Genomic DNA, 144,179 nt, shown 5'->3' with positions numbered 1-144,179 from the left:
TAAAGGAAAAAAGTAACAAAAAGATACCAGTGTGGATGTTATTTATTAGATGAGTCAGCAAAACAGACTCTTAGATTAGGTTTCTGCTCTAAATGTTGCCCGCCTTCTGGAAACACATATCGAAGCCTACAGGGGCCATGTAAACACATTGCTTACACTGAAACACTATATGTCAAAGAACTGGGTAATGTCACAGCAGGGGGGTAAACAAGGGACAAGCTGACCAAATTAAAGATCCTCCACAGCATGACGATTCACTCATATGCATGAATACTCGATTTCTCAAATGCCTCCAAATCCTGCTGCATGCAGTTCTGAAGAAGGGGGAAAAAATGTTTGTTTTCATAATCCTTAATCCAAATGTAATGACTTTCTCCTTCTCAAAAAGACTATTCCTTTTTTGTTGACATAACCAAGGCTGCAAGCGTGGAGAAAAATAATATTAACTAATAATATCAAAGCCTCAATGTTGAACATGAATGCCCATTTTTATAGATAAAATCAAATCTATGGGGGAAAAAAAATAAATAAATAAAAATCAAGTCCCACCCTCTATAGCTTCGTGTCATATTACAGAATATGAAAATTTGTGAATGCTATAAATTGTCTTTTTTCTTTTTAACAATACTGTGGTACTAAATAAAAAAGGTAACTGATTATGTATAGTTTTATAGAAAGTAATGGATTACGTTACTTTAGCGTTACTCTTTGTCACCTGGGCTGGGCTGGCTTATTTATATTTAATCATAAAAATAAAAAAAGTACACATTTTTGCCAACTGTATGTGTCCTTTTACACCAAAAGTGAAATTAATAAACCTCAGATTAAAAATATTATTTACTTATTTGAAAAAGTAACATATTTTCTTTTACATTTATAATGGGTTATTTATACTTGGGTAATGTAATCTGGTTACATGACTCCCGTTACGTGTAATGCGTTTACCCCCAACACTGCTATGTACTTACATGCTTAAAAATAAAATCTAATTATTGTGATGTCTTAAATTTCTTATTGTGTTTGTGTTAAATTGCAAAATACTTTCACTGAGGTGGGATACTGGTAAGGTTTGGTGGAATGGTTTGGTCAAGATTCATTTTCCACATAAGAAAGAAACTACAATGACAAATGATGGCAGAATTATTATTTGGGGGAAAATACTAACTTCCTGTCTAGGGTAAAAATCTATTCAGTAAAACAGAAGCAGCTTACAAGGCTAAAAAGTTTGTGGTCAGTAATATAAATATACAGTATATATATTCAGCTTTGCCATTACTGGAATATTTTCAAATATATTCAAACAGAAAGGAGTTATTTTAAATTGCAACAATATTTATGTTTTTACTGTATATTTGACTGCAGTATAGTGAGCAGAATAGACTTTCAAAAAAAATATATTAATCTTACCTACCCTATAAACTTTTAAATCATAGCATGGTTAACTCATACAATTACAGCTCCTGTCTACTTCAAGAGTTGGCCAAACATATGTTTTAATAACATTCAAAGTCAGCAATAAAATACACGTGTCATAAATTATTTTCTTTTAATTTATTATATTATTTAAAAGCCCTTGCTACGTGTACTGTGTTTAGCTAACTGAGACTTGTTATAGCACTTATATACCACTGCTCTTTTTGTTGTTTTTGATTGCTTCCACTGTCCTCATCTGTAAGTCGCTTTGGATAAAAGCGTCTGCTAAATGAATAAATGTAATTGTAATAAATTTAGCCACTTTAGCTAAAATCATGTTTTTAAAAAAGGAGTATTTTTTTTTCTAAAATTTGAGTGTTACGGTTTATATTTAACAATTAAACCTTTTTTATGATCAGTCCATCTACTACTCTTAAAAAAAATCTCTCTGGTAAGTTGCTGGTCATTCAGCAAGCATGCAAGTGAACCTTGAACGCTTATAAAGACAAAAAATTATTTACAACAATGCCAGCAATAGCAGGATATTAATCTGTCATTTTCTCTAATCTCCCCACAGCAGCTCAGACACACAAATCTAATCCAGCCAATCACAACACACACACACATACAGATATGAAGTGAAAATACATCCCTCTAATGCTCTCTCTGGAAACCTGTGTCTTTCATTTCAGCTATCTGTCTGAACTCTTCATCATCAATGTTTTCAAATTAATGGTTTTATCAGTCTTTCTGTTACACTTGATATTCACTGTATCTAGCCTCCCTCCACATTTCCAGTCAATCTCTCACTTCATAGTGAGAAATGTGAGAATTTGCATACGAGTTGCCCCACCTGTCATCAAAAATACAATTAAAAACTTGACCTCTGACCTCCAGTGGAATATCAGCTCAGCTCTTTCAGGAGTTACAGATCTCTTTCATTACTGAGAAAAAGTGCATTATTCCCACTGACATTTTAAAAGTGACATTTATGATACTCATCTGTTTTGATTTATGCAACCTTTTGTCTGCTGCAAATGACCGACTAAAAGCAAAGCCAAGCCTGTGTGAGAATGTGTGCACGTGTGCGCGTCAGAAAACACAAATTATGAAGTTTATGATCTGACAGACTGCTGAACAACTGGTGTGATTGTCACAGTTGGCTGAACCTGCTCATTGTCTCATTCACAGGCAGTTTTCTGTGGGCTGAACAGACGCCCAGACTCATTCATATAACAGCTGTGATGTCTCCCTTTAAAAACTCAAGCCTTTAGAACAGAGTTCATCATTTAGTGGACTGCGATGCACATCCAGATTACTTCCATCCAGCCCGTGAAACACTTCTCATAAATTAACATAATTATAAACTTAGTGCTTTTTCTCCACATTGAACAGTCAAGCAATCTTTACTCTGCAAAATTGACAGAGAAGCTCCATTATATAAACCATAATGGGCAGCAAATGTTTATGACAAAATACACAATCATGAGATTCTGTGGTCAAATCTGAACCCTGTTTTTGACCGCTGCCACGGACAACCAGTTTTCTTACACTCTGCTGGTTTTCTCACAGCACCGCTTAGTGTTTTCTTCTAACATAATCAAATAATTTGAGCTCAAATCAATTTTTCATGTCTATTTATTTATATATTCAGTAAGCAGCCGTGTAATAAGTAGGATAATGTAGAGTTACATGGTAATTATAACAAAATAAACCTATTAAGGATGATACAAGACCCCTCCAGATCACTCCATCTGGGTTTATTTTTAGATAATGACCAGATGATTGCACACGATGTCTTAAAGAGGCTGCCACTTGTTGATTCTCATGCACAGCCAACAGAAAAAAAACGTAAATTAATTATGATAATGAGTCATTTAAGGTTTGAGGCAGAATTTAATTTGCGATGAATAACAAAACAAAAAAAAACTCATTTGGGTGGTCTTTGGCCTTCATATTTAATCTCAGCTCACCAAAAATCAGAGGGAATTAGACACATTGCATTAAAATAAAATTACATAAAAAAATTTGAAGGATTTAAAGGAAATAAAAAAAGAGAAAAGAATATCAATTAAGAATTACAGTATATTTTAAAGTAATCTATTTTAACTATTTGTACATATTTTTATTTTAAAATATACACATGTACTGCTACTCGTATGCCAAATAACTAATAAACACAAAACGACAAAAGTTGTCTTGCCTTATTACAATGAATAACATGTAATGTGACATGTAAACAATTGCGTATATTTTAATTAAATATAGTAAATAAAAAAATAAAACATTTATTCAGTAAATAAATAAAAAATGGTGGTTTGGATTACAGGATATTACTGTTCATCATTTAACATTTCTATAATAAAACTGTTGTCAAATATGAAATGTTTTGCTGTTTGTGTCATAACACTCAATATCTTCCATGCCTGCCTAAAATTAATTATGGTGGTTACAGCCACCAAGTCACAAAATATCCAAATGTTTCCCTTTCTTGATACAAACTCTGACATTCAATGTTAACAAATAAATTAACTACAACTGTGAGTGAACAATCCTTAAGACACTGCATCTCATTTTCTGGAAGTGAAATCACTGAAATATACCTTGTGTATTTAATTTCATGAAATTACTGAAATGTACCTTGTCCTTGTGTATTTCATTTCATGACCATATGACATATTGGCTCTGGAAACAGTGTAAGTATTGAGTTTTCGGACCTTTGCGGGAAAGAAAATTTAGAAACAGAACATATTTACACCTGCTATTGGATGTGGTAGGCTGATAGTTCATGAGCCAAGGGAGTATATCTTCCCAAAATCCCCACCAAACACACAAGCTTTCGCAAACATGGCGCCCACATGCATTTCCCTAAAGGAATTAAAGCATGTTTAAGATTGCGGTCATCTATCATCACGCCCTCGTATCACACAAAGATTCAAAAAAATTTCCCAATCAAACCAAATTAACCTCGAATTAGTGCAGTGTTGGGAGCAGTGTTAACGAGCAGGAGCTGCTAATTGGCTGTGATTGCAGCAGGCTGGAGTGATTGCAGTCCCATTAAAAAGTCATAAAGTTCTACGAGCAGAGATGTCCCATTGGTATATCTGACCTTCTTATCACCGCACTGTTCATTTTTTAGAGAAAAAGGGAGATAAAAAGAGAAACAGAGAATGAAAAGAACAATTTTGACAAAAGCAAACCTAGAAGAAGAGTTGGAGACAATCCATGACAGAGCAATTACTATATGACTAGCATCATTCTCGCACAATGCCTTACAGGAGCTGCTATAATACTGACTATATGAACCAGCAATTGAAGTCAAGCACCAAGTTAAGACTGGGGAAGGTAGTTGACCGCTTGTGCATTTTCTGCTAAATTGTAACATACTTAGAGACAGTAATATGCTGTAATATATTAAGTATCTCAATAGTTTAGCATGTAGTCTAAAGGATGATAATAATTCAGTTACTATAGCACAAAATGCCAAATCTAAAATCATGGGGGGCATCTTGCCCCACTACAGGCAGCCATATCACCCTGGAGCCCAAGGCCGGTTGCCCACTGAAGCTAAGCGGGGCTGAGCCTGGTCAGTACCTGGATGGGAGACCTCCTGAGAAAACTAGGTTGCTGCTGGAAGAGGTGCTAGTGAGGCCAGCAGGGGGTGCTCACCCTGAGGTCTGTGTGGGTCCTAGCGCCCCAGTGTAGTGATGGGGACACTATACTGTCAACAAACACCATCCCTCGGATGAGACGTTAAATCGAGGTCCTGACTCTCTGTGGTCATTAAAAATCTCAGGATGTCTTTCGAAAAGAGTAGAGGTGTGACCTCGGCTCCCTGGCTAAATTCGTCCATTGGCCTCTGACCATCATGGCCTCCTAACAATCCCCATATCTGCTGATTGGCTTCATCACTCTGTCTCCTCTCCTCTCCTCTCCGGTGGGCGTTCTGGCGCACTATGGCCACCGTCGCATCACCCAAGTGGATGCTGCACACTGGTGGTGGATAAGGGGTAAAATTACCATCTTTCTGGTGGAAAAAGCATTCCAGCTGCATTTTTCTTTTGCAGAATATGCAAAATATATGGGCCTATCTGTTACATTAATTATTACAATGTAATAATGTAAGTTCCCTTTCCTGCCATTTACTCCGACGTTGTGTCTCTCACTGAGAAGTTGCGATCCTTCACCTCTCGATTCCTCTTCATCTAAGGCACGGTCAGTGGCCAGACTTAATCCACTTCCGACGGGGGGAAGGGAGGTGTATTCGGCTCCACCATGCGATCCACCACCTGGTCAGTAAAAGAGCAATTTCCTTCTTCTCTGGGTCACACACACAAAGTGTTTTTAGCCCTCCCATTTGCATGTTTGGACATAGACACCGTCTCCTCACGGTCAGATGCAAAGGGTCTATCACTCAGCCAACACGACATGCTAGCGAACTCATGTCCCTCATCCATCGGTGGCACATGTGACAGACCCTGTGGACAAGGCGCATTGTTTTTCACAGGACATTTAACCTCCTACCACAGCGCCTTCCACTCAACTCCGCCACAGGAACCCCGTCCAAGGTATGTCGAACATGGTTCCATTGAGACCGTTGGCCGGGGTATCTGGATGCTCGGTTAAGCCTCTCAAATCCCTCACCAATGGCTCCTTGGAACCATTTAGTTCGGCTATGTGATTCAGACAGCCAGGCAACCGCCCAAGTTCAGGGGCATTCTGTTTACATCCGTACAAGGCAAAAATGCGGCTGTTCTTCAGGCTGAAATGAAGAAGGGGTTTTACAGTCTGTACTTCATTGTACCCGTGGCATGGGGCTCAGACCAATCCTGGATTTGAGGACTCTGAACAGTGCACTTCACAAGCTTCCGTTCAGAATGTTAAAGGGATAGATCACTTTGTTTCTTCAGTAGAACACAAACTGAGATTTTTAAAACAAACCGTTGCAGTCTGTCAGTCTTATAATGGATGTGAATGTGAATCACGGCTAAAACAATACAATAAAATGAAAAATATATATATATAAACAAAACCAAATTAAACCCTTGGCTTGTGACAATAGATTGATGTGTACAGAAACAAAACGATCAGCCTGTGCAAGAAAGTGAACAGTATTTATATTACTTTTTACCTCTAATGCACTGCAATGCCTGAACTGTCTGACCGCCTCCTCAAAACAGAGCCTGTGCATGAGGCATCGTCTTCTTGCTTTACGACGGATCGCAGACTTACTAGTGCATTACAGCTACCTATCTCTCAAATTGAACATTGACACACTATCTACAATCTCAATTCTGAGTGTCAGTGGTCCACTTGAGAGGTGGCTTGGATTTTGGGTGAAATATCCCTTTAACCCTTAAGCACATATTAACATGTCAGAGATCAGAATTTGTTTGTGACAATGGACCCTTAAGGATGCATACTTTGGACACAGGAGAGAAGAGGCTTCAACCTCAAATGGTTCAAATAATTTGGAGACGGTTTGGACAGGCACAGGTGGACCTGTCTCTGTAAGTTCATAGGTGGATCTTCACATGTTACCTCCCCATTGAGTAGGATGTGATCTCCATAGTGCCTTTTTCCCCTAGTGGGTATAGTAACTGTCCCAATGTTACTACCAAGACTTTTCATCTGTTATATTATGGTGTGTATTACTACGGGAAAAGGCTCCGGCTGAGGGGATCTCTGCTTCTATGGCGGCTCTCCAGGATGTTGGAGAGTGAGGTCTTAAGTCTTGGCTGATGGAAGGTAATGAGGAAGAGAGGTGCTTTTGGTTGTGAACCATTGGCTTCTCAACATCTGCGCCCCCATGACTCATGACCCAGTTCGGCAGATTTAGTATAGGGACCCATGGTGTTGTCCACTTGACACCACCTAAAAGTGAATGACAGAAAGGGAATGTCTCGATTACGAATGGTAACCCTTGTTCTCTGATGGAGGGAACAGAGAAGTTGTGTCCTTCATGCCACAACTGAATTGCCTCTGAGTGGGTTGAGATGCTTATTGACTCATCTGAACAGAACGAGTGAGCAGATGCTATGATGGCCTTTTTATACCCGGATGTCCGGGGCGTGGTCAGAAATGAAAATTCTGCACACCCAATTTCATTGTTTGGGCTCCCAAGAGCAAGTCCTAGTGTTGTACATTCCACACAACGTCTCTGTTCCCTCCATCAGGGAAGGAGGGTAGTAACCAAGTAACCAAGACGTTGTTTATAATGTAAGATGCTTGATGCTTTTTAAAAAATATATAAAATACCTTTTTCTTCAGCAAGGATGCATTAAATGAATCAAAAGTTACAGTAAAAACATTTATGAAAAAATTGTGTATTTCAAAAAAATGCTGTATTTAAAATGCATAGTGTCTCCATGAATTGATGAGTGTTATAATGTATAAACTGTGGTTTAAAATTATTCATGAGATGGAACAATGCATTATAAGGCATGATTAATGCATTAAAACCACTTTTATAATGCATTATACATAAAGGCTTTAAGCAGAAATATGCCATGGGAATCATTTTCATCTGATATAAAAAGTGACTTTCATATATAACTGACACAACACAATCTACTGCTACTGAATTCAACCAATATACTGTATCGTGACATTTTGGTTTGATGCTTAAAATGCAGATAAAACCGTATATAATACAGTGTTTACTCTTGTTTGAAACCCAACTGTGTGTGAACATATACAGCATCCCTGAATACCATATTCTGTTTCTGTGTGATTGCAGCCTGTGTCTTTATTGTTCAAAAGAGCACACTTGATTGGCTGAATCTAAGAGGATTAGCACTGTAAACAACAGCATTAAATACATCTGCCCATCGAGTACAAGAGGAGATTATGATGGATGAGTCTGAATGACTGTCACTGGATCACTGGGGAGGAAGACTGAAGTTTGGTGAATCATTTATGATATGTACAAATGGTCCTGAGGGGTCCTGATTGCCTTCAGAGAGGAAAGAATATATGACGTGCATGTGTAAATTAAAAAAAGTAGGTGTAGGTGGTCAAATGGAGTGTGTGTACAGGTATGTACAGATCTCATGTTCTTGGGGTGTGTGTGGCGTCTGCACAGTGGATGCTGTAAGGCTGTTTACAGAAGGTCACAGATGAGAGCAAGGCAATTTGAGGCTGGAAATGAGTGATGTCCTCTCTCATTTAGACGGCACAGCAATCAAAGCGTCTCACACGCCCGCTCTTCTTATACATCACACATGCAAGTAGGCGAATCAACAAAATCTAATCTTCAAGGACAAAAAAAAAAAAATTGAGAGATTGAAAGAAATAGAATGTAACTACACTAAAAGTATGGCTAACAGTACATAGACGCACACTTGCAATGAAAGAGTCTGGCTATTCAAGCTACATCCATTGCTAACAGGTGCAGAAAATCAGATACAGCAATCTCAGAAATGATTATGTAGCTCCATTTGAGCGCTTTTCTCTTCCAGCCTGACAATGTCACTGTGCAAAAAAAAAAATAAAAAAAAAATAAAAATAGATGCCCAGAAAGAAATGATTTCTTGAGTCTGACGGTGAAGAACTGGACCGGCCTGCACAAAGCCCAGACCTGAACCCCACCGAACACCTTTGGGATTAATTGGAATGCTGATGGACCAAAAATATGATGCCTCTTGCAATCACATATGTCGACTAGATCAAGAACGAAACCAAGAATGTCTCTTCCTCTGACAAGCAATAGCAAATAGTAAATCATGGTTCACAACTCTAAACTAAAGGCTATAGGACAAGCCATTTGATTTGTCCTCTCATCCACCTTATTGAACTAAAAATACATCATCATAGGAATAAGAATTATGCATTTGATCTTAATCAAGAAAAGGAAATACACAATGATGAAGTGTTTTTCAAATTGTGCAGAGAGAGAGAGAGAGAGAGAGAATGTGTCAGTGGCTGACAAAATAAGACATAGGAAAAATTTTGGAAATATCCCATTGTTACCCACAGATGGAAATAATAGAAAAGCATTCAATCCGTGTTTACATTACAGAGTAATATTATGTAGAATATTGCATTGTTCGATAATACTGGGTCCAATAAGCTAACACCCAAGAGCAGTTTATTAAAGCAGATTATTTAGAGAAAAATAATAACACATTGCCTGACTCCTGTCAATCAATAAGGGGATGTAATGACTTTAATAAGATAACATTGAATTATTCATTCATAAAGGAAGGGGTAGCACAAGAAATTACAACTCTAGCATTTGCAGTTAATGTGCTGCTGTGTTTGTTATTTTCAGAATGTAACATTTTTACTGCGGCAACACCGTAACACTATGAGAAAGGTGTGAATGTTTTTGCCCTGAGGTGGAGAAGAGGGAAGAGAAGAAAAGGGAAGAGTTTACTCTGCATTCATCATGGGAAAAGAGGAATCTATAAAAGAAAAACAGCCAATTATTCACATTTACAGACATCAATATAGTGCATTTTAGATGCTTTCAGAGACGCATATTTGATATTCATTTAACCATAATTTTTCGGTTGAGGATGACCTATTATTTTACATTTAAATATTTGATCAAATATTTAAGCCTCACTAGGTGAATATTAATTGAAGCTTTAACCCTCCAGATGACAAAGTAGGCAGGCATTTTTCAGAAATGTGTCATATTCATCTGTTACAGTAACTGTTTCCTACTCCAACACACTCACATAAAACACTGCAAGAAAAATCTGTAATCTGTAAGAACATCAAAATTAATTGCATTTATACTACCTATTTAATGCCTCAAACAGAAGCAATGCTTCCTGTTTAAGGAGGATGCATTGTATTTTGTTTAGAATCAGTCCTCATTAAAATTACATTTTCTAGATATTAAAATGTCCTTTAAACCTCTCCGAGAAACACAATATGAAAGTAAAAATAAAAAAGACAGATACAAGCTGATGGATTAGTACCAAGTCATCGTCCCCCCGTGTACAAGTGTAGCCAGCAGAGTCTTACAATGACGCTCAGAGAGGAAGAGTGTGTGAGTGTGTTTGATGATGTGTGAATGCCATGGCACCCTTTTGTCATCAAAAGCATCCACACACATTCAGCTCTCTGCATTACGCCTCTTAACCACCTGCACCGCTTGTGTGTGTGTGTGTGTATGTGTGTGTTTGCAGACGAGAGAAGAGCAGCCAGCTGGTCAGATTTATACAGCAATGATCAAACCAGCCTCATCATTCAGCAACGAAGCCCAACTGCCTCCCTCAATATCACACACACAATGCACAAACTGCACCTGTCTCTCTCTTTTTCTGTTAGACCAACACACATTGTTTCCAACCTCTGAGTCATTCTTATATTCAAGTGCACATATAAAACCCCTGTTGCTTGGATGCACAAATATACTCACTCACTCCCTCGCATCCTCTATATTAGCTGTGCTTTAATCTCATGGTCTCGTTGTCACATATAAATACATTGTTGTATATTAGAAACAAACACAAACAGAAAGCAAAGCATCCTACGGTGCCCCTAAGATGACCTGTGTGACCATAGAAACCCGGGATTATCAGAGATTTATTCATTTATATTTTATTTATTGCATTATGAAATTATTATATTACATTATATTATATTATATTATATTATACATAAAATATAAAAACTAGGGCTGGGCAAGTTAACACGTTATTATCGAGTTAACGTATTAATTGATTAATGCAACAATAATTTTTCACGGGTCATTGCAGTTTTTTATTATTACGAAAGTCCGTTGCTCACTGGCTCTGACTAGGCTACACATTCAGACAAATAATGGGTCACAAGAGGGGATGCTGCCGATCAAATTATTTCGGGTAAGCATCAACATTCACAAACCACTGTCAACTGTTATTTTTAACAGAAAAGAATACAAGCAGCTCGTAATTATGACTTTATACGTTGGAAATAGGAAGTTTCCGATAGCACTTGAAGACAGCAGAGAAGCGCTCTTGCTCAACACAGTGGAGTGAATCATTTTTTGTTAACTTTGTGGTTCATTATTTTGAGTCACATGGGATGCGGTAACATGTCGCACCGCACTCTGCTGCGATTGGTCCCGCGATTGTGCAGGTCTCTAATTAGAAGGTGCCTGTTATAATGTTATGATCGAGGCTCTGGATTTTCTATAAAAACATTAATGTCCTGGCATTGACATATAGCTGGTTGTATATTTAATTTAATTTCATTAATGTTGTATGTTGAGATTTAGGTTACAATGAATATTTTAACTGCTACTTTGTAAAAGGAACACTGCTGTAAAAAGCACCTTATTTGTTTAAAGTGTTTGCAAACCAAATGTTATTACGCTTTTGTTCAGCAGTAGGCCTACTTTTAAATGAAAAAAGTGCACAATAGACTACTTTTGAATGCATTATTAGTTTTGTGCATAATGATGCAATTACAACAAGGCCTAAGGTTAATATAATAATTTAATAATGTAAACATTTCTATTATAAACAATGTAATAATTTCTTAATTCAAAATAAAATATTAATGAATAATTAATTAGGGGCGCCATGGCATCCGTATTAGTTAAATATAACTTTCTGTATTTGCAGCCCAGTTCAAACATGGGTTTCAGAGTGGCTGTGATAAAGTTTAAGTTGTAGATTCCGTGTGTGAGGATAGATAGAATGACAATGATTGAAAGCCATTGTATTATCCATAGAAACAGAATGATCGATCAATGAATAGATCAATAGACAAAATGATAGAGGAATGTAATGATTAATAAAACGACAGACGGACAGAGAGACATGTGTTTGCCAAAATTCTTAAAGATGTGACCCTAGGCCGAACCCCTGGCAGCCCCCCAAGGAATGTTAGAACTGCCAGTACCCTCCAGCCATTGAGACACTTTCCCCTAACAGCACCACAAAACATCATCTCTGCAGGCTAGGCTGATCAGTACCCTACAAACCCTACCCACAGGCCTGCTCCCTATGGCAAAGCCACTAGCCATTCACTCAGTGTTTCATGGTTGCTCAACACAACAGTTGATAACATGATTACAGATTTAGATCCATTCTCTTTTAGAGCATTCACAGTCAAACCACTAACACCCAAATTGCAAGTCAATAAAAATAAACAAGTCAAATTGCTGTTTAACTAAAAAGTAAACCTAAAATTACCTAAAATTGGACCAGATAGCATCATCAATTAAATGCTCAAGAACACAGAGCACAAATTAAGATTGGCCCAACTAAAATTGTTCAACTTAGTTCTGAATGTTAATAGGAATAGAGGACTCATAATGCCCATGTTCAAGAGTGCAGACAAATCAGACCAGAACAATTACAGAGACATCTGAATAAGCAGTAATCTTGGTAATATCATCAACACAAGACTTGTACGCTTCATGTACACAAGAAGGACCTTTTATGCCATCAAAAAATATACCCAAATTGAAATACCAATTAGAATCTAGCTCAAAATGTTCCGATCCATCATAGAACCCACTGCATTATATAGCAGTGAGTTGTGGGGTCCTCCTAAATCATGAATTTGAAAAATGGGACAAAAATCCAACTGAAGCCCTGCATGTGGAGTTCAGTAAGAGTATGCTCAGTGTACAGAGGAACACACAGAAAAACGCATACAGGGCAGAATTAGCCCAATACACTCTACTGATACGCATTGAGAAAAGAGCCATCACATTTTGGAAACACCTACAGTATTGTAAAAATTAGCGACCCCAACTCTCGCCATTTTAAGGCCTTTAAAATCCTTAAAGTGAACACTGAAAAAAGACCCCTGATACAGAGGTTTCCTGAAGATGCAAAAACAAACTAACATAACTAACATTATCCAACAACTGAAATATCCATCCACGAAATTCAGCCCAACCAATTTACAAAAAAACAAAAACTTATTAGACTGAAACAACAGAAAAACAAAGTAAACATGATTGTTATTTGGCCCTAAATAGAGATTACACATCTGCAGATTATCTGAGCACAGTGAAAGACTGTAAATTAAGAAGACAAATGACGAGGTACAGACTGACCAATCATACTCTTGACTATGGAAAACGGGCAGATATAGACAGCACTGGCTGCCCAAATAGAGCTGCACCTGCCCTTACTGTACCCATGAAGAGAAGTGGAGACAGAGCAAAACTTCTTCACCAGCTGCCCTAACTATCAAGACATTACAAAGACATTTTATCCAAAATGTAAGTACTTTGCCCTGATTTCAAAATGTTACAGAATAAACCACAGCTTCAGTATTTATTAGTTGAAAAACAAGATTGTATCTTGCTAGCAGCACGATACATTGATGCCTGTCACATAAAGAAGAAGTAAAAAAAAATCAGTGATGCGCCCACACACACACACACCACATAATTTTAAATTGTACACAAATTGTACAAATGTTAATTTGTTATATTTTAATTATATATACATGCATGTTTTCTTTTTTTCTTTTTTTATTAGTATATACATAATATCTGTTCTAGATTCAATGTTTGGCATAACATCATAACAATTGACATGCCAATAAAGCACATATTGAATTAAATTAGTTCAGGATATAGACAGACAGACAGTCAGACGGTCAGACACTTTAGTAGGTTTTAGTGTTTCTGAGTGCTGAAGTGTGTGTGTGTGTGTAGTGTGATCTGCTCTCCTGCTGCTGGTGTCACATGTAGACTGACTCATAAACGTCTTTAAACACTCATTAGATATAATCAGCCAAATAGGGACTAATAAAGAGCTCACACAAACCACACTAGGGGATTGTCACACTAAACCTTTGAAGACTAAATGACGCTGATTGGTCCAGGGATCAAAAGGCAAAAGACGTAATCTTCACAGATCATATTTGTGTTATTTTGGACTTTGGGACATTAAGGGGATGAATCATCACAACATCTAGAGTCTAAGAAAACTAAATCAGGTAATTCAGAGAACAGAATGTGTGACACAAGTTATGACGCCATATCAGATATTTCAAGTCAAAGGGCAAATGAAAGGACATTTAAACTTAGTGAAGAGATGGAAAGGATCTGTCAGGCTAAGGACTTGGATTAACATCCTAAAACCAAGAAACCATGTAAAACCATTAGCAGACTGTTCAACCTCATCCATATTGTACAAATATATATATATATGAATTGTACCCCATGAAAAGCTCAGAAACATACTGTAAGCTCTTTGTATTCAGAAATAATGCATTGATGGGTAATATAATATTCACTAATACATTTAGCTTCAAAAATCGTATTGTCTATCACTTAAATCACATGAAAGCGGCAAATACTAGCAGTATGCGTGCATAGAGACACCCAAAAACACACAAAGATTTTATTTAGAGCTCATAACGAGAAAAATGATTCCCGCCCATGTAAGGACAAATATTCATAATTATACTTTCCAAGAGAGAAAATGAAACGGGGGAGGAGACGCCCAGAGAAATGAGATTGGAGGAAAGAAAACAAGGATGGGGAAGAGAGAGAGAGGGCTTTCAGATACAGAGGAATAAAAACAGATTTCAAATAATGGGAACACGGTGTGCGTGGCCAGTCAAATCTCCCATTATCACTCGCAGCTTTTGGATGGTTGTCTCGGCGGGGGTCCCGAGCACAAGAGGGCAGGCGGGGGGGCAGCTTACATCTCACACACAGACTCATCTCGACTCAGCTGGAGCTCTCACACACATCTTCACACTCACACACGCATCTGCTAAGTATATATTTTAAAAAACACACACATGCGTCTAGTCCTTTAATATCATTCAGCGCTCTAATAGTTCTTATTAGAACCCAGCAAGAGAGAGGAAATGAGGCAAGACATCCCACCAGGCCTGTGAATTAAAACTCTCCATCTCATTCGTTCACCCACACTTCTTCTATTGTTTCCCTCCGTCTGTCTGTCTCTCATTCTGCCTTTTCTTTTTCCATTTCACTCACTTTTTTGCTATTGAGCGTGATATACATTTTTTGGAAATAAAAAAAAAAATTATATATTGAATTTGCTACTCTAAGTCTCTGGGGAAGAGAACGAGATAAAAGCCGGAAGAAAATAATGCATACAGGTGTGCAGAGAACAAAAGCATCAAAAGATACGATGTCAGTGTGGGTGGTGGGTGTGTGTGTTTGTGTGTGTGTTTGTGTGTGTGTGTGAGAGAGAGGAGGGAGTTTTTGTGTTGCTGTGACAGGCAAAAGAACACTGTATGTGTGTACAAATGTCATATAAGAATGAGGTCGAGACTGCTTACAAGAAGCAACGTTTCAAACGTCATTACTGAGTGAAAGAGAGGGAGGGTGAGTCAATGAGCGGGGAATAGAAATTAACATGAAAGAAACACTAAGAACTCCTACTGAGCCGATGAATGGAATTCGGCTGTTCATCTCAGAGGCTTAACTTTAAAAATGTAACATGAAATCAAAAATATGACCCATATTTTAATGCACTTCCTGGTCTTATTGCACAATTAATTTGTATTCCACATTAAAAATCATGTTTAATCAAAATCTCATAACTTCACTTTTCAATTCATTGTCACAAATCCTTATTTTTCACCCACTCTGATCCAATCATCTGCATTCATTATGAAACGGTAGGGACACTTTACCATCCAATCAATTCCTGATGGATTATATAAAGTCCTGTCTTAAATATTTTATATGAATTTTGTTTTTTTCACCAAAATCTTGAATTTGTACTACAGTGTATGCCCACTGACAATCTAAGAATTATGAAGTGACTTTCTAACAGCTCTTTGTTTAAAATACTTACAGTTGGGAAATATAATCATAACCTTTACCACAATATGAGTCATTTTCAACCACAGTAAGGCTAGACATATTGATAAAGTAATTCTGTCAGAAGTTTCTACTAATTAAAGACGTATTCTATATTTATCAGTATCATTGCTTAAATTGCAGATGATACAATTTGAAAAAAGTTTAATTCACATCAGACTTTTGACAGCAGTTATATTTACCAATTGTATACTCACTAATAACTTTTGAGACATGCTTACAGAACAGCGTGACCTTCTATAATATTGCTCTGAAACTATGTGTATTGTAAAAAAAAAAAAAAAAAAAAAAGCTATACTAAATACTGTGTTTTCAAAAGTGCCCTATCATAGAAAGAAGCCATTTTAGCATTTGCTTTAAAAAAATGAAGATAATATAGGGAAAATATAGTAGGACTGGGTTTTATCCATCTGATAAATTTTTATCCAATTTGATTGGATGAAGAATGGCAAACATACGATTTTACCTCAGCTGTGCAGCTTGGGTACATCTGCAAAAAAAAATATTTTGAATAACATGCAGAGATGAATCGTGCACAATAAGACTTGGGACATTCATTACAAAATAGTTCAGTTTTACAAAATATAATCTTTGAAGAAGTGTATCATGAAGTGCAAAAAAAAAAATAAAGTTTCCTGAATAAATCCCCCTAGGAATGTCACTAGTCAGTCAAACTGACAGTGCCACCCCAAACTCATTCCACTAACTAAGCAGTGCCGGGTTACTCAAACAAACAGAGCACTTAGTCACCCCCCATACCGGTTATTTTTAGACGAAACCTTCGCTTTCTTTTCCCCTCCCATCTTTCCTCCATAGTATCCTCCTCTCTTCCTTCACCTACCCATTTCTCATCTCTGGACATGAATGCAGCAACTGACACTTAATGCTCTACTTTAACCTCTTGTCTAGATGATATTTGTCCTCTCTCCTCCAAGCCGGCACGGGCTGCCCCTTCTAACCCCTGTATATCCGATGTTCTCCGTGAGCACTGAACCAAACTCAGGGCAGCAGAGAGAAAATGGTGCAAATCAAAAGATCCGTCAGACCTGAGGATGTCTCAGTCTTTGCTTTCATCTTTCTCTGCCGTCCATATTGCTAAATATTCATACTTCCACAACAAGATCAACAGCACTCCGGACACACGTAATCTCTTCAAAACATTCAATTCTCTCCTCTGTCCCCCTCCACCACTTCTATAACAGCTGATGATTTCACCACATTCTTTACAAACAAAACCAGAATGATAAGTTATCAGTTCTCAGCCCCACATACACAGGACTTCAATCCAACCACACCCACTGATAAAACTCCCATCTTCTCCTTCTGTCCCCTCACTGAGGCAGAAATATCAAAACTTCTCTTCTCCAGCCATCCTATAATATGCCCTCTAGACGCAATCCCCTCACACCTCCTATAAGCAATCGGTCCTACAATTTTACCAGCACTCAGACACATCATCAACACATCTCTCCTCACAAGCACTTTCCCCACTGCATTCAAACAGGCTCGGATAACCCCACTACTCAAAAAAACCTACATTAAACACTTCTCTTACAGATAGCTGCAGACCCATCTCTGTCCTTCCATTCATAGTGAAAACCCTTGAAAGAGTTGTTTTCAACCAGATAAACTGGACGCTAACCAGTCAGGTTTCAGGAGTGGCCATTCAATGGAGACTTCGCTACTGTCAGTCACAGAAGCCCTGCACATTGCAAAAGCTGATTACAAATCATCAGTTTGTATTCTGCTGTATCTATCTGCTGCTTTTGACACTGTCAATCATCAGATCCTACTGTCTGCCCTCTCATCACTGGGCCTCACAGGGATTTCACATCGCTGGTTTGAATCCTATTTTACTGATAGGTCTTTCAGGGTGGCTTGTGGAGGGGAGGTATCCAAAGCACATCAACTTGTCACAGGGGTTCCTCTGGGATCAGTTCTTGGACCACTTCTCTTCTCCACAAACACGACATCACTGTGTCCCATCATACAGGCACATGGATTCTCCTACTCACTTACAGCTCAACCTGGCAAAGACTGAGCTTCTTGTCTTCCCTGCCACTCAGCCTCTACAGTATGTTTTCTCCAACCAGCTAGGCTCTTCTACAGTTACCCCATCAACTTCGGTCAGGAATCTTGGTTTAACCTTTGATGACCAGCTGACCTTCAAAGACCACACTGCAAAGACTGCTTGATCTTGCAGGTTTGCACTGCACAACATCAGATAGATCAGGCCCTTTCTAACGGAGCATGCTGCACAACTTCTTGTCCAGGCCCTTATCATTTCTATGCTGAACTACTGCAATGCTCTTCTGGCTGGACTTGTACCAAGCACAATCAAACCTCTACAAATGATTCAGAATGCAGCAGCACGACTGGTCTTCAACGAACCCAAAAGAGCCCATGTAACACTTCTCTTTATGTCCTTGCACTGGCCACCGGTTGCGGCTCGCATCAAGTTTAAGACATTGATGCTTGCAATTGGAACAGCCACAGGCTCAACACCCGCCTACTTCCACTCACTATTACGAATCTACATCCCTTCCAGAAGTCTAAGAACCGCTAGTGAGCGATGCCTCATGGTACCATCACAAAGAGGCTCAAAATTACTTTCCAGAACATTCTTGTTAACCAATCCTGGCTGGTGGAATGATCTTCCCACCTCTATTCGGAAGGCAGAATCCCTGACAATTTTCAAGCGACAGCTGAAAACTCATCTTTCTCGAAACAACTTCATTGTGTGTGTGTGTGTGTGTGTGTGTGTGTGTGTGTGTATGTATATACAGTACAGACCAAAAGTTTGGAAACATTACTATTTTTAATGTTTTTGAAAGAAGTTTCTTCTGCTCATCAAGCCTGCATTCATATTTGATAAAAAATACAGAAAAAAAACAGTTATATTGTGAAATATTATTACAACTTAAAATAATAGTTTTCTATTTGAATATACTTAAAAAGATATATATATATATATATATTCCTGTGATGCAAAGCTGAATTTTCAGCATCATTACTCCAGCCTTCAGTGTCACATGTAACATCAGTCGATCACATGATCATTTAGAAATCTTTCTAATATTCTGATTTATTATGAGTGTTGGAAACAGTTCTGCTGTCTAATATATTTGATGACTAAAAGGTTAAAAAGAACTGCATTTATTCAAAATAAAAATAAAAATCTAATAATAATATTCTAATAATATATTTTCTTTACTATCACTTTTTATCAATTTAACAAATCATTGCTGAATAAAAGTATTGATTTTATTTTGAAAAAGAAAGAAAAAAAATTACTGACCCCAAATTACTGACCAGTAGTGTATATTGTTATTACAAAATATTTATATTTTAAAAACATAGCTTCTTTTTTTTTTATTCATCAAAGTATCCCCAAAAAGTATCACATGTTCTGAAAAAATATTAAGCAGCAGAACTGTTTCCAACTTTGATAATGAATCATCATACTAGAATGATTTCTAAAGGATCATTTGATAATGATCCTAAAAATTCAGCTTTGCATCACAGAAATAAATTATAATTTAAAGTATAATACATTTAAAAACAATTATTTTAAGTTGTAATAATATATTACAATATCTAATTTTTTATGTATTTTTGATCAAATATAAATGCAGGCTTGATGACCAGAAGAAACTTCTTTCAAAAACATTAAAAATAGTAATGTTTCCAAACTTTTGGTCTGTACTGTATATATAACTTTCTCTTTATTTATTCCTTCTTTTTCTAGCTTCTACTTATTTGAACAATGTCTAAAACTTGGTATTACAAGCACTTCCTGTGTCTGTTTGCCTTTTTAAGAAGAATCTCTTCATGCATTTTCAATTTTAAGTCGCTTTGGATAAAAGCCTCCGCAAAATGACTAAATGTCAATGTAGTTGCATCTGCATAACTTCGCTAGGGTACAAAAAAAATGTTTTCATATTCAAAATATTACACACTACACACAAATTTTTATTTCATGTTGTCTTCACACACCAAAAATTAGCAAACATGCAACACTTCTCGCAAAATATTCTATGCTGCCAAACAAATTACATCAGCCTCATAGCAGCAGTGATTAAAATAGAAATACACACACAGAGTGCTGTGGTCCAGCTCCACTGGGCTGTGATGGGACGGTCTATGATCTCTGGACTCAGTCCCGGGTTAGAGGACGTCTCCTCCTGATCCATTCCACCATCTGCTGCTGGCCAGACAGAGCACACCATCAGGAGAGAGAGAGAGAGAGAGAGAGAGGGACAGAGAAAGCGAGGTCGAAAGGCTGGAGACAGTGAAAGCAGGAGGGAGGACAGAACAGGCCTGGGCAGGGCATGTGTGATCAGTAGGGACATGGGGTCGTCTGTTACCTGTCCACCTCCAACCTCACACCATCTGCTCATGAGAGCACAGGAGCAAGGAAAAGAGGGAAGGAAAAAAAGGTGGTGGGACAGAGGGATGAAAGAGTGCAGAGAAGGAGAACATGCATGATGAGCTGATTCATACTGTAGGTGTTTGTAAGCAAAATATACACATACCTTTTTGGACAGACACTGAAACGCACTGACATTAGTGGACTGACAGCACTTGAAAACTTTGCTTGCGAAAGTCCTTTTCTCTCAGTTTATCAGACGTAGTTTAGCTTTATAGGCATTTCAAACAAATTACATTTATGTGTTAATAGAGTATGTTTAAAATGTGGGTGGGTGGGAAAATAGTTTTTAATAAATACATCTCAGTCTTTTAAGCTAATAAATAAAAAAATATATCTATTTTTAAATATTGTAAACTTGTATTTAGCTTAATTTATCATAACATGAGTAGAATGTTACAGTATACATTTTTTTAAATGGAGTTAAACACGGAATTAATATATTTAATTAAAAAATATACATATATTAAATACATACAACACAATCAATTTACCTAATCATTCGATGAGTTCAGTATTCTGTGAACCTTAAAATATTTTGTAAACATTTACATCCCAAAGGTGCTCATGCATAAAAAGAATTACATTTTAGATGCTGCCAATCTGTTTTAGGGTGTCTGTCCAAACATAAAAAAATAAGCATGTTCTAGAACTACTTTACATAAGAAAACACCTATGAATACTAATAATATCACATTATATATGGATAGGAAGAGCGGGAGGTGAGAACAGAGACGGAAACAGTGACAAGATGCAGTAGGCAGAGAGAGAGAGAGAGAGAGAGAGAGAGAGAGAGAGAGAGAAACATGCACGCACGCAGCTGGGAAGCAATGTGAACAGGCAAAGAGTAAATAAAATTGAGATGGAGAGGGTGGTACTGCGTGTGTGTGTGTTCGTGTGTGTGTGTGTGTGTTCGTGTGTGTAATTGGAGAGGGTGCGGTATATTCGAGAAAGTCAGAGAGCATATGCTGACGAGTGAGTTTTGGAGGGGAAAATTGAGTTTGAAACTAGGGGGAAATAAAAAATGGAGCGATGTAGAGATAGATAGCGGAATAGAGGGATGGAGATGTATAGGCTATTTAACGCAGGACGAAAAACAGAGTAGCCACTTCACCGGAATATTACTTCCCAGAATCTGTCTCTGTAAATCCCTTCGCAAATGAAAAGCAGAGAGCAAAGATCCTTTGCATACATAAGTCATCTTGCCGTATTTGTCCTGCAGTCCCTCCCCTCAATCACTCACATACTGTATAAAGACAAAACAACAATAGGCCGGGCTTTCATGTTAATGTAATCCAAAATGAACAAAAGTTCAGGTGAAAATGTTTAAGTCTGATATTGTCTGTATGCAACAGCTCTCACCATGTATCTCCATCAATAAAAATAAAAAAAGTACAGTATTACAAACAAAGCCAATTCAGCATTAACCGCTATGTATCTCTGCACACACTGAAACTTTTGCATTGCATTTATATTTATGAGATTTCTTAAGTAATTAACCCTGGCCTCATTCTAAACCACTGAATTGACCGTGGACCCATGATTGCAAACACCTCAAACAGAGTTCCTATTATTACAAAAGAGAAAGGCATATTCAGGATACAAGGGATTTATTGAGACAGGAAGAGATCAGAAAATAGATCAACAAAAGGAGGCAATTCATTTATCAGAAGATAAATGAATGAGCAGTGATGTTGTGCAACAGAGAGAGTTGTGCAGACAACAATCGATACATCTCTGAAACAGTCAGCGCACCGCTAGCAAACAGCTGCTCTCAGCTCAGCCTTCAGCTCCAGCGCTTCTACTCTTTCACCTCGCTTTCTGCTTTTTAACTGAACATGATTTGAAGAGAGAGAGAGAGAGAGAGAGAAACACAGACAGATGGAGAAATGGAAAAGACAAAAAAAATGGAAAGAGGTGGTCAATATTGGTCTATTAGCGGAGTAACAAAGATTACACATTTTAAAGCAGCAAAATAAACTAAAATATTGTCTATAATATTTAATATTGTGATTTCCCTCCTTAACATTTTAAATATCTTTATGAAAGCAATAACAAATGTAAGGTAGTTCTGCTACAGTTTATATTATCATTTATAGTACAATGTCACGGGAACTTTGTGTATTTTGTGACTATACACACAATATAACAAAACCTCTAAATTATTTTAATATATACCATGCAGCTTAATAAAGATGAGAATAGATAAGAGGCAATACTTTTCCACAACTCTTACATCCAACAACAGCTGAAATACCGATGCCAAATCTTTTAAACATATGAGTACTTTTTCCATATATACACATACAGTAAATTAAAACAAACTCTAAAGCATACAGTACATGAGCTGTCTGTCACCCCAGCACACTTGAAGCCCCTGCTTCCCTCCTGCTGGTATAATTATATTAGCAGTTATTAGCTACTTGGAGGGAAAAGTGTGAGAGGAGGGGGTGCAGTGAGTCATGGAGTGATGTTAATAAATCTGGTTTTCATCTCTTCTTGTTTTTTTTTTTTTTTTTTCATCCGAATCAACCCCCCGCCATCATAAACATAAATCTGCCTAAATTGTTGGCAAGCGAGAAAATAAAACAAACACACAAATGCTAACAGCAAAACAGCCTAAAGCAGACTCAGTGATTCACTGCCAGTTTTGTTGTTTGCATTATATGATCATCAAATATGTAAAGTGATTAAAATGTTGGTGTTAGTGTAATATGATTATTGTTAAGTCCAAATGTCTGGGACTGCTAGTGAAAATGCATCTATTTTATATGACCTAAATTAATATTAGTATTAGGTATATAATGTTTAATCAAGATAATTATAATGTTATGAGAAATATATAATACATTTTGAGCATGAGATTATTATTATAGATGATTTCTGGAAGATCATTGATGACTAGAGTACTGACTGCAGAAAATACAGCTTTGCCAACACAGGAATAAATTACACCTAAAAATAAATTAAAATAAAAAAGTTATTTTTAACTGTAATGTTAGATAAAATAAATGTGCCCTTAATTAATAAGCGCATCCGCTTATAAGAGTCAACCGGTAGAGATTTTGGACTATTGTCTCTATAAGGCTATACGACGCATGTGACGTTGCTGTGCTACGCGGTCACGAAAACTTTGCATACATTTGCAGACACGAAAATGTTTGCATACATTTTTATCCATTGTTGGTTAAAAATATGTGTTTTTAAGCCACTGAATCGCAATCAGCAGTGAAAGCGAACTCATTTCACTATATGTGCATTTTATCCAAGACAGTGTTTCTGAGCACTGTCAGAGTGGGACACGCGCGTAAAGACAGTGCTAATAGAGCAGTTATTTTGATGATTTATAGGCCTTGACACACAGTTGTATGTGTCATACTGCCCATCTCTGCAAGTATCCCCGTAAACACAGTGATTTAAGTCTTAGAGTTAGTGAAAGCAAACAGCTAAGAAAGAAAACACGTGTTACAGTGCATTGGATCTGGGCAGCTCTTAAAGGGACAGCAGTCTAATATTCCTGCTGCCTGTCATTCATGTTAATCAAACAACAAAAGAGAGAAATGAATGTATAATGGAATATAAGTAAATATATAATAGTAATATATAACACTTTATATTATAATAATATAAAGTGTTTTATTCATTCAATGGTCCTATTGCTTGTAATTAGTTTTTTTTTATTTTGATTTAATCACTGCCTACTATATATATATATATATGTATATATATATATATATATATATATATATATATATATATATATATATATATATATATATATATATATATATATACACACACACACACACGCTCACACATATACATATGTTTTCTAGTTTCTTGTAATACTGAATTAACGATGCAATGGATGTTATATTTGTCCCATATTATACAGAGCACAACAACATTTAGTGTTTACTTCTAGCATTTCAGCATTAATAGCAACCTTCAAAAGTTTAATTTACACAAATGACATCAATGTGTAATTTATGAATACTTTTGTAGATAGGCTACACATTACCATGAACCCTGTAATATAAAGTGTGACGTCATATATTACTAGAGCTAAAGTGACAGGCTTCTGCGGCCTCGGCGGCTTGTTGTTAGCATAATTGACGAGATTTTTTATGGTTAGTGTGAGGTGATGTGTTATTTGTCTTGGTGTCAGCGGCGTAAAGGCATTTCTCCCTGATAAGCCCAACAGCACAAGGTTAAGCAGTGGAGAGGGCAGAGCTCTAATTCCCCGCTCGGCAGGGAAGATTGACAGTCCGTTTCACTCCATGTCCTCGGCAGTGTTTTCGGGCAGAGCGTACAAACAGTGATACGCAGTGATTTGTGTTCCGCTAGTGCTGTTTACAACCACTGACTCTCGGCCCAAGCTCGCTAAATAGCATCGCTATTTGCGCGCGCGCGTGTTTGTGTGTGCGTGCGTTTAGCGGCGAAAGGAGGACATTAATTTGCTTTATCATCTCACCCCGCTTCAGTCTCCACTCTCAGTCTGCCCTCGCTCCTTAATAAACGGCTTGTGTTGAAGAATTGAATTTAAACCAGGGCCATCCAGCATATTTCTGTGTGAAGAGAAGGAGAGCGAGAGAGAGAGAGACGGAGAAAGAAAGAGGGGGAGAGAAGCACATCAATAAAGTCGACAGCATTTAAGAGGCAGACAACCTTTACAAAAGAGCGTGCCCGCTTAACGGCCTGACACTGGCGCTCGTAAAACAGCACGGCAAGCGAGCACAGCCACGAGGCAACGGCCCATGAGAGGCTGCCGTGCCGTTTAAAGTCATAACACACAGCAGAGGCCGGAGTGGAATGACAAGACACGATCGGAGAGGTGTTGCATGACTGCCGAATGTGTCTGAACATAAGAACCACCTGCTAGAGCTTCAACACATGACCTGAGAACATGGAACATATGAGCGAATAAAGTGAAGTTTAATGCCAGTCTTGAACAAGGAGAGATCAGAGAGTGTTTTAGCCTATAGGAAAAGGCAAGTTGCAAAAGTTTCAGTTTAACCAATTGGAAATAAGCAAAAATGTATTGTTTTATGTATTTAAGTATATATGTATGTATTTATATTTAATAAATTCTGAGTTGTTGAAGAGAAATTTCAATGTTTAGAGTTTTATTTGTGATTATGTTAATGGCTGGTTACTATGATGATTAATCTCACTGTATTGAGTGAGCTATTTGGAGGCATTTTAAAGCATTGCAGGCAACATACCATGCTTTTAAAGATACCATATTTTAACAAATTACAATATGGCAGCACTGCATACATCCTTCACAGAGAATGCAATCCCAGAATGCAATGCAACAAGCTCAGTAAACAAAATAAAACCAAGGGTGAAGTGAGAGAAATGTTTATTTTAAATAAAATTAGCATTATTAATTGGTATGAATTTATAAATATACTAATTGTTAATTGCTAATTTATATTTGTTCATGATACATTAAGTAATGCTTAATTATACAACTTAGAGAATTAAAAAAAAATATATAGAATAATACTCACCATAATAATCCCTTCAAATATATCTGATAAGTCTCAGCAAGGCTGCATTTATTTGATAACAACTACAGTAAACACTGAAAAATTAGAAATATATTATTACAAACTTTTTTCTATTTAAAACATAATTAAAACATAATTATTCCTGTGATGGCAAATCTGTTTAATAAGTTGGTCTGCTTAATATTTTTTATGGAAACTGATATCTGATATCTTTTTACATTTGCTTTCATTCATTTGGTATACTTTTATCTAAAGTGACTTACATTGCATTGAAGGTATACTTTATATATATATATATATATATAAAAAAATTCTCTCTCTCTCTGAATCCAACACATGATCTTGGCTTTGTTTGCACCACGCTCTACTGTTACAGCTATATGGGAAAGCTTTAATGAATTGAAGGTTAAGAACTTACGTACAAAATGTATTAGATTTCTTTTTTTTCGTAACAATGTAAAAGTCTCAACTGTCGTTTGAATTTAAAGCTTGAACAATGGTATATTTTGAAAGAAGAAATGATCAAGATTAATAAATTAAATGTAAATTTGCTGTTGACTTTTAGTTCATGTTAGCTATTGGATTACATAATGGTTATGTATAAAACTTTATTGCAGTGTTACCAAATCATTTAAATGTTGAAAAGCAGATTGCCACCTATTGCATTGCTAGAATTGATATGAATTGTGAACTGAATGTCTTGCAATCTCTGCGTGAGGAGCACACAGTCACTGTCTATGTAGAGCTTTCCAAGTCACTCACATTTAAGGGACCATACCAGTTAGGTTGCTGCCTTGAGGCTGGAATACACTACACATCTTTTGCCCCTATTTCCCCAGATTTACAGACAAAGATAGTCGCCAAAAGTCAGAGCCAGTCTGCAGATTTGATTTGACAGATCTCACAGAAAATCACAGTGTATGATGGTCACAGACTCCGATTTTTAAGCTTCAGTCTTCCATCCAGTCAAAGGAGCTCAAACATGTTCGATATTCTCATCCAGTTTTGAAACAAGCATTGTTTTCATTTGTTTCCTAGCAACAAGGCACACATTTCTGTGTGAGTTCATTGTGATTGGAACAACTATAAAGTCTGGTAGTGTGTGATCCTCAGTCTTTTAGTGTTTTCCTCTGTGACTATTTTCAAAGTCAGTAAGTGTGTGATGTCCGATTTTAAATGCCTGTTCAAGTCATGTAGTGCATTCCAGCCTTCAGAAGGCAATTGTCAGTTTAGGTAGTCGGCAGCGTGAAAGCTCACTAGGTTTTGGAGCACAGCTAATGTGTTACAACTCTCCCTTCTGAATGCACACTCTTGTAAAAAAAAAAAATAGGGAAAGCAAGTAGGGGAAACAAGAAAGAGTGGGAAAAGAGAAGAGACCACCGGCAGGATTCCCGCACAGCCATCACAAGCACGATTTATCTGCAAGCTCCCACAGACAGCAGATGGCATATTAAAGAGAGAGTCTGTATTTACCTCTCAGCTTTGCTTTTATTTACATCCATTTGAACGCACAATTACATGTGTATCTGCTCAGGAGAGGCTCCACGCGGCCCCCCTCAGAGCCCCCCTGCTCTCTCTCACTCGCTCTCATTCTTAAAAGAGACTAAATGAAGAAGGGAATCCAATAGGAATCGTCTAGCGCGGCTCCTCTCATTCCACATGCAGATTTATGCAAATCCATGCGCAAGCAGACACTGACCCTCAGATCGCCAGACGCAAGTGCTGTAAATATCAGATTTTTTCCTCATTTTTAAAATCTGTCTTCAGCCTCGGCACCTGCCGAAGTTAAAGAGAGGACACTGAAAAAAAAAAATAATAAAAAAAAAAACATTTGGGAGATTTTCTCATTAATATGCAAATGCAGGCAATCAGATTCGTGGGTTGGATTGAATTAATCTCTGCCACCTCCATCGCTTGTGCAGTAATCACAAATTACAGACAGGCATGTGACAGACAGCTAAGGCCTCGGATGACGTCGAGCGAGCCTTTTACCTCAAGGGGAATAGTCGAATCAACTCGAATGGTCAGCTGGAAAAAGCGTGGCGGCATTTACACGATCGGTTCCGCCGGGACCCTGTTTTACTTCAATCTTATTCACCGTAGTTTAATCATGAAGTACCTGCAGTCAGACAGCAGCGTTTTAATACACTTACAGCACAACAGAGAGCTGGAATCACAAACGTCACAGTAAATTGGATTAGAAAGTTAGTGGACAGACAGAGAGAGAGAGAGTCCTTCAACAAGGTCTTCGTTTGCTTTTGAAATTCGTCATGCTTTTAACAAAGTCTTCTAAACTCACTTTCACTTACCTGAAGTGCACTGCGCGCACAAAGCAACAACACTTCTGATGAAGTTTAATGACATCTCCAAGTATTGACTTGGAAAGCATGCCTGAATCCATGTAGTAAACAAACAATCCCTACCTAACTTATCCACAGTACATTTTTACCTTGTTTAGATGAGAGTATGACACATGCGCCATAAAAAAAAGAGCAGTTGGCATGCTGAGTCTGAGGAAAGATGCGGTCTTCAGTCACTGCCGGTGCGAGCAGCAGCCGCACACCTGTCGTGCCAGCGTGAGCGACGCAGCGGCCCATGCTTCGTTAGGGTGACAGAGAGAGGTGGCGAGCAGGCGTAATGGCATCATTTTCAACCGAAAACACAAGGAGACAGACAGCACGCTCATCTAACGAGGAACACTTCAGAGCACTCCGCCGGGCCGCTGCAAGGTCACCTCGCCGGATACAAAGCACGCTGGGATGAGACGCCAGCAAATATATAAAACAGGAAATGAGGAAAATGAGCATCTGAGAGAGCAAACATGTAAGCTGTGTAGGCTTTAAAGAGGACGATTTCATTACCGGTGTGTCTGAAGAAGCAGTTTGTAACTCCATCTCTTGGGGTTTTCTGGTGAGTAGAGTCATACAGACGTCTAGACAAAGACTTGGAGAAAAGGTCATGCTTTAGTTCCTGATTTCATACAAAGCGTATTATACTGAAGTCATGGTGTGTGTGAATGAGAAAGTGAATAGAGTGTATGCTGTGACATTTTATTATGTAATATATCTAGCACACAGTTAGCTAAGTCGATGTTGCATAACACCTTTGTGACAGACATGTTCCAGGAAGCAAAAGCTCCCTATAGTACAAGAGAACAGTGGTTTTTATTGATATCCGTTAAATACTGTACAACAAAAACTGGTTGTAGGAATATATCAATAATGGAATGTGTCAAATAGTCCTTTAGAAGTCATTGTAATGTGCTCATCCGATGCTCGAATATTAATAATGGTTCTTATTATCATCCATGTTTTAAACATTACTGCTTAAGATTTTTGTGAAAAAACCATGATACATCTAGTCCACACCGTTAGTAAGGTTACACTTGGCACCTCTATAAATCAGTTTAAAGGAAAATGTCATTGACATATGGAAATTGAAAAACATTTGCTCACCCTCATGTTGCTCCATATCCGTACAGTAAAAGCCAACATCAACTGTGGTTGTATGGAAAAGAGCTGCTCAGATATTCAGCCTAACAAAGAAAATGGGAGCCAGAAAATAATGACAACTTAAATTTTGGGGTGAATGCTTCCTTCATTTGCCCTAACGGAGAGATCGAAGCATGTTCAAAAACCATCAACATCCACAGCTAATTGTCTCTGTCTCCAGCATTCATGGCATAGGCCCACTGTTTGGACTGTTTCAGCCTGTTACAAGATGACTAAAGCCCAAAACCCTCAGATTTGCTGCTGTCATCTGTTCCTTCTGCTAGTCTCTACCTCTGGACCTACAGTGTAAAATGTTCTCTCGCCTTGAGCATTAGATAAACAGGAATAGTCACTTCAAGAGTGTGTGTGTGCCTAGCAATGAGGCTGCAGGCCTGTGTTTTTAAAACACTGTCATTGTTGGACTGCTGTCACACTGCCATCTTCAGCTGTCATCATCTGGCAGCGTAGTTAAGCCAGACTTAAGGAAGATATGTTTAAAAGACACTGAGCATTATCGGCTTAGAGGAACACTGGCACATTTCCCCAGCATCCGTTCTGGGGATCCTTCTAGGATGATATCATTACTTCTTCTTTTTTTTTCCGCATTTTCCCCTCACAAATCTACTGCTCAAATATTTGTTTTCTTTCATCTTTTAACTAGACAACTTCTGTTTAAGGCAACAATTTCAACTGTCTTTCCACCCTAAAAAGTCATCTGCCGCTTGCTCCTGATATTATATCATAATTAGCAGGGGTCCAGGCTGGCACGCTGCTCGCTAACAGATGGCACGCTAATTCTATTAGCATGTGCGGGACTGGCCGAGCAGCTTTTAGCCCTGGACGCTACAGCATCGACCTTCAACCGCAGGGAACCACTGCGACTGGCCAGCACTGTCACTATGGGCAACACAGTTTGAGAAGTCCTGCAGGAGCACGCGCTTTCTCCATGTTTTAGGTTTTATTTGTGTGTGTTTTTTTGTATCACATACAGTCTCTCTCTCTCTCTCTCTCTCTCTCTCTCTCTCTCTCGCTCGCTTTCTGCGCTTTTCACAGCACCAAGCCTGAGTTTAATAGCTCTGCAGGATATCCAAAACCATTCATACGCAACGTGTTGTTTATCAGAGTTTGGATACACAATGAAGTTTTGCACTTATGTGAGTTGGGTTCTCTTCTCTAGAGTCAATTGTCAAGCTGAGCGATTGAACCCCAGACAGCTGTGCTACATTAGATTAGCACACACTCTTCAAGAGGCTGCTGAGAGTCGCCACACCGATAAAAGCCCTAATACCTCAAGAGTCAATTTCTTGCTCCTTTAGCCACTTTTTTATCGATAGGAAGAGAGTGTAGAGGAAATGATTGGGAGATCATGGCGGAATGGAATCGGGAAATGAAGTGAACCAGATCAGACTTCCAATTGCACCGATAGTGTCTGCAAAGTGGAATTCAACCACGTTCAGTGAAATATTCACTCAAAGGGAGTGTACTGTATACTGTATTTTCAGATTGGGTGCAGCAAAACTTACATTTACATATCTCACTTTACAAGAAGTAGAGAGCAAAATATATCAGATTTTTTACTCAATATATAACGTATTAATCAACACCTTAGTATGCTGTTTTATGTTTGGCTTTAAAGTAAATATTAGGGTAATAGAAAACAAGATGTTGCAATCACAATATATTCAATACAAAACACATAATACTTACTAAACGTAAAGCAGCATTTATTAATCTGAAGGGTATTGTCAACTGTTTTTAAAGAAATTAAGGACGCATTAACTAAGGATGCATTGAATTAATCATTAAAGACATTTAGCCTACAATGCCTTTGTAATTATTACATATACGTATATATATATATGTGTGTGTGTGTGTGTGTGTGTGTGTGTGCGCGTGTGCAAAAATTCCTGAAATCAATCAATTCAAGCGTCAATTCAAGCACCTGATGAACTTTAGATCACAAATCAGATATCTCAACACACAGTGTGTTAAGATCCAGCAAATAAGCAAGGAGATAATGTGGCTATATTGATGCAATGGGGTCATGAGTGCATTGGCACAGTAACATCATAGTAACAGTTTTTCAAATGCATTGAGCAGCTGTATTCCCAGTAGGGTTCTGAAAAAGAAAACCATCAGTTTAAAGCTAGGGCTAAACAAGACAAAGCTTAAGACCAGTCTCCTTTGGGTGTAATGGAGGACCTCTCTAACTCCATCAGAGAGTGCTTTAGGCCTCAACTCAATGTTAAGTTATCAATGGCTGTGAAAAATGAGTCAAGAATTGAAAAAAGAAGTTATCAGTGGACAAACAAAACATGTGCCTTTCCTCTTCAACTGATAGAGTATCTGCCTATTTGGTATGATAGAAATTTACAGAAACGCTACAAAAAGAAAAAGTAATATTTTTGGTAACACTTTAGAATTGGTAACACTTGTTAACTACTAACTACAACATTTCTCTCAATAAATTCTTAATTTGCTGCTTATTAATAGTAAGGTAGTTGTTAGGGGTAGGTATTGGGTAAGATTAGGGATGTAGAATAAGGTCAAGTAGAATAAGGCATTAATATGTTCTTAATTAGCATTAATACATGGCTAATATTCTAGTAATATGCATGCCAATAAGCAACTAATAAGTGTTACCTATTCTAAAGTGTTACCATATTTTTATATGAAGTAGATTTGCATCCTGATGCAGAAAGAAAGGCTATTCTTTTAAAGAGTGATAAAAATGAAATAAAATTAAGCCTAGAGAAATGCAACTGTGCTCTCTCCATGGAATAGCCGACACTAAAGCTTCAAATTGATCTACCTAATAGAGTCATTTAAATGAAAGCTAACAACATCCACAGTGAATGGCTCTGCTTAACCCGGAGCCGAACAAGCTAATTCCAATGACATGGTAAGTGGTGATAGTTATTAAAAATCAGACTGCTAACATTGCCTGGATAACTACTCACTTGTGCTTTCATAATCAATGTAGAGCCCTATTTAATTTATGACAGGAATGTAAACGAGGCTGCAAGGGATAGTAGTATAGTGTAGTCAATGGATTACAGTACAGTGTTGTTTAACATCATGCCAACTGTTCAGCTGACAAAACATCTTTCCAAAGCACTTTTAAAGGGATGACATGTTTAAGTATACCAAAAACCCATAAAACAGTTTTTGAAAGGTGTGAGTTTGGCAAATCACAATGTGATCTCTTTAAACACTGCATGCAATTTTAAAGATTGTTAGTCTATCCTTGCCCAACTTTGTTTTGATCATGCATTAAATGGTATTATATCCTGACTGAAGTCTACAGTGGTAAATGCTTTCATTCAACCACAATTTAAATGTTGGCAAATTATGCTAGAACCACAGTTTTAACAACATTTTGACAGTTTTGTACAAACATTTAAGTACATTATGGATCTTCTGCCAGCATAAGGTATTGTCCTTAAAGCAAAAGAGGTATGTAATTTTTCACTTAACTTTTCTCCCAAATTGTTATGATAATAGTATTATTGTAATGAAAAACTTTTGGTTGAAAATATTTAATGGACATAGCTACCTGCCCACATCTGACATCTTGTATCTGAAGAAATCATTACTACATAAACAGACGGTGGTTTTCTAGCATTATTTCCAGTTGTTACAGGATTCAAATCATGTCCTTGATTATCTGAAAGGCAGTCTCACTTTCAAAGATTTACATTTCAACAGCTGCTTTTGCCCGTGTCTCAGTATAACCCCATCGCCCTGAACGACTTCATTTCTTTCCATTTGCTTTTCAGAAATATCTCAATTTGTGTTCTGTAGAAGAACGAATGTCTTACAGGTTTGGAACAACATGAGGGTGAGTAATTAATGACAGAATTTACATTTTTGGGTGAACAATCCCCTTAACACAAAGGGTTTCCTTGCCTCTTTCAAACACCTTTCTTGCTTCTTTCTCTTTCCTGTGCTGTGATAGCTTTATCCATTCTCATAAAGTTCCACATCTGTCCTTGAGGATTCATACCCCTCTTTTTCTCCGCTTATTTTCTCTTCCAGCAGATCACAATCCAATTGTCCACAATCCTCCGGACTCCATTCCTGCTCGAGTCGGTCTCCCTCGGCCCAGACCTCCATCTCCGTCCATCTCCCCCTCCCTCATTTTCTCATCCCCCTCTTTTCCGCAGTATTTACATTGTAGGGTGAACAGGGTGGAGGCTCTTACAAAATGCTTCTCCCTGTAATATCCTTTTTTCCATTTTTTTCACCTCCCACCTGTGTCCTGCGGTCGGTAGAGCAGAGCAAACACAGCCAGTTATTATGGCACACTAGGTGGGCAAATATCATCAGCCCACTGCCATGCCTATTTTTACACATCAATATTAACACAGGCCACAGAGAGTAGCAAAGCACTCTAGGAAAATTAGCCCCCCTGCTGTGGTCTAGCCATTGGGGGAGTTGTAATCATACATACTTATAAAAACAGATGCAGGCCATGTGAAAACTCCTTCAGCCTCAGAAACATCATTAAAGTGCCTCACCATGTCAATCACTGTCACATTGCTACAGCTAGTGAAACATTCGTACAGACATTGGCCTTAAACCGAATGCAAAAGGAACAGATGTGCATTTTCAGCATTTTTTTCTCCTTGTTAGTTGTGTGCCATAAAGTAAGATTACGTCTTGTTACTAAAATTGAGATTCAACCTGGCCAGGGCTGAACAGGAGCAAACAAGCCGACTCATTGCTCACTTTACCAGAAACAAGACCCAGCTGGCTTCATTTGAGGATCTGTGTAAATTTCTTAGTATCTTTTACCTTAAAGAGTGATTCATTCCTACATATTTGCAACCTGTAAAACTGTAAATCACAATAAACACACCCAAGCCGAACCAAACCGGAGGAGACCGGCGAAACTACAATAAATAATGTGTAAAAAGTTCACGGCACACCTGGAACTCTGCTGAGTAAGCGATCGGAGTCCTCTCAGCGGCATTAAACCCTGGACCATTACAAGCTTGTTTCCTTTCACATTGAGAACTCTCTCAGCCAGAACCCATCGGCTGGCTGCTTGGACTGGGAAAGAGCAATCTTATTACAAAGAAGCCAAATCACAGCTTTGAAAAGCTCTACTGTATGTCATGGGCTGTAGATCCATTCGGCCTGAAGCACTCAGTCAGGAGGATTAGTGTTGTTTTTCTCATCTTTGGAAGTTAGAAAAAAATTTAGCTCATAAGACCGGCTCAGTCATTCTGAGTGATTGATATAAAAACGCACTTTAAGTTCTATGTACTGAATGCAAGAAGATATCATTTCTATAGTTTCTGTATGAAACAGTTATTGAAATACAATTGGTAAATTCTCTTATTCACAGGAAAGACTACATTATTGTGAAGAAATACTGTTACATTTTAAAATAACTGCTTTCTAGTTTAGTATATTTTTAAATGTAATTTATTCCTGTGCTGCAAAGTTGTATTTTCAGCATCATTACTCCAGTCTTCAGAGTCACATGAGCCTTCAGAAATCATTCTAATATGATGATATGGTGCTAAATAAACATTTCGATGTAAAAAAAAAGTTAAAGTTAAAGTTTAACTGCTGCTTAATATTTTTGTGGGAACAGGGATACATTTTTTCTGGATTTCTTTGATGAATAGAAAGTTCAAAAGAACAGCAGTTATTTGAAATAGAAAGATTTGTAACATTCTAAATGTCTCCGCTGTCACTTCTGATCAATTGAATGCAGCCTTGCCGAATAAAAATATGAATTTCTTTCCAAAAATCTTCAAACTTTTGAACAGTAGTGTATAATCATTGGTGTGGTTGTCATAAAAATTTATAAATAAAAAAAAATACGTTTTCACTTTTTTGAGAGATTTTTTCTTAAGTACATGAAATTAAGAACTCCATTAAAGTTAAAATAAAGTGATTTATAATATACTGCATATATTTGCGATATGATCTCTAAAGTCCTTTTCTCTGAGCGATGTACACAAAGACTTTTCTGTGGTAAATAATAACTTCAGATGACATGTCCACAAGTTGTTTTATTTATGTCTAAAAAGTCTTAAAGTCCATAGCTAAAAGCATCTTCCATGGCTATATTTTTTCTTTCTTTCTCTTCTTCTGTTTGTGTGTGTGTGTGTGTGTGTATGGTAACTTATAATTAGCAGTAAAGGAAGAGGTGATTTGTTCACTTGTGCTCCGTGATAAAAATAAAAAATAAAAAAAAATTAAAGAGTGTCAAAATGACATTTTTGGGTTTTGAAATAAATTAGTTCTTCATTCATTGTCGTTGTAATTAACCTAGTTATTGTTTAATTATCTCATATGAAAATAGTTAGATATTGCTTTGGTAAAAACTTATTAACCATAAATAGTCCTCACTTTAGATAAGGTCATAGAAAATGTTATTCATAAAGTGTGTGTGTGTGTGTGTGTGTGTGTGTGTGTGTCTTAAAGTGCCTATAAACATTTTAAGGGACAGTGAATGCAATTAATGCTAAATAAAAATAGTTTAAAGCACTTAATTTTTTTTTTTCTATTACCTAATCTAAAGTAAAAACTCTTCACTCAATACAAAATAATAACATGTATTTTAATATGAGCCAAGTAAACAATCATAATGTATTAACTACAGTTTATAAGCTATGTATTAATTATAAATTAAGGTGGCCAAATGTTTTATTTCCGAGGAAACATTCTGGACGGGATTTCTTTATTAGTAGTTTCACCAATGACATGCAGGCATTGTACATAATCAACCAATCGTGGCATGGTCGAAGTCAAAAAGCCAAAACCTGGTTATATTAGGAAATATAGAAATCTTGATCAGAACGTGCTCGTATGGTCACCTAATAGTGACCTAATAGTTTGTTAATGATTTGTAAGAGCTTTATAAGTGCATGCTTATTATAAAGCATTACCCTTTATGGTGACTTACAGTATGCATATTGTAACTTACCCCTCAAAATTGTGACTTAAACCTCTGATCGGGGCCATTGGAATCAAACAAAAGTTCCCTGTTATAGTGGAAAATGGATGAATAACACATTAGAAAGCACACATACACTAATATACACACAAACAGGCATGCCAGTCCAGTACCTTTGGGAAACGGAGAAGAGTAAATGAAGGACATTTTACTGAACTCACAACCTTTCCAGGTATGAGCTGTGTCCAGCATCCTAAAACTAAAATGTCCTTTCCTTACACACAACTACATGATTCCCTCATCACTATGCCCCCAGAATTGCATGGAGGCCTGGGTCACTGTATAGGATACAATTCATCGATTTACTGCCACACAACCAAATGTGAGTGAAAAGAGTTGGTTTATAGATAGTGGAGGCACATTAGAATACGAACTAAAAGACACAGTAGTTAATAAATATGAAGAGCATTTTACAGGAGGGGAAAAAAGGTTTAAAAAGGTCAGGAAGGTAAAAAAAAAAGGTATTGAAAATAAAACCAAGAGAGGCCAAGTTGAGCCTTAGTAAGTTAGTTTCTGATACCAGAAAGCACACATCTGCACAAAGTGCTTACTCTATGCATTACATAGACCATAATGCCAAACCCAACATATTTCATTAAACCGGTAAATCTGTGCTTTATTTTTGTGCAGCATCAGGAGAGATTTTGAGGCGGCTCCGTCTCTGCAGTGTGTTAAACAACGCTGGCTCTGCAGAACACAGCTCAAAATCAAACCCAATCAACTCAACTGCACTGCAGGGACGGCTAGCCTTTTCCACTTCCTGCAGTTCAGCAAACCGATGCAGAAACATCAGAACCCCCCGTAGACTCCCCTGATATCAGACTCGTGCTTGATCCAGAATGCACTAAATCAAAGCTAAATTAAAGCCAAATGTCCTCGGATACCTTAGACTGGGCTCTAAAAAGAAATTAAAATCTAAAATGATCCACATGGCGTTCATGAGCTCCTCCGTTGTGATAAGTATTTGTTTAAAAATATCATATATTCAGTGCCGTGAAAAGGTTTTTGCCCCCTTCTGTGTTTTTGTTGTTTGTTTTTCATGTTTATCACAGCTAAAAGATTCAGATCATCAAACAAATGTTAAAATTACACAAAGATAATCCAAGTTAATACAAAATGCAAATTATGATTTCATTTACAAAGGGAAAAAAGTTGACTAGTTACACCCAGACCTGATTACTGCCAGACCTTTTGAATCAAGAAATCACTTAAATAAAACCTGTCTGACAAAGTGAAGCAAGCTTAAAGAGCAACACATCATGCCTCCATCTAAAGAAATACAAGAACAGATGAGAAACAAAAGAGTTGACATGTCTGGAAAGGGTTATAAAGCCAAAACCATACCACAGTCAGTGCCATTATCCACAAATGGAGAAAACTTGGAACAGTGGTGAACCTCCCCAGGAGTGGCCGGCCTACCACAATTACTCCAGGAGGTCATTAAAGAACCCAGAACAACATCTAAAGAACTGCAGGCCTCACTTGCCTCAATTAAGGTTAGTGTTCATGATTCAACAATAAGAAAGAGACTGGGCAAAAACGGCAGAGTTACAAGACAAAAGCCATTGCTGACCAAAAAGAACACAAATGCTCATCTAACATTTGGCAAAAAAGCCCCTGCCCCTTTGAGGTCAATTTGTAAAGTGCCCTTCCGGTCCAGGATTTCAGTCGAGGGTAGGGGTGTGCGATATTAAGATTTGATTGTGCATGATCAAAATGTCTCCATGAGATTTTATCGGCTGCAGCACCGAATCAATATACTGCGACATGCATTAACATCAGTGTTAACGCAGCGGTAGAGTTACTCTCACGGGACACTGCACTTATTCACAAAATATCATTTGCATCTGCTTTAAAGCCTTACTGGTTATTTCATTCGTGTGCTGTTCTGACGAGCGGTTTTTCTGAGCACACTCAAAGCGCGGCACGAAAACAAAAAAGACCCTCAAACTATGCCTGATTACTGAACTAAGTTATGTTTTGTGTTAATACTGTCAAAACACACAAGGTTTATGTATAACCTCAGCTGGATATGTCTAAAATGAAATTAAACAACTGAAAGAAACAGATGCATGTCTGTATATTAGATGTGTGCAGGTCTTAAAGTGACAGTAAGCTGCCGAAAGGGATAGTTCACCATAAAATGTAATTTCTCACATGTTGTCCCAAACCTATATTAACCTCTTTCTTGTGCTGTACACAAAAGAAGATATTTTGAAGAATCTGTGTAACTAAACAGTCGCTGGTTCACATTGACTTTGATAGTTGAAAAAAAATTAGGGCCGGGACTTTAACGCGTTAATTGAGATTAATTAATTACACAAAAAAATAGTGCGTTAATTAAGATTAATTAGTTACAGAAAAAAATTCCCGCATTTTTAATAACTTATTTTTGCACCGCGTAATGTTTCTCACTGGATGAGTTTCGGCTGGACCGATTATACTGGAGCACCAACTAGCGTTCGCATATCACCGCAGCAGCACATGATCGAGCCTCAAGTATCACCTCAACGCAAAACATATAGCAGCTAGCGTGGACTTTACACTTTATGTTGAACTATATATTATTTTGTTGGTGCAACAGTTTATGTTGAACTCTTTATTGTTTTGGCCAAGGTTATTGAGAGTTGGACTTAGTATGTTATGGCCTCTGAAGCAACAGAGAGATGTTTTCTAATAGTCAGGGTTTCCAATGTTCTGAATGTAATTGACAGTATTGTGTATTACTTAAAAAACACTTTACAGAAGGTTCCAGCACCTATAAGCTTCCTGAATTTCTGAAATGTACTATTTCTAAATTGTTTCTAAATATGCTATTGCTACACTTAATGGCAAAAATTGCACTGGTCTGCTAGACTTGGTTGAACAAAAATAAACAATATTTTGTTGCTTAAGCTTATGTATTCAGTCATTATTCAATGGTATACTATAAATCCATGTGAAACAATTACTTGTCACTGTTCTCAGGTCAAATATTTATGTGTGATTAAAATGGGATTAATTTCGATTAATTAATTACAAAGCCTCTAATTAATTATATTAATTTTTTTAATCGAGTCCCGGCCCTAAAAAAGTCACTGTGGACCAGCAACTGTTTGGTTTTACACCTTCTTCAAAACAGGGTTTATGTTTAGCAGAAGATGAAAAATCATTCAGGTTTAAAACAACTTTTGACTGAGTACATGAAGGTATAAAAAATTTAAACACTTAATTTTGGGGTGAATTATTCCTTTAATGTTAATAAAACAGCAAACACACAGAGAAAAATCACTCTTGAAAGAAATACTTTAATATAGTTCCTTTAATACGAATCAATGTATACAGTGTTTTATTTTTATACATGTATTTGTTCAATCAATTTTTTTTTATGCTCCTGCTAAATACATCAATTGTACCTGAAACTAAAACACTTTATTTTATTTGTATAATATCTGTATTTGTAATGTTTATCTTTCTTCTAATTTTTTTATAGAAAAGATAAAATAATGAAGTTTTTTTTTTTATCTTCACCCAAGTACTTTGGCCCAAATATCCACCACACTTTTTCATATTTTGTTACCTTAAAAGGCTTTGTCTTTATAATAGGGAAATTAGTTAGACCTCTTAGCCGAGGAGGTCAGGAGGAACAAAACCATGCAGATTCCAAAACCCTGCCCTGGTCCGCAATTGTGCCCACTTAACATCATTTCGTCCCTGCCCCTCGGGAGGTCTGTGCACACCACTGATCTTAAACACACCAGCAGGTCCATCTCTGATGGCTTTTGGAAGGTTTTGGAGTGGCCAAGTCAAAGTCCGTGCTTAAATCTGATTGAGATGTGGCATGACCTTAAACAGTCCATTCATGCTCGAAAACCCTCCAGTGTGGCTGAATTAAAACAATTCTGCAAAGAAGAGTTGGCCAAAATTCCTCCACAGCTATCTGAAAGACTCACTGTCAGTTATCCCAAATGCTTGACTGCATTTGATGCTGAAAAGGGTGGCACAACTAGTTATTAGATTTAGGGGGCAATTGATTTTTCACGTAGGCCCAGGAGAGTTTGGACCATTGCATGTTGTATTTACTCAGGTTATCTTTGTGTAATATTAAAATTAGATTGATCTTAATCATTCAAGTGTGAAAAATATGCAAACAAACAAACAAACAAACAAAAAACAGCAAGGGGTAAAAACTTTTTCACACCACTGTAGACATACAGTACACACAAGAAACGTAACCCATGCTTTACATTCCTCTTTATAGGTGCATTGATTTAGTTGAAGGAATTCATATCCTGAATGATTATTACATTCATAATAAAGCAAAACATAATGTTAAATACATACAAAAGTTTAAAACATACCCCTTCAAAGACACCAATGTGTTGCTTTTCTCTCACATTATAATAATATAATAATAATATGTTGACTCAATAAAAAAAAAAAATAATAATATTAAATTTAAATGAAATTTATTTAAAATTTGACAGCCCTAATATTTTAATTTTCTGTTTTATAGGTTCATCAAAGCAAAAGCAAAATGTTCCCAAGTACCTGTGGTGTGTACACACACACACAGACACACACACACACAAACACACACCACATGAGGGTTTGGTGTGTGAATCAGTCACAGTGTGATCTCACAGAAGCAGGAGGAGTGTTCCACTCTATAATGTTTTTAACTAATATTGCTCTGATGAGATCTCCAGTTAGAGCTTTTATCAGCTAGTTTATTCAGTCCAATAAAAAAATGCAACCGAGAGATTTAACCTTCATTTATTTTGTATATATGGACTAGCTATAATAATAACAACAATAATAATTAAAGCTGCAAGCAGCGATGAATGGGCCCTCGCACCCGGGCTCACCGACAGCGAGTGGCTTTAGTAAAAGGTGAACGTTGAGAAATATGCATTTTAAAGTCATAAATATAAGTGGAATATATTAAAGTATATTCCACATATGTGCCAATCTTCCTGTTGCCAGCAGATGGCGCTATCATTATAATGGAATATCGGCCTTTCAGATGTGTTCAGGCCAGGACTCTTATCAAACATGTGAAGTTTTGGGCAGAGTGGACATTGTATGTCTGGGTTACAGCAACTTCCTTTTTCATGGCGAAACATAAAAATTTGTCAGGCCGCCATGGACACGCCCTTTAACGAAACCTCAAGATCGTCGCAATTTAACATGGCAAAGGGCTTACACTGACCAAGTTTGGTGTTGATTTTAGGGAAGTCGTGGCCTAATGGTTAGAGGGTTGGACTCCCAATCGAAGGGTTGTGGGTTCTAGTCTCGGGCCGGACGGAATTGTGGGTGGGGGAGTGCATGTACAGTTCTGTCTCCACCTTCAATACCACGACTTAGGTGCCCTTGAGCAAGGCATTGAACCCCCAACTGCTCCCCGGGCGCTGCAGCATAAATGGCTGCCCACTGCTCAGGGTGTGTGCTCACAGTGTGTGTGTGTGTGCTCACTGCTCTGTGTGTGTGCATTTCGGATGGGTTAAATGCAGAGCACAAATTCTGAGTATGGGTCACCATACTTGGCTGAATGTCACTTCACTTCACTCACTTTTATCTGAATAAGTCTCTAGGAGGAGTTCGTTAAAGTACCACTGAAACCACTGAAAATGGCAAAAACAACAATTTTGCAGAGAAATTTTAAATAACTTCCTGTTGGAATTCGGATTTCGTACCAAGAGACTTTTTCGTAGGTATTGGTGTGTTACATGTGTGTACCAATTTTTGAACATGTACTTGAAACATAGCCCGAGACGCACTCGTTGAAAGTGTATAGGTGGCGCTATCGAGCCATTTTGCCACACCCAATGGAATATTGGCCTTCAGATCTGTTCAGGTCAGGACCCTAATCAAACTTGTGAAGTTTGGGGAGGATGGGACATTTTATGCCCGAGTTATAACATCTTTTATTCCCATGGCGAGACATCGAACTTCGTCACGGCGCCGTGGACACGCCTTTTAACAAAAACTCAAGATCTTCACAACTGAACATCGCACAGGCCTTTAGATTAGACTGACCACAAAAAAGACATTGATGTCATAAAATTTCTAGGAGTAGTTCGTCGCAGTGTAAAATATGTCACTTCCTGTTGCCAATAGGGGGCGCTATGGCTATAACTGAATATGGGCATGTCAATCTGTTCAGGTTCGGAGTCTCATCAAACATGTGAAGTTTGGGGCAGATTGGACATTGTATGTCTAAGTTATAGCAACTAACATTTTTCATGGTGATTCATCGAAATTCGCCAGGCCTCCACGGACACGCCCTTCAACGAAAACTGAGAAGAAAAAAAATCTTCGTAATTTAACATCGCAAATTTGGTGTTGATTGAATAAATCTCTAGGAGGAGTTCGTGAAAATACAATGCATGGAAATGACAAATATTACACAAAATTTGCTCATAATATTAAAAATAACCGACTTCCTGTTGGGTTTAGAATTTTGCTCCAAGAGACTTTTTTTGTAGTTATTGGTGTGTTACATATGTGTGCCAATTTTCGTGCATGTACGTGAAACAAAGCTGGCTGTTGATTTTTTTTAATATAGGTGGCGCTGGTGAGCCATTTTGCCACACCCTCTTCTGAATCCTATATTCCTATATTAGTGTGCAAAGTTTCATGACTTTTTGAGCATGTTTAAGCCCTCAAAAATGCGATTCATTCGGCGGGGGGAGGAGAAGGAAAAGGAGAAGGAGAAGAAGAAGAAACAAAGCAGATACAAATATGCTAATAATCACATAAAATATATAGAATATGGTGTGTGGGCAAATCTATACGTTTTAAAGTTAAATGCATCAGTCTGTCAAGAACGACTGAGATTTTATTAAATACATTGGTAAATGATGAAATTAACATTAAGATTAATTTTTCATTTTTAGTTCCTATTAACAAATGTACATTTATTGTGAAACATTATCATAAGCACAATATCTCTTAAGACCGAAATATTAAATATTTCATAATGAGAACATAATTTTACTTTATACTTTAGTAAAATTGCAATTAATTAATCTTAACTGCAAATGTTACAGCGACAGAAAACTGCAAAGACTCACCCACAAATACTAGCAATGATGAGCTTTGAAGAACCACAAAACAAATTAGGATTAATTTTAAACAAATAATTCATAACAGAAAGACTTGGGTGCTTCGAGAGAGAAAATATTTTTCTTCCACACTGTTTGAGCATGTTATCCATCAGCTGTGTCAAATACATAACTATATTTACAACCACATTTGAAGGAAATAATGTACCAGTGCTTGCAAAGCAGAAAACGTGTCATATTTAGTTTGACCTCGTGAGGATGACCATGAACATTCTGGAGGTTAAGTGTCCGTTTAAAAAAGAAGAGTGGACAAGGGTTTCAGAAGCTGTTTCGCCCCATATTTAAGCAAAATGCCTTTTAACGTCCATTGTATGATCACGAAAATCTCTGTTCATGTCTGTAAAGGAACGATTGGCTATACTGTGTGGTTTCTCCTGTCCTCTCATTAGTGTTTGGTGCTCCAGCTTTGTTTAAATGGTTTCATCTGTTTGCAGTCATCCTTCACAGGTGAGAGGTGTGAGAGTCCTGCCTCAAAGAGATGATGAGTTCTTACCACATCCAGATGAGCAAAGCCAGTAGAGAAGAAAGAGAAAAGATGAGAACAGGATGCATGGAGATACTGGATGAGTAAAAGAAAAATGGGGGCATGTGATAGTGATAATAGCTCAAGTGACACAAGAAATATTAATTTATTGGCTGTGACCTTTGATATTCATGTGTGTGTGCGTGTAACTCGCTCTGAAGGATGCTGGACTCTGCTTTGTGTGTGGAAAAACAATAGTTTTGTGCCTCTTTTCTTTTCTTCTGTTTATCTCCCTCATTTATTTCTCTGTTCTTCCCCTTTCATCTCCTTCTCCTCCCTTTTGCAGTCCTTTTCCACACTCTCTCCTTCGCAGACAATCTAAAGACATGGGCCACGAGCGATTGCAAGTTACCATGATGCTTTCTGTCTGGAGATTCCTTTGGCACGGAGCTTGTGTGGGATTCATCTGTCAATCAGTGACTTAACACACACACACTCAAAAGACAGTCGGGCAGGGATATATTAAACAGACCATCTCCAAAAATGTAGCACGCAAACATAGAAAGACGGCATTTGGAATTCTGTCTAGTGTGAAGAGATGTGCATATGCACAGACAACTTAATGAACAACTGCAGACAGATGTGTGCCAAATAGATCTTTAAAAATGACCCATGTGACAATACTGCAGATTTGAAGAATGATCCTGCAGTTCATGTGGACATTACACACAAACACAGTGTTGATGAAACTGACAAGGTATTGCCGCTAAAAAGCTACTTTTTCCAGCATAATAAACTTGAACACTGTTTATATTTTTTTCCTACAGTAATCTGTATTCAAGAATAAACCATTTTCAATGAGAGAGAAAATAGGACAGGACTTGATGTTCTATAAGGAAGTGATTCTTAAAAAAAGACACTGACTGATGTAGACACTTAGACGACAGAAATCCATGACGTCAAACCAAAACAATAAAAGTAAAATTGTATTAAAGGGATCGTTAACCTAAAAATTAAAACTCGGTCTTTAATTACTCACACTTGTGTCATTTTCATGTCATTTGTTTTCATACTGAAGATGCATAACATCATTTTGCACACACATTTACTCTACTCATGTTCTTTTCATTCAAATGCTGTCTACTGCGATCTTGCATCATTATAGTTATCACAAATGATTTTATAGTTTTTATTTTTTTTTTTTGATTTTTGACTGTAGTTAAAAATGATGAGCAGATTGGGCTTCACAAAATAGCTTCCCTAATACAAACATACACACACACACACACTCTTTGTAGAAATTGTTAGGAGCATGCATTAAAATATATTCAGACCGTGTGCAGTTTGTAAGAGCAGAATGTGAGACAGGTGCGCGCGTAACACACACACACACACACACACACGTGCAAACAGGAAGGCAAGTGAAATCCCTGACTGCCTCCAGCCTTCACTTTGCATTTTGAGTGAAACTAAAGATTAAAGCCCTTCTCAATACAAAACCCCAACAGCAGCACAGCCAATTACACCTCCTAGACCTACCAGAGAGAGAGGGAGAGAGAGAAAGAGAGAGAGAGAAAGAAAGGAAAGCAAAGAACTGGACTGAGAGATGTACAGAAAGAAAGAAAGAGGAAGAAAGGAGAACAGAGGAGAAATGGTGAGGTTGAGGCCAAGGCACATTTTTACCAAAGAAAGACAGAAAGAAACACACACACTTTCATTCGAATGAAGTAAAAACAAACTAAATGTACAAACCAGCTGCTCTTTTAGATTTTTGTTTTTAGAGCAATCAATGAGTCTTGCTCCAAATGCTTCCAACGTGTTGAAAATGGAGGGTGATGAGGAGTGAGAGAGAATAAACCAGTGCACTTCCACCATCTTTCAAAGCTGTGGTTCAGATACAGGCTCATTATAGAGGGAAAGTATGTGTGATGGACAAAGTCAAGGGTTTAACTTAGGACAAGAGTGTAAGTGTGGCTCTGGAATGGTTGCAAGGTGTTTATTAGTTTGACTTCGTATCTCAACTGAACTGTGAATTCTTGCTTGTGGCTCAAAATCAAGTGAGCTGCATACAGTATTGTTCAAAATAATAGCAGTACAATGTGACTAACCAGAATAATCAAGGTTTTTCGTATATTTTTTTATTGCTACGTGGCAAACAAGTTACCAGTAGGTTCAGTAGATTCTCAGAAAACAAATGAGACCCAGCATTCATGATATGCACGCTCTTAAGGCTGTGCAATTGGGCAATTAGTTGAATTAGTTGAAAGGGGTGTGTTCAAAAAAATAGCAGCGTGGCATTCAATCACTGAGGTCATCAATTTTGTGAAGAAACAGGTGTGAATCAGGTGGCCCCTATCTAAGGATGAAGCCAACACTTGTTGAACATGCATTTGAAAGCTGAGGAAAATGGGTCGTTCAAGACATTGTTCAGAAGAACAGCGTACTTTGATTAAAAAGTTGATTAGAGAGGGGAAAACCTATAAAGAGGTGCAAAAAATGATAGGCTGTTCAGCTAAAATGATCTCCAATGCCTTAAAATGGAGAGCAAAACCAGAGAGACGTGGAAGAAAACGGAAGACAACCATCAAAATGGATAGAAGAATAACCAGAATGGCAAAGGCTCAGCCAATTATCACCTCCAGGATGATCAAAGACAGTCTGGAGTTACCTGTAAGTACTGTGACAGTTAGAAGACGTCTGTGTGAAGCTAATCTATTTTCAAGAATCCCCCGCAAAGTCCCTCTGTTAAAAAAAAGGCATGTGCAGAAGAGGTTACAATTTGCCAAAGAACACATCAACTGGCCTAAAGAGAAATGGAGGAACATTTTGTGGACTGATGAGAGTAAAATTGTTCTTTTTGGGTCCAAGGGCCACAGGCAGTTTGTGAGACGACCCCCAAACTCTGAATTCAAGCCACAGTACACAGTGAAGACAGTGAAGCATGGAGGTGCAAGCATCATGATATGGGCATGTTTCTCCTACTATGGTGTTGGGCCTATTTATCGCATACCAGGGATCATGGATCAGTTTGCATATGTTAAAATACTTGAAGAGGTCATGTTGCCCTATGCTGAAGAGGACATGCCCTTGAAATGGTTCTTTCAACAAGACAATGACCCAAAACACACTAGTAAACGGGCAAAGTCTTGGTTCCAAACCAACAAAATTAATGTTATGGAGTGGCCAGCCCAATCTCCAGACCTTAATCCAATTGAGAACTTGTGGGGTGATATCAAAAATGCTGTTTCTGAAGCAAAACCAAGAAATGTGAATGAATTGTGGAATGTTGTTAAAGAATAATGGAGTGGAATAACAGCTGAGAGGTGCCACAAGTTGGTTGACTCCATGCCACACAGATGTCAAGCAGTTTTAAAAAACTGTGGTCATACAACTAAATATTAGTTTAGTGATTCACAGGAATGCTAAATCCCAGAAAAAAAAAGTTTGTACAAAATAGTTTTGAGTTTGTACAGTCAAAGGTAGACACTGCTATTTTTTTTAACACACCCCTTTCAACTAATTGCCCAATTGCACAGCCTTAAGAGCGTGCATATCATGAATGCTGGGTCTTGTTTGTTTTCTGACTACTGAACCTACTGGTAACTTGTTTGCCACGTAGCAATAAAAAATATACTAAAAACCTTGATTATTCTGGTTAGTCACATTGTACTGCTATTATTTTGAACAATACTGTACATGCACATTGAAAAAAAAACGTTTTAAACAAAACTATTTAAGAACATTATATATCCGGTTTAAAATTATTTTGGCATCTTGTGTTCACACTTTGGTCAACTTAGTTGACTTATTAGGTGCTTTATAAATAAAGTTGGAGTTTTAGGCAGGAGTGGGTGACTTTACCCATCTTCTTCATGTAACAAGAGCTTGTAACACGCCAAAGAGAAAGGAAAAAATTAAATTGAATCATATGCAACATATGCATATGAGCTTCCTATCTAGACACCAGTTTTTAAACATGATATACATTACAATAAACTAAATGCATGGCTATCTCAGAACCAAGTGAGACATAATTTCCATCTGCACCATGCATCCATCTGAATATTTGAATTCAAACCCAAGTGACTTACCTAATTAGCTTGTTGTTTTTTTTTAGATGTATCTATGCATCTTAAAACCAGTGCATTTAAGAATTAAACATGTCTTGAAACAGTCTTTTTGGACAACGCAGATGAATTTGAGCATGAAAACATGGTCGTCTCGAAACCTAGTGAGGCGCAAGTTAGTCGAACTGAAACCTCGCAGTCCGTTTGCTGTGGGACTGAGGGACACTGGAGGTCTGGAGGGGGATTTTAATCACTAAGCCCCTGCATCATTAATAACGAGTCTCACACATACACACAACTACAATCAAAGCAGCGAGACTGAACCACGTCCGGCAAGATTTGATCACAATCGTACTAATGAGCCCCTCCGTACAAGTACTACAATGAGAACTAAACCAAACACACACTCACTCTTTAACACAGTCTGTACCCTTCTTTTTTTATCCTTCTCATCACCATATCTTCTACCCACTGGCTTCATCTGTCACTTTTTCCCAAGTTGTTTAGGCTTAGTCACATTATTATTAGTAGAGGCCACAGTCTTCATACCTTGAGAAATCAAATTTGCCTTGATCTATCATTGCACCATAGGCCCCGCCCACTGGCACTCAGACAGCTGACTGACGCAAGCATTGGAATCAAACTAACAGAACCCATTATAATTCACTGATGCTTTCTATATTGGTACAGTATACAGATGACGTTTTTGATGTATTCCACGTGCTTGAGTCTGCTGACAACAGGACAAATAAAATAACATTCGCTGTGATGCATCTGGTTTAAACAGATCATTTGTAGATCACCTTTACAGACTTCACAAGGATCCCAGTGTCAGGAACAAGGAACAATCTCTTCAGAGGATTTTATGTTTTTTCAGAGCATTGACTGCAGATTTTGTAAATGAGGCACAGTGTAATGGAGAGCAAAAGAGACTAGTTGGAGGAAGAAGCAGCCATCTGTAATGGATTGGACAGCAGCTGCATCACAAACTGTATGTAACCAGTTTCATAATGCTTTGTCTGTAAATATTGTTTTAACATGAATAAGGTTTCCATAACACTTACTCACATAAAACAGCATGTGATTCCTATGCAATGATATTAGTCAATCATAACAGCAGCTGCTTAATGATAAGACTTAAAGGACCAGCCCATTACATGAGGGTTGAAACCAATAGTTTTTCTTCACAGGTCTCTGCAAAAAAATAAAATAAATAAAACTATAAAAATTATAAGTGAACTTCAGGGAGCATATTAAAATTCCTAAAAAAAAAAAGTGTTAGAAAAACATAAAAAAATTATTGGCATGACCCTTTAAAGTGGATCGGTATACATGTGTGTGTTTGTGTGTATATAGGCTAGACACATACACACACACAAACTTATATTTTTCTACAATTTTTACAAAGTTTTTTATAACAACCTTGACCTTGCCAACAATAACCTACAGGCAAAAAATACAAAAAATACTGTGTAATACTTGTAAAACTCCCATGCACTTTTACAACAGACATGCCAAAACAGAAGAAAAAAAAGCCGAACACGGACAGAGGCGATAACAATACCTCCCTGCCTCATTCCAAATCCCATCTATCCATCTTTCCTCGGCAGCATTATGCGTTTTGCTTCATTAGACTTGAATCTCATCTCCTGACTTCGTTCAGTGCCAGCCAGTGAGGCAGCCACTGGGGAGAGGCACATCGGGTTCAATGGCAGAGTTAATACACACTTAATACGCATGTCTGCATCAGCCTCACCCTACACACACACAAACCCATAGATTATTTTGCACAGCCATTAAACCAGAAAACACAAGCTAGAGTGAGCGTGGAAAAGAAATCAGACTGGAGCATTCATGCAGGGTGAACGCTATATTTGTTTATATGTGTGTGGGATGAAGTAAGGAGGTAAATGTTGAAGAGATCAAATGAAATGTTTGGGTAATAAAAGGTATGAAAATAAATAGCAATGTGTAAAATGTGTGTGAGAGGGAGTGCGCACGAAACAGACATGAGGCCCCAGAGAGTGTAAAAGCGTCTGCTTTCATTACTTTTCAGAGGCTTTTAGTTTAATTGTATTCTTATGGTACGTCTCTGGTGAACCGAGGGGTTTGCTGAAGGATAAAAGTCTGTTTGCTCTCCATCTCCCACTGAGAATTGTGTGGGAAGAAAATCCAAAAGTATTTTTTTTTATTTTTTTTACCGAAACTCAGATAAACTACTCAAACAAATACATAAATTACCTCTCAAATATAAACACTTTAAATATTAATTAAAATATTAAACTGTGCGCTAAATGCAAGTTAAAATTGAGTGAAATGGCCACCCACTGTTTCACGGTGGCCTTGATTCCGTTTTTCCCCTTCATTTTCTCCAGAGGCATTTAAAAGAAGTTTCAATATAAAAACCTGAATAAACCAGACTTAAAATGAGTCCCAGCACAACCTTAGATTTGAAGCAAAAACAGTATTTGGATATCAAATATCGAAAATCACACACATTGAAGCTGAATTCATTTTTTTTTACTTGAAATTTCCAAGTGAAAGTTCAAGTTGTTTTCAAGTATATTTTCAGTGTTTTGCAATTCATTAAGTTTGAAATGCACATATCGCCTAATTGATATATGTATATATATATTTTTTTTTACTTAACAAACCTTGTCAGTTTTACGGCTCAAACAGCACATTACTAGTCAAAGCAAACTTATATGCAATAAATTAACTAGCATTTAATAGTATAGTTATGAATTGTTCACATTAGATGTATTGCTTTTAAACAGCTACAAAGAGTGGTTAAGTTTCACAATGGAGTAAACAAAAAATGTAACTTTTTTTTTTTTTTTTTTACCTGGCACAGTATTTTATCACTAAATATAGTTTATCACTAATAGTCAAAGACACACTGTAATGTTTAAAGGCATCTGTGCATATTAGAAAGTAAACGAGCAGACAGGGTGCTAAAAATACAGCTATCTTTGGTTATTTCGGAGGCCTCAGAAGATTCTCATAACTTCAGCTCAGTGTACAAGATGAAAAGATCTTTGCGTGTCCATTATCCACTTTCTATCAGCTATCTTGGCAAACACAAAAGCTGTGGAGAGGTCAAAATCTCTCACATCTAGACTTTGACAATAGTCTTTTATGGCTGATGGACAGCGCTGTGGGCCAGAAGCCACGAGACTAGCGTCGTCAACAGATAATGATCCACGGTTGCATTTATTCTGCACCATCGACTGCCCTGCTGTAGTCTATACGTCTACTTAACTAACATGCGCAGCCAAAGAGATAAACAACCGCTGCTCTCTCCACATCGCTCTCCATACATCTCTGTCCCTTCTCCTTTCCCGATCTGTCTCATCCACCACATTCCCTCTCTCGCTTTGCGTCACTTTCCATCAGTTTATCTCTTTCCCTTTCCCTTAAATATCCATCCATCTCTTGTTCTATCACAAGGCCACAGTATCCTCCATTCATCATAGAAACAGCGCTGTCTGAGGGCATCTATCTGCAGTGCGTGTTGAGACAAGTGACAAATCAAATGTTCATATATTGAGCCAAAGCAGAGACATAATAAGGGAGGAGTAGACGGATGTGAAACATCGTAAAACTCCATGTGGCGGCTATACGAATGCAAGCCCCACTTATTTGTTCAAAGCAGCAATTGCCTTTTTTGATAAACTCCTCACATCTTTCCCCGAGGATGTAGGACTAAGTCCTGATCTTCACTAGCAACAGTGAGATGTCATGGGAAAGATAGCAAACAGAAAATAATGCAATGTCGTTTTTGTGACTCAAAAAATAAAATAAAAAAACATTAAGTGTAGAGGGCCTTGCTTTGAATGACTTCAGCAGCTCTGTGGCTACAGGATGTGACAAATCTCTCTCAGTGCATCGGTGTGATCTTCGTCCACACAACTCTGTTGCATAGTTTGGGAACAGTAGTGGGTTGCTTAAACACAAGTTTGTCACCATTTTTTTTTAAGACCAATTTTCAGTTCGGTTCAGATCAGTACTCTGGCCCGGCTTTTTCATGGTTTCAATGTTCTCTGCAGAGTGTGTTTTCTGTCCGACTTCTCTTAAACATGCCAAGACACATCCTCACCCTATTCATCAATGAACTGGCAAGCAATTCCAGCTGCAGTGCTGAACCGTTTCCCCATTGATAGTATCTGCTTTATGCTGTTTTCATGCGTCTTACTTGGACAACCAGTCTTTTTCTTGGCATGATTGAATTAGTGTCAGTTGGAAAGACCAACTTCTTAAAGCTGCCTGCCATCATGCAATCTCAGTGAAAATTGGAGGAATGCTGCCAGTGAAATAGGGTTTATCATACAATTAAGGAAACTAACACCTGGTGCCAGAATAACACCTATAACTTAGAGGTATCTGTAAGGGTTCTCTTATTTTGATCAGAGGTCGTTTTCAAATACATTGTTAAAATACAAGTTTTTTTTATACTGTGCTTCAGAATACAATTAAGCTACAAAATACGCTTAAAAAAAACTGCCCTTTTATTAATTTTGTGTTTTTTTTTATTTATTTTTTTTTATTCCGTCTCTAACCAAAGGTTGCATTTATTTGTGTACTACTATAACAATTTAAAATATGCACTCCTAAATGCTGAAGGTTTTAGCAGCCCTTATTCCAGGCTATAGTTTCACACAATCATACAGAAATCATTATAATAATAAACTCTTGCCAATATGGCCGATAAGTGGCACAATTTGCCTTAAAATAGACTTTGGCCAAAGATGTAGCATCTATGTGACGGGAAATGCAGCAAGACAGTACGTGTACCTGTTTATAGCCTTTTTAGCAGTATCAGACGTAATTGTGTTCATCCGTTTTCACACCACAATAACCAGCTCGTCCTCCCCCTCTCCACCTTTTTAGTCTGGACCATCCATCTCTCTCCCCCTCTCTTGTTCCAGCTTTCTCTGGGAGAGCGACAGAGACGCAGAGCTGTTCATCCTGTTTGTAGAGCTGACCCGCTGCAACCCTCTATTCAATAAAAAAGACAGAGTGATGGAGAGAGAGACGGAGGACTGGTGATTGGCCATTTGCGCTCTCGTACCCATCGATCAACAAATGTCGTATTGATCTCACAAGTATAGCCACATAAATTGCACACTTGATTGCACATTAGACACATACAGACAGAGGTTTAAAAAATACAATTAATAAAGTACAGACACCCAAAGAAAAACAGGAATTGTGACATGAAGTAACTGTACTGGATGTCTCGGCAAAGTGGTTCATAACTGAATGGGTTCAGAAACCTTGAGCAAGGTTCTCATAATGCCAGAACTGAACCATCGATACACAAACAAATGCTTCATTTCACACACTCAAGGACGACTCGCACACAGTTTTTGTGAGCTTACCTGCATGCACGGTGGGCCGCACACATCCTTATAAGCACAACCTTTATGCCACACAAACATGCAGCTATAGAAAAACAAAACGCATACATTCCACCCACAGAGGATTATACGGGCCACACGTATCTAATATTCATAAGAGCTTTTTCCCTTGTCTTGTTAAACAGAGCAGAGAGAGTATTAGAATTTCAAGAGGCTTTGAGATGAAAAAAACTCAATTAGAAGCAACTCAAGATGTACTTGTGAGAAAAAACAAAAAACAGACCCAATACACCAGTCAGTGCCAGCTTCTTTTCACATCTAATCCACTGGTTAGCTCATCAGACCTGTTATATGAAACAGCCTGCAGGTACGTGCTAGAAAACACTTCAGCCAAGCTTATTGCGATGACTTTCCAATTGGTAAATCATAGAGGAGCCGGTGACCCAAGTCCCATTAGCAGGAAGAAAAATGGAACTCTTAAAAATGGTAAAGCATGAGATTTGTAACTGTTTTTGGTTAATATACAGTGGGGTCCAAAAGTCCACACTGAAAATCTGAGAATAAAAATCTTATTTAAAGTTTTAGGATGTTGAAATATTTAAAACAAAGTAGCACAACAAAGAAGAAATACTTTGGTTCTGCATTGTATCTAGGCCACTAATCAAATTGTTAGACGCATCATTTTTCAATTGTAATGAAATTAGTGGTCTTTTGGTCCCCACTGTACGTTGTACAGTAGATTACAAAATGGATAGTTAGAGTACTGGCATCTGATTGGTCAGTTCAACGTTGATTATTTCAAGGACTATAGGCCCGTTCATACCAAGGAAGATAACCGTAACTCTGAAGTTATAAGAATTGTTCTATGACAATAAAGAAGACTACATCACAGCTATAAACCAGAATGTTGGAATCACTTTCAGAAAGTTTCTTTCCATCTGATAGACAAAACACAGACATCCAATCAGAATCCTCCAAACTCTAAAGCACTGGAAAACATAACTGCAGCATGTGCTTATAAGAAATGGCAAGCTATCATCAATTTGTGTGGACAATATTAAGGTATTATTGTTATAGTCGTCTTTGAAGTTAGAATTTTTGGTGTAAATGTGCCTCATATCTTCTTTTGCTAATAGTAGAATAGTACATAATATAGTTATGTAGGTGAATCAGTACAGATATTGCTATGGTAAAAACACACACACCTAAACTAAATTCATCGTAATCTGGTCTAACAAACAGATTCCAGAAAATGACATCTGTGTGCGTTTTGGCAGCCTGATCAAAATGAGACAAGGAAATGTTAAATCACAAGTGATATTACTTACGGCCCACTAGTCACACAGGGAAATGGAAGATTGAGGCGAGAGCACAGTATTGCAGGATACCGTTTTCCTCTCAGTGTATCCTGCTGTATGTTAAACACTTGACAGCATAATACATCATTGGAGTATTTCATAAATAAAGAACATGAATATGACAAATTACACATACAAGAAGTATGCCATTCTGCAAAGAGACTGAGTGTCTGGAAGACTCGTCTGTAAAGCTGTATGTCATGTTCATAAGCTTTTAAAGGAATAGCTCACCCAAAAATTTTCATTCTGTAACATTTGCTCACCCTCAAGATGTACCAAACCTGTATGAGTTTTTAATTCTTTTTCTTTCTTTTATTTCTTTTAAAACAAAATAAGATATTATGAAGAAGGTTTGTAACCAAACAGTTAACCGGAGCCATTACATCGACTTACATAGTGATTTCATTCCTGTTATGGAAGTCAATGGCTTCCGTTAACTCTTTGGTTACCAACATTCTACAAAATATCTTCTTTTGTGTTAAACAATTGAAAGAAACTCATACAGGTTTGGAACAATCAGAGGGTGAACAAAAACCCAAACTATTTCTTTAAGTTGTGCTTAATATTAAATACTTACTGGTAACCATTTTAATAGTATGTATGTATGTATTATTTTATTAAATTTAATTCAGAAAGTCCTATTATCACTAAGAACCATTCACTATGCCAAATCTTTTTCTGTGGGTAACAAAAAGTTGGTTCCATTTATTTATTTTATTTTTGTATTTTTTTGTGAGCATGAAAAAATTATTTTGTGAGATTTGGTTTTTAACAAACACGATTAAACCACAAATTATTTTTATGGAATCAAAAACCTTGTATGCTATTATTTAATTATTTAAAAAAAATAAAAAGCTAATTCTCTGCTTCGGCAAGAGCTCCAGATTTGTCTAATCCATGACTGTAGCCAAATCTAAAGAGAATGGAATCAGCAGAAAGCAGGATAGACACCAAGATATGGCTGTAACAAAAACATGTGCCTGGTACAAAGCAAAAATAAAAACACAAACGCAGACAGGTTTGTGTTTTTGGCATTGTTTTTTTTTTTTTCTTTCATACAGAAAGCCTGGATTCAAATACACAAGTGCTACAAGAAGGAAAAATCCAAATAAACATCACAAGAAAAAAATAATTCCATAAGCATTTCCCAATTTTTACACTCCTCAGCAGATTTGTCAATTTATTTGCTCTGTAAAATGAGACCAAACCACTTTGCAAGTCCATCTGAACTTCACCTCCATTTGGAAGCCAGGTTAGCCTGTGGGTCACAAAAAGTTCATGGCAAGTTCTATGTTCAAATTTCCCAAGAAACAGAGGACAGTTCTGGAAAAAGCTGTTTGTTGTCAAACAGGATTGATAAAGTCACACAGGAATCTACTGAACGCTGATGTCGTCATTACGAAGACACATGCTACCTACTGAAAAAAATTTTCGCAACAACAGTTTGTCCTTGATTCCTTTTCAAAGAGAAATCCCTCCATCCACGACTGTAAAGGGGAAGGTCTATTGGCCGATCACATTGTTTTGAAGGAGGGATGAAGCGGAGATGAAGGAGAGCACACAGTAGTGGCCAGTGGAAAAAGTTCCGTAAAAAGACCAGTCTTAATCCATCACATGTTTAACTACCCAACCAAAAGCTCAACCCCGATCCATCCGCCCACGCTCAAGAATCCACGATTGACAGCCAGACGGGTGCAGAGATTGGCCACGCTTTCGGACAGGGTGAACACTCCCCAACACTGAGAATCCCGTCGGTAGGGCAGCAACAAAGAGGGTCCTCTGCGCTGGAGGGGTCTGTCTGGATAACATGAAGGGAGGGGCAGGTCAAGAGCTGGTTTAGGCATCTAAAGGGACAGAGCTTGGGGGGGGGGGGGGGCTGTAAATCTAAAATAGCGCTTCAAACCCCCCCCATTTGTAGGCAGTTGAGTGAGTGTGTGTAGGTGTGCAGGTCAGGTAACGGTAAGGGACGGCACTAAGACTGTTTGAGGCGTTTGCGAGGGGGGCCCAGGAAAGGGCACTGGGCGGAGGCCAGGGAGCGGTACGCCTCTGCTACCAGGTGAGGATGGGACGCCACCATTGACTTCCACCCTGAGGTCTCCATCACATCAGATGCATGGCTGAGAGAGAGAGAGAGAGAGAGAGAGAGAGAGAGACACATTGAGAACACAATCCTCTTCGCTGAGCTCAGCACCCGGAGGGCACTTGCACTGCACTATCACGCACACCGAAAAATGGCCTTTGACGACATTTACCCGGAGTGTGTGCATGTGTGAGACGCTGACCTCCCCCTAACCCCTCTATGCTGTTGCCCCCAAACACTTGGCATTAATTGCAGCACTTGCTCTCAGCGTCGACAGCGGGCCTTGCGGCACATACCCGTTCCACTTTGCCCAACGCAGAAGGTCACCGCGCGGTCAACCATCCACAAAGAACAGGTCACAAACACAGGCTTTCCAAAATAACTTGGAAAAAAACAAGAGGGGGGGGGGAAAGCAAAAAACGCTTTTATACGTATAAAAAAAGCCTTGTGTTTGTAAATGTGTCAGTGAAAAAGAGAGAAGAAAAAAAATGATCAAGCTTTCATTCGAAGTTCATTCGAAAGTGCTTGCTCAAGATTTATCCATTGAACTGGTAGAATGCAATATTTTCGGGACACAAAACCACATCTCTTGCAAGAGTACAATCTCTCAAAAGATGCACCAATATTTCAATTACGGTTGGTCCCTATAATCTGATAATCATTTTCATTATTATATAATTCTACATTAGGTTTGGCTAAAAAGCTGTAAATGGTTAACACTAAAAAATTTTTTTTAATTTTTTTTATATTTCTTCTATGGAATTAAAACCCTGTACGCTCTAAGTTGGACATGTTTTAATTAAAGACTCATTTGTATGTGGAACTGAAAGAGATCATAGAGTAGGAGTCATTCGTTCTTGAATCTGACTACAATGCCATGCTGTATGTTTGCTGCGGTGTTCAAAAAGCAAGGATAACTCAGTAAAAACTTCTATTATCATTGTATTGTTTTGACTTGATTAATCTGTGAAATGTCCCTTTCTTTTTTGCTCCCGCTGGCAGTCAATGTCCTGTGATGGCTGGACAGAGTCTGGCGCTGTGGGAAAACTGCTGCACTCTGACACTAGACTCCTACATGCGGCAATAAAACCATTTAAGAAGAGAAAGACGAGCACATAAACCAATAACATAAGCAGCAAACATGAATGCAGGAAAAGAAGGGCAGAGAGGACGAATCATTTTGGGAGGGGGTGCTGGTGTGCATGTTTATTTTCTGTGTTGCCCTTGTTATTGATCTCCCTCTGTCTCTGCTGTTGTTGTGGCGGTGGGTGTTTTGTATAGAGAAGGGGAGCGAGCGAGAGCTGAAATGAGATGGCCACAGTCCAGTTTCACACCAGCCAAGTTACTGCCATCCACCAAATGAACTCAGAATTACACCGTCCAATAAAGCTGCTGCAAAGAGAGACTGAATGAGCTAGTAAAATAAAATAAAATAAAATCGACCAAACAGAGCATGAAAGATAAGTGTGCAGAGAACAGAGAGGGGGGCTGACAAAGTGAAGTCAACAAGCGAAGATGATGCAGAAAAGTCAAAGAACTCAAAAAGCATTTGGTTTCTATTCTAAGACTGAAAGGAGCTGGTTCATTATCACCAGTCTGCAAAATTACACCAATCACCGATATCTAACAAATTACTATTTTAAAATTATTTATATTATATATATCAACATTATTGATTTTTTTCCCCTAACCAGGAGTAGCACTCACTAGTTGATGAAGTCGACAGCCTGCGTCTTGAGCTGGTCAGCGCTGTGCAGGTCGGCCAAGATCAGGATCTCTGCTGCGTTTTCCACAGACAGACTGGTGCACAAAGCATCTTCACACATCACCTTCAGCCGCTCTAGAGCATACTAAAGACAGAGAGATGGCACTTCAGTAAAAATGTGTGTCTGGGAGCTTGTGTTGTCAAAACAAAGCAGATGTTGCATTGCAATTGGCAGATATTGGCTCTGTTTTCATACGCGATTATGATTCTTTGCTAACTGCTGAAGCTTACAACACATGATGCACATTCTGGTCATTTTTTGTTGGTGTGTCTGCCAAGAAAATAATGTGTTTGCGAATGCATGATTGGGAAGAAAAAATTAAATATATCGTCATTGTGACATTTAATAAACTTGTTTGTGTCCTCAGATGAGAAGAGGAGCTGTTTGGCCTGCATTCAGCTAAATGTGGTGTTTGCGTGCGAGCATTACTCACCTTGTCAGCAGCAGCGAGCAGGTCGTCAGCCATCTTGTCCAGGTTGGGTGCTTTGCCAGTGTAGATGAAGAACATCATCTCTTTAAAGACATCAGCCTCCACGTCGTTTATCTCAACTCGGTTCTAGACAATAAATCACAGCAGAACCCGGTCAACCACACAGTCTCATAGAACATCATAGAACTCTCTTTACACGTGTTCATCAGCAAGGTTTTATCTAAAATGCAGAGCCAAACTATGATTTGAACTTGATGGGTAAACCCCAAATATTTATATTAAAATAGGCACAGCCTTGACGCTCTCAGTGTGAACATATAATGATGCAGTGTGACAGCAAACACTTCAACGTAGACAGTGTTGAGCCCAATGTATACATTGACAATCCGCGTTCAGCGACAGTTCACGCACTGTTTGCTTGATGCAATTTTCATCATCAGAACAAAGTGTCCGCGGGCGTCCGATTTCATAAGTTGGTAGTGTGCATGTGTCGAATTCGTCCATGCACACTCATCTTTAAAAGCTGTGCGGACACGGCTGAACAGGAGAGGAAACGGAAAGCAGACGGTGAAGTACCCAGACCTTTACAGTTTGTCTTCTCCAGCCATTCATTCTAACAATGTAGAATTTATTCAGCTCTCTGTCACTGCACCATAGTCAACTGGATGGGCTTTTGGAGGTTTAAAATGTGATGTCATTGGACCTGATGCAGTTCAGGCGGTTGAAACTGTTGTAAAAGCATAAAGAGTAATTGTGTCACAGTCTGGCCATTGTGTCCCTTGAGCACCCTACACCAAACTCCCACGATCACTGACCTCCACTGTATGAGAGCATGTGTGCACACAATAGGGCAGAGTCACTCAAAAAAGCTAATTAATACATATCTCAGAAAGTCCCATTCCCTTTCTGTTCCTGCTCTGATCAATGTTCCGGAATGAGCGCTGCCAGAGTTTCTCTTCTGCTCAAGGCTGCTGGAGCACAAGCTCTTTGTTGACTGTCGTGCTGGTAACAAAGGCTTTTCCGTCCCACCCCGTCCATCACAGCTAAAACAATTAATGCAGCAACTGTTAGGAACTCCACCCAACCCACAGACACAGGAATATGGCAAGGTCAAATGAAAGACCACTCAAAAACAAGCAGAACTATTTATTAAAGGCTACTACAGAAAACAGAAGTCTGTGTAGCCTAAAGGTGTGTTAACAGTCACAGGCTTTCTTCACACAAAGTTTTACCTCCCTCCTCGTGCAGATTGTAGATTTTGCTATGAACTGTGGAAGTTTTGTTTCATCAATCACAAAAACTAGTTAAAAAAGTACCTAAAATTTCAGAGGCTAAGTCACCAAGACAGAGAAAAGGCTTGTGGTGATGCTTGTGTTTATTACCAAAACTACAAAGCTACAGGTCACCAAACCTGAAAATTCACTCATTATTTTCAAGAAATTCATAGTTTTCTTCAGCAAGGACACATTCAATTGATCAATAGTGACAGTAATCATTTACTGTATAATGTTGCAAAATATTACTATTTGAAATAAATCATGCTTTTTTAAACTTTCTATTCAAAAGAACCCTGAAAAAAAAATGTATCAAAGCTTGCACAAAAGTCTTAGGAAACAAGTGTTTTCAATAATACTTAAGCATAGCAGATTGATTTCTAAAGATGTATGTGGCACTGGCATAAAATCCAGGTTTGCATCACAGGAATAAATAACATTTGAAAATATATTCAATGAGATAGTTTTTTTTAAATTGTAATGATATTCACAATATTGCAGTTTTTCAAACAAATTCAATCTTAATGAGAACAAAGGAGCCTTTCAAAGCTATAAAAAAAAATCTTACAGATTTCAAACTGTGTTGTAGCTGTTTTGAATTGTTTGGTCCATATGTTAAAAGTCAGAGGGGTTAAAGGTTATTTGTTCATTTGGTTCTCAGTGACTTTACTGTATGGACAAAAACAGTTGTTCCACAGAAGAAAGGAAGACAAATAGGTTTGGAGTGATACGAGGATGAATCAATAAATAACTTTATTTGACATGTCTGCTATGTATGCTTTGTAACCGAAGAATACAGAGTTTACTCAGTACCTAAACATCTCCACACCACCCGAAAAAAATAAAAATAAATAATAATAATAATTAAGCAATTATTGCAAGCAGCAATAACGGGGCCACTACAGAAGCAAGCTTCAGACGAATGGCAGGAATGACTAATTAAAACCATTTTAAGATTATTTTATGCAAAATGGCTTGAAAACAAACAACAATTAGCAATAGGATTTATTGGCTTATCACGTGTAACCAATAGGTGGCGCTGTTACCAAATTAGTTTGGAATGGTCAGTGTGAGGTGACCATGACACATACAATGTTTGGTGCAAAAATGTCAAAGCTTTGCTGAGATACAGCCTGCATGTTGGCATCAAATGCATGTTGGCATCCTTCCAGCAAATTCGTTGATGTGCTAAATGAGAACCGTTTTGTATATTGACACAAAATCTATATCTTTTAGGTGGCTCAGTCTGAAGATGATATGATTCAATTTTGGTGAAAATCGGACAAATAGTTGATGAGGAGTTCGAAAAAGTAGGTTTGGATTGAAAATCAAGATGGCGGACAGGAAGTTCAGCCAAATAAGGAAAACTTTCTATCTATGTTCTCGGCTTGACCCAAGGAATCCATTAAGACCAGCGGCATTTCAATAGCCAGATTTATTCAAAAGTTATTAGCCTTTATGTAAATTGAGTTATAACTTTTGACCACTATGTGGCGCTGTTTCGAATTTGAGTAACTTCTGGGGATGGTGTTGTTGGCACATTCTGAGTTTCGTAATATTACACTAATGCATTTGTTTAGTATAGCATTTTATTTCACAAAACTGCATTAAAGTCAATGGGAATTTCATGTTTTGTTCTATTATAGCGCCACCAAGAGGCTCAGTCCCACCATTTTTTTGTGTCATCAGAGTGAGCCCATACATATGTGTCAATTTTGGTTATAGTTATAGACACTGAAAAAACACGTAAAAAATGACTGACTCTTGACTTTGATTGAATTTTACTAGGTTGCAGGAGTCTAATTAGATGAGTCTCGTGAAAATAAGTCGACCACACCCAAAGTTATAAGCATTTTAAAAAAAAAGATCACCACTAGGTGGCTCTGTTTCGAAACTTCTCACGCTCCCTCAGGACATTGTGCTGATGACCCTTACCATGTTTCGTAACAATCTGTTGATGCATTCTTAAAATACAGCATTTTAGCACTGAAACGCAGCATGTAGCCTCAGGTCATGCTTGTTATGACATGTACCAAGTTTGGTCTGAATACGATAAATGGTTGCAGAGATACAGACTTACGACTGTTTTTGAAAGCTCTAGGTAAAATTAGTTTGAGCGTTTATCGAAAACTGTTTGACAAATCAATTTGATTTGCATAACTTTTGGTCAGCACTGACTGAAGATGATCTGGTTAAATTTTCGTGTGAATCGGACAAACCGTCTAGGACGAGTTCGAAAAAAGTAGGTTTTTCAAAAAATGACTTGTAGGGTGCAATCGAATCAGCATGAGCCCAGAAATCAGAGGAACATTTTTTTGTTGATTGGCCTTACAGTTAAAAAGTTATTAAAGTGAATTTGGACAGTTGGTGGTGCTAGAGGGAATGTCTTACACACACCAAAATTGGTGTACTTAATGTTGGCAATGTCTATCAGAATATCAAACCATTACAACTTTTCGCAATCGGTTCTATGGCTTCCATAGACACCTTCGGTGCTTGGCCCCTAATAATTAAATGTGGAGATGTAAAGCACTCCAGTCCACACCAGAAGTTCTAGTGTGAAAAGTCACTCAAGTATTCAGAGAAGTTCATGAGCAGATATTAAGGAGTTTTTAAATGTAATGGCAACTCATGTTTACTCTCTCTCTCTCTGATGCGATATTTCCTCTCAATTCTCTCTAGATTTTCTCTATTGCAGCATCAAATCTATCAATATTCTACAGACATCGCAGCCAAATCACTGAGCCCCAGCCATCATCTAAACCTGACACACACACACACACACACACACTGATACATACATGCAGCCACAATCTCTCTCGCACGTGCCTATGCACACACTGAGCCCCAGATCCCATCATTCATCTATTAAGCACACACACACTTCTCAAGACGAAACTCAATCTCACACATTTGCATGGATCTTCACAAGCTAATAAGCCACACAACTAAAAGAAGCAACAGGAAATCTCACTGCTCCTCAAACCCCAAACGCAAGCACATCCTGTCCCAAAAAACAGTGCATGATGAAACTCTGGGAAAGGGGGGACACGACACGAGGAGAGAGACAGAGGAACACTGGATCAGCAGATGGTGAAGCATGGGAATATCACACATGATGATAAGAGGAAGAACAGGAAGTGTGTTAGGGGAAGCATAAGGGGCAATTAGAGCAAATAAAAGTGTCATTTTAGTTTTATTTATATACTACTAGAATTCTTAATATTTTAAATGTATTTATTTTTAGATTTCCAATGAGCTTTTACCATACCATTTACCTTTTTTTTTACTTTTAGATTACATTTATTTTAATTTCAGTTCTATTATTATTATTATTAAAAAAATTAGTAAATCGTTGTATTTTTTGTCTAATATTTATTTTATTTCAGCTTTATTTTAATTAACAAAATAACAATTGTAATCGTTTTAAAAGTATAAAATATATATCAAATATATTCCATTAATTCAGCTTTCTTGTAGTTAACACATTCAGTTCCTTTTTAAGGTGCAAGAACTGGGTTCATTATTTAGATTACATTATAAAAATGAATGTCAAATTAAATGAATAAACGGTAAGAAACATTTCACTAATTGCAAGTGTTAAGTGTCTTCAGTCATCATTTAAATAGACATGTGCAGTCCTCCCGATTAACACAGGCCATCTTCAACGCCTCCATGAACAAACTCCACAACTCTGATCTATATCAGACCTAACATGACTGCCATATTAAAAACCCATGCAAGAAAAACAGCAAATAGTGATTTACGATCAGCTATTGAGAACAAGTAGGAAGATGGTGCAGTTGAGCAACTCCGTAAATGTGGTGATATTAGACACACACACACACACACACACACACACACACACACACAGCTTGACTGAAAATAGAGTGGGGGAACTATGTCAGAACCCGGAAATGTAATTTGGAAATGTCATTTTCCTATGGGGTTTTATAATGGGGTTTATGGGTAAAATAATTCAATTTATGGGTAAAATAAAGCCTGTGCTTATCATAACGTGACAATAATTTGACGTTTTGTTCTACAGTGTAAACTGCACACACTCACAGCCCAAATGCTTTCATCTAGTTACTTATTAAAAACATAAGTTTTCAAAAATGAACATAACTGCTTAAAAATTTGTGTTTTGGGTATGGACGCGTGTAATTTATGTTGTTGAAGAAAACGTCATAGAATTGTCACATCACGTTAACCACAGGCTTTATTTTACTCATAAACTGAAAAAAAAACATTATTAAAACCCTACAGGAAAATCTTGAAGGAACCCGCAGAGAATTACATTTCCGTGTTCTGATGTCATAGTTCCCCCACTCTACCAGGCCGCTGATAGGACGGATGGATTTGAGTCGTACTGGGAGATAACTAATATACTTAGAAATTAGTAAACACTGCAGAAATGAGCCATCAGGAAAACACTTGCATGAAAAACAACAAGCTCGGTGCATGAACATAAATGTGAGGGCCTCTCTGATTGTGACGGACCACAAGGATAAGCTTTTGAAGTATAACGAGACCAAATGTGAGATAGAAGGAAAATAAAATGAATACACAGACAGACCTTTTTACTCTCCTCCATCTCGTGTTCAAACATAGCGCTGAATACTGGGGACCGTGCTGTGGAAGTGAAAGAGAAGAGTTAATACACAACAAAAACTTCTGATACAAAAAGACCTGGTAATTATAATCGAGTGAAACAGTGACAGGGCACCATTTGAGCAGCCTTGGTTCCCCAAGTGTTTTTCCCATTCATGTTCTCCGAAGGCAATTTCAAACTGTTCTTGGAAAAACAGAACAAATCAACAAGAGCTCCGAGATGAATCAAAACATTACAAACTCTGATATGAAAAACCTGAAAAATAAAGCTACAATACGGTCTACTGTTTCACATCAGGAAATGTGCTGCTTTCATGGAGCTAGGAAATGACGTAATCAGTTTAATGTATCTGTACAGTGCTGTACGCTTTTGTTAAATCATGAGAGGGATGGTGAACAAAGATTCTGAGGAAATGTTTCAGTCATTAACATCAAAAACAAAACATCTAACAGTGGTTCCTCAGATGATTTGTGCCTATCCTTTTGGCTGATTAACCCAGGGGATGATGGCGGCTCAGACCTTCCTCTCTCTCTGTTAAGTCTGGATATGGAGTCAGATCTGTCTAGGGCAACTTCAACTTGTTTAAAGAAGTGTGTGAACTCTGGCACATTGTCTCCCTCACACACACACACACACACACGCGGTCTAATCACAGCTCAGAAACCAGGCGATCAGCTCCGACTCCACGGCGATTAATGAGCACTACCAGGTACAGCCAGATAACGAGGAATCCCGCCTCATCATGAGTGACAGCGGGAGAGAGAGAGAGAGAAGCTGCTTCTGAGACCTTGAAAAATCCTGCCCTCTCAGACAGGATACATCGCTAGGAAGGTATTTAAATGTTAACTAGCATCATGTCGCAGATACCTCGGCCTGTTCACAGATGCTTCTTTCGCTGCCTATGATTTCCCACAATCCTGTGCGTGTGGGTCGGTGGTTCTGTGTCTGACAGCTCACTTCACTCACCGTCGAAAACAGTGAAAGGGTTTATACATTTCCATTTTCAACTTATGATTCATTTTTAACAAGATATCAGCAGCGTAGTCATGAAATATTCATTGGGTTATCTATTAAACTCACTTGAATTTGTTCTTGAAATATAAAACCTGATTTCTTATAAGGTGCCTTAGCTGTCTGCTAAGTGACTGAGCAATAAGACAGCTGTCTTTGGTTTTCAACATCGCCACAGAGAATTAGGAGAGAAAGAAATTTGTTTAGACGTCAAAAACTTCAAAAGTGTACAAATAAACTAAACTAATGGATATCTATTTTTTTTTTTTTTTAGCAAATGTGAATTTTGTGTAAAATAAGTGTTCATTTGAAGCAATAGTTCACCCGAAAGTGAAAATTCTGTCAATTATTTCTCACCTCATCTTCGTTCATCTTCGGAACACAAACTAAAGGGGTCATGAACTGAGAAACCAAAATGTTCTTGATCTTTTGACTTTTAAAACATCCTGCAAGTTCAAAACAACTCAAAACTTTGTCTAAAAACAGCTTTTACTGAAGGCAGTCTGTTAAAACGACTGTTCGACTATGATGTAACAGTGTGGATAAGCAATGCCAACCATTTCACACATTTAGCATAAATAACGATAGAGGTGTGCAGGTCTACTCAGAAACCAAATGATAAAGATGCTCTGAAGATAATGCGCTATGCAGTGCCAAGTTTTGGAAAAACAGTTTTTGCGTTACCTTCCTTTTGATCCCAATGTTAGGAAAGAGTGAATGAGATTTATATTTAATGAAGATCCAGACTTTATTACAGATCGTTTGATATTTTTGGGCATTATTTTAGCATTTTTTACGTAAATCACAGGATCTGGGCTGTTTCCTTTGCACACAAAATTCTTGTGGCTTCGCAAAATATCGGTTGAACCACTGATGCCACATGGACTATTTTAACAATGTCCGTACTATGTTTCTGGGCCTTGAACGTTTCCGTTACATTACTGTCTATACAGGGTAAGAAAGCTCTCGGATTTCATCAAAAACATCTTAATTTGTGTTCTGAAGCTGAACAAAGGTCTTACAGGTTTGGAACGACATGAGTAAACTAAAACAATTGAAAATCTCTTAATGAGCTAAAATAATGCTGACATGAAAAAAACCCCAGCTTATTTCAGGTAGCTGCTAAGGCTATATATATTTATATATAAATACATTTTAGCATACGTCAATCTCCCTCAAAAAAAAAAGGTCACATAAGTGTGTGTTTCCCACATTACCTGCCAGTATGGCTTTGTGTGCCTGGAACTCCTGCCCGGCGACACACAGCGAGCAGTCCGTGAATCTGGAATGTTCCCACAGTCCGCCCAGTTCATCCGCCAGCCGACAGTCAGGAACCTTCACCATGTTCATGGTGTTCTGACCCGAGATGTTCACAGAGTCCTGCACCACACTCACCTAAACACAAACAAAATGAAAACCAAATCAGTGCTGGGCATTTAAAAACGAGTGAAATATTGTGTAAAATTAAAAATAATAAAATAGAAGCACATTTGTGTTGCTATATTATTATTAAATTACATTTGGATTATCTCATCCATTAGCCACCCTGCTTATTAAAACACACACACACACACACACACACACACACAATCCCAACACTATTTTAAAGGCACCAGATTCATGTGTGCTGGGTTAACTTATGTTTATTTTAAAGACACATTTAAGGACATCCATATGTCCGCCAATATGATAGATCCCCGATTCCAGTGGCTCAGGGGGGACACTACAACGACTGTTCAACAAGGGCAGCCGTCTAGTTATCTCTTAATTTACACAAATTGCCTCAATTTGTTACTGGTCTCTGTGTGTGTGAGCTTGTGTAAGTGTGTGTGGTGGGCCACCATGCTGACTTAGCCACCTGTTCCCGCAGACATAAGCAGGTTCATTTATCTCACTCCAGGAGTCACACACACACACACACACACACACACACACGCTGAAATGCCACAGGTTCTCACACCAAGTTAATTGCCATATAAGGCACATTTCTTTAATGAGCAAACTCCACACAGACAAAGGGTGTTTCAAAACCTTGTGAGCTGCCCATTACAGCATCATGAGACTGTGATGAAGTACTGAACATTGACTTCAGATTTGAAAAGTCTGTAAATCTAATGCAAGAAAACTGGATATTTCTCTGCAGTATGATCCCAATAATGCTCAGAGGGGAAGAGTTTGAGGTAAAATCAGGGATTATGAGCCGACAAGAGTGAAATGACAAGAAAGAAAAGTAAAAAGGAGTGAGAATGAGACTGAGATGGATAGAGATGGAGGAGAGCGAGTATGACACACAGGAAGAGGGTAAAAGAGCACCACAAACAGGAAATTAAATGTCAAGGACCCTTGTATGTTCTTAATGGAGGAGCAGACTTTCCCCTGAAGGAAAACAGGGAAGACTGCAGACGAGAAGGAGAGGGACAAACAAGGAAAGAGGACGAGAAAACAAGCAAGGTAAGGACAGGATACATACACACACACACACACACACACACACACTTTTCATCCTTCCTGCTGTGCATAAAACTAACAAGCTGTTATGGGCATTACAACACATAAATTCTTCACAAAAACACTGCAATACCAGCAAAACGACAAACAACCACCAAAACACCTGCACTAACATAACAACCATTAAAACATCTGAATTAAGGATACAAAACCCTTTCCCATTAAGCAGCATTCTATTGCTGTCACGATTTCTTGATTCAATTTTAGTACTCAATTTAAATAAAAGCGCTTGATTGCATTTTATTTGTGTCGAGTACAGGGCAAAATAACGGAAGTGGCACATTCCACGGATGAGAATCTAAGAAACGCATTACACTGTTTTCCAAGGCTGCGTGATATAATAAGCCACTTAAAAATCATTAAAGCATAATGCTATTGCAAAATCACAAATGCTGCGATTCAATTAAATCAATTCAAAATAAAACTTTAAACCCTCGCTCTGAGTTTACACATTTTGATGAACACATTCATGAAATTAGAGCAGGCTGTAGCATTTATGTCATTAAGAAAAAAATGGCCAAATATTGAAGAATACTTTAATAGTCAAATTTAAACAAGGATTCGTTTGGACAGTAAAATGTATATAGATTAAAAAAAAAATCTGCAGCCCATTTGTTATAATGCGTTATGTACATTAACGCGTTTGTTTATAATACATTATGTATGTTTGCCTTACTGCTTTTATTTATGTATGTTGAGTAATTTTAAAGGCTACTTTTCATGTAGGTCTATTTATAAAAAATAAAAATACCAAAATTTACCAAAATAATTGTTAGTGACAACCCTACAGTATACATAGAGCTTCTGTAAAAATACAATATAATTATATTTATTCATTTCAAATTAATATGAAGCCTTTTTGATCCGGTTTCATATTAATTTGATAATGTTGTAATGTCATATTCATAAATAACATGGCCCAAATCTTATGATTATTACTGAAGATTCAAGAGTTAAACATTATTGAAGATTTTTATTAGGGATGCGCCGAATGTCAGGCAACTGAAATTATTCAGTCGAAAATGAAAAAAAAATAAAATAAAATAAAAAAGCTATTATTTCACGGTTTGGTCGAATAAGAGAAAAGACAGAATAAATTGTACCGCACAATGATGTGATATGATCATGTGATCTCAGCAGTGAAAGCGAGAGACCGTTTAGTACCGAATCGCACGTCTCCGATGAGAAGAGGAAGAGGTGGCGGTTGCTGGTTACTGTTTGATGACTGAAATGGCAAAATGGCCTCAAACAATTAGTAAATAAACTGCAGATTGTATTCAATCAGTCAATGTATTCAAACAGTGCTGCACAAGCTTGCAGCGCTATCTGCTAAGTCCAAAGCACAAGGAAATACATTTTTATGCATTTAAAAATAAATAAATAAATGAGACCATGATAATAATAATTACAACAGCTGTATTATTACATTTATTATAATACTCACACAGTGTTCAAATTGGGATCTGTAATATTTTCTCTTCTGCTGGTCAAGGATGCATTTATGTGTAGACAACTGATTCAAGAAGGGGGTCTCGAAAGTGGGCAAAAAATATTATTGGCTATAACTTATTAATATTAAGTTAAATTGTGCTTTGTTGTTATAGTGTCTGCTTGAATGTAAAAAATGTTCAGTGTTAAGGTTCTTTATTCAAAGCTAGACAAAACAGTAAAAGGTACATTTTGCATATTTAATTTATGCAAAGGTGAATAAAAAACTGGCAGACTATATGGGGGGAAAAAAAAAAACATGTTTGGTATTCGTCTTTCGGCCCAGTGTTTCATTTCGTTTGGCTTCAGCCAATAATTTTCATTTCGGTGCATCCCTAATTTTTATTAATAAGGCATATGGTGAAAATGAACAGGACATATATCTCCTAAGTCTTAAGCCTGCTGAATAAGTCACTGGAGTTCTGTCTATCTGTCTGCTTACAAACACGAGACTTTATCTTCAGCCCCAGAAATAGGATGGATCACTACTTTAAAGTCAAGCACATCACTTTAATGAGCAGTGCGAGATGGGCACTAGAGCAGCTCTGTGCTGTCTGGACTCAAGTATGACTGAACTGTTCACTGGGTGCAAATCTAAACAGCAACTAATGAGGGAGGAGGGTGTAAACTAGTGTGTGTATGCTACTCTTCCACTGAACTGGATTAATGAACATACGACACACACACTCAAACTCGCTGAGTGAAACCCATGTGCGGACATCACTCACTCATCAGTGGCATGCAAAACAGAAAATGAAGAGACAAGATGAAAAAAAAAAAAACAGGGCAGGTGACTATAATTCAATAATTCAACAATAATTCCAGGTGACTTCCTGCATCTATAAATACACACTTCAGGACAGCGGCAGTCCTGACTAGAGCTGCATCAGGCTCATGCTAATGAGCTTGTCCAGGTCATAATGAATTCATTGATTAATCAAACCAAGCAGTGCGTAATTTACACACACTTTAATTAGAGAGTTACCACACAGTATCTTCTCACTTCAACTCTTGATAACAAACACTCCTCCGCTGCACACCAATGAAAGAGACAATTAAGCGCAGAATTTCCCACTCCTGGACACCATAAACATAGCTCTCAAATAAATTACACAGACAGATATAACACAGATGGGTTTGAGTCGGTCAGTATTACATGTATATCTGATGTCAAAACTATGTGGCCAGTGGCCAGTTGTATTCATTTTATCTTTAAAAAAAAAAAAAAAAAAAAAAGTGACAAACCGAGGCCAGTTTAATTTGTAAGCAGCTGTGCGTTTGTGTAAGAGAGCTGGTGTTTATACAGTCATTCGGTTTCAGACTACACATACGCTTTTACACGCATCATTTCTACTCAAGCTGTTCAAGTCTGGCCCTGACCGCCGAACTCTCTTTTTCTCCTTCACCTGATCTTATTCCTCTCTTTCCCTCCTCCTGACACCAGCATCTGCCTCTCGTCTCACTGAACTGTCTGCGATTATGTATGCGTGTGCGCGGACTCGTCTGGAGAGACACTACCGACCTCATACATCCGTGACAAGGGATTCCTGACTTTGAAAACACCCTTTGTAGAGATGCACGCACAACACTGAGGGAAAGATTAATGTATTTTGAGGATCACACCGCATCAGTTTGGTCGCATATAGTGTCAATGTTCACAGGCAAACATTCAAATGTTAAATACTAATGTATTCAAATCCTCTTTCACTTTCATTAGGGTAACATGGTTTAGCACTTATTCCCCTCCCTCTCCTTCCCTCCATCATATTCTCCTGACCGCTGAGCCCTCTGTGTTTTGAGGGTGAAGAGGAACAAAGCAGATGCTGCAGGTACAGAACATTCCTCTTAAAGTAACAGTTCACCCAAAAAAAGAAAATGAGCACCATTTCCTTCCTTCATGCTACACCCAAACCTCTGGAACACACAATTCGATCCAAATTTGTGTGTTAATAAAAAAAATAAAAAAAAAATAAAAACAATGTCAGCACTTAAGTTGCTTCTACTATTAATATTATTATGATTTTTTTTTCGTTAATCAAAAATAATACTTTTTTTCGCCCCTTTTAACTTATTGTATTACATATGCTATCCAACTATTTGATAAGAGTTGTTTATAATTTTTGTATTCAGAATATTTGGTCAAGTATGCATTAAATATATGTTTATCTTTACGGTTATCAAATGTGAATGTTACAAAAGATTTCTATTAAAAAAAAATATTTAAAGACAAAAAAAATGTATCATGACCAAATGTTTCCACAATAATATTAAACCGCACAACTGCTTCCAACACTGATAAATCAGCATATTAGAATGATTTCTGAAGCTTTATATGACACTGAAGACTTGAGCAATGAGGCTGAAAAAAACTTGTTTTACTATCACAAAAATAAATTCCATTACTTAATTGCATTGAAATAGAAAACTTATTTTAAATTGTAATAACTGTCCACATTATTACCGTCTTATTGTCTTTTTCCATTAAACAAATGCTGCCCTGATGAGCATAAGAGGTGCTTCTTTTAAAATCGTGAAAAACAAAACAAAAAATTTGACTCCAAACTTTTGAAAGGTGACATTTTGAAGAACTGTACTGTATTCGGTCTTTTTGATGCAACAAATGGAGACTTCAAACTTCAAAAATGATTCAAGAGCTCCATGAATGCATGTGGGAGAGTAAATAATTTTCATTTTTCAGTAAACTATTCCTTCAACTTGCTACCATTCCTAAACTTGTGTTTAGTGTGTGTGTGTGTGTGTGTGTGTGTGTACATCCATATCAGCAGCAGATGCTGCAGCCGTAGTGGATCTCAGAGATATCAGTGTGGCATATGGCTGTACTGAGTGAAAGATGGCTGCTGTCAGATGGAGAGAGAGAAGTGTAGAGCTCATTTATTTACTATGAGCAATCTACCTGCTGGAGGACGGAGGTGGAGTGAGGGAGCGAAGCAGAGGTGAGAAAGAAAAAGAAAGAGAAACAAGTACAGGTGAAGGAGAGAAGACCTGAGAGAGAGCATATACAGAGAAAAACATTATAGAAAGAGAAATGGAACGAGAAAAGGTGGGTCGAACAAGACAAAATAGCAACAAGTGTCTACGAATCATTAGCTAAAACTGACGTGTCGTTAGTCTGATTTCATCAATCTTTCAAATACAGAGAAAAGTAACCAGAATTAGTATTAGACATCCTCTTTCTTCAAAATCCTTCCATCTCACTGGCCACAATGACACCAAGTATTCCACCTCTAATGGGACCCCTATCCTCATTAAAAACAGGAGAGAAAGAGAGGGGGGGGGAGAGAGAGAGGGAAAAGTATGCTCAGGCCTTACTTAAGGAGCTAACACCTATAAAAATAAAAAAAATCCGAACAGAGGACAGAGAAACAGAGAAGCACCTCAAATGTAGGAAAAAAAAGAGAGAGAGAATGGAATTGTGGGAGGAAAACTGAGTTAAGAATGGTGCAAGAAGGAAGAAAGGAGGAGGCAATGCTGAAGTTCTGGGAAATAATAATGAGACACAGGAAGAGAGCAGAGAGGAGGAGGAGAGAGGAAAGAGTTTGTCCATCTTCATTAGATGTGTAAAACTACATATTTTCAAGACTAATTAGTCTTAAGGAAACAATATATAATTAAGTTGCCATCAGGTTCACCTGACCCCTATTAGACATGTTTCTTTGGGAGTGTTTACATAAGGCACTTTCTTGTGTTCAAAAACAGCCAGACGGAGCACAGCAGAATAAAACGGGACCTTCAAACTTTCTTTTTATTGTTTTTAACAGCATCTAAACAAAAGTTGTAGCAATACACTCAAAAAAACAGTGTGAGGCATGAAGCAACAACTGAAAGCATCCATCTGAACGTCTATGACTATAGTACAATGGTTCAACGCGGGTGGTTTTAGGGAGAGGCTTTGTTAAAAAACAATGCGATTCTGGGGTCTTGTAATCTTTAACCGTTATAGCTAAAATCACATGTATTCAACAAGAACGCCCATGATCAGTCATATATTTACTTTTTATTTTTCAAATAAAAGTACTTTCCCTACTTACACTACCATTCAAGTTTGAGGTCAGTAAGATAATTTAAACTTTTATTTAGTATCGATAGATTACGGTCACTTTTTATGGATCACTGTGTTTTCTTTTTTACCTTTTGCAAAAAAAAAAAAATATATCCATTTCCACAAAAAGATTTAGAAGCTTTCAACAATTATAACAATAAGCATCACACATCAGCCAATTAGAATGATTTCTGAAAGATCACGTGACCTTAAAGACTAGAACAATGGCTGCTAAAAAATTTAGCTTTTTCATCGCCGGAATAAATGCATTTTAAATTCAACTAAAAATGATAATGAGATTTCACAACAAAACGGTTTTGTTTGATCAAATAAATGCAACCTTGCTGAGCATAGGAGACATAACTTTCAAATACAAAAAAGAAAAGCTTACAGACTCCAAACTTTTGGAAAGTAGTATATTTAAACCTACGAAAGGAAGTGCAGCATATGATTGGTCGTGCATCACTTACCTCACAGAAGAGTGTCAATTTGTCATCAGGCAGCAGTCCGTTGGCCTCATCCAGGAGGAAGTCTCGCCTTATGAACTTCTTGAACCCCCAGTCTTTTCCTTGTACGAAGCGATAAGCCCGCTGGCTCTCTGCACAAAAATAAAAATAAAACATATTGGCACAAAATTGATTAGGTGGACACGGAACACCGGCCTTGCTCCAGCTCTCTGTAATGGCAAGACCTATTAACAAAAACCCATCGAAATAACTTTCACAATGCACTTTAATTCAGTCTCCGTATTACAGTGAGGCAAAAACAATCTATGCAAGGAATCTCACACATATCTCAGACTAATCTGAATCCAAATACTCCTTAAGAAGCTTTTCTGCCTATCTGGCAAGGTCTATAATCTTGCTCTCCATTAATTTCTGCATTATAACCAGTCTGATAATTCTGTGATTTTTCCCTCTCCTGCGGTTTCTCTGAAAGCACCTTAAACCTACATGAATGCATTTGTTTTTTTATAGCTACTACCATGTCCAAATCTTCACTCCATCTTGACTGCAGACGTTTCAGCAGGATCAGGTTCATCTCAATTTCACATTAGCATTAAAAGACATAGGAACAAAAAAAAGAGGCAGAATAAGAGAAGAGAAAAGAAAAAGAGGAAGTAAAAGGAACAAGAATAAGAAGGGAAGACTCCACAAAAGGAGGAAAAAGAATAAGACAAGAGCAACAGCCGAAAAGAAGGAACGACAAGAGAAGGATGATGAGCAAGAATACAAGAGTACAAAAAGAGTAAAGCTAAATCAAGACGTGTCGACAAAATCCTACAGGAGGATTTCTCCTTAGTCACTACTTTCATACACCAAAGAGGAGAGAAGAGAAATACATGACAGGAAGTGGGGAAGAGCAAAAAAAAGGAGAGATGAATAGATTCCTTTGTGCTTCTGTTGCATTGTGGGTATGTGTGACAAGCACACTCTATCAAGTGTGACATCCTCTCTTCCTAAACGTTACACTTGTTCTGGTGAAGCATCTTCGCTCTTTTCTCTGTCGGTCGAGCGCAGCTGGGGCTCAAGTCATTGGCGGTTAATCTGCTTCTGTTTGTTTGTGTGTGTGCAGGTGTTTTAACATGGTGTGAAATGGCTGTGTGTTCACAGCTCAACTGTGACAGTCATACAGATCTGCACTGGAAGGACAACCGAAGACATGCTTTAGGAAGATCCTGGTCTCCCTTCAAATCAGAAGTTAAGCCACAGCAACGTTCCAATAACTGCTGCTGCAGGTATCCAATAGCAGAAAGGACAACACAATGCCAATTACTACACTTACTATTTTTAACACATAGGGAAAACCCCCATTTTAAGAAAATAACTTTTTTTGAAATCTGACATTTAAGCACATATCCACTCTAGATTCAATTTAAACAGATGTTACAATGCATATCATAAATGTATTTTAGATGTATTAACGCATTGAAAATTTTACATTCACATATTTTACAATAATGAGAATTGGGGGATGAGGACAGTTGCGAAGTGTGCTTAACCACCACCCAAGTAAAAATATGAACTTACTTTGTGGCCTAGCATCACTTCATTTTCGTTAAATTAAATTAAAACAAATTGTAAATGTTGTCTTTTAGGAAAACAGACACACCTTAGAGATTTACACAGCGATGGGACAAGAGAATACAGACCAATTTTTATCTTTAGGGCTTATACAATATGTCCCCTATGCATGTGTGAATCTCATGTAGACCTATTGTTTAAATCAAATGTATGCTTTAAAACTAGAGTAATCATAACAGGTTTCATCCATAGTGTCTCCGTTAAACATCTGCGTAGCTCTAAATTGTGTCTTTGATGAAAGTATTAATACAATAAAAATTCCAATACTGACATTCAAAGGCACAACAATACATTTGTCTCTTATTCCATGGATTTTACTCGTTTCACTTGTTACCAGTGTTTTTCTGCCACCACATTGAGCGCCCAGCTGTAAGTGACGTAATCGTGACGTCTGTTCTAAACTGGTGTATAGTGCAATTGAATGAGTCATACATAAATAATACATCTCGAAACGGTCAAGTATTGGCCAATTTATTGGTTAAGTTCTGCCTCTGCTGAGGTACTGCTTGCAATTGGACTGCCCGTATGGCTCATGAGTTGTGATGTCTCAAATTGGACAAGAAAAGAGTGTTCACAGATGGCATGGTTTGATTCAGCTGCTTTGGAGAAGATGCTGATGGACCGGTGGGTAATTAACCCTCCCAGAATCAAGAACTCCTCAGTAAATCAAGTTACTCACCTATTAGATGGGAGAAGCAGGATTTCAAAACAATTTTTCAATCCCCACACCATACGGGCTTGAACATAATACAGGTGAGAGCTACTTTGCTGGTCACATGAAGACAAAAAAGTGCCAAAAACGATGCCATTTCACACATTTATGCATGTCCAAAGAATCATAAACAGTTTACGACACATAGTGGAAGACTGACAGAGGGGGAAGGGTTTGGAAAGAAAGAGTGACAGAGACACTGATTGGTCTCTCGATGAGGTCTTGGGTCAGATCAGGGCAGTGGCTAAATTTGTTCTCTCATCGGGGACGTCTAGCAACTAACCAACTGCAGTAGGGTAGGGCAGTAAGTTCCTGTTGGCATCCAACCAGGGTCAGGCCTCTGTAGACATGGATACGCAAGCAGAAAGGACGAGGAGTGTTTTAGGACATCTGACAGAATACAGCTCCAATAAAAAGGACTGGCAGATGGATTATGCATAGATGGAGAAGAGAGAGTTAAAGCACTGAAATAGCAGCCAGTGGCAATACATATTCAGGCCCCGACGCTGGGCTTTGGGCCACGGTGCCTAATGTCCTGGCACACAGAGAGAAAAAGAGAAGGTTGCTCGATTGCAAATGCACTAAGCATACACACACAGAAAGCCAGGGAGGTCGAAAGGCCAAGTTCTGTTTGCCCATACTTTAAAACACGTCTGTAAGTGAGCAAAACTAGATGAAATCCTGTGGGCATGCATCAATTGACCAAAGTTCAACAGCAAACCATTTTAATCCACAACACGCAATTTCAAACTCCTTGAGAAAGACATTGAGGGCGTCAAGTAGTCTCAGCCTCGGACGAAACACCTATTGACCACCCACAGATGACCTGATGCGCACTTCACACACACACATACACAAAGCAAATGTTGGCTGAAATAACCAGTTGGCTTGCACATACGCAATTTTCAGGTGTCAGGATACACAGGTTTTTCTGCCGGAGAAGATTTCCTCGTTGGATTTGCCAATGTTGGCGAGGACCATGGCATCTAGTCTTTGTACGATTTCCAAGAATTACACTCGAGCCACTAAGTAGCAAGCAAATTATATCTTTTAGCAGATGGTCTTTTTAGTTATATGGTCGCTTCCCGTCTATATGGGCGGATCTTGGACAGAATAAGCTGTAAAGTGGATAGATTTTACAAGAATAGACAAAAGTCTGGCTACATGACATTAAAAAGAAAAATACGGATAGAGATGTCACATTTTTCTGAACCACAACAACAACAAAAACATCCTCAACTTACACTCTGCCATTAAAAGAGAGTTCAGTTGCACAATGTCAGAACAATAATGTAAGTAAACTGACATTCTCAAAACAGCATCAACACAATCCCTCCAGTGTAAACACTATCCAATAATTCCTCTAACCTTGACTCTCCTGTACAAACATACAGAGAGCAAAACACCTTTAACTGCCTGATATGATAAACCGTCAGCTCTGATCGGCTCGTCTCGATTGAGTCTGCAAAAACGTCTGGTCTCTGGGCGGCTCCTGGCTGGAATAAGCTGCACTGTGGACCGCACTATGTTGTTAGTCAAACATCTGGTTACGTGAGAACACTGCAAAATACTGTTAAACTAAATACGATATATGAAAGCAACAAAAACAGAGAGAGTTTAATAGCAGGTTATGAAATTAACAGCTGCCACCAGCTGAACACTGATACTTTTAGCACAGATGTGGCGGGTGACTTGTACGACATCTCAAATTGACTTTTGACAGGAAATGTTGTTGCTTAGAAGCAACGACACGAACTTGAATATTACATGAAACAGACAAAAGCTATCAATGTGCATGTTGGACCTAAGCATATCACTATTAGCTTCAGCACATTGTTGAAAAAAGGTATTTATTATATTTTCTTTGAGTGTTTCCAAAAAGTGGTGTATACAAAGAGTACAGACTTCCTTTTAGGTCCACATACATAAAATAGGTCTTTGTGCATTTGTTTCCTATGCATTTGAATAAAAATGACACCCACAAATGTGGTTGACCAGCCAAAACATAATTTAAATCTTCATTCTTCTGTGGCTTTACAGTGAAACCGTCAGCATTATAAATGTTGATCTATGGGAGTATTAACAGCTATGGGCCACACGGGGCTCAGAGCAACAGCAGTAAAGCTCTGTTGTGTAAATATTCATCAAATGGTCAATAGCCAATAAAGCACATTCAGAATCAATATCTGTCAGCAGGCAGTCTCATCTGAATAACTATACACAGTACACAGTGAAAGGACCGTCAACTGAGTAGTTTATACACTACTCAACATCCATCCAGTCAACAACTGTGTGAACCTTTTGTAGGATATTGCATTTTAAATATCATTATGTAAAATCCAAATAAGCTTTACAGATATTTGTTGCTGAATCCCTGACAATTTTCAAGCGACACCTGAAAAATCAGCTCTTTCAACAACATTTGACTTCATTCTTAAAAAAAAAAAAAAAAAACACTTGCTTTATCTTTCCTTAATCCCTTCTGGTCTAGTTTGTAATCTAAACACTGTCTGAAACTTCGTATTAAGAGCACTTCCTGTGTTTATTTGTCTCTTTATGATGAATCGATTGTTGTATTCCTCAATTGTAATTCACTTTGGATAAAAGTGTCTGCTAAAGGAATAAATGTAAATGCATTGTTAAAGGTTTACTTAAGTTTTTGTATTATGCTCGTTCAAAAAAATATATTGTTTAGAGACTTGTTCCATTTCTGCTTGTCAAATGCCTGTGAAACTTCCCCAGTTGTGGATTCTTATATTCACACAAATATTTACATGTTCAGAAATTTCCTGGAAATAAAAGCAGTTTAATATGAGAGGACATACATACGAAAAAGTATTCTTTATATCATAGTCTATTCACTGCATACATTTGCACTTAAGATATATGATCTGAGTAAATGTTTTAATTTAGTAATCAGCATGATGCTCTTCAAAGGGTAATGTTTCATTCATTTATTCTGTTAGGTCCATGACATGCGGAGTCCCACAAGGGACAATTCTTGCACCGCTCGTTTAGCCTGTATATGATCCCAACTAAGTCAAATAATGAGAAAGAAGCAAATTGCCTATCACAGCTATGCTGATGATACCCAGATTTACTTAGCCTCATCTCCAAATGATTACAGCCCCATTGACTCCCTCTGCCAATGTATTGGTGAAATTAATAGTTGGGAGTGCCAGAACTTTCTTCAGTTAAACAAGGAAAAAACTGACATCATTGCATTTGGAAACAAAGATGAAGTGTTCAAGGTGAATACATACCTTGACTCTAGGGGTCAAACAACTAAAAGTAAAGTCAGGAATCTTAGGTGTGATTCTGGAGACAGATCTTAGTTTCAGTAGTCATGTCAAAGCAGTAACTAAATCAGCATACTATCATTTAAAAAACATCGCAAGAATTAGATGTTTTGTTTCCAGTCAAGACTTGGAAAAACTTGTTCATGCCTTTTTCACCAGCAGGGTGGACTATTATAATGGGCTCTTCACCGGCCTTCCCAAAAAGACAATTAGACAGCTGCAGCTCATCCAGAACGCTGCTGCCAGGATTCTGACTAGAACCAGAAAATCTGAGCATTTCACACCAGTCCTCCGGTCCTTACACTAGCTTCCAGTTACATTTAGGATTGATTTAAAAGTACTTTTACTCTTATTTATTTATATATATATATATATATATATATATATATATATATATATATATATATATATATATATATATATATATATATATATGTATGTATGTATGTATGTCACTTAATGAACTAGGACCGAAATTTGTTGCAGATTTGTTCAATGAATATAAATCTAACAGAGCACTCAGATCACTAGGATCGAGTCAGGTAAAAATACCAACCAAATACCATGTGCTATATAAATAAACTTGCTTTGCCTAGCCTACTGGGAGAGTTTAGCACTGCTAGTGTGTCTAGTGTCTTCAAGACAGATGATGAGAAGTTGCTTTTGTGGATTTCTTTACATCTACGCTATAAAGAGAATGTTTTGGGATTGTGCGTTTTGGAGCATCTCTGACTGCACGTGAGGTACTTCTTATATTTCTTCCTTGGGAGCTCTCATTATTAAGCAGCTGTGCAACATTACATTATTTTTGGAAATTTGATTCAAATAAAGATTCCTATGTTTCCACAACAAGCAGGCCCCTCGACATATGTCCCACACCCCAGTATCTACAAGCCATTTTAACAGACTACATAAACTCTGCTCTCCTGAAACTGGTTGTATACAGTATGTCTGTCAGACCTGATGATTGAACCTCAGAGTAGACCAGGTTCCTCAGCACCTCTATTTGTTCGTCGTCATGCCCATGACTGACTCCATAAACACAAGTCATGCTGCAGAGTCCCAGTGCCTTCTCACAGCCCTCTTAATTAAAGCACTTTACTTTGTTTTTATTTCACTTTCTCCACCTCCCCCCCCCCCTCGTTCATCTCGCTCTCCCTAAGGAGGAGGGCAGGATTAAATTGGATTCTAAATGATCCAGAACCGATAGAGCAATTTCTGCTGCCATATTTTCATCCTCCGTCCCGCTTTAAAAACTCTCCCCATCTCTGTACGGTGGCTGTCGGTGCTCCCACGTCCCCGGGGACGCCCCAAGCACGTCACCCCCTCCCTAATTCCGGAGGGGCACTAAATGGAGAGAACGTTGAGTGGAGAAAAGAGATGGAGGAGAGGGGGAGAGTGCGGGGCAAAACACAAGGAGCGCCTTCTCGCCCATTAAGGTGCAGAAAATGAGAAAATTGGAAAACGAGAGACGGGGTTGTTCAACCTCTCATCTCATCTCGCTGCCACAATCTGGCACCCTTTTCTCTTTCTTTCACTCCCGTTCCTCTGCCCATATGTGAGATTCTTCAAAAAGATGAGAGTGTGACTGCTGCTCACACCTCAGTTTCATCTCTCCAGGCCGTCTTTTGTGTAACATTAATACAGGCTTGTATAAAACCGCCTGAATCTGCGCAAGGACGAATCAGGGGCGGTTTACCAGCTTAATCCTACCTTGCCTAAAAATCACACAAGTTGAAAAACATTTGTTTCCAAAGCTAATGTTGTCCAGCACAATAGTTGAATAGTCTTGACATCCTTTCAAATATAATAGATGTGGATGAAGACTAGATCCATCATGGTCTAAAATGACAAAAAGCAGCATTTAAGTATCAAAATGTGGTGTGATATATGTCATGTCCTCTGCAGCCATTCGATAGCTTTGTGTAAGGAATAATACTCACATTTCATTAAAATCTTGACATTTGTCCCAGCTGTCCTTGGCAATTGATTCAGTTCACAAAAAAGGTAGGTTTAAAAAAAAACAAAAAAAAAGTCCAGTTCACATGTTTAACTCACTCAGTGATTAGTCACAGCATTTAACAGATAAACGGAAGGCAAGATTAGCTGTGAACTGCCTACATTTCAGTCACAAACCACCTGGAATATCGTACACGTCATATAGAGTCACTTTTATCATAAACTTTTGTTGCCTTTACAATTTGAAAACTACATTCCTCATTCATTGTAGATAGACAAAAAAAAAAAAGCAATCTGTACATTAAGAAAATAAAAAACCTTTAGGATTGAAATGAGGGGGAGTAAACGATGGCAGAATTTTCCATTTTGATTGAAATAATGAACTTTTGGACAGAGCAAAAACTGAGTAAAGTAGTTAATTCAAGTTTATTTGTAAAGCGCTTTTTACAATACAATCATTGCAAAGCAACTTTACGGGAAAATTACGTTTCTACAATATTTAGTAGTAAATTATCAGTGGTGAATGTCAGTTAATGTTCATAGGGCAGAAATGTACAGAAAAATCAATTAAAGACAATCAAACAGACGATGAACACTATTAAATGCAATTATTATATGATGCAATCAAACTAATAGCAAAGTTTGGTAGCTCTGTATATTGTTTCAGACTAAAGCTCCTAACAAAACACACATTTCTATTTCACCATTTCTTCTCTACATACAAATAAACTCCATAACCTTCAAAGCTACAAAGTTCACTGACCTAACACTCACATTCCCACACTCATATCATATGCACATTGATTTTTTCAATGTGGTATGTTTACATTTATAAATGTGCATTCACCAGATTTTAAAATCCACACCAGGATTTCATAAATATTTTTTTCCTATGAGAATAACAAAAACACCTTACAGAAACACATACACCCAACTATGAATATTATTTGAAAAAAAAAAAAAAACAGAAAAGCAAAATCAGGCATAAATTTGTTCCATCTGAGCGACTGTAATTCAGAGACGCTGAAAGCCAAACCCCCTGAAACCCACTTAAACCCATCAAACAGGACAGCCTGGAGGCCATCACCCCCAAAAAATCTCAATTAAAACCCTGCCGCCTGCCTCAAATTTAATATTACAAGGGGAAAAGTTCACATTGAATGTTATTACTTTCACAGAAAATAGCGCACCATTCACACATTCAGAGGAATGCCAGTCTGTGATTAACTTCGTTTCGCAGGTATCCGTGTCTGTAGGATCTACAGGTCCCTAAAGGGATCAAGAAATACTGAGCTAGTCTGCAAACACGCTCTCTGATTAAATAAATGTTTCATAAAATACTTATAGTGATGAGTATGTGGGAATGAAATTTGCCTCTGCTTATGCACAGGGTTTTTTTTTGTTAAGGAGATCGAATTATATACTAGACAAGAAGTGGAGAAAAACCACTGTAGGAGCAATTTATATCAACTAAAATGATACATAGTTATTTTGGCTTAAAACCTATTTAAATGGTTTATATATAAGAAATAATTAAATAGCTGAAATGAAGTGAGCTATCTTTAAGCTGCTAATTATTATTTTTTTTGAAAATGGTTGGACACAAGACAAAAGACAGCTTCTATAAGGAAGCTAATACCAACTATCCTACTGCTTCCTTCACCAAAAAAATACAAAAATAAAAATCTCACCCATAGCTTTGGTTTCTTCGCCCTTGGCGTTAAGGATGGAGAACTTGAACTTCGCCCGAACCTCGCTCTTAGGACAGCTGACCAGGAGCAGATAGAGCGACAGATAATCTTTACTCTCTTCATCCAGACCTTTAGGATTCACTCGCAAACACCTGCTCCAAAACAAAGAATATTACATCAGCAGTTACACTTTGTTTTAGTCTAAAAGTTTATATGAAAAAAAGAAAATAAACTTGAAATATTATGCAAATCCATGTGTGCTCCTCCCAGTCTTACCATTTTAGCTTGTCATTGGCTCCCGAGGAGAAGGTGGAGCTTTTGATGACCTCGCCCATCTCCTCCCGGCAGAAGCTGAAGTTGTTGATGGTCCACATATAGGAGAACTTAACCACTTTGATCTGGGCAAACACAAACACACAAGAAGATAACAGACAAGACACTTCATTCTTCCATTTATCCATCTACTTTTTTTTCCCCCCTTTCCTACATTAGATCCGCAAGTGTTGGCCAAGACATCAAAAAGCGACACATCAAAACCGCCTTTTATCTTAATGCGCTCTGACAACAAACAGGATGGGGAGAACAAGGAATAAAAAGACCTCAAACAAAAACACTGGGGGAGAAAGATGGCAAGATAAATGAAAGCATTAATGGAACATGTTTCACTAGTGGTGGGGATTCTGAGCACGCCGGAGGATCCTGAAGTCACACACACTCAAAACACAGAGAAGATAATGGCCATTACATATTTTTAGACAAACGGACACATACTCGGATCATTCAGGTGCATACAAAGATGCTTTCTCAAACAAATATAAGGTTTAATAATGCTTATATTATACGCATTATAATAATGTAATATAAGCATTATAGTAATATGCTTATATTATTATTGTTAAAAAAAACTCTTAACACTAGCTTGCTCTATTCTTTTTCTATTCTATCGGTTCTCTTTTTATTTATTATATAATTTAAAAGCCCTTGCTACGTATACTGCGTTTAAGCTAACTGAGACTTGTTATAGCACTTGTATATCATTGCTCTTTTGTTGTTTTTGATCGTTTCCACTGTCCTCATTTGTAAGACGCTTTGGATAAAAGCATCTGCTAAATGAATACATGTCATTTAAATGTAAATGCTTATATCAAATATTGGTAAAAGTTGTGTTTTGGATAAATGCTGGTCTTTTGAATTTACTTTCTATTCAAAGAATCTTTAAACAAATAACGTATTACAGTTTCTAAAATTTTAAAAAGCAGCACAAATGTTTTCAACGTAAGAAATGTTTCTTGAACACCAAATCAGCATATTACAATTTCTGAGGGATCACTTTGCCATCACAACAATATATTACTCTTTAAAATATATTTAAAAAATAAATAAATAAATAAAAAAACTTAAAAGAGAAAACCGTTATTATGTTTTTACTTTATTTTTGATCAAATAAATGCAGGCTTTGTGAGCATAACTTATTTAAAAATATATTTTAAAAAATTGTAGAAAAACTTCAGTGACTTTTAATGGTGTGTTTTGGTCCTTCAATGTATTTATTTTTTATTTTTATTTAAATATATATATTTTTAATGAAAAAGAGCAAGATTAACATACTTATAAACTATTCCTGTTGTGTTCCACAAAATGGAAGTCACATGGGGTTTTAAACAACACATAGGTTAATTACCACAAAATAGATTTTACCTTTAAAATGTTATTTCAAAACTACTTGTATAATTCTATTCAGCAGATAAAAAAGGATGCCATTCCCACATGGTCCCATTGATTGGCCATTTTTAGCATCAAACGAGACTTAATGTGTGTCTGGGACACCAGTGGTGCTCCGATCTGCACCTGGAAGATCTAGCTTCCTGCACAATTTAGTTCCAGTCTTGCTCTAACACACCTGCCAGTAATTTTCAAGTAAACCCATGAAGTTTGATTGGCTGGTTCAGGTGTGTTTGATCAGACATGGAACGAACTCTGAAGGTGGATCATCAGAATTGAGCACCCCTGTGGCAGAGTACACACAGGGATTCACAGAGTGACTAAGAACCCACTACCCCAACACACACACTCACACACACACACTCACCTGTGTGTAACACCAGCTTTCGGCCACAGGGCCGCTGGTCATTTCTGCAGGAGGCGGAGGACTCGGTACCCTGGACATCGCCAGTTTTGAACGTTGAGGGTGGGGTAGGCGGAGGGTCACTACGCCAGCCACCGCAGGATGTCCCAGAGAAAGTGCACACACGTGATTACTCACTCAAAGGCAGATAGTGCACACGCACACATGTGTACTTCACAGCCGCCGCCAGGATCCGGGCACACACTCGTGTTCAGCGTAACCCAGAGAACATCAACAGAATGCAAACAGAACCTTGATGTGTTCTTCAGTGAGTCGTCCAGTTCATTTGCTTTACAATCTGTAGTAGAGAAAAAGCAAAAACAGATTGAGAATTTATTTCAAACAGCTTTAAACTTCATTCTTCTAAATAATTTAAATAAAATGAATTAAAACAATTTTACTAGTAGTAGTATTAGGGCTGGGCGAAATGGGCGAAAATCTCAGATTTTATTTTTTTTAATTCGATTTCCGATTTTTTTTCGATTTTCCCCCCTACTTAAGGAAAGCAATAGGTACAAACGGCAGACAACTTAAAGCAAATTTAGCTTTTATTTAAATCAAAAAGCAAGACAAATGTAACCCCCATTTTCATATTCGGCTGGATGTCTCTGTTTCAGGTGTTGGAATAGGTTTGTGGTGCTGCTGCCTTTGACTGCGATGGGCTTTAGGCAAATGTTGCAGTGTGGGGTCTCTTGCTCCACGTCTGTCACAGCAAACCCATACCAGTTCCAAACAACAGATGATTTTATTCCTTTCTTGGGAACAAACTTCCAACTCTCACCGGTAGCCATGTTGTCGCTTGCTGTTTCTTGTGTGCTATGATGTTGTTGTTGTCGCTTGCCATACTGCCATGTGAAACTAATGCTACGGAAGCTCCAGGGATCCAAAATGCGCCATTACACAAAAACTCGATTTACTTATTTTTTAAATCGCCTGTAACAAAAAATTCAAATTAATTAATTCAATAGATTTTTCGCCCAGGCCTAAATAGTATTAGATTGTCTTAGTTCATGTACAACAATTAATAATTCAATATATTAAAAAAATCATTATTTTATTAGAAAACCATATATTTCTACAAGAGGTAGACCGATATTGTATTTTATGATACCGATAGCTAGGTTGGACAACACTGGCCAATACCAATAAATTAACCGATAGTTTTTAAAATGGATACGGAATAGAAAATAAAATCTAGTCAACAAATGAATCACTTAGTAATTATATGAAAACATTCACCACAGTATACTGTGTACACACCATTTCATAGTCTATGTTTTAAATCGCCTCTGAATTGCTCTGTGCAGCGAGCAGTATCACGTGTCTAAATAAAATTGCACATGCTATCATTGAATTCCTCCTCTAGGCCGGTCTCGTGCTGTAAAACAAAGACTATAGGGACTTTTATGTATAAAGAGGACCTTCTCAGCTGCTCCAGCAGTGGACCCAACCAGGAAAAACTCTCATCATGGATTTTTACTGATAACCAATAGTTTCACCACTCAACTATCGGTGCCGATTAATCGGCAAAACAGATACATCAGTCGACCTCTAATTTCTAAATTATTAAAATAATAATAATGTTTTAAAGTCATTGTGAGTGAAGTGACCAGATAATGCTTACTAGGGCTGGGCGATATATCTAACGATATGATCATGTGCATCTAGTCAGTTAATCTGGTTCCGTGATTAGTGCTAAATCGCATCTGCGATAATGAATGCGATACTGCGTAGCTTGTCAGACCAAACCAAAAAAAAAAGCCTCAGATGATTTTGTACAAATGGCAAAAAAGGTTTACAGTTTTCTACAACATATGTTTTGTTGATATCTGGTTCAGCACGTCTACATTTGCCACTGGTGTCAGAGTAAAAGCCAGACCTCTGAAGACTCCGGAGCACCATCAGCAACTACAGTGAGTTTAAATCAGTCAAAGCTACATGTTTATAATGCTGGAGGAAAACACAATTTCTTCTTTTCCCCTTGTGTGAAACAGCCATCCCTCTCTTTTCCAGGAGAAAAGTGCATTCATCATTCTATTGGCTCTCTTGTTCATTTCCCCTCAAACATCTGAACCTTAAACCTTTTCAATCTTTTTTCTTCAGACCAAAAATAAATAAGTAAATAAAACCAATCCTCGGGACTAATCCTTATTTTTCCTCTCACCGCTGCTAATTAAGGCACTTTAATCGTTAGCCGGATACACCCTAGCCATTAATGAACTGACCAGAAACACCAAACTAGCCACTTATCTAACAGCACAGCAAGTCATTAATAGGGCTAATTAAAGGATGTAAAAACAGTCTAAGGCAAGCTCATGACTGATAACCAATTAAAGCTGAAAAGCTAATTTCTCGCTCCATGAATGACATTTATAAATGTTTAAAGAACACATGGTCAAAGGCCCTCACAGTCATGAGCTAGGCAGAAACGTCTTTATTAAAATAAGTCACTTATAGGTAGCTTTTTTTAATTTACTTCACAGAACAGCAAGATTTTCGGCGGTCAGATCACAAAGTTATGAAGAGTTGAACATTTCCCAGACACGGTGACTGGGGGACCTTTGATTTTAGCTAAATTTTAAAGAAAAAAAACACAAGTATTATCCTCTTTTCTCAATCTGAAGCGACCTCATCACCCTTTCATCTTCCATTCCTCTCTCCATTTTTTACTGTCTTCCGCTCCTCTTTCCACTTTCTCACTCAACCTGCACGTTCCTTCGTCTGCGAGCCAGAGAGACGGAGACGTTCCTTTCCCCTAATTAGCATCTGATTGAAAGGATAGACCACGGCCCGGCAGAACCTTCTGTAAACTGTGTGACGATTTGAAAGAGAATGAGAGTGGAAGAGCATGAACAAAGTGCAAAACAAAGTGTATTGTGGGGAGGAGAGAAGAAAAGAAAATATTAGGAGAATGAAAAGGTCAATTCAAAACTTTTCAGAAGTACAGAGCAACTCATCCATTTCCCACCTACACACTAAAGCTGGGTGATTAAAACATACCCAATATTTTTTCAGCTATTTAACAAAAAAATACACCTCAATATTTACATTTTTGCTTATATTGTTTGCTTAAACAAATGATTTGTCCAATTAAAGGAGTCGTTTTGACTGAATAGTCATTTCAACCAAGTAGATGTGAAAAAAAAAGTTTAAGTAAAATGCATTTAAAAAATATAAAAAGTCTTGAACAAAGTCTTGAACACAAAAAAAAGGATATTTAACAATTCTTATGCAGCTAAATAATAATACATGGTAATAAAAAAGTATTTTCTCTGCTACAAATTTCTATTTTTTTATATCATAAATTAGTATTTTTTGGTGTGACAATTATTAAATCAATTTTATAAAAAAAGAGAAAAAAAGAAAAATGGTATTAATTAAATCTGGGAAACTGGGATAAGTGAAGTGTTTATGTAGTCAGTGTGTCTTATATTATGTCCGTTATAACTTATCCACACTGTGCACAAAACAGTTTATTTTTTGTCTGTTCTGGAAAGCATTTCAGTGCATCATTGAAATCAACCGAATCCAATTAATTATATTTACAGAACTTAAACCTATCAAGTCACCACAATTTCTATTCCAATTAAAACAGACAATATAAAAGCAACAGACAATATGAAATTTACTTATAAAATGACACTAGCAAGTTATCCACCTTTTTCCTCAACATGGAAGTAAGCCTATGAGTGAGACTTCCGTTTCATTAGCCGCCATAGGTAAATAAAGAGGAGTAAAACAGTGTATACTGTTTGTGTGTGTGTGTGTGTGAGTTCACTGCTGTGTGTGTGTTTGCACTTTGGATGGGTTAAATGCAGAGCACGAATTCTGAGTATGGGTCGCCGTACTTTGCTGTGTGTCACTTCACTTCAAGTTTAAAAAGAATTGTGATATTCACAATGCTGCTAAATTGTACACAGAAAACAATACACTTAACCATGACAAATTCCTTGTACATGTATACATACAGTACTTGGCGATAAACGTGATTCTGATTCTGATGCCATAAATACAAAATAATTATGTAGCCCTACTACACACTCCAAAATTAATGCTCAGAGACGATATTCATTACCTTGCAACTCATTATTATCAGTTAAGCCAATCTCGCTTTTTCCCCCCTCCTTCCTTTCTGCTATTTGTTTCTGATGAAAAACACTTGTGGCATTTTCACTCAGTAAAACAATAAAATATTAATCATTCAAGTCGGGGAACAAGTTGGTGTCCATTTGCAATTCAAATTACCACTGACTTCCTGGCAATTAATTTTCACGCGCGTGTCTCCCATCATGTGTCGCCAGTTAACGGTTTTCTGAACTTCATTTGCAGTGGTCTTTGTATCCTCATCTATCGGCACGGTCAATGCAACAGTCTAACAGGCAGACCCTCGCAGATTCAGTGTACACTCAACTCTACAGGAAATCTCCCATACTTCCTATTAGCCAACTTCTAGTTTGTATTCATAAAGTTTTGGTGATTTGTTTTCAGTTACCAATAAGAAAAGTGCAGCACTTTTGGTGTATTTAAATGCATTCCACAAATGTACACCTAAATCAGTGCAGAAAATCCTGTGATCCTGTCTGGGCCTGGTAACAGACGATAATCCACAGGACACAAACAGAATGCACACACTCTTCAGCTATCAGAGAGGTATGAGAGGGGGGATCTGAGCTCGCAGACACACACCAGATCAAAGAAACCGCATGTTTCACATGTGATCCTGTTCATTAGTTTGCAAACTACTCAATATATGACTTCATAACCGGAACCACGCACACTTCATCTAGGGATTTAAGAGACTGCTGATGTTTAAATATTCATGTTTAACAGCCATTAATCCATATTTGGTCAATATACTAACAGGGCTTGATGCTTTTTTCTAAAAGAAGCACTAGTGCTCCTACTTTAAAAATGTAGGAGTGCTCAAAGAACTTGGGCACAATGAAAAGTGATCAAATCATTTGTTTTTGTTTTTAATAAAGGGATATGAGGAAACATTTCTAAGCAAATTGACAATTTATTTGACTACACTAGAATTGCACTAGCTTTTAACAGTTCTGCTTCAAAACAGTTGCTTTTAACAATTATGAATCATTTATATTTTTTCTATTTAAATGCCAGATGTAGTTTATGTATTTGAAATACCAATAGTAAAAAATATAATCTGCATGATGTATGACTTTTTACTGTAAACAAGCCTGATATCCTCTTATTTTAAAATGTCTTTACTACTTCCTATCAGATGAGCAAGACTAAATATGCACCATCTACTACAATAGAAACATTGTCATAATTCATCGACAATACATCATAAGCAATCACCAGGCATAAATACAGTAACTGCAAACTGCTCTAAAACCACAAGCACACAGAACATGCAACAGTGTCGTTTTCATTCAATTATAGACAATCGAAGTTTTAAGACCTCTTTAAATTAATTACGACTTATGTTCTACCATTTAAGAGGTTTAAAACTTGGCATAATTGAATGTAAGACTTTAATAATCTGCAGGGACCTATATTTTCTTTCACACACATACTCCTTAATGCATTTTACATATTTATTTTTAGTCACAAAGTAAAGAGTGAAATTCTCACACTGTCAAGCCGTGACTGATGTGTACCACACAATTCACAAACATAACTATGATAATCAAAATCCATTTGAAGTCACAGTACAGTTGGTTTGTTTGGTGTGAACGCATTTTTTTTTTTTTTTCAATGAATTCACACCCGAGTCTGCATAAAAAGATCAGATCCCTATCGATGAACATATAATTTGCATCTTTGCCTGCTCCCGGACCCACAAATTACAAAATAATGCATTTTTCATTGCTGCTTTCTCTGAATAAACAGCCTTCAGAGTTGCAGCTTACATGCTTTGCATCTTGGGATACATTCATAGCAGACAACGGGACATTCAAAGTGTGCACAACTTTGGTGCTAAATCTAATCTAAATCTAACACAGTGAATGTCTGACCAAGCAATAGAAACAAGTGTTACAACAGCCTTAGATACAAGTGACTTGGTTAAATCCCGATTAGTTTAAAGCAGTGTCAGACAGCATCTGAGATCAGACCGGCTGGCACATACGAGGCGGGTGGGACGAGACGGGTGCCAGGCAAGGAGATTCAGCCCTCGAGGAATTCATTACTGCAAGCGTTACCCAGCCAAAATAATTAATGAATTAATGAGGGGAGGAGAGAGAGCGAGGGAGAAAAAACACACAGTGTTTCTGCGCTCAAATTCTCTTTTAGTTGAGACTTGAAAGAGAAACATGAAGTACAGCCCCACCCAGCAGACTCTCCCTACTGGATTGAGCTTCTTGTGAGGAAATGAGAACCATCACGTGACTTTTCACTTATTTAAGCTCCTCCCATAGCGAACGCATCAACTGCACACTATCAAAAGGGGAGTGGCTGAATATAGAAAGGGGAGGGGTTTAGCATGGGTTTGGGGAAGGGTCTACAGGGAGGATATAACTTTGGGAAGATGGGTCAAATTTCTCAAAGACTTTCTTCTTTCTAGTTTAATTTTATCCAGTCTCTTTTTTCTCTCTCCACAGACACAGAATGAAAGGGATATGTTGGAAAAGAGTAACTTATTTTTTTTTATTTGACCTTATTCAAACCCCTATGCAATGCTAAAATACATTCAGGGTCAATGTCAGGTTGACATCTAAAAACCACATTTAAAATCAGCATAAAATGTTGATTGCAACCCACTTTACTTCCACATGACATTTCTGAATCAAACAGGACAATCAATTTTACGTACAGAGAAACTCAACATATTTTGGTGTAATACATATTTTTAATAAAATAATTTCTCCATTGAAATAAAATATATAAATACAAAATTAACAAGAACACGTATTAGGAAAATAAATTGGGTCAAGTCAGATTTCATACCGAGTGATGCATCAATGGACCATTTCATGAAAACAACCTACCTATTCAAAATTTGGCTGACAAAACAATTTCTTAACTATTAATTGAAAAAAAGACTACTAGACATGACCTTAAAACCAAGAATTTTGTTGATTAAGGTTTACATCCGAATAAAAATCAAAAAAAAAATCTGTTCTTTTATAATAGAAAGTGATAGTTTCTCTTCAAAAGACTTGGATTAAACCACTCTGTTCACTGCATTACTGTTACGATCTCTACGCATTTTTAAAGCATCAACATTTATGTAAGGGATTTTCAACAGAGGGAAGTGGTGGCAAAAGTACAGGCAACATGAGAACTGGCAATACGCAAGAAGACCTGAAGGTACACTAAAGATTAAAATAGAAACAGAGCACTGGAGAAAAACATTTTGTTTCAAGGTTTAACAAAAGTCTTATGGGTTTGGAACAATGTGAGAATGAATAAATGGACAATTCTGGGGCAAATTAACCCTTTGAGACTCTACAATATACCGGACAAACTGTAAAAAACAAGCGTCTGAGCATTCCAGGTCAATAAGATTGCAGTATATAACTTGAGGAGACAGAGTGAAAATTTATCAGCATGAAACACCCTCATTTCATGCATCCAAACATTCATTTCCTCCAATCTTCTGAGGATAAATGAAGTTGGTTATTTATCAGCTTGATTAAAATGGATGAGTTGATGCCAGAAGAGAGACACTGAGGCAGAAAACTTTCAGGGTGAGAATGTAGACCTTTCTCACTCACATACAAGTAATCCTTGCCAAAAAGCTAGACCCTGGAAGTTTTTTCATATTAACATGTGTGGAACTAGAAATGTCCAAATTTGCTTCATATCTAATCATTATCAAGTTCATATAAAAATAGTGCCTATAATTGCATCTTAATTTTTCAGATAACTCGCTGCAGTGGAAGAAAACCCCCTGACCTAGTCTTTTTCCCCCCTACTGAAAGAGAGAGTGGCAGTGTCTCTCTTGTTAAGACACAGTTAGGGAGTCGTGGTGTGTGCGTGAACAGTTGCCATTGCACACTACTGCAGTGAGATCAATTAGACAGCTGACTCTCTCAAGTTTACACCAGTGTAAAAAATATCTAAGCTGTAAACGAACACATGAATACATGTGTATATATAGCCTTCTCACCCTCAATGTGGTTACCTAATTATACAAAACATGGAATACACTATAATGAATCCTGTCTGTCTTGCATAAAATAGGCTGGCTTGCTGCTCACTGGGCTTGTAAAATATCATAATTTGATGCAATGATCTCCATTCATGATACATGGTTAATGTAACTCTGTTATCAATTTCGGGGGATCACGATGGCAAAATAGTCTCTCTATCAATGTGGTCACATGATGTTATGAACCTATTAGTCTTTTGGGCAAAAAGTGAAATTTTTTCAAATATATTTAACTACTTATTCTAACATAAAAGGTCTTTAGAAGTTATGTTTTGGGCTACTGTGCTTTCGCAAATTAACTTGATTATGTATTATAATATAAAAATATATAAACACACAAAAACCTATTTCATATTTATGCAAATTTTCAATTTAAAATATAATAAAATATAATATTTTTCTCATCAAATAAAATCATTGTGAGACTTTCAAAAACAAATTAAAAACCAACCCTAATAATGTAAAGACCTGTATCATAGTAATATTGTACTACAAATAAAAGCACATTATCACACAGTTGTCAATCCTTGTGCCATATAATGATATTATTGTTCTTCTCCACTGCAGCAATATGCATTAGTGTGTCGCTCTTGAAAGGGCACTGGCCCCACAGGGGGGCCCCCTGCCTGGGACCCGCTGCCTGCCATCCATCAGAACAACACAGTTAGCAAAAACAGTCGGCCACAACCCACCACAACCCACAGCTGTAATCAGTACATCTCCAACCTCTAAAGCTAGAGAGAAGTGGAGCTGTGTAGGTAAGCACAGTTAACTTACTGTTTGTTAACATGGTATATATTTAAATTACACAAACTATTGTTCTTGTTCTAATACCTCCCTCTTCACGGTTTATCACACTGTCATTTTTTTTTTTTTTATTCAACAGGGTTTTTAAGGCTCAATAAAACAATTTAAGAGTGTCGATAATATAATCTTTCATATGCCCCAAATCCAATTCTATCCAAGATTGAAAACAATGGAAGCAGGACAAAGGTGCCTTTTATTCTTCTGCGCTGTATTAAGGTTTGGGCGAGGTCTACAAAATTAGCATCGTACGATGTCGACAGTGAAACATCGCGTCGGTTCTATTTCTAGCATGCACGCATTTTCCGCGTGGCTCAAGCGCGCCTGAGATGCTCACGCAGCAAGTGTGTGTCGCTGGCCTTATTAAAGGGGGAATGAGAACCGTTTCGCGGAGGATCCCAGGTGTGCAAAAAAAATGAAAAATAAAAAAACGAATATTCGAATACAAACCCACCAAACGAATATTCGATTATTCGGGTCAGTTCCATATTTATTTATTTTTAAATCTAACGAGAAGAAAAAACAAACAAATGAGGCACACAGGTACAGCATTTCTAACAGTAGGCACTATGAATATGCACTAATCAGTCCATTCTTCATTAAAACTACGGTTCTCTTTAAACTTTTCGCAAAAGGCTTTCTTAGAGAGCCATTTTTCATTCAAATAAATTCAGAAGACCTTTCTTCTAGTGTTCTCCACAAACTACTAGGGCTGAACGATATGGAAAAAAATTAATATCTCGATTTTTATGCCAGATATCTCGATATCGATAAAATACGATATGACTACGTGTTATTTTGCTAAGCACGACCTGCACAACACGTCACTCTGGTTTACATCATCTTTTCTGAATCCAAAATACTTCCAAACATGGAAGATGATTTATGTTTTGGCACCAAGTCAGATACTGCACTTCCACCGGCCGCATCATCTCCCGCACTCATTTTCTTTCTTTCTAATTTATCCGCTGTCTCTGTACAGTGTGCGTAGACGTTGGAACGGGGGGGCTGGGGGGCGGCCAATGATGAATTTAGCCATAGACAGGTGTGCTCAGAGCTGTCATATATCACAACTTTTCAGTGTTTTCAACCACATACTGTTTATTTTAGGTTTCAAACATATAAATTCACATAAGTACTAAAAAAAAACAATACATTTAGAGTTTGTAAAATACACACTGATGTCTATGGAAGAGGTAATAATAATCCTTTCCATTATAATTCGACACGTATCAGATACACATTGTGTAAGTAACTTCAGTGTTTACATATTCTATTCCCAGTTCACCAGCCACTTTTAAGTATTTCGGGAGAAGTGGATGAATTCACGTGTTGTAAACAGAGGTTGTAAATCAACAGATCCGTTTCTCTGAGCTGCGTCTGCAGCATATAACAAGGCGGCGCCCATCGCGCATACAGCTCAACTAACGCGATCGTTATAAAAGGTGTTTAAACAACAATATATTTCCACTTGCATGTATTTGACAATCGGAATATCCAATCTTCATGCCATAGCCAGTGTGCGCACGCTGGCTTTAGCGGTGCATTCAAGGGCACTTGTAAAACTGATGTTTGTTGTGACTGCCAGAGTTGTATGCAGGGGGAAATCTATATAGTCTATATCGTTGCTTTTTTCGATAGTAATATCATCAAGTTCATATCTAGATATAGATACGATAACGATATATCGTTCAGCCCTACAAACTACGACCTGTATGTGACAGTGATGGAAAGCTTGACAGCCTCACGAATATGAAGCCTAAAATATCACTATCGCCCCCTGGTGGCTTGATGCAGTACAGGTAATATGTAAAACATAACAAATTTGCAATTAGAATTAGTATATCAAACAATAACATATTAAGATACAATTCGAATTTTATTTTATATTACAAGTATCTGGCCCTTACAGTGACTGCAGAGAAAAATTCTGGCCCTTTGACAAATATAGTTGATGACCCCTGCTTTAGGGGTTCCATATGCATAATTTTCTTTCTGAACACTGTATTGGGATGCGGCGTATTGCGAGGGTATGGGGATCACGATGTCAGCTCAACATCGTGATGTCTATCAGCAGTCGATGATGGATGATGGCATTGTCTATCGGCTCAACCCTACACTGTACATCATCCAAAATGAGCCTAAAAAATATTCTTCGAAATAAAATCCTGAGGACTACCACCTGAAAGCACAAGAAAAAAACAACATCAGGAAAAAAGATACAATAGATGAGTTTAAATGCAATTTAGAGAGTGGAAAAACATGGATTTTCCAATCAGCTTTGTAGAAGCAGTACCCACTAAGACCCCTTCAAATTGTCAGAAGTTCCCCAAGGCTCACCCTCAGGTCCTTTTCTAATTTGTTGTTCATGCTGAATTTGGTGTTTGAAGCACATCAGCAGAGTTAAAACAACATCTTTGCATTAGAAACAAAGGATTTACTCTCAAATGGATCATCAGGTCCTTTTTTATTTTCAGTAATGACCTTCAACTTGACTTTGCCAGGTAACACGTTTCCAGGCTCAATTATCCCCTTCAATAGATTTCAAAGGTGTTCCTTAGAAGCATAAAAGTGTTATAATTAGCGTGAGCCCCTGCTCACATAATGTGCCAAACACAAAGCCCCTCAGTAGCTGCTAATTTCTTTAGCTGTCCTTACAGTTGTGTCTCATCTCTGCTGATCCTTCTTTCTTTCCTTCCAGACACACATACAGAAAAGAGGAGACACGCTCACACATCTGAACACTCCTCACCAGCCGAGCTTGAGCCATGTGTGAAAGCCCATCGTGTCTCTGTTTTACTCTTCTTCTGGTGAGACTCTTGAAGGGCAAAACAACTTTTTCCCTCCTCATAAGCGTACTCTGAAACATAACTAGTAGTTGGCAAAAAACTTGAAGTAAGAAGGGGACACATTTCCACGCATGATGAAAAGCCAAACAAACCTGGCAGGGATCCCTGAATATCCTTGAACCTGCACAAATGTGCAAATTGAAATGATTTCTGCAGCACTAAGACCAAAGTTTCACATTAAGATAAAACTGGTATGTTTAATTGGATATTTGCACCAGCTAGCCCCCTCATTTGCAAACTGGACCAAATCAACGAGTAGAAACAAAAAGAAATGTGTGCGCATTTGTGTATGAGATTTCATTTTACATAATATAATATAATCCAAATAAGACAAAAAAAAGAGCTACAAAATGTCTCAATTAATGCTAGTTTTATATAGATAGACAGATAGATAGATAGATAGATAGATAGATAGATAGATAGATAGATAGATAGATAGATAGATAGATAGAGTAAGATAATTAATTGCCAGCAATTACTAGAATCATATTTCACTTCAAAAAGCAGTGAGCAGAGGGTGCATATAAATTAAGCTTTAACTGTACAGACAGCTAAACATGAAGATGGCTAAACAAGAGACAGCAAAGCACAAAGAAATATCTGATTATTATGACCAGACACAGACGAAGACTAAGTTTAAGACATGCCGTGCTGAATCTCCCAGCATCCCTCTCCCCATGAACTCATCACAAAGTTAACTCAAAACAGATTGGGTGACAGCATCCTTCCTGTAGTCCAGCAGAGTTTAAAGTCACAGAAATAAACTAGTCCCAAAAAGTCTAGCATCCACCATAACTGAGCCAATAAAAAACCCCAGTTACACACAACACCCACACTTTAAAAGTTAACATCAATGAACTGGCCCCTAAACGGATATGTGCACACTCAAACACACAAACCCATAAAAGTGCCTTCAGCAGAGCCCAATTAAGATCAAGTCTTCTGTTAACTTGTCATGCTGTCTAAGCAACAGCAAAAATGCAGCCGTTAAGGCCGAGGAGCTGCCATGGTGATATGAGAGGGTTAACTGCTCTCTTCTGCCTCAGTTTCCAGGATCCAGACTAGATTGTTTAATGGAAAACTGGGAATGTTTTTGATCACAGTTTATTTTAAGGTCCAGTTCTCACTATTAACACACCATTAACTATGATTTTTTTCTCAAATTCCTAATTTGCTACTAATAGTTTGCTATTAATAGTTACCAAGGTAGTTAACTTCAGGAAGGATCAGGAATGTAGAATATAGAACTATAGAATGACTATTGCAATCGGATTCCCTGTACAAATGAATCTTTTTGAACAGTTTTTTTAAACTGAAGAAGAGGAGGGTGGAAATCACAGGGTGGAAATGTTGATCCATCAATCAGATACTGATTACCTGATGTACAGATCCGATGGGGCTAGGGTTTCTAAATGATAAAAATCAAGGTCAAATGTAAAAAATAAACATGCAGTTATGAGTAATTTATAACAAGACACATTTTTCATAAATTACAATTTTTCATAAAATAATAGATTTCACATAAACTGATTTACATAGAATTTTAGCTAACTTGAGTATCACACACCTGAGAGATATATCCAATACAAGCTCAAACACTAATAATCTAATTTGTTAACCATCTTAAAGGATGTGTTCAGGTTAAGTAATGCAAATCAATAATAATTAGCAAAAACAGATCTGTTGAGATCTTCAAACAGGTTTGTCACATACTAGTGCTATGGTGTGAGTTTGATGTATGCACAGACATGTTACAAAGTGTAGTCATTTGTATTCACATGTTTGTATATCAAATCAATTTTACATGGGTTTGCGGTTTCTTTCCCTCTGTAAGTGGAAAGTCATAATCTTAATTGTCTTTAAAAATTGATACAAATGTTTTTATATTTTCAGAAGAATCATAAAACACGATGAACCATGGTTCAAACATACATTCAGAACTGTGGATGGCTAACCATATGGTTCCCATTTTTTTTGGATGTGAACAGTTTTACCCCTACTGAGTAAATGTAGGAGTTTGCGTGACAGCGTGTGTACGATTGTATAGTTGTGGGATCTGCATGCGGCTTTAAACTGAGCCCCAGTGACACTCCACCATCCAATTACCTGATGCAGACACACACACCACTGAATATTCTACATCCACCGCCCATGTACACACACCAGAACGTGAAAGGGAATAAAATTCAAAGAATTAAATAAGCTGCGAATGGTAATTTATTTTAAAAAAGCAGGATGTGAGGCGCTGTAAGAGACGAAGCATGAGACTTTCTCCTCTCAGCGCAGCCTTTGTTTCGGGCAACATCTGAAACAGGAAGGATTTTACACTGCATGTGTTTACGCCTCTTGAATAATAGGGAGGAAGTCACTGTTTAAATCAGGCTGAGTGCTGTAACATGCAAACGGATCCTCAACAGAGGCTTTCTGTCACTGCAAACAAACTGACTCCCCACACTCCGGGATACCACTGCATGTCTGGGGCGACGTCTGTAAAGCACTGTCACACTGCATGAAAGCATTTATATTACGCAATCACTGAAACATGAATCCCATTAGCTTTCAAAAATATTTCCTGGACACGCATTATGTCCCTTTTTACAAGAAATAAGTCTCAGGTGTCCCCAGAATGTGTCTGTGAAATTCCAGCTCAAAGTACACCACACATGATTTATTATATCATTTTGAAAATGCCTTTTTTGAGTGCAAGCAGAAACACGCTGTTTTCATGTCTGTTTCTTTATATGCAAATAAGCTGCTGCTCCCCACCCCCTTACAAGTTACAAAAACATACAGTAATGTCTGTGAAGTAGGACTGCACGATATTGGATTGCAATATCATTTTTTTCTGGAATGTATTATGATGTGTAGAAATAGAGGAATGTTCATCAAACGTCTTGAATTGCTCAAAAATCTGAAAAAAAAAAAAAGTGATTTTACAGGCATCTTTTTAGAAAATAAATATAATAAAAAGTACACTAATAAAACCCTGAAAAAGACTTTCCTTTTTGCCTTATTGTGGGTTTTGTAACACAATATTTGACTCACCTTACTCTATCAATTAGGGCTGTCAAACAAGCTGAAAAACTAAATTCAAATTTTGTACTTAGAATATTATTTGAATTTTGATAATATTTAACTTAAAATGCAGAATTTCAGTTAGGATAAGGCCACAAGAGGGCACAATGAGCAAAACATTACTAGTAAATGTTTATTCAAAGCATAAAAAAAATATATATTACATTATTTATATATATATATACATACACACACACACACACACACGTTCTGTGTGAACGGCTTGGTTTCAGTTTTGATGTAAACAAGATCTTCTCCACATTGATATTCTCTTTTTTTTTTCTAGTGACTTCAACGGAATAGGATAACAAACCTTAAAATGCAATGACACTTACATCGTCATCACATCTCGTGCACCACTGATAAAGGTCAAGTATACTTCAGCTGTCCTCACGCATACGTAGGGTGAATGAGGCAGAAACGGTACAGCGTGTCGAGCTCGTCCGTCTTTGAGGACGCAGCTGTGCATGAGACTAAATGGAACACGGAATGTGAAGTATACCTGGGGCTTATAAGACAGCCTCTTTAAGGCACACCTAAAATGCAAATGCAACTTTTATTTGCATTCAAATGTGGATTTTTATTTTAAATTCGACAAATGTTCGAAATTCTAAAAGGATTTTACAGCCCTACTATCAATTCAGGCAAATCAAGGATCTAATACGTTATATTAATAATGAATGATGCGGCTTACCCTAAAATAAGGGAGTTCATATGTGAATGAAGTAGTGCAGTAAGCTTGCTCCGATAGTTTGTGTTGACGCAAAACTAGTTTCATCATTTGTCCACCGCAGCACTGGCCCCCACCGTCATTTGTATTTTTATAGTTAAATTATTTAGTTAAGTTAGAGAAAAGACACTACAATTTGTCGTTGGACTCTTGTTACTGTCCATTCAAAAAAATTACTAATTTCCGCTAATTCAATGTAAATATGGGCATTTTCAAGCCATTTAAAAGCGAAGAAAAGCAAAGAAATGGCTGAAAAACTTAAAGGAACTCCAACTTCATCCTTTCTGTAGCCAAAATATTTCCATATAATTGACTATGCATTTATTTTTGCAAACAAATCTTCCATTTCGGTGCTTTTCTCCTATTCCTTGCTGTTGCCAATCGGAATCACAAATAGCTGCATTCAAGTTAAAAGCATTTTACAACACAACATCGTCAAGTAAGTAACTTTAACAAATGTTACAGTATTCACTGCAGTTTTCCGCTAATAAAAACATAGCTTTATCAGTCAATACCCGTGTATGCTATTATTCTGCATTTAATACAGTAAACAAAACAAAAATTCACAAGAAAAAAACATTTAAATATGTATTTTTGATAATCAAAGATGAGTTTTAAGGTATAAGATATTTGACTACAAGGGACATTAAGAACCCTTAAATCAGAATTAATGACTTTATATCAGGCAAACATAGAACCGTGCAAGAAACAAAAATATGTACATGTTTTGCCCTGCATCAAACCTTCTCCAATGTGCATGCACAATAGTCACATCACAGTGCCATTGCTGAAACAACGTACCATGCAGGTAAACATCTGGGAAAGAAATTGCATGTTTAGATTAGATCAGCAGAGAAAAATTTGAGTAAGTCACTCACTGCTCTGAACTGAATAACATCTAAAGATTAAACAAGGCATTTCTTACTTGAATGCTATTTTTAAATGCTCTAGCATGCAGATAAACATGGCAGATATTGTGTCTCTGCTAATACAGCAGTGTCCGTCAACAGTTGGGACAGGGCCTTTTAAATGTGATGTCATTTTACAGACAGAGATTATGATTTATGGGGATTAAAAGAAAAGGAGCCGGTGGATCTTTATCATTAGGGTGATTTGTTTACACACAGTCAACATATTTATGTTCAAGCAACATCTAAAAGTGAACTTTGCATAATTGATGCCTTTACAGACCCTGACATTTTCATGGCAATGTACATACTGAAGTTTTCAAACTAAAACAGACTGTTTAACACTAAATAACAGAGAGAGGGTGGAAAATGGTATTGTAAAACTAAATTACAACCACTCTGGTGCAAAAACACTAAGGATGCAAAATAAAACACCACAATTATCTACATGGATTCACTTCAATGCCAATAATCGACATGCTTTCACTACCTCACTACAGTTTCATTACATCACAGATTCAGAGAAGAACTGCTCAAAGAATTTGAGGAAGTTGACACAAATGATAAAATGGTACAGAAGCATAATATCACATAAATAGGAAAATTATTCCTTTAAACAAACTATAATAACTATATTTATAGTGTAAAACGTTTAATCAGAAAATCCCACATATGGACAAATAACAAATCGTTCATGCCACTTACATCACTATGGCTCACACTAGCATTCCTACATGCATGTGCGTTTGCTAAAACACAGAACAGTAAAAAAAGGTTCTTATAACATGGATTATCTTGATACGAGCAATTCACAGTCATCGATTACAGTGAGGGAGACAAAGACAGAGACAGTGTGCCGCTCTTAAGAGATAAAAGAGCCATAGGCTAATGCTGAAAAAGATGTAGAGAACAGAGACGGGGATAAAAACAGACACAAGGTCGTGAGCGGCTAATTATCCTGTCAGTAGTAATGCACTCAAGCCTGTGATCACCACCGGGTCATCCGTACTACACGCACCTGAGAGAGAGGTGTGTGGCGGTGCGTTTTAACTTGGCGGACGAGTTGGTTTGTGCGCTCGGTGCTAGTCCTTCACCTCTTAGATGCGGGTACATGGTCTGACACAGAAAACGCATTTAAAACACATTATTTCTCACATGTTATTCCTTTCAGTCTTAACATTTAAGATTTTTCCCTTGTCTACTTCAATGCAGCAGCCTTTCAGCACCCAGCGGTCCATTATTAGCTGTAAAAAATGCCACTTTCATTACCCCATTGTCATCGAGATGCTCAAATCTGCATCCTTCAGCGCCAAACCTTCACCTTTTCATTTCTGCTCATCTCCTTTTCTTTTCGCATCCATTTCACATCTCTGCAAAATCTCTGTGTCCTTCTCTACCCATTAAAGAGGCCCATTTTATTTTTCTCTTCTTGTTCTTCCCTAAATCAATCCATTTCCCCATTTGAATCACTCCACTCATGCGCCAAATAGCTTGTAGTACAAGTGTCCCTAAGCTTTACAACAAGCACAAAGTACAAAACAGCCATGTAAAAGTTTTTTTCTCTTATTTTCTGAATTCATCAAGTTCATTGGATTGAACACATCTTTTACCCGCTACCCAGATGTTTTTTTACCTATTGGTGATGAGGCAGAGATGTGGCATCACGTGGCAGCCGTTCCTCTCCCTCCACTGAAGTTCTCAGCTTCACAGATTCTGTCGAGTGCTTATAAGTTTGGATTTTCAATGATCCAGAAAGAGATCTGAGAAAAGAAGCAGAAGAAAAGAGAATTATGAAACGCAGTGAGGTCACAGAGACATGCCACAAAATGAGAGTACAGATAAAGGGAACTATAAAACTGAAACCACCCATTTTTGACATTTCTTAGAGCAAACAAAGCAATTGTATGATTTGAAGTTGTTCAGTGATGTGTTCCGTCTGATATCTGAAACTTGCCCTCAAAATAAACTAGTTATGCAACACTTGAGTAACAATAACTGTAAAAGTAATGTTATAAAACAAAATGTATTACAATAGCATTTTTGACTGAGTAAAACTGGTGTTTTTTTTTTTTTTCCATCCTGAAATCAGTCCACAGCAGTGCTAACATGTCTTGCCAAAGCGCTGGACATTCAAGTATTTAAAGCGCAAGAACAGCTCAAGGAGAGTTGGTCGTTCTGAAGCCCTGAAGCACTCCGAGCGATCCAGAAATCAATCCCATCATGCCCTAGACATGACATCAAACACAAGCTGGGCTCTAACTGCTCTACGCTCTCAGGGAAGCCCAAATCTCCACAGCTTATCACCATTATCATCCAAAAACCCGTTCCCGGCGATACTGAGGGCTGGATTGTGCATTCCTTCAGCTAGTATGTGTGTGTGTCCAGTCTAGTACAGCCTGTATAGATGTAAACTGAGAGATTTCTGGGTCACATGATGCACTTACTGATGACTGAAATAAGACCCTTTTTCAGAGGACTCGTGTCATTGAACTCTGGGGCTCTTGAGCAAAGCATCAGCTAAAACACTTCTGGCCAAGCGTTTAGTGTGCCACTCAAAGTTCAGAGAACAACCCCACTCGCAGCTGACATTTTAAAGCACAACCAATGATTATATACAATCCATGTGTGTGTGTGTGTGTGTGTGTGTGTGTACTGTGCACCAATTTGTTGTTTTCCATTCTATCATTTATCAAAGTAAGCAAATCACTAGACTTTCTTTTCCTAGCTCAAACAGTTTTCACCTTTTCCCTGCTTTCTTGCTACCTAGCAACCTTACAAAATCAGTCTTCCATCACGCTGTCTGCAAAGCTTCAAATGTGGAGGTCAAAGCAGTGTATGCCACCCTGATGCGAGTCATGTGAAATGGGCTTTAAATCTACAAAATAAGTGTGGAACTCAAGGGTGTTCCCTCACAATGAAATGTGAGATATCAAACCTAAGATATGTATAAATAAAGGCTCCGCTATTTTTGTTATTTATGCAGCAATTATGCCAAAGTTTCTTGTTTACGCTTATTTTTTTTTTTTTTTAGTATTGATATTAAATCAATTAACCACTAGGAATGGGCGATATGACCAAAATCCTATATCATGATAGGAGTCCTTTTATTTCACAGTAACAACATACATCACAATATTGTAGAGATGCACTGAAATGAAAATTCTGGGATGGAACCAAAAACAAAACTCTAGATGCACTTGGCTGAAAACCAAATTTTTATTTTTTTTGTCATTTATTATTTTTTTTATTAAATAAAAAGTAATTTAAGGCTTTTTAATGTAACTTAATTTTAATAACACTGAATAAAAAAAACAAAAAAAAAAAAAAAAAACAAGCCAATAAACATTTTTACATATTTAAACTAACACAAAATTGGACAATGATGGTTGTTTTCTTGATTGACCCCTATTAACCACTATTCAGTTTGCAATTCCTGAACTTTTAAAAACTGTAAAACAACAGTTATTGCCAAGGAGAAAAAAACTCTAGTTTGTATCATTTTGTGTGTCATTTAGCCTGAAGTTAGAATACTTCAATATTAAGAAGTAATTACCTTAATTTAAATAATTATAATTTAAATACATTCAAATCATTATATGGTCCTTGTGAAAGTCAGATGAGGCACCTTAATTTCACCCAAGCTTCCTGGTTAAAAACCACTGCATATAATCCAAATAAAAAAATGGGAAAAGATTCTGTAAAGCTAAAAAAAAATGCACTATAAAATCATGCGTGTGCTATATTCCAAGTTTTCTCAAGACAGATCTAATAGATTGCTTCATGAAAGAAATAAAGTCATATGGGTCTAGAGAGCAAGATGAAAGGGAGTAAATGGTAACTAGAAATTGTGGATTTTTTGGGTGAACTGTCCCAGCTGTGTATAACTATCAAATATGGTCACCTAAAAACAGCATGTGTCAATTGCCCTTCCTATAAGACAAAACGAACACATTCAATGGGAAGCAGGGAAGACATTTCAAACCTGTGCAACTGTGCTCCGCTTCACAGAACTCTCACCTCTGCTCTCTGACTGAAGAAGAAAGTTATTATGCCATCTAACAAGCTTCAGAAAGCCAATTCCTTGACATGCACAATAATAATTAAAATTGATACTTAGCCTGAGCGTATCCATTCGACACAAAAGAATCACAATACTATTGATTTTCACACCTTCACCGCAAAGATACGAAAACAGAAATAAGTCCCTTTATCTGACAAAGGATAGACAGAGGTTACACAGGGCTGTGTCTCAAAATATAGTGAGCTGCCAACATGCCAATCAGCATTTCTGGGTGTCACAGACACATCTATGATGTCTATCCCACAGTTAGGCAAGCTTAGTGTGCTTTGAAAGACAGCGATAAACACAAATCAGAGATAAAGAATAGTTCCCTGATGGACTTCTCACAAACAAACCGCACATAAACAGATCTTGTCAAAGGTGAAAGTGCAAGCACACACACGTTCCTAGTCAAAAAGGTGAAAAACTATTCCCAAGACAGAGGCCTGTAAGTTCAATAAAAACAGAAAGAGGATCAATAATAAAGCCAGTTCAGGTTTACACATCACATGGAGCTCAATCGATATTAGATTCAATAATTAAATTAAATAACTATTGTTAAAAGATGCTCAAGTACACAAAGAATGAATGCGAGCAGGAGAGAGAGAGAGAGAGAGAGAGATGAAGGGAGAGAGTGGAAGAGACCGAAAGAGATGGATGATCAACTCGGCACTGGACAGCAATCTACTTTGCTTTGGAGAGATGTTTGGAGAGATGGAAAGATTGTGATGAAGAGAAATGAATGAGAGTGAGCTGAATAAAAATGGAAGAATAAAACACATGGAAAGACTTTTAGGCCCCGTCCACACGGAGACTGAGCTTACCCCAATCCGATCTTTTTTTTCCTCGTCTCAAGAAATATCCGCGTCCACACGAAACCGCAAAATGCATGTATACATGCCAGACCAGTATGTGGCGCTGTAATTCTGACACAGAGATACACTAAAAACATAGAAGACTTGGACTATGCTCATAAACCTTGCGCGTGGTACACAAACGAACATGGAACAATACATTTATTAATCAGTGTTAATGTTAGTTAATAAAAAGACAATCGTTCAGTGTGTGTTCATGTTTTCATTGCTGTTACGTGACGTAGAGGTGTCTGACTAGGGGGGAGACGTGGGCTGATGACGTCATCGTTTAAGAAAATATATGGATTAGCCGTCCAGACGAAAACGCAAAGACGGTGTTTTCAAATTTATCCACTTTGGGACCCGGTTTCAAAAAATAGTGGTTTCACCTTGCGAAAATGCCGGATCCGTGTGGACGAAATGCCTATCCGATAAAAAAAATTTGTGTGCGTATTCACAGAAACGCGTCTCCGTGTGGACGGGGCCTTAGACATCCTGTGTCTGCATTAGAGTTCCTTTGATCACGGGTTATCAGGAGTGGGTCATTAAAAGAACAGGCCAAGTTCACAATTTTGGGGTGAACTATTCCTTAAAGAACCATTACAAGAAATCAGATTTCTATGAGAAGGATAACCTCATTCAAATGCTAATTTAAATGAACTACAAACCCCAAAGTACTGATTTGGATTCAATCTGACATAATTATAAACTTATGGCCGAAAAATACCATATAATAAAACTGTGCTACTAATTGTAAACATTCCTTTTGAAATCGGTTACAGAACAATATAAGTTTTAGAAGTTTGGGGAGGTAAGATTTTTTTGTTTTCCTAAAAGTTGATACTTTTATGCAATAAGGATTAATTAAATTGATCAAAAGTGACTGTAAAGACATTTATAATGTAACAACAGGTTTCGGTTTCAAACAAATACTGTTCAAAAAAACTTCACAGTTTCCACAAAATAATAAAATAAAATAGATTTAGTTGCACAGTAGCTAATCATCATATTATAATGATTTCTGAAGGATCATGTTACACTGAAGACTGGAGGAATGGCTGCTGACAGCTCTACCTTGTCATCACAGGAATTAATTACATTTTAAATTATATCAAAAGATCTTAATATTTCACAAGTTCACTTTTCTTACTCTATTTTAGTTTTTTTTTTTAAAGAAAAGAAAAAAAACTTTAGCCTTGTTGAGCTTTAGATATTTCTTTCAAAAACTTACCTTTGAACTAATCCATAACTTTATAAAATTGCAGTGTGTACATGTTTGCATGAGAGAGAGAGAAAAAAAGTAATTACAGTAATAGAGGAGGGTCCTCTGGGATAATGATTAGATGGTTGAAAAACTCTTGTTAGTGAATAGAGCTATAACAAATGGATCTGAACACTTAGTTTGGTTCATATAAGAGGGAGTATGCGGTCTAAAAGTGCTTACGGCACATTTAATGCATGAATGCACACCACTCGGACATGTGGTACTTTTAAAGGGAAAGCATTCTTCTGAATGAGACACTTTTAAATCTTTGCCATAATCCATCACTTTCCTTTTAAAGGATGCATCCATTTCCAGAATAAAATTTTCCAGATAACTTACCTTTCTGAAAATAATAAATACAAATGTATATACTTCTTAACTAAAACTGCTAATTTTGCATAAGCTCAACCTCACGTATTACATAATCACGATGGAAGGTACGTGGAAGTACCGACCCAGTGTTTACAAAGCAGACGTGCAAAGAAAGTCAACCGCCCTTTACAAAAAAAGGTAAAACTATGTCAGACAATTTTGAAGTTGGCGTTTTTGCCCCACCTTACCTTTTTCACATGACCTTTCCAACGTGATTGGGTAATTCATGAAGTCGTGGACACTCACTGCAGAGCAAAGGTTGCATTAACTAAAAACTGTCCGTCATTCAAGTGATTTACTCGCAATGTAGAGGGTTGCAATGGCAATTCAATTGCCAAGGTGTCTGTAGAGGGTTGTGGATGCTGCTGTTTGGTAAGACAGTCATGTAAGACAGTTATTCAGAATCTACTTTGTGACAACAGACTTTGCTCAGGCATTTCAGAATGACCAAAACAACATTTTAAATGCCTCGAATGAGATTAGTCCGCTGCTAGTCAAGTTATCCTGTCTGATAGCTCAAAGTCACATGACTTTTTTGATAGTGAATTGGAAGAATTTAATCTGTAAATGTTTCCTTCATAGTTTATGTACATTTTTTCTTAACGGATAAAACTTTTATCCTACTCAAATTTAAAAAAATTATGCACACCTTGGCATTTCCATCAAGCATTGTTTATGCAATATTACAAAATGTGCATAAAAATCTAACGACAAACAATGTTAAAGTCTAACGCGACCTCTGTTGCAGAGTTTGTGCAAGATAAGCATTTGTGGTTATAAGTATATAAACGCGTTGTTTTTTTTTTGTTGTTTTTTATAAAATTACCAAACGTTTTGCTAGATAAGATTTTTCCTTTGCTGGCATTGAAACTGCAATTTGGACCTTCAACCCGTTGTTCCTCCTCATTGAAGTCGACTATATGGAGACAAATCCCAAAATGTTTTCCACAAAAAACAACTTAACTTTTCGACTGAATACAGACATCTAGAATTAAATGGGGGTAAAGTAAATTATCAGATTTTTCCCTGAACGTGAACTAATCCTTAAAAGGTTTCCTTGTCAGCAACTAAAAATAACTAAATTGGTAAATTTTTCCTCCAATTACTTATATCACTTCATAATTACGCATAATATCACTTCATAATTACAACTTGAGAACATCTAAATGGCTTCCCAGAAGGACTTTAGCATTAGGCAGCGAAAGGTACAGGTGTTCTTCAGAGTGAAGCTGTAGAGTGTAAAAACAGATGATAAGAGAGAATAAGTGTCAACATGAAGAGCGCTGCTGTCAGCTGGAGGACAGATAGACGTGCTCACACAGGTATACAGAAGATAAATGCTTCCCCTTCACACATTTAACAGAAGACATTCAAGGGCAACAAGTCACGATCAGACACCTTCTGCCAGGAGTGCCTCACTTGTCTTTGTTTCGATCAGTCCTCTCACTAGCCCACCACATTCTTCCATTCGAATGCTTTTATCTGCACCCTTGATTTGCCTTTCCTAACTCTCTATCCCATCTGTGTGGAATGGTGTGAAGGAATACAGTCTGCATTTACACGTACACATTTACTTCTAATAATTTTGATATTTAAATTTAACAATGCATTTTAATGTGGGAGGAACTATGAATCTTTCAGCTGAACTTTAGCTTCTTAACTTTTGATTGGACTGCAGTCAACTTAATATAATTTTAACACATTTTAAATTTTCTCACTAATGATTTTGAGAATAAAATAATTGGCAGACCCCCTGCTGAAGACCCTCGCTCTATGTGCAGTGCTACCTCTCATAAAAACCTTCATACACTTGTTTTGGTGGCTTAATGAGAGTAATAGATCACATGTGGGGCGCCCCATGGAAGTTAACAGATGAAAAACTTGTATGGGGTATTGTGGGGGGTATTTACACTTCATGCGTATTGAGCCATTGAACTGTTTGGGTCCAATTGGGTATGTCCAATTCATTTCCACCTGGCCACATAAAAGTGTCTGTGCAAAACTGAAATGAATGTGATACTGCTCCCACTCTACATGCTAATATAACGGTTTATTTCTGTGATGATCCTAATGCTGGGCAGCCAAATGATCTTTGTAACACGGTTTTGGAGGGCATTTACATTTGGGTCTTTTTATCACAATCACTTAACAGGCTCTTTACAGGCAGACACAACTTCAGCATAAAAACAAACAAACAAAAAAAACTATTACAATAAAATAACTGTGTAAAAAAACACTTCCAACATTAATAGACAAACACTTTTGGTAGGGCTCAAGTATGTCTGATTTCACAAACCTCCTACATATACACACACATATTATATATATATATATATATATATATATATATATATATATATATATATATATATATATATATATATATATATATATATATATATATTAGTGCTGTCAATCGATTAAAAAAAATTAATTAATCGCACAATTTTTTGCGATTAATCGCAATTAAAAGACTGAAACTTTTTGGATATGTAAATGTAAAATGTAAATAATGTAAACTCAAGACAAAGAAACTATTTAAATTCAAAATATGATTGTTTATTGGAATTTTTGTTTAACTTGTAACACAGATTTTCTCATGTAAACAACATACCTGCAATAAACCATCAATATCCTCCAAATTAACTGTTGGCTTGAAAGCCATATTTATTACAGAAATAAAAACACAGGCATGTAAGTACCATTTGAATTTCAAAACAATCAATGCCAATAAAAAACAAAAATGATTTCCATGTTGAATTCTAAGTGGACTGCAAAAAAATTCCAAAGTATAGTCATTGCCAGTGCTTTAAGTGGGCCGGTACGCACTGGTACTTAGTACAGCCACTTCCAAATATAGCTCTTGAGCGTACCGCCACCTCTCCGTGCGCCCAGAACGTGCTTGTAGCGTACCGGTACGCTCATTTGGACATCTGTTTTAATAGAGGTTTTAATCTTTTACCTGCGCTGCCGATTTTCAGAGCGCCCTTCACAATGCAAGCTTCCTAATTCATCCCACCCAGAGCAGAAACTACATTACCCATTCACCCTTAAGTTATACAAGTGAATAGCGCATGTGTCGCTTTTCCCACTGTTAAGTGTCAACAACTCAACGTGGCTGGAGAAGGTGTGTGAAACTCGTTGTGAGTTATACTAAAGCAAAATCTTGAGTATTTATTGTCTGATAAACATTAAAAACTGTCTGCGGAGGTCGAGTCGTCCTGCAGCCCCCGCTGGCTGTTCATTGGCTGCAGCATCTTTTTTCTAAGTTCTAAAAAAATACCGTAGACGGCAAGGCACAAATTTAGATATTCATTTATCTAATTAATCTATAGCCTATGCACAAAGACAATATGATCTTTTTGTCCCCTTTTTGTTTTAAAGCTTGATGAAGAGAGAGAGCGCAAGTTGCTGCAGCTGAGGAGGACAGTGATGCACGCGCACAGGAGTGATTGACAGTTCGCGGCACTGTGTACAAAAAATACTCCGCTACACAATTATTTCGTTCTTTTCGTTTAAGCTTATTAACGTTAGCGTTACAGAAAGGTCTGATTTACGCACTGTTACAGTCATTGTTTTTTTTTTTTTTTTTTTTTAAACAATGACATTTGAGTTCATGATTTTAATGTTGCTGTTTATTGTGGCAGACTAAATGAAGAGTAATGTTTCTTGTGGCAGACTGAAGAGTAATCCGGCAGAGTTTTATACTGAAACTTTCCGTCTAAAAGTCCTTCCTTGGTCTTATCCATATTTCTTTGCACATTGAACACACATAGGCCACAACTGGAAATAAAAAAAACTGCAACCGCGTTAATTGCGTTATTTTTTTTTTACGCGTTAAATATTTCAAATTAATCGAATGCGTTAACGCGCTAATTTTGACAGCACTAATATATATATATATATATATATATATATATACACATACACACACACATACATACAAGGGACAGAGGCTGAGACTTACCAGTAAATACATTTTTAATAAATAATATATAATAATATTAAAATTATATAGAATAAGCAACAAGGAGGTTTTTAAAAATATGTCTATTCAAATAAGTAATAAAAGAAAGAAAAACTACCGAATAAGAGTTTTTCAATCATTTATTTTAATTAATTTCAGGGATGAAAAAATGGTTTATTTCCTGAAACAGATAATACTACTATGTTCATCATAGAGGTGTATTCAAATAAGACCCGCTTTTTAACATTAAAAAATAAAAAATAAATAAAAAATGTGTTGTCACACACATAAACCAGGTAAGGTTTGTTTACATAGACATATTAATGCATGAAGCACCATAAATATTTATGCAATGAATCAAAGGCCTGATTGTTGATTTTTGCGCACTGTTGGCAGAATTACTAAATGTACACAATCCAAGAAGACCAGACTTAGTAGAATAAGATATTAATTTGGTCAAAATAATTACACCATTTTACCAAAAACGTACTTAATTTGATTAGTTTCATTAACATGCTCAAACAACACTAAAATTGCCAATGCTTTCTCAGAAGACTGAGACTAATTAAAAGAATGCTTTTTCTTCAGATGACAAGAGGTGACAGAAAAGAGAGAAGCACTGAAATGGAAGAACCAAGACATCACCAGAAAAATAGGAGAGGCCTTTCTTGGACGTCTGAAGAAGGTCAAAAGCATAAGAAAAGAGATGAAGAAAAAAGCTGTCCAATGAATGAGTGATAAAGACTTTGACACTAACTTAATTACTGATAATTGATTCTGCTCCTAAGAAGAAGGTGACAAAGCGCTATAAAAGGCATCAGCGTGTATGTGTGCATGGCTGTCAGGAGGTATTCTGAGCAGGTCTATAAAGCATCCAGACATCATACCTGATGAAAATGACATCGGAGCCCTCAAACACACACATGGCTTTGATCAGAAGCGCAGCTCTCTAAACTAGCAGACGTGTTAATGAGACGAGACCCCAGGCCACCCATTTAGATGGACAGCACAGAGACAAAGTGAGATGAAAGAGAGCAAACATGTCCGCTCCGAGTGGTCTCTCTCATTGATGAACAGATGAGACTGAAAGGACGTCCTTTCAGCCACTGACACACACACAAACATACACTCATCTACAGGGTGTGATATTCATCTCCACTAATGTTTGAAGACCCCATGAAATTACTTCTTGAGGGCAATTTTTATTCATATGTTGATATATTTCCTTTTAAAACAGGACGTTGGGGACTAAAATAACCAAGTCTCAAATAACCAATGCTAATTTTCACAGGGCCCTTCATTTGAAGACAGTAACAGTAAGAAACCTCAAACTAGCGCTGTTCCTTTAGCTACAGATGGTTAGGCCTCCTTTGTGGTTTTAGTGGCCAAATCTGTGATATGCGGATAAAAGTTGTGTCTTAGCCTCAGAGGACATGCACACAAACCCTTCGAGACCCATCTGGTGCATTTAGCTCACAAAAGTGTGGTTTAACCAGAGCGGCTTTAAGGCAAGTATCCAAGATTAGCAAGAAATAGCTTTTTTTTTTTTTGCTAGCAATACTAAAGACACATATTAAAAAGACCACCAATTTCCATTAATCAATTGATCCTGAACAGAGACTGGCAGTATGTCTAAGGTATGGACCCGCACACACCCGGTTTACAGGGACTCAGTGTGCTATAATTATAGCTGTGATATAAAAAATATTTGTAGTATTTTTTATAATAATATTTTTATATATAATTGTAGGTGTCTGAGCACTGGCGATTCATTCACCACCATTGCCAGCAGGTTTACGGTGGCACCAAGTTGTCAAAACATCTCTCGTCCGACAAAAAAAAAAAAAAAAAAAAAAATCGGAACATTTTGAAAGTTTCGGAGGCAGTGTGCAAGCGTGATTGACATAATGAGGTCAAATTTATTTTTTGACCTTTGAAAATTTCGAATACGAATTTCGGACACCTTTAGTGCTGGGCCAGAATATTCAATTATTCGTTTGGTGGGTTGGCATTCGATTTGCAATTTTTAGATTAGAATAACCTTTTTTATTTTTTTTACATGGTGATGATCCCCTGAGAAACAGTCTTCATTTGTGCTTGAAAATAGCCTTTTTTACTATCAGGGCGAACAGTTTTAAGGACTGTCAGGTACGGTTACAGTTATTTTCCAGGTGAGCCTGGTACAACACGGCAAGATTACAAACCGTTCTCGGCACGGTTAGACAACCATGTTTAGCCGTGCTGGTAGAGTGCTTGATGTCACCACTCTGTTGCCTTTCTACCAGTTTCTCCAAACAGCCAAGTAAACAGCTACGCTACGTTCAATATAAAGCAGAAAAAAAAATGTCAGACAGTTTGATCTGTGGAGGAAACATTTGCGCTTATTGATATTATACTCGTCGTCACCTTCTGTTTATTTTATTTTTCACATCAAGTAGGGATGTTCATTCTTAACCGACTGTTGACAGATTAATACAATCTTTTACAAGGTTTAAAAAGTAAAAATCTATTTTCAGTAATTTATCAAGATATTTAAAAAGCTTTTCTGCATTGTTAAAATATGCTACGCATATAAACAAATTGTGGGGGGGGGGGTTAGAGAGAAAGAGAGAAAAAAAAGTTGCGTATAAGTCGCATTTTATTATTCATTTCAGAAATAGGCCTAATGCAGACTCAAAATGTTTACAAACATTATAATAAACACTGTAAACATAGCCAGCCACTTAACGGCACAAATTTTACTAGCCTACATATTTAAACTGAGCAGTAGGGCTGCAACACGCAACAGCGGAAAGTGAAACCATATCGGTGCTGACTGGTCTGGATTGGCACGGAATGGAATGGTTAAGCAAAGAGAACCGTTCAGTCCGATAGTGGAAAAGCGGCTTATGAATCGCCCATGAGTGAACGTCATGATTCAGTTCACCAGGAAGAGAAGACAAAAATGCAGAAGACCTCAGCTGTGTGGGAGCACTTTAAATTGAGTGGGAACCAGACAAAGGCAGTGTGCCAGATATGCCAGATATTTGAAACTGGCCTACCACAACAGCATATCGAGTTCTGTAAGTAGTACCGCTATATAGGGCTGGGCGATAAGGAGCAAAAAATATATCTCGATATACGATAGGTATCTTCTCGATATCTTTACAGGAAAAAATAACCCCCCCAAAAACTACTACTAATACTACTACTACAAAAAAAAAAAAAAAGCCTAATATTACGTTTAGGGAATGTTTTATTTTTTCTTGACGATATGTTTTATTGTTACCTAATTCTGTGTTTTAGCATGTGTAATTATTTCAATGCATAAAAACAACTTAATTTGTAAAAAATAAAAAATAGTCTTATGAAATGTTTTTTTGCCCCTCTGAAATTCTGTGTATTTAAATTTTTCAGGTTATCAAATGAAGGCATAAAACATTCAATTTATCTTTTAATTATTGAAAATGAAGTAAACTTTATTTTTTGGTAAACAGAGGGGATTTACTATTAAAAATAAAACATGGAAGAAATGTTGTGTGATTATTCCTTAAAAAATTATGTTCGTTTCATTTTAATAGTGGTAGTAGGCTATGTATATTCTGCTGAACAATAGTAATTGTTTAGCAGAATATAATATATGTAATATCGGGTGTGTATGAATGAAGATGCGCTTCTGCGCCATTCATAAACACAGACACGCAGAACATGCAGGATTCATATTTAAAATGACTTTTCCGGCTGAATATTTACAGATATAAGTCCATATCGCGTTAAACTGTAAATTCCATTTTTATGACTGGATTCCGCGATTCCCTCCGCCTTTTCTGCATCGCGGAAATCATAGGGCCCTACAGTAGACATCTGCCTGCTGTTCATCCGACGCCTTAAAACCGAAGTATCTCCATATAATGGAGCCAGTTGTCTTTTTTGATAGGCTACTAGTTCTGTAGCCTCAGTTCTGGTTGAGGACGCCGCCATGTTCAATGAGACTACACGCGAGGGGAGGGGGAACAAAATCAAGGAGGCATGTCCACGAGAATCGCAGCACTTCTGACTCATGCTGTTCTGTAGTTTATTAAAAGTAGATTAAATCTGAACGTGCCGCGTATCTATATTGCACCAAAATGCAAAACTGCACTCCCTTGGGTCCGCAGCAACACACCCGACCTACGACAAGTCATTTGGCTGAACGGTTCTCGACATAATATAAATGCAAACAGACAAACCGACACACAGAGATTCCTGCCTTTATTAGAGATAAGAATATGTTCAGCCCCTTCACTCAGAATATTCGGTACGGATTACTATCGAAGTGCAAACAATTAAATTCGGACCAGAACTAATATCAATTGACGACATCTCCATTTCCATATCATAGAGGACTCTAAAAACCCATATCAGTTGAACACTAGAGTAAAATGTACAAGGCCAGAAAGCCATAACAGACTAAAATAAACCACCAGGAATTTGAAGCAAGTGCTGCAATTCCACTGGTAATTTCCCACTTCACTTTGACAGCTATTACAGATCCTAAACCTTGCTTTGATTCAGTCAGAAGTGATGCTTATGACCTACACTTTATGACTCCTAAAACATTTGCATCAACTTCATAAAGTCACTCATTCTTGAAGAGAATACTTTTTATGAGCTTGGTATAAATACCTTGCTTCAATTCAAATAGTTTAGTCTGCAAGGTCCACAAATTATGAGAATGAAGCTCAAACAAACTATTAAGCGTTTCAGAATATGGCTCCTGCTGCACTTTCCTTCCAAAACTCTAAGAGATATGCTGCGCTAAATACATGCACGCTTGAAGTTTGTTCATCTCTCACACAAGTGAAACAAACCCAAGTCAGAGACACACACACACACACACACACACACACTCTTCTGTTTGGCTGCTGAGTGGCAAAGCTTTGAGATCAAAGGTTTTACAGATGGCTTAACGAGCAGTTAGACACATAACAGCGGGAGACAGAGAGAGAGAGAGAAAAAAAGTGAGGAGGAGAGACAGGTATTTAGACAAGTAAAGTCACGGAGAGAAAGAGTGAGAGGAACTGACATCCAGAGAGGGAGAGAAAGGAGAAAGAGATAGACAGGAGGAGACAAGTGGAGCAGAACAAAGCAGACGAAACGAAAAATGTAGAAAATGAGCGATATCAACTTGCACAATAACACAGTCTGGTTTTCTACTGAACAGCTTTCAGTGTAAAACAGCCTCAACCTAACAGAAGTTTCATCATAATGCCGACCAAACAACACAAACAACAATACAAGAAAAACAGAAAATAGTGAAGGACAAAAAAACAGGGGGAATAGACACCAATTAACCATTATTCACTTTTATGAACTATATAGGCTTATATATATATATATATATATATATTTATATAGCAGTGAGTGGTTTTCTCCCATTTCATCTCTTGGATTAACATTTAGGACACTGACAGTAGCTATTAAAGATACAATTTGTAAGACATTTGCCGTAAAATATCCAAAAACCACTAGGCTAGTGTTTATATATTTTGTCCAGCGGATTACTAAAAATCTCTCTCATGTTTCCAACTACTTGTTAATCCTGAGAAAATTCCTATTCTAAACAGTGACACGGGGGAGTGCAGTCGCCTGTCAATGACGTAGTTACCCTTTGTTACCGCCTTTACTGACGTAGAAACCACATGACAACAGTGTGTGGACAAATGCGGAAGTAGTGTCTAGAGTCCAGCAAACCACTAGCTTGCTTCAAGCAGGTCCTTATTTACTTCTTGCACGTTTTATGGTGGAATATGTTACTTATTTATGGAACATACTGTTTAACGTCTGTCACTGGTTCTGTCCACAAGGACAGCTCCCGTAAATGTAAACGTACGGGCCAACCAAACGACCCAAGAAGAGTTTGGGACAAGAGGAGAGAAAGAGTGAGGATCAATATCAGTATTGCATTGTCTAGATGAAGAGAGCTTCGCGACAAACTTCAACTAGAAAGAGGAGCCGCTTGTGTTTTACTCGACAGGTGAGTTGTTTTGATTCTTTTCTTTACAGAAAACATATACTATTATAATATAACAAGTGGTAATCGTCTTCATATCGCCTGATTGATGGACGTCAGCGGTTGGGTAGAAGACAACAAATCTCATCATTCCACGCTCCTTCTCTGCATCATCAAACCACGCGATTATTATTGTTTTTGTAGTGCGCCCTCTAGTGGCAGGTCCTACAACCTGTATCTTTAAATTAGGTGTGGTCACTTTAAGAGATAATACATCATATATAACACATTCCATATCCTGTTTACTTTCACTTAAGACATAACAGACCATTTTTTCGAGTATACTTTTGAGCTGACAATTTTGTATGTATTCGTCGTTTCAAGAGCAAGAAGAGACAAAACTCAATTCGGTGTTTAAGGGCTGTTCTGTAGACGCGGTTTTCTGCATGCACACTGTACACCCCGAACAGCACACGGGTTCTGAATTAAGCTTTTCATGTTATTTTGTGCTTGTATGTTTAAACTGGTGAGGTGTATTAGTTCGTTTAGGCATGGGAAGAAGAGAAGAGCTCGGTTTGGTTTGTCACGGCTCTCTGTGTGCGCACCGAATTCTGCGTGCAAACTCCGTTTTCTGCAACTTTTTTGAATGTTTATATTGGCAAAGCTTAAAAGGTGCAATTGATAAGCTTGTGACGAAGTGCATGCCATCTTTTTAAGCTGGCCTCAGGCTGTTAGTTGAAATCACCGGCCCCTTCCCATCTCTCCACGCTGCTTTACTAAAGATATGCACCTCAGCCTATTTTTGAATGTAAGAGTGTGCGCTCAAATATGCTCAAGAAACCCTCTTGCGATACTTTGTCATACGATGATCAGTCAAAGTAGCACTGCTTTAAGTCAAACACACCTATTGGGTTTGTGGTGTTGTTGTGGTGCGCTAGGGAACGTATATCCACCATTCGTAACTGCATCGCTACATCACTGATATGACACTTTTTTTTATCATGTAAAAATTTATACCAGTATTATTGTGGATGGTATGATATGGCACACCCTAATATATATATATATATATATATATATATATATATATATATATATATAAAATGCTCAAAAGCAAACTCTGAACCATTTTTAAGAGCATGCAGGTCACTGATGGATTTATTCTGCACCTTCATATACTCCAGAACATCAGTTTAACAGGCATCCTGATCTACATGCTGCCGACAGCCCTGCCTCATGAATATTCATCAAGCTCATTACCACACAAGTGAGGAAACACACCAGATTCTAGAAAGGGAGAGACAGATATACAGCACAGCCACACACACACACACACACACAAAAAAAACATTTTACTCAAGCAAACATAGATGCTTTCCTGATTTTTCATACCTCTATTTTCACTGCAAACTGAAATGTACTATGTATTAAAATGTTCTGACTGAAACTTGAACAATAAAAAGGTAAAATGGCATGTCTGAATCCATCCTGCCGATTAGAGGCCTCCATCTGGTCAATTTTTAGCACCGATATATTCCATGCAGCCTATGATGTCCCACAATCCTGTGAGTGGGTCAGTGGTTGGTAAATACAAATTACGTCTGATGGAGCAGTTATAAGTAGTAAATAAATTTATAAACATCAATTTATTTTTTTTATTTTCAACATGTGATTCCATTTCTAATGACAAATAAGCACTGGAATCATTACATAATCCCTTGGATATTTCTAAAGCTCACTTTAGTGTGTTTTAGATCATTATACATGACAATCGGAAAGCAGTCTGGTGCCTTCATTCAAAAATGCTGCCAGGCAAGTCAATGGCTGTCTGGACAGGAAGCCAACTGCCTTTTTGGACACCGCTTTAAGTGTCTTGTACAGCTCTCTGATAAGTGAGCATGTGTGTGTGCGCACATGTGTGTTAGACCATTAGTGGCTGTTCGTGAGCTAGAATCTCAATCAATAGATGCCTGACTATCAAACAGTCAAACGGCCACCTGCTTCCCCTCTGGCCCCCTTCTTTTCTGCCCATCACAAATGTCCTGCCAAAAAACAAAAGGTTAAAATACTGAACTATCGATTTCATCTGAGCTCTACCCTGCCCGCAACCTTCAGTTACACTAACCTGCATCAGTATCATGTGATACTGGACTAAACTATTCATGCAATAATATCTTAATATGACCACCAGAGCTGAAAAAAAAAACAATGCAATCCTCATCATTCACACAAACATAATAAACAAAGTCATCTTAACTTCCACCATACATCAGGCATGGGCCGCTTCGATACTGGGGGGCTACTATCCTAAAGAATTTAACAAATCAAAATGGTCTTCATACTGCTTCTTGGAAATTATATTAAATGTTTTAACTTTTTCCTTTTTTCTTTTTTTTAAATGATCAAAAATAATGTGTGTTTTATTAATTCAGTCATTTTTGTATTTTATTTATTGGCTGATTCCTAGTCCATTCAGTATTACGTGACCTGCCCTGTCCTGAACAATCATAACATAGGTGATTTAAATATAAATGACCTAAACATACAGCAGCAATATTCATTTTAACAGTCCAAGACAGGTTAAAAAACATCACACTTTCCATGCAAGTAACCTTGAGGTTATGAGTGAACTTCAGGAAAAATAAATGCTACAAAAGATGGTAAACTACAGTTCAATGGGTTTATGTTTTTGGTGTATTATGTCTACATGAATACTAACGAGGGCAACAAGAATTCAGAAGACAAGGAGAGCGTGGGAGGGAGAGGGAGAAACTGTAGAGTGTCTCCATGAAAAGAACAAGGGAAATATTCATTACTGAGGTTACCATTACACACATAAGTCCACCCAAACAGGCACTCAGATCCAGTTCATACCTTTCTGTGGATCTTCACATCTTAATATAATCGCACAGTACAATCTGATGTGTGCACGGACACAGACTAGGAGCAGGAAAATGTTTTAGCCCTTATATGGAAGCTCACACAGGCATTTGCGACCCCAATCCATATTTCAATTTCCATCCTCTCATGTAAACGAATTCAATCGCCACTACGTGTCCTCAGTGCAACCGTCTGTGTGAAAAATGAGCCTATTCTCACCCACACATCCTGACGCCTTCACTCCCATATCTTTAACATGCACACACACACACACACACTCTCTTGAACCGGCCCTCTCTTCATAAACCATTCATTGTCGAATCTCACGCGTCATCTTACAGGAGTCAACCTCAAAAATAACACACAGAATAAAACCAAGCTTAATTTAACTTCAGATCCACTTCCGCTGAAATAGAAGTTCTTTGACCATGATTAGTAAACTGCTACAGTAACAGGTGCAGGGCATTTTTTTCTGTTATCAATAACCCTCTGATATTTTCAATTATAATAATGTTACTGTACAATGTAATGAGGTCGATAATACCTGAAGAAAACATTCACATTCAAACAGCTACTGCAACATAAATATCCACAATTAATCAAGAAATACAGTAGCAAGTCAAACCTCAAAGCCTTGCCATTAATGCAGCTCCATCTTCCAATTAACTGATCAGCAGTGTAACAAACAGTTCACCCAAAATGAACATTTGCTGAAAAAGACTGATTCTCAAGCCATCCGAGATGTAGAGGAGTTTGTTTCAAGAGGTCATTAGAGCGGTTTTATTTCACTTGCTCAAAGGATCCTCTGCAGTGAATGGGTGCCATCAGAATCAGATCCCAATCGTCTGATTAAAACAATAACCCACAAGTAAACGGATGTGACTCTAGTCTAAAAATGAAGTATCGTTAATAAAAATTAAACCGTGATTTATTTTCCTCCAGTGAAAAAAATAAATAAATCCATCCTCAGTTGTCCGCTCGCATCAAGATCTACTAAAATATTTGTTATTAAATGTTTCACTTGTTAACAGTGCTTGATCTGTGCATATTTCTCAACGGATTCAGACAAGATGATTTTTTAACTGGAGAAAGCAGAACGTGTTTGAAATCTCATTCTGACGGCACCCATTCACTGCGGAGGTGAACAAGTGATTTAATGCTACATTTCTCCCAATCTGTAGAAACAAACTCGTCTACATCTTGGATGGGCTGGGGGTGAGTCAAATGTCAGCACATTGTCATTTTTGGGTGAACTCTTAATAAAACATTTTTAGTTTGGGTTTTATACTGCTCCGTCTTTCAAAACCACCAGCTGTCGTTTAGCATATGATTCAGACATTGTGAATATGTGATTGCTCTTTGGGTTAATTTTAAGCACACACTTTATCAGGGAGTTATTAAACAAATAACGATCCATGTTTATTACACCCAAGCAAGCCATTTACTACTGTTAGCATTACGGATTATTTAAAAACAACAGCTTTAAAAAATTATAAGAACAATCTGAATATTTCAGCACAGCAATCTCTCTCTTTCTCAGTCTGCTGCCTGGTCTCGGGTTTGTTCATAAATTACAACTGTTCATCATTCGAGGCAATTTGGTGCGTAATATCTTGGCTTTGATGGAGCTGCTGACTAATTGATGGATTACTTTATTTTCGAATAGCGGAAACTGCCAAGCCACAGTTGCGGTAGTAAATCTCTCTGAAATGAAAGAAACCATCACATTTACGCTGGACTTTAATCAGCGCGTAATGCAAGAGTTTATTCAGAGACGCTCCATCAGCCCCATTTTCCACAGCTGATAGTTACGGGAAAGAATTCGTCATTTCTGACACACCTGCTGAGACACCCCAGATTCCTCATAACAGCCACAGATTTAAGAGTGTTACTGGTGTAAACAAAATTTACATCTAACTATTCGGAGAGATTTGAGAGGCTGTTTAAAAAACAAATCGAATATCATAAATTGTATTAAATGCTAGAATTAAATGCCAGGAGCTTGGCTGCTAAAATGAGTCCCAATGGACCGAAATCTGCAGAATTATTCAAAATAGATTTAAAGATGCAAATACAAGATCCACTGTGCTATTTTATAGAAGACAGACAATGCAGAACTCGCATGAATATCATAAACAAGCAGAGACCGACTACAGCTCTTTAAAATTCTCAAAACAGTGGGAAGTGGGTCAGACTGATTTCAGGACGTATGTTAAAATGACAGAATAAATATGGAAATAAAGAACGTGACGTGAGTGCAAAAACTGATGGCAGAAGTTTGACGTATTTAAAACGAGCAGCATACTCAGAGGAGTTTCACTCTTTCAGTTTCATTATTATTTCATAGCTGGGGTTAAGAACTGGACATGCATCTCCAGAACTGCATTACCTGAGCATGTTCACACAGTCTGTGTCTCCATCTCTCTCCAACACACTCAGACAATTTCTCTCTGTAACTGTATGAGGCCACTAGCAAAAAGGTGAGTGGGCATTTTCCATTAAATTCTCTATGGGAGTTACATGGCAGGATTGCACTATAGAGATTCAGAGATGGACAAAAGAGCAAAATTAAAAAGAATGCTCAACTTTACGCAAATGAACAGAAAATGCCAATATTTATAAGGGATTTAACGCTTAAATCCCATCATCAAATATTACCATAAATAAATAAAATACACTAATGTTCAAAAGTTTGGGGTCTAGAAGATATTTAAATGTCTCTGAACTAAGAAATATTATTACAATTCAAAATAACGTTTCCACTTTTATACTTTTGTCAAACAATTTATTCCTGTGATGGCGAAGCCAAATTTTCAGCAGCAATGGCTCCAGTCTTCAACATGATCCTTCAGATATCATTCTAATATGATGATTTGCTGCTCAAGAAACATTATTAATATCAAAATGTTCAAAACTGACATGCTGATTAATATTTTTAGGGAAGCCATCATGCATTTTTGTAAAATTATTTATAGTTAAATGGATTTGCTTGAAGGAAGAAAAAATATATACATACACCCACACACACACACACACACACACACACACACATTTCTTAACAGTAACTTCATTTAATGCATCCTTGCTGGAAAAAAGATTATATTTCTTGACCCTAAACTTTTTAACCGAAGTGTCTATAACACAATATTTATATTTAATGTAAACATACATGGCCATGCACTAAAAGCTATTAAACTCCAAAAATCTAATTCTGTAAACTCCATCAACTGTGCAGAACACTTACGAGATTGAAGATTTGTATTTATCACATACATGGTTATATGGAGAGCATATGACCAGCAGTTAAATGCAAGTCAGATCCGTTGAAAGTGCCATTATTAAGGAATACAAACACAAGAAAATAACATAAATATGGTATGGAAAAGATAAAAAGAATAAAATAATGCTCATAAAATAAAATATGTGCAGGACAGTATATTGTAGACTTAAGAAATATTATGAGCAGGGATGTACAAGAGAAGAATGTGCAAAAGGTTTATATAGGAAAATGTGTTGATTTACGCTCCCATTTACATTTTCTCCCAAAGTGGCAGAGCAGGTGTTTTTTTTACTGAGCACATAGGGATTTGTCATATTAATTGTGTCACAGATGTGTCTAAAACACTTCTTCCAGCTCTGATGTGATAAAATGAAGCGAGTTCCTACAAACTCAACGTTACATCACATTTTTCCTGAATAAATTACCAGCTGGGGACCCAAAGCTGATCTGAAACCACCGCTTCACAATCACCCCAGGGAGCTCAACTTATCAGCTGTGCCTAATTTCTGCAAATGCAGCAACACATTCAACACGTCTGCGTGAACGCGACCATGAACCTGGCTCACTTTCTGGCAAAAAAAAACGCCCCTGCAGCGCCGGAATGCGCTTGCGCACAACGACGGCCCACTATCTGGCAGGATGCTGGAGGTGTATATGGCGCAAGCGCAGTACGATTCTTCCATTCACAGTTAATGCGGGATCAGTATTTCGCAAGTCTTGTGTCACAGACACCCAGGCCTCTGCCCAAAAACAAATTGCAAGCATTTAAAACAATACTCGAGTACTGCAGTGAATGTGACGGGACACCTTACCATAAAAACACACCTTTCAAACGCATACCGGGCGTTTAACATCACATATGTCCACACAAAACCCATTTAGTGCTAAAAGGAAAGTAAACAACACAATGAAGCAGGTGGAAGAGCAGGTCTGCTTATTTATAGCATGACAGTTGTCATAAACATCACTAATTTTACTACAAACCCTCCGTAATTCCAAGGTTAAAATGTTCCACTATCAAGACACAGAAATGCTTCACTAAAATCACGTTACATCGCTGTTACATAAGAGTCATAAAGTAAAAAGGCTGGCAAGCGCAACAAGAGGCTAAGCTAGTTAGCACCACAACAGCAGCCTGCAACAAACTGAAATATAACCGACACAGATCCTTTAAACGCGCTGATTTCACTCTTACGAAGCTCATTGAAAGCTAAAACCGAAATATATGACTCATGCTGGAGTGTTGTGGTATGTGTCGGGTTTATACACTTACCTTTTTTCTTAAGGTAAGCTGTTTTACCGTATCTGATATTTTCATATGGAGCGTCTTCACGTCCGGGTTAAATGAATGACGGAGGACGGGAGCGCGCACGTACCACTCCGGCGTGCGCTGTTTAATAGCTAAACATAATTACTATTTTAAATCACAGATCCATATACTTCTGATCTGATTTCATGTTATTGTCCCTGTCATCTGTGGGTTTCAGTAAAATGTATGAGACAAATGTAAATAGGCTAGCTTTCTATAATATGTTTTTTTACATCAAGTGTGCTCCGATAAGTGTGCTCCGATTTATTAAATAAGTAAGAACTACTAACACCCTATTTTATTTGTATTCATTTATTTTTATGTATTTATTCTACTGTTTATCTGTCACTAATTTTGCATTACTGCATGAAAACAATAGCCCCTTTCACACAGTAACACCAGGAAATTGGATAAAATTACAAGAATTACTTTACCGGTAAATGCAAATTATAGTTATAGTTAACAATCGTTTTTATCTTTTGTTAATTGTGATGTCTGAACATCTTAATTTCTTTCTGCGACCAGATTTTCTCGTTATGTCTTTCTGGGAGTGTTTATGATGGGTAAGATTTATTGCTGGGGCTTGACTCCATGCGATAATTATCACAAATGAATAAACAAGCAATTTCTTTCTCTCTCTCTCTCTCTCTCTCTCCTCTTTCACTTCAGTTCATCATTCCTTGTATCTCACCCATTGTGTCATTCTGTAAAGGTCATTAGTGTGAGAGTGGGTGGGTAGCAGCAACAGGTTGTGTGTTTTTCCCCTAATTCATGAGGTTATAGAAGTGTGGTGTTTGGGTGTTTCTGCATGCATGTGTTCTTCTTCCAATTCAGCCTCTGAAGGGAGACATAAATCAGTGGCAGCAGATGTTCATGAAAAATGACTCTGTAAAAAAATAAAATAAAGATGAAAAAGAGTTGGAAGGAAGAAAAAAGGGAATAATATTTAAAAACACAAGGGAAAGAGAAAAATATGCACAGCCTCATGAACGTCACTGTTTGTTAAACTTAAACGGGCGGCTTAGACTCGCTGTTTGTCATAGAAGTTTCGCAAATGTGCCTGCCTATATCATAAAATAAAAACATAAATTATATAATTTTAATGTTTTATGTGTATGTTATTGTTAATTTTTCTTTATGGCTATGTAAAGCTTTATGAATTATAGTATAAACTGTGTGACATTAATAAACCGTGTTCATTTAGCAATATTTTACTCAAACTATCTGTTTTTGGAGCAAAAATAAACAAAAAAATCAGTTAGACTTTAAGCCTTTTAGTGCATTAATTATGCCTTGTAAATGATGTACCACCTTATAATGCATTGTACAGTCTCATGAATAATTATAATCACAATTAATACATTCTAACTCTTATTAGTTCAGTGTTTCTATACATTTTGAATTCATTTATAATTATCTACAACAAGATATAATGTATTACAATGCACATTATGAAAAGGCCTATTTATAATGCACTGTACTCTTTAATAACCCTTAATAATGTATGCATAAAGGCTTTATGAAAAGTGTTAGCAAAAATCGATACATACACTCAGTAAGATTCCAAAATAATCTTATTGCAGTGATACCATAGAAAAACAATGTTTCAGTGAACAGCTCTCCATTATTGTATGTATTAAAAACTTGTTTATGTAATTGTATGAAAGAAATATCACAGGAGATAGTATCTTTACTGAACTCAGTATGGCTGTGATTTGGCTGTGGCCTTGAGGTGCAGGTAATCAGCTTTGAATATATTCCTAATTATATATTTTTCTGAATGGTGACTCAAACGTTTGTCTGTCTTACTTGATGACAAGAAGTTAGTCTACCCTTATGATCCCATTAACTGTGGTAATAGTGTTGAACTAGAGTTCTTGGTATCTGAATGCTGTTTAGAGTTCTGTTGTTAATATGTGACACCAATTAAAGCACGGAAGGCCAGTGTATCCCATCCACAAATGACATCGTGTTAACAGTACTTGACACTCACAGCATTAGTTGAGGGTGTTTCACAAGAGTGAAAATTATATGTTAATGCAGAGCTCAAATACAAAGTACACAGCTGAAACATTCATGCCATCAAGATTAATGTAATAATGTTTTGTTAGTCATAATGTTCAATGGTCATTTTCATCATTAAGCATATCTTTGAATCAACATGAATCAAAATGGTCTCTGTTTATTTTCTTAATATATATTCCTGCCCCCTGGCCTTATTGTGAACGATTCATTGGTGCATATTGCAAAGAAAACAATATCTGTCTTCTTAATATTTCATCAAAACATAATAACTTGCTTTGTTTCTCAAATGACTTTCCGTTTTAGCTGACAGTACCAAGGAGGTCTATAAAACTCGGAGAAGGCTATCCGTTGCCATTCCCATTCATCTCAATGGCAGTTCTTTGGCTGTCTGCCGTCTTTTCTCATGTGCACTCAGTTCTGGAGACTTTTTTAGCCAATCATATGAACCATAAATTTCACGTGACTGACTCTGCATGGAGCCACAGAAAAAAAAAACCTCCTGGCATGCTACTCTGGGTTGTGTTTCCCAAAAGCAATGTTCGCCAAATATGATTGAAAGTTCCACTTTTTCTAACATAGTTCTGCATTCAAACCATGCTTTTACTGAACATTTAAGAACAGTATCACAAACTGGTGTATTTATAACTACAGCTCTACCTTAAATCTTTCCTTTTAAAGGGTTAGTTCACCCAAAAATGAAAAGGAGCCTGTGATTTATTTACCCTCGAGGGAAGTGTTTATTACCTTTGAAATATGGATATTTTTCTTACACAAATGCATGGATCCATTACAAGAGGCCTTTATTCATGCCCCGGAGCCATGTGAGGCACATTTTACTATGGATGCGCTTGCTTTATTTGACATGTTTTGGACTGTTGAACAAATACACCCACCCACTGCAATGATAAGTTGCATACTCGAGGATGAATAATTCACAGGCTAATTTAAATTTTTGGGTGCACTGACCCTTTAAATATTTATACGTAATATCATATCTTTATACTTAAGCATGTCAACAACCACAGGAACTCATGACATAACAGGGAATCTTTAATGAAACAAACATGAAATAAAGCAAAACAAAATGGTTTAAAAATAGTGTATTAGTCCTTAGATTCATTACAGCAGCATTTTGGAGAAATGACATTGTGGAGGAACCCGCTGACTGAATGAATAGCATATATAGCCTACGGGAGTATGCCATTAACATAACGCATGCGAAGATGATTAAGAATTACAATGAACAACTTTCTGGTGTTGTAAATGAATGCTGAATTCCCTTCTCATCCTTATGCCCTAAACCCTTCGGATGAAGGATGTAGGTAGGTAGTGTAAGAGCTGTTCCTTGGGACACACTTTTGCAGTGTCTTGCCGAGCCAATTAATGGTGGCGCCATTACTGGACAAATTGAACCCATGCAAAGAATTGTGGGAATGAATTGTCTATCAATTGTGTCTTTTTATATTTCACTCCAAATGGCCCTTTGAAGTGGGCATTTTTGAGCACTTTGGTTTGGAATAAGTTTTCAATATGGCAGCCACATTTGCCCTTCGGTGTTGGATTTATCATGTTTGGAAAGAAGACAAATTCTCAAACGATGCATCATACTATGGTTTTGCCAACACTGATTGGTTGATGGCCCCACAAAAATGCACATAGTATCAAACTCTTCTTAACTTTCTTGAATTGTGATTCTAAGCCCTAGAAAAAGCTTTGCATAGCCATCGAAAAACAGAGCCTCTTTTGTCTCTCTGACAAAAATAAAATAAAATATTTAGTCAGAATCCAAAGCTACTTTTGAATGAACATCAATGGAGAAAGATGCAATTTGCCCAAAATAGTATAGTTGTGGCATTATGCTAAACCAGACAAACCTCAACGTCACCAGTCAGTTTTATTTTTTACAGACAACTTTACATTACATAACATTTATTCATTTAGCAGACGCTTTCATCCAAAGCGACTTACAAACCAGGACAGTGGAAGCAATCAAAACCAACAAAAAGAGCAATGATATATAAGCGCTATAACAAGTATCAGTTAGCTTAACAGAGTACACGTAGCAAGGGCTTTATTAAATAATATAATAAATAAAAATAAAACAGATAGAATAGAAAAAGAATAGAGCAAGCTAGTGTTGGAGGTCTTATAGACACATACACACACATAATTGCATAATAAACGAAAAGAAAATAGAATACAAAAAGATTAGAAAGGTAGTTCGATTTCTTTATTTGTTATTTTTTTAAAGAATATAGTTAGAATAGTGAGTGCTAAAGTTAGAGAGTCAAATAAAGATGGAAGAGATGTGTTTTATGCCGATTCTTGAAGATGGCTAAGGACTCAGCTGCTCGGATTGAGTTGGGGAGGTCATTCCACCAGGAGGGAACATTTAATTTAAAAGTCCGTAAAAGTGACGTTGACTTACAGAACACAAGCTTCTAGAGGCACATAAGTCTGAAGTAATGAATTTAGGTAAATGGATGCAGAGCCAGTGGTAGTTTTGTAGGCAAACATCAATGCCTTGAATTTTATGTGAGCAGCTATTGGAAGCTAATGCAAATTGATAAACAGATGTGTAACATGTATTATTTTTGGCTCATTAAAAATTAATCTTGCTGCCGCGTTCTGGATTAATTGTAAAGGTTTGATAGAACTGGCTGGAAGACCTGCCAAGAGGGCATTGCAATAGTCCAGCCTGGACAGAACAAGAGCTTGAACAAGGAGTTATGCAGCACGTTCTGAAAGATTGGTATGATCTTCTTGATGTTGAATAAAGCAAATCTGCAGGATCGGACAGTTTTAGCAATGTGGTCTGAGAAAATCAGCTGATCATCAATCATAACTCCAAGGTTTCTGGCTGTCTTTGAAGGAGTTATGGTTGATGTGCCTAACCGGATGGTCTTGGTAAGGTTGAGTTGAAGGTGATGGTCCATAATCCAGCAAGAAATGTCTGTTAGACAAGCTGAGATGCGAATAGCTACCGTCGGATCATCAGGATGGAATGAGAGGTAGAGTTGAATGTCATCAGCATAGCAGTGGTATGAAAAGCCATGTTTCTGAATGACAGAACCTACTGATGCCATGTGGACAGAGAAGAGAAGTGGTCCAAGAACTGAGCCCTGAGGCACCCCAGTAGTTAGATGTTGTGACTTGGACACCTCACCTCTCCAAGATACTTTGAAGGACCTATTTGAAGGAGAAATTGGTTCCATTTGGTAAATATTAAGGATTTAATCAATTCCCAAAGGATCAAATCAAGTCCCGCCCTACATTTTATCATTGAATATTCTGTTTCACTAAGAAATGTAATGAAATTATGGAATAAAAATGCAGTCCAAAGCTGCAGTCCAGTTTTATGCTGACTATAAATAACAAGGCTCTTTCTGGTGCTTTGTTGGTCACTAGTCCCAGCTACGCCATTAAAAGTGACCTTTTGCCACCATGTTATCCATTTCTGTGTGTGCGTATTGTTATCAGTGTGCCTACAATTCAGTGTTGTAATGGAATCAGACATAAATAAGCATGAGGAAGTCACAGCTCAACGGGGGAGTGGAGGAGAGAAAATAAAGGCAGTGTAATTAAAGCAGCAGTAACCTCACACATATTAACCAGGGAATATGTGACTGATTTACACACACACACCATTTCCAACCCATGTGTCTGTGTATCACTTACCATTCCATTGCCCCCTCCAAAAATAATTAAGCATCTTCAGAGAGGAATTGGGTTACCTGCACATTACAGTGAGAGATGTAAGGCTAGCTCTCACTGGGGACCTGAAGGAATGAACACTGGGTGAGAGAAGAAAATTATGGGAAGAGAGAGCGGTAGAGATGAGAAAGAAGGCTCATCTCTGATGCTTGGTTCCACCTGTGCACATTAGCACCATCCAGTTACCATGGTAAAATGCTTTATAATTAAGGACCTTGGTCAGGGACACAATATCAAATTTGACATGAACAACAACAAGGCTCTTAGAGGTAGAAGTACACTGAATTCACAGGTTTGTTTTCTCTCAAAAAACTTGATTGAGTTTTTGACAGGGTTTATTTTTGTGACAAATTATCTGTACATTATTATGGTACCAGATAAATAAGTGAACATGAAATATTGACTTGAGTTAATATTATTTGTACTGGCAAATCACCTGCATATGACCTTAAAGTTTCTGCTGAGAAAACAAAATAGTATGTGACAATGTACAGTACTGTAACGGGAGAGTTGCGTTGGGATCAATGTGCAGCTTTATTAAATAACAAGGCAGGTCAGACAGGCAGAGATCGGTCACTGGCTTCAGATATAACACAGATTGGACAGAATCGTAAACAGAGTTCGTTAGCAGGGTCAGGGCAGGACAGAAAATGATACAATAACACAAGACAAGCAGGGTCAGAGTAGGTAGGCAACTTATCAATCGTCAACGGTTAAACAGTCCAGGTATAAAAAAAAAAAACCAGGAGATCAGATACAGGGAAACCACTCAGAAATGTATGCAAGGCAAAACAAGACCTCGCAATGAGCACAGCAAAGGCCCAGCCTTAAATAGGCCAGACAATGGGAAACACCTGTGCAGGTGATTAGTCTCAGGTACGGGGGATTGGGGAAATGAAGTCCAAAAGGCTGACTAGTACTCCGGTGATGGTTCCCTAGGCAGGGTAGGTGATTTGGTTCAGAAAAAAAAAATTATGCTACTTAGAATCTCTTCACATCCTTACAGCATTCAAAAACTATGTTAAGTGGTGTAAATGTACTTATGTCATCTGTGGAAGGTGTAGGATCATAAAATATTTGTCCAATCTTATCTCTCAATCTGAGGGCCACAATAGGCTGCCCTACCTGCTTGTCAACATATGTATTTGCAAACTTCTACACCCTGTTCGCACAAACATGATACATCATCAGTCCTATTCATTACGCTATTTCAGAACAAGCGAGAATGGAAGGCATTATTATTGTAATATTATTAGGGTGACCATATGCGCCATTCATACGGGACACGTCCCAGCCAGGATTTTAATAATGCCTAAAACATCCAGAGCAGTTTGACCAATAACATGCAGGTATTGTACATAATCGACCAATCGTGGGGCTGCGTGTGAGAAGGTGAGATCTAGAGGGAACGATCAAAGTGATGCAAATATGCGCACGTGTTTGTTTGTTCGATTGACTTGAAGGGTCGCTGCGCACAAATCCAAAGTGCGCCACAATGCTTCAAGTCAAACGAATGAACAAACATACATGTGAATGTGATTCGAAAGCATAAGGAGCCGTCTGCTCTGCTCTTTATAGCTCAGTGCAAATAGCCAAAACCTGGATATTTTAGGCAATATTAAAATCCTGGCTGGGACGTGTCCCGTATGAACGGCGCATATGGTCACCCTAAATATTATGCGGTTTGTACTGTATGTTTTCTAACCAGTGAATGAGACGTGAGGTAATCTGAAAGCATTTCATTGGGTGGTTAGTCTCTGGTCTGCCTGCGAGTGTTCATGTGTTTTGGAGGAGGCGTGGCTTTTGAGAGTGATTTGCAGGGAGGATGGGATCTTATGTTTTCAAATCTAGCTTGCTATTGCTAGCCTCTCTGAAATCACCTACCCTACCTTTGATTTAAAATATGTATACAACTGATTACTATTTTGCATTCTCATGAATGACTGCAAATATTAGGAAATACATGACTGCTGAATACCATGGTTGAACAATCAGAGTCATGTTAACCTATATGCTATCTTAAAATGAGGGGGGTGAATCCATGTAAAATAAAAACACATTTATTTGGCAACTGTCAGAGAGGGCACCATTTAAATAAGATACTTTTAAAAGGTACTTTTCACTTATTTATGTGTAAAACTTTTTTAATAAGGAAAAATGACACAGTGCATCTTAAACAAGAGCAAAGTATGAGCAATCAGAGAGCGGAAAGACCAATTATATCCAAATAATTGGAATATGTTTCCTGGAGGGTTAGCTGATTTAAAATTCTTCTGTGGTTTGTCAGCTTTGGTCACATGATGAACATAATGTCTTCTTCTCCACCTGCTATTAAAAGTCTGCATGCCAAGACAAAGCGATCAAACCTACCATGAAGAGGACATCATCCTTGAGAAAATTCATACAAAATATTTCTTGCTGGAACTAAACCTTCACAAGAAGAACTTTACAGTTGTTTGTAATGAATCAAGTTGATACAAAGGGGACAAACTCAATGTCGGGTGTTTGTTTTATCTCTTCTGCCCCTTTGTGAGTGATTTTACAGCAACAATTACTCGAGAGAGAGGATGAGAGACAAATAAAGGAGGGGACTACAAAATAAGTGCAAGTTCCATGGTAAATACAATAGATTATGAACATATATAGAAGGGCATTTAGAGAGGATTTGCCTGTGAGCGTGTGATAACTGCTGCCTTGTTTTCCCCATTTAGCCACTCTGTACTAAAAGAAGGCCTGTCGAAGTACATGCATTAAAAAAAATAAAATCAGCAAATCAGACAGCATGTAGCGGAAGGGGGAAGGAGAATAAATAAAAGAGTGAAAGAAAAAACTAATTTGATTGCTTGGCTGCACTTTAAAACACAATGGCAGATAATATGAATAATTAATTGTAACAGGTTCTTTTGATGAGGCGGTTGCAGTTTAATTACTGAATGTGTTGTTTGCACAAGCACGCCGTAGATTAGGGCATTTCAAAGAGAAGGGCTGAAGAGGGCGAGAGAAGGAGAGAGAGAACGGACTGAAATAGTTGAAAAAAGGGCTGAAAATTCTTTGAAAACTAAACTCAATGGGTTCCACTGTCGGGGTTCTAATGACGTTGAAACGAATCTGTTGCGGCTCTTGTTGACGCATCTTTATCAACCCTGCTCCAAATGTCAACATGAGTCCAAATGTCAAAGACGGCAAGTTTGGTTGAGGGAGAAGCTCAAACATCTTTGTGCCTGTTGGACCAACAGCAGTGTGTGCGTGTGCGCAGCGCTGCTATAATGTGCAAATATGCCTTGTGATCCACAGAGAGCTGGATGTTCAGAGTAAATCTGCATAATAATTAGTTAGGGAATAGACAGCAGTCCCTTATCAGTTCTAAGTAAGAGGAACTCAGAAAACAACACACACATCCAGGGACAGCAATACATGCAGACACAATAAAACACAAACACACACATTAAAAAACAACATACACAGAGCCAGAATTGTATTTTTTTATATATATATATATTTTGTACGTTTCACCCACACAATGTATATTAAGTGGAGAATGTGGGCATAACAACAGACATTGAGATGTTTGTTCATATGCATGCTTCCACTCTCACTTGACTCCTCTTCTCTGTCCTCCTACCAGATACATGACTGGGTCAGAATTCTTTTGAAGGGGTCACGAAATATTTACTAAAGTTTTTTTTTTTTTTTTTTTAAAGAAAGAAAAATAAAAAATAAAGTATTTTTTTAAACCTAGATTTTTATAGAGTGAAAAAGTGATTTTTTTAGAGTGATTTTTTTTTTTTTTTTTCACAGGACTGTTTACACTTGGCAGGTTTTTTTGATTAAAATGATTTGCTCTGTTAGTGCGGTTCATTTAAATAAGCATCAACGCTGCCATCTGAATCTTGTGTTTGCACCAAACAAGCAGACAGAACACATAAGTGGGTCTCGGTCCACTTCCAAACAAACTCTTCATACACAGTATATCTTAGGGTTCTTCCTATAGAACTGTTAAAGTCCCTGCTCTGAAGTAGGAACTAATTTAGTTCCTCCAAATGGAGTTCTTAGATCTAAATATGTTCCTAAATATATGTTTAAAGCAAGGCATGAATGCTTTAACCTGTAGTTACAAATGCATAAATAATGTTTTGATATGTTAATCTTTAAATGCTTGATTTAAATGAAATGATTAAAAACTATTTATAAAGGAACTTGAAATGTAAAATGAAAACCGGCAGTAGTTAATAAGTTAATAAGTGAGTCATTGCGACTGAACCGAATCTTTCAAACAGTTGATTCATTCAGGAACAAAACAATCATGTATTTCAGAGACGCAGAAAACTGTGCTGTGGCTTAGTTTGGAATCATTTTTGTAGGTGAAATAGAGCAAAAGATAGGTAATATGGTGTCTAAACATAAGTCTCAAGTCTTAATATTAACTTCTTTTTTAATGAATTGTTGTGTAACATCAATATCATTTGTGATTTTTGAGATAAAATGGCACTCTTCATGTCGATCATATATATGAAATTATATAAATATTCAAGAAGCTGTCCATACACGGTATGATAAATTAATCTCTTACTTACATCGTACGTACATCTGCAATTTGTTGCTTATGATGAGGGAATTCACGAGTTTCTGTCTGGTCTGAACAAAACGTGTCAGCGATGATTAATCTATACGCCTCTGATTGGCTACTGCATGTCTAAACTCAACTGAATCGTGTGTGATAGGTTATAATGAGCAACGCTCTAAAAATGCGTAAAAATAAAATATGGTGCAACATAAGCAAGTCTAAAACAGCAATCAAAACTTCTATTTAAGTATTATAATTTTCTCCCAAGAATATTTTTTGAGTGTTATTGGTCCCAAGTACTGTTACTGAATACCAAATATGCGTCTTTGACTTGTAAATGTGAGCGGTCAAGTGCCTGTGTGTATTGATTTGATGGCACAAAAAATATCCAAAGTTCAGAATGACACATTTTTGGCACTCAGTTATTCAGAGAGTTACAACATTTTTTTTCACAACACAATGAACTAGTTCAAAAGATCAAGGAAAAATAGATTCCTTGTAATGTGTCCCGTTTATTTTGTTTCTCTCTTTATCTCTTGTTATGATTGTGGTTAGCTGAACATACCTTGGCCATCCCTGAAGTCCTGATGAAATTGCAATTACACAAACAGGCGCACACACACCAACACACACATCATCACAGCTGATTATGTTGCTCGAGGCTGCATCTCCTCTGGGAGCAGCCAGAAGCCCTCAGTGCACAACCGAGTGCACAAACTGCTGAACAAATGAACAGGAAAAAGCCAGAATGAGAAAGAGTATCATTCAGGGTGGGACAACAAAAACTATTGATTATGTTCAAATGCACCACCAAGCCATATGGTGCAAAAGCCGCAGAGCTGCATCTTTGTGGTCTTCTAAAAAGAATAGAGCTCTCAGCGATGTGAGACAGTGTGTGTGTGTGTGTGTGTGTGTGTGTGTGTGTGTGTGTGTGTGCTAGAGCTGACCAGTTAAATGCTCTTCTGCAGGGGCAGATTAGACAGATATTTACTCTTGTCTGGTTCTAATATTGCCTCACTGTTTTAATCTACTGCCTTAAAAGGCATCCTCTTAATATTCTACACAAGACAGCTCTGACCCACACCGAAATGAATACAAACAAATGAATATGAATATATACACACACAGTTTCCTTCCAATTAGAGGCAACCATTGGAAGAGAGTCTTATGATCTTCAAATGTTGTTTGTGTAGCTCGTTGCATTTTACCCCATGGAGAGAAAATGCAAGTACCATGTGTGCACAGAGTCTCTTTCTAATGACAAGCTTAAATGAGCTTGAAATGTTCTCGCATATACTCCGCTGAGGAGAAAGATCTTCATTATGGACTGGTAGGAAAAGAAAGATAAAAACACAAATGAGAGCTCTTTAATATTGTAATGAGAAGCAATGAGAATAAATGGAGAGCAAATGGAGAAACATCTGAGATCAAGCTAAAATGATAAAATGTTTAAAAATATTATTTAAAATGAATATTGAAAATATATAACATTACATAAATTGTTTTACATATATATATATATTATTATTATAATTTATTCATATTTAACATTTTAGTTTAAGCTTTAGTAATTTTTTTTGCGAGTTTTAATTTTAATTTTAGTAAAAAAAAAAACATTACAGAAAACAGTATTTAATTGTTAGTTTTTCATTAAATATTTATGTTGTTTTATTCCCACTTTATTTTAATTACAGAAAACAATTTTTAATAGTTTTAGTCAACAATAACATCACTGCTGTAAAAATGATTGATTTTTTTTTTTTACGATGTTACAACAGCTCAGTGAGTTCCTGCAATACTTGCCAGATGAATGCCCTGTTTGCTATTTCAGAGTTTCCAGACTGTGTCGACTCTCAGAAGTGTCAATTATTAATATCTTAATTAGCCCGTGAAACATGAAAAGTGCGTTTGAGGTATTTGATCTGAAAGCAGCCTGGAAGGATGCAGCCTGTTTCCAGAGTCTCACTCGTGGAATTCTAATCGCTGTGTGGAAGGATGGAATACTGATTTACAGGGCAGACGAGAACAAAAGACAGGAGATGTGTTCATCTGTTCAGCAGAACATCCTGAAATTTACAGTAACACACTCATGTAACGATATCTTTTGTCCTTTTTGGAGATTGACAGTCCCTGTCATTTTAAGGCAACCGATTTTTCGTCAAGATTATCTACTTTTGTGTTGCATTTAATAATACAAAACAGCATACGGCATTCATGAATATTTCTTTTAGGGTATTTATTAGGAATATCTATTTATTTTTCTTTAACATACTAACCAAAACCAGATTAAACTTTTTAAGTTCCCCCCCAAAAATCTGAGTTGTCAGTAGCCATTGAGTTCCATGGTATTTTTTGCATACTATGGAAGTCAATGCCTTTAACTGTTTGATTACCTGCATACTTCAAAACATCGTCCATTGTGGTCAACAGAAGAAAAAAAAAATCATACAGGTGAACGATCCCTTTTAACATTACTTAAAACATAACCAAGAACTCCATTAAAGGGACTGTACACGTAAGAATAGTAAAATAACCATATTATTAAAAAAAATATTAATAATTAAGAATTGCAGCTATATTTCTCATGACTCATGATTTCATATATCTCAATGTGACTTTGCATCTTGCTGTTACTTCTAAATATATTTTATAAATATTGTGTATGTGCGTTGTATAGATTTATATGTAATGTATGCACTTGGATACATTTATTTTCTACTTTCTATGTCACAAATTGACAATATCTCAACAATATTCTAAAGCATTTTGTTATTTCTTATTTTAAACATCTCGATATTTTTTTTTTAATCTGAGGTGGGAAAAAGCTTCTGTGTGTTCTTTTTATTTTCCATTTCTATTTTCCATTGGTAAACTACCACACAAACAGCTCAACACCGGACTCAATAAAGATGTCATTGAATTTTTAATTAAACCTCATTAGAGCCCAATCAGTGTGCCTGAGGTGCTCCCAGCACTCGTGTGTGGGTGATTGAGAGATAGAAATGTAATCAATATGCAAACTCTAACGCAACGCTGCCATTTTATCTCTCGTTCTCCCAACAGCTTGCTCTGTCTGTCTATCTATTCTATAGTGTCCTTGGCCTGTTCACAAGACACTCAACATTTCACACAAAGCTGTGTCCTAATACATCATCAGCCAAAAAGAAAAGCCCACCGCCTGTTGCAGAACTATATCTATTCATCCATTACATTCATATCTGGCCAACAAAACAAAACAAAAAAATCCATGTTGTGATGAAAATGGGGAGGGGATGGTTTCAGATGAAAAAGGAATGTATCGAAAAGCTGAGCGGAAAAGTGAGACATGGAAAGAGGAAGAGAGCGAGAGAAAGAGGTTAGCAATGTATGGCCTGGATTTGGTGGTCTTAGGTCGGAGCCATTTCTGCCTTCAAACACAAATGGGGTTTGAATCCCTCTCATTCCATCTGTAGGGGAGGTCCACTGAGTGCGAACACACACACAACTACACACACACACACACACACACACAGACCGCAGAGCAGGTCAGGGTGACCTCCAAGCTTAAATACAAACCCTAAATCTTCTGAATCTTGCACTTTTTTCAGCACACATAGAGGGCAAGCTGTACATTTCACCAATTGTGATAAACACACACACACACACTTACACAAAAACACACAGTACTGTCACATAAAACACATGAGTGTTGAATGGAAATGTAAAAAGAGTGACTGAATAATAGACAAATTAAATTTGTCAAGTTTAGATTTTGAGATTTAAAATATATATATAATGTCAGCGCTGGAAGGCAAAAGCAAAGATACCAACTACACTGTAAAAAAAAATATGCCTCTCCAACATAAAAATTTCTAGTGACCCGTTGCACCTAAAATTTTTAGTTGGCCCAATTTAAGTTGCGGAAACCAACTTTTTTGTGTTGTGCTGACTACCCCTGCATGTAGACTGAACTTGAAATAGAATGTTGTGTCAATTAAATATTTTCTGTTGACTAAACATAGCTTGTTGGGCCAACAAGCAGACTCAAATTGAAATAAAATGTTGTATTAAATATTTAATCTTGGTCAAAATTGTCTATTTTTCATTATTTCAAATAAATTACACACTATGCTTTGATAAAGAACATTTTACGTATTTATTTAAATACATATGAACTTGCCTGTTAGGCTCAAGTAAAATATTACACAGGTATTCAAACAGTGCCAAAACAAGCATCATGAGGGCATTTGTGAAGTCTCCCAGATTGTCCATGACCGCTTCCTCCTCCAGTACTACAGCCACATCGACCACTGTGGGATATGGTCCTGAGTTGGTAGAACTGTCAGTCACTTCCAGGATTCCCATTTTCATGCCGTTTGTGTGTAGCCCCAGTGCCTCAGTATCCTGTGAAAAACAATAAATGTATTTTAGTGTCAGACTGAAAGCATAATGTCATATGCAATCACTACTGCCTCACAAACAGTTATACCATAATAAAGATATTCAAATTAATTACCTTAATAGTCTTTGAAATTGAAGCTGGCTCTCTCAAGTACAGGGGAAGACCACGAAGAACAGCAGACCTTCAATGAGTAGTTAGATCTGTGGTCTGCCAAAAAGACCATCAATAAGACATTAAGTCACTTAATTATCAAAGAGGTTACACATATACTCTACCAACAGTTTAGGATCACCTACACTTTTCACCATTGGGCGTCATTTCAACCAACTTCATGAAATAGTTACCTGAAATACATTAAGATTACAATCTGCGGGGGATAATCAGCTAACAGGTGCAGCAAGTCTACAGATCCCTTAAAGAGATACTCCACCGAAAAATGAAAAGTTCTGTCATCATATACTCGCTATCATGTTGTTTCAAACCTGTATGAATTTCTTTCTTCTGCTGAACAGAAAGGAAGATATTTAGAAGAATGTCAGTGGGGTATCCCTTTAAGACTGTTGGAATAACATTCCCAGAGTCTACTTTGGTTAGATACTGAGAGTGGTTTTCTAACAGTCCTAACATAGATCTCAAACATGCTGTGCGCACGATGGCTGTTTTTTGTTCAGTCATATTTACCAAAAGCATGTCAGGTGATTTTCACGAGGCTGATCAAGATTAACCAATGGTGAAATGAGTCAATTTTGCACAGTATGTGCTGGTACAGGTGCTGGTCAAACGGAGCTATATGATAGGAGAAAAACAGCTTAATACTACACCAACATATTTCTCTCTAATGCATACATGTTGATCTCAAGGTCTTAATCAGGGAAGTTGACTGCTTTGCCTATTTTGTTATCCATACCAATTGAAACAATAAATTAGCACCATAATCAAAATCTCACTGAGGTTCCATGTACACCTCATGTAAATAAGATAGCGTAAACAATACATGTGACATCCCACAAGCAAGAAAATAACCCATTATCTCTGAACGCCATTTATGGCATACATTATATTATGTATTTGCGGGATTTGAACATGTATTGTAGATCATCAACATCAAGTATACATGGAACCTTTTTGACAAATTCTGATCATATGATGTAATTCTATTGCTCACATAGTTTTGCAGTTAAGTTTTTGTGGAGCATTGAGCTGTTGGCAGTTTCTTCTTTTAAACAGGCATCAGTAAATTATGTTGCACTGTTTAACACTGTTATATTTTATACAAAGAAATGATTAACATACCTGGGCATCCAGTTGTTCCAGAAGTTCATCCAAGTTGTTCCACCTTCCCTATCTTGCTTTGGCTCTGTACATCTTTAGCAACCCCTGGGTGTGATTGTCCAGCGATGTCAGGAATGGCTAACTTCAGGTCAATACGGTAGATGCGGAAGAATTAAGCACAAACCTGTGGGTAATGAACGATTCAGAAGCAAACAATTAAAAGCAAAGCAAATTATTTCCTAGCCTAAATTATCAGTCACTCTGTGATAGCAAAAGCATAAGTTGTCAAGACTAGCTGTCTGTTACAGTCAATTATCACATATATCACTCATAAGCCAAAATGCAAATGGAATTTGAAAATATTGACCATTAAAAATATTAAACGGAAACATGTAAGCGTTGGAAAACTGATAACCTTAAACAGCTTACAAATGTGATAACATTAGCAGCTATTCATTTTCATGTTAGCACAAATTTTTATTTATTTATTTTTATCAGACTGAAATGTTATTTCACTCTTGAAAAGGAGGCTTTGTGCAAAGTACTAGCTGCTAACACGAAGGCACATGTGCTTTGAATGCCAACTAACTGTTAGAACTAACGTTAGCCTAAATTATCAGTCACTCTGCAAAAACACAAGTTGTCAAGACTAGCTGTCTGTTACAGTCAATTATCATACATATCATACGCCAAAATGTAAATGGAATTTGAAAATATTGACCATTAAAAATATTAAACGGGAACATGTCATGCTTAACCGTTAGGTTAGGGTCGACTTTAAATCACATGCCAGTTGGAAAGGAATGCTAAGCTTTATGAGTTAAACATGTTCTTTTCCAGCACTGCTAATCACTGTAGGTACTCACAATAAAGCTTTTTCAAACTTTGTTGATAGACAATCGATATATTCTTAACTTAAATTTGCTCATTAACTCGCAGCACAAAGTACTCACCAGTGCAATGTCGTGACTCGTGGTGAGGGAAACTCCAGCCTGCTAGAACTCCTTTGCGCATGCTCAGACGATTGACGCTGTTCCCTCTTGCTCGGCCAACATAATATTTTTTGTGCAACGTTAAAAGTTCTCCCAACACAATTATTTATTTTCCCTTGATGAACATTTTTTAGTACATTCATGGAAATCATGCAATCATTGACCAAACATATTTTTCTTTTTTGACACAACCATTATGTTGAGCCAACATGTATTTCCTCATTTGTACAACTTTTTGCATCAGTAATTTTTTACAGTGTATAAAAATACTGCCATAGAGTTGGTGTCTGTTTTTGCCTTCCAGCGCTGACATTTAAGAGTATAAGTGACTCCAGCAAATATTGATTTATTTACCTCTGAAGGTTATGAGTTTTATTATAAGATACATTTATTATATGATCATTTTTGTACAGAGAAATAAATAACTCTTGATTCTAGGTAATTCTTTTTAAATCTATTTACTGAATGACACTTTCCAATACCCACCTAGAATTTTTTTTTATATTATTAATAATTATTAGTTATTACAAACATAGTAACATATATAAGAAGTTCTCCACAAAAATAAATAAATAAATAGAAAAATACTTCAATTAATGTTAATATCAACATTAACATTAATTTTATTCATATTTGTATAAATATTAAAGCTTTTTTATCTATCCTCTTGGGGGGAACTTCCTGTGTTTCATCTAAAAGAATAAACTATAAATTAAAAAAAGAAAACATAACTGAAAT

The 144,179-nt window shown here is 37.3% G+C and overlaps 1 protein-coding gene and 1 long non-coding RNA gene across 2 annotated transcripts; both read right to left on the bottom strand.

The window, feature by feature from the left end:
- Positions 1–55,969: 55,969 nt before the first annotated feature.
- spop (speckle type BTB/POZ protein) lies at positions 55,970–126,559 on the bottom strand. Its single transcript, XM_026207903.1, has 11 exons — positions 126,458–126,559; positions 104,170–104,296; positions 86,016–86,349; positions 84,203–84,324; positions 83,927–84,078; positions 74,652–74,779; positions 67,343–67,520; positions 65,079–65,134; positions 59,229–59,351; positions 58,737–58,879; positions 55,970–57,066 (listed from the first exon to the last, which is right to left on the bottom strand). The coding sequence occupies exons 3-11, from the start codon at positions 86,091–86,093 to the stop codon at positions 56,922–56,924; spliced, it is 1,125 nt and encodes a 374-aa protein (XP_026063688.1). The 5' UTR covers positions 86,094–86,349; positions 104,170–104,296; positions 126,458–126,559; the 3' UTR covers positions 55,970–56,921.
- A 14,054-nt stretch (positions 126,560–140,613) lies between these two features.
- On the bottom strand, positions 140,614–143,670 carry LOC113047632 (uncharacterized). Its single transcript, XR_003276327.1, has 4 exons — positions 143,403–143,670; positions 142,471–142,633; positions 141,292–141,384; positions 140,614–141,179 (listed from the first exon to the last, which is right to left on the bottom strand). It is a non-coding gene; the product is annotated as an uncharacterized LOC113047632 (long non-coding RNA).
- Between the last annotated feature and the right edge of the window lie 509 nt (positions 143,671–144,179).

Source organism: Carassius auratus, chromosome 28 (genome assembly GCF_003368295.1).
Source record: "Carassius auratus strain Wakin chromosome 28, ASM336829v1, whole genome shotgun sequence".
NCBI lineage: Eukaryota > Metazoa > Chordata > Actinopteri > Cypriniformes > Cyprinidae > Carassius > Carassius auratus.
Note: the sequence above shows the minus strand (reverse complement) of the source record. Positions and strands in the feature narration are given on the sequence as shown.

Coding starts and splice junctions, on each gene's coding strand:
- spop (XM_026207903.1), bottom strand. CDS start 86,093: ATGTCCAGGGTACCGAGTCCTCCGCCTCCTGCAGAAATGACCAGCGGC. Junction 84,079..84,202: donor GCCAATGACAAGCTAAAATG/GTAAGACTGGGA, acceptor GTTTTGGAGCAG/GTGTTTGCGAGTGAATCCTA. Junction 67,521..74,651: donor AATTGACACTCTTCTGTGAG/GTAAGTGATGCA, acceptor GTTTGTGTTTAG/GTGAGTGTGGTGCAGGACTC.